This window comes from Neomonachus schauinslandi, chromosome 9 (assembly GCF_002201575.2).
Source record: "Neomonachus schauinslandi chromosome 9, ASM220157v2, whole genome shotgun sequence".
Taxonomy (NCBI): Eukaryota; Metazoa; Chordata; class Mammalia; order Carnivora; family Phocidae; genus Neomonachus; species Neomonachus schauinslandi.
The window spans coordinates 79,707,089-79,815,360 of record NC_058411.1 but is presented as its reverse complement, the minus strand read 5'-3'; the positions used below and the strand labels follow the sequence as shown (position 1 = coordinate 79,815,360).

The 108,272-nt window shown below is 43.9% G+C and overlaps 1 protein-coding gene across 3 annotated transcripts; it reads left to right on the top strand.

Moving 5' to 3' along the window:
• Positions 1 to 27,276: 27,276 nt before the first annotated feature.
• RASGRP1 (RAS guanyl releasing protein 1) lies at positions 27,277 to 104,214 on the top strand. 3 transcript variants are annotated; one of them, XM_044917808.1, is made up of 17 exons: positions 27,277 to 27,311; positions 31,689 to 31,873; positions 71,953 to 72,058; positions 77,764 to 77,826; positions 78,625 to 78,756; positions 80,724 to 80,877; positions 84,042 to 84,215; positions 85,340 to 85,456; positions 87,686 to 87,961; positions 89,300 to 89,380; positions 90,684 to 90,788; positions 91,599 to 91,708; positions 92,363 to 92,507; positions 93,256 to 93,292; positions 94,061 to 94,213; positions 95,500 to 95,885; positions 103,898 to 104,214. In XM_044917808.1, the coding sequence occupies exons 1-17, from the start codon at positions 27,277 to 27,279 to the stop codon at positions 104,030 to 104,032; spliced, it is 2,394 nt and encodes a 797-aa protein (XP_044773743.1). In that variant the 3' UTR covers positions 104,033 to 104,214. The 3 variants fall into 3 exon arrangements, with proteins under 3 accessions (XP_044773743.1, XP_044773744.1, XP_044773745.1); XM_044917809.1 differs by lacking the exon at positions 90,684 to 90,788; XM_044917810.1 differs by lacking the exons at positions 90,684 to 90,788; positions 95,500 to 95,885.
• The last annotated feature ends 4,058 nt before the right edge of the window (positions 104,215 to 108,272 follow it).

The window sequence follows — 108,272 nt, the reverse complement described above, 5'->3', positions numbered from 1 at the left end:
CTTAGTCGTTAAGTGTCTGCCTTCGGCTCAGGTCATGATCCCGGGGTCCTGGGATCGAGCCCCACATCGAGCTCCCTGCTCTGCGGGAAGCCTGCTTCTCCCTCTCCCGCTCCCCTGCTTGTGTTCCCTCTCTCGCTGTGTCTCTCTCTCTGTCAAATAAATAAATAAAATCTTTAAAAAAAAAAAAAAAGAACAACACCTTTAAATAATAAAGTTATTTAAATAATAAAATCAAACACGTGTGAAATGCACACAGGTGCTTTATAAATGTTAATGTTTACATTGTATAAATATAATCCATGTTAATATACTCACAGAACAATGCTATGAGATAGTTACTATTATACCCATTTTACAGATTGGAAAACCGAGGAAGAGAAAGGTAAATCCCCTGTACAGCCAGTACAGTGAATGGGAGAGCTAGTGTTACTTTTTCCCTCCCAGACTCTGTCCTGGTGTCCTCACTGCAAGGTGTTACTCCCTCTGGGAAAGGTTCTCTCTCTCTCTCTCTCCTTCTCTTTCTCTCTCTCTCTCTCTCACACACACACACTGTTAAAGAAAAAGTAATTCTGGCTTATTCCAGCCTATTGCAATAGGAATATTGCGGTGGCGGGACCGGCGGGGCAGGGTTGGCAGGGCTCAACTCCAGATACAACAAGGACATACAACAAGGAGCGGAGTGAGGGGTCAGTGGATGGAACATTACTAAGAGGAGACATCAAGGCTAGGGGGATTCTTGCTAAACTGGCTGACAGGCCCAAGACAGGCTGAGGGCCGAGGGGGAGGCCTAGTTGAGAAGAACCTGACTAAAGTTTTGGTCAAGGAGACAGTCTTGTCAACACATGCACACACACACACACACGCACACACACACCAGGTTTGCCCTCTGGCAGTCCCACTAGTGTTATTCTTCTTCTAAAACTTGGGGGCAAGTTAGTAATCAGAAAACTTGAGTTCTAAACATTGTCTCCCTTTGCTTTCTTTCTGTTCCTTGAACCCTCAGGATAAGTAAGGATACATCGAGCAAGCATTCTCCTCTTCACATGACTCCTGGAGAACGCACTTACTGGGTGGGGGAGAAAGGCAAGAGAGCAGTCCCGTGGGGTCCCCGCCATTGGCACGAGGTCTGGCACGAGGTCTGGCCAGACCCAGTCAGAATGCTCCAGCAGCGGCAGGGGGCAGGAAGGCGGAGCAAGCCAGTTTTGAGGAGAACCTAATGCTCATTTGAACTGGTTTCTCAGCTACATTACAATGTTCCCAGAGGGGACAGTAGTGCTGTGAAGTATTTCCTGTCATGATCTCAGACAGAGGACATCTAGCCCCCCTGCAGATTGAAGCACGCAGTCGGGTCAGGAAAAAAAAATGTGAAAAAAACTTTGAAATGGGCAAGATGATCGTGTCTCCTTTCAGTGGAATGCTACATATTGTCTGAAGGACCCTTCCAGGGTGGTCAGATTCATTAGAGGTCTGTGGCTTTCTTGGTCTTCAATGATTGTGCAACTCTACTTTTTCACTTGTGGAGACCTGAAATTTGATGCAAATGGTTTCTGTCTGTGAAAAAGCAAACGAATTTGGTCCCATGAAATTACGATTGATTTCCACCCTGTGGTACAGGTTGTCTTTGCTTCCAGGAGCAAGTGAAAATCAACATTTCTGGTTGCCCATATAAATGACCATCTTTGGCTTTGCCTTTGAAGTAGTTGTAATATCTTCCTAGTTCTCTCAGTATCAGTGAGTTAAATAACATCTTTGACATGTGTTCATTCTATGTGTGTGTGGGAGTGTCATGCTTGTACTTTTCAAACAATTACTCTCTAACAGGAGTCCACAATTTGATAGCTAACAATAAAATCCTTTCTCACTCCTCTGTTCTCAGCCGTGACCCTAAAATTAGACTAGATGCCAGATCACGCTGCTTCTCCAAAGGACTCAGCTTTAAAAGTAAGTAAATGAAGATTTAAACGGTTCCTTGCAAGGGGGACTAGGACCTCACCAGCCACGTTTAATTCCTGGGTAAAGACTGCCTGGCTCGCTGGGGTTGCACCAGGGCTGGCAGGAAAATACCAACCCGCAGCATCTGGCCGAAGAAAGGATGGGAGGGGTGTGTCGGCGAGAACACCTCATGTATGTTAGCCCGACACGAGGAGAGCTTGGACAAAATCTTCTTAAAGAGAGGGGTGGACAAAGCAGAAGTGCAGAGAGCAGGAGAGAGGTCTAACTTACATCATTTAAGTGATTTGAGAATTGGGGATTCTTTAGCTGATGGAGTCTCACTTGTCTATTTTTGCTTTTGTGGCTTGTGCTTTTGGTATCATATCCAAGAAATCAGTGCCATAAGCAGCGGGATATTATTCAGCCTTAGAAGGAAATCCGGCCATATGTGACAATTCTGATGAACCTGGAGGACTCTATGCAAAGCAAAGTAAGCCAATATTTGGAAGGACAAATACTTCATGATTCCACTTAAAAGAAGTCTTTAAAATAGTCAAACTCATAGAAACTGAGAGTAAAATGCTGGTTGCCAGGGGCTGGGGGGAGGGAAAATAGGGGGTTGCCATTCAATAGGTATAAAGTTTCAGTTACACAAAATGAGTAAGTTCTGGAGATGGGCTGTACAGCATTGTCTATAAATAACAATATCATACTGTAGATTTTAAAAATTTTGTTTTGTTAAGAGGGTAGATCTTGTTGGGGAGCAAGAATGTCCTGTCCCCTTCAAGGTCCTTCTAGCTGGAGTAAGAATTAAATTAACATGAGACAGATTCACAAGAGAAAATCAAATTTAATAGTGTATGTGTGGGGAATCCACAAAGACATGGAAATTCCAAAGACAGTGAGGCCAAATAAGGCATATATGTCATCCTGAACTGAGGAGAAGCGGGGAGGGGTCTGGGGCATCAGCAGAGGGGACTGCAGTTCACAGGGCAATGAGAAGAGCAGATGTTTGGTAATTAGGTGTTGTCTGGCCATACAGATGGGTCACTCAGATAAAATTGATCTGTGGTAATAATCATGATTCTGGGAAAGACATCCAATTTAGATGTTTTTATGCTGTTAAGGGAGGGCCAAAATTTCTCTTGAGCTGCAGGGTCTTGATTGCCTTCAGCTCAGAATAATCTACATGCCACAGTGACCATTTTGGGATGGCCTGCCCTTGGCCCTTACAATGTCATGTTACCACAATAAAGAAGGAAGGAAGGAAGGAAGGAAGGGAGGGAGGGAGGGGAGAGGGAGGGAGAGAGAGAGGAAGGAAGAAAACAGATAAGAAACCTAAAGAAGAATAGAATTGGGGTCTCTTTAAAATTCCAACTTTTCTCTGCAATATTATTAATTCAAACCAGAACATGGCTATAATGATCGGGGTTAGGCACTGACATTAGCTGGGCAGCTACTCCATTCCTTGCCCCCGAGTTTTGAGCTCTTTAATTCTACTTTTACCTGAGAAAAAAGGGTCAGAAGCAGTGAGCTGTGAGTGGTCCACCGCTGCCCAACTCCCACGCCTGATTTCCTCCCTGGCCTCTACTCCTCCCCACAGACAAAAGCAGACCAGAAACACCACCACCGCCACCACAAGGAGCCTGGTGGTGAACAGAAAGGAGCCCAAAGAATCAGCTGGATTCCAATCATGGCCCAAAGACTTAACTGCATTAGAACGACCTGGAAAGCTTGTTAGAAATGCAGATTCCCATTCTCCACTCCTAAACGTGCTGAATCCGTTGGTGATTTGTATGTACTCGAAAGTTTAGTTCAAACATCAAACATCAAAAAGAGGGGAGCGTGTTGCTTATTTTCTCTGTGGGCCTTAAAAACCAGCCAGAGCAGAATCCTAACCCACCATACAGTCTTTCCCAACCATGCCCTGCTGCCTCTCAGGCACAGTTAAGGTGGAGAAATGAAACTAGCTTGATAAAAGTGTTTTGCTGTTCACCATCTGTTTATCGTTTTCAAACCATCTGTTCCTTCCTGTGAACTATTTTGGCTATTAAGGCACTAGGGAGTGGTGATTAGAGCTGGATTCTGGACCTAGAATACCAAGATTTTTTTTTATTTATTCAAATTCAATTAGCCGACATAGAGTACATCATTAGTTTTTGGTGTAGTGTTCAATAATTCATTAGTTGCATATCACACCCAGTGTCATCACATCACATGTCCTTCTTAATGCCCGTCACCCAGTTACCCCATCCCCTCCCCCCCTCCCTTTCCACAACCCTCAGTTTGTTTCCCGGAGTCCAGATTCTCTCATGGTTTGTCTCCCTCTCTGCTTTCTTCCCATTCAGTTTTCCCTCCCTTCCCTTATGATCCTCTGTGCTATTTCTTATATTCCACATATGAGTGAAACCATATAATAACTGTCTTTCTCTGATTGACTTATTTCACTTAGCATAATACCCTCCAGTTCCATCCATGTCAATGTAATGGTAGGTTAGAATACCAAGATATAAATTTTGACTTTGCCATGGGGCACCTGGGTTGTGCAGTCGGTTAAGCATCTGACCATTGGTTTTGGCTCAGGTCCTGATCTCCTGGTTGTGAGATCAAGCCCCGCAGCAAGCTCTGCACACAGCAGGGAGTCTGCTTGAGATTCTCTCTCCCTCTCCCTGCCCCTCCCACCTGTGTGCGCACTCTCTCTCTCTAATAAATAAATGAATCTTTTAAAAAAATAAATTCTGGGGCACCTGGGTGGCTCAGTTGGTTAAGCGACTGCCTTTGGCTCAGGTCATGATCCTGGAGTCCCGGGATCGAGTCCCGCATCGGGCTCCCTGCTCGGCAGGGAGTCTGCTTCTCCCTCAGACCCTCCCCCCTCTCCTGCTCTCTCTCTCTCAAATAAATAAATAAATAAAATCTTTAAAAAAAATAAAAATAAAAAAAAATAAATTCTGACTTTGCCACTTCTGAGATTTGAAACTCTGGGGAAGTCACTTAACCTCTCTGTGCCTTAGTTTTCTCATGTATAATTACAGTATCTCTCCTACTGTTGTTGTGAGAGGTATACTAATTAATACAAGCTGTGACAGTTTAAGTAACACAGGTTGTGTGAATTCAAATAAGAATGCATGCAAAGAGCCTAAAGAAAGCCTGGTATATAATAAGTGCTCAGTGAGTAATAACTGTCCCTCTTATGATTATTGGCTCCTCTCCTACAATTATTTCTTAAGATAAGAGAAGGGTTGAACAATTAATTTGGCTATCATGGTTAATACTGAGAGGCAATGATCCCGCTACATTCTGAGCCCACTGGCTTAAACTCCTTCATTTGGCCACATGAGTCAAGGTCACTGACCTTGAAGTTCTGCCCAGGTGCAGGTTCAGTGAGGAGGACTGAGCTTGGCTGGCACAGACTGTACGAGGTAGGGACATAAAGGGGCACCCAATCATGCCCCTGTGACTCTGAGCTATGTCCTTGTTGGTGACTTTTCCCTTGGTTGGCTTTCAAGTAGGATTAAAGGTGTGCTTTCATATCCCATCCCCTGACAAAAGTCAGGCAGCATCTATTAAGACAGGGCAGGGCTCCTTGGGTAAGAGCAGTTTGAGACATTCCCCTCCCACCAGGATTGGACCTTGTTCTTACATACCTCACCCCAAGCTCTCCTTCCAGATCCCGGGGAAGAGGACTTTCTTAGGGTGGAGATGAATGTTGGAGATCAGTTCTGCGCAACTGCTGCAGAGAAGGAAACGAGCCTCTTCTTAGGCACTTACAGCATGAATCTTGTTCTTTAAAAAAAAAAAAAAAAAAAAGGATGACATCAAGAAGTGGCAACTACCAAACCAAAGTCTGTCGTTGAGATAAAGAGCAGGCATGACTTATGACAGAGCTGAGTGTGTTGCAGTACGTCCTAGAAATGAGAATCCACTTTAGATCATTGATCTTCTTGCTTTCAGGAGAACTCAGGAGACTCAGCATGCATCCTGGGTTGGAAAGTCATGAAAACTGCAGCAGGGCGGCGTGTTACCGTGCTCAGTGTCACAGAACCCCTGGACCACCCGAGGGCAACACAGATTGGTAAGCATCACGAGTCTCCCGACATGCTGCCTGCTCAGTGAACAACCAGCATTTGTTCCCGGGACGTGCCGGGCACTGGAGGCCCACAGCGCACCTAGGAGCACCGCTCTGCCTGGCCACGTGCTGTCTGCCTGACTGGGAGCAAATACTGCAAATCTCTCTGAAGTTCCATTTCCTCATCCGGGACACAGGGAGCCAAATACTTCAGTATATTGGTTAGGATGCTTTCTTTGGGCATCAGTTACCCAAGAAGCATGACCTGAGTGCTTTGATAACCAGGGGAAGGGTCAGCTCATGGAACAGCAAGCCTGCAGATATGCCAGGAGCCGGGGCCTGGCCTCCTCCCTCTCTACTGGCTTCCGGTACAGCTCTAGAAATTCCAGGCAATTCTAGAAACATCCAGACACCACAAGGTCCAGAGTAAGGAAGAGGGATGTCTCTTTCCATGTACCTCTCTTTCATCAACGAGGAAAACTTCTCCCACCTCCCACCCCGCCCAGCCAAGCTCTACTGGGGCCTCTCGGGCTTGGACAGGGTCACATGACCACCTCTGAACCAATCACTGGTGACGGATGCCAAGACTGGTTTCTTCTCCCCGGGGCTGAGGGCCGACTCACCTTCCCCAAGGACAGGGTGGTAGGAAGACAAACCTGAACAATAGCAGGACTTTGCAGGCAAGGAGGAAGCAGGAGCCGGCTGCGGTGTAGACGACAGACAGTGTTTGCTACAACACCCTATCAAATTCTTAGGATGAACTGATGAGATCGTGGATGAAAATGACCCACTCAGTGCCTGGAAAGTGGGAATAATAGAAGAGCAGCTGACATTTTTGAGGAATTACAATGTGCCAGGCACTTTACATGAATTCTCTGTCCCCTAAGGTAGGCAGCACTAGTATGCCCATTTTACAGAAGAGGAGACTGGAGCACAGATGAGTGAAGCAACTTGACCCAGGCAGAGTGTGCATCTAAACTCAGGCAGTCTGACTTCAAAGTCCTACTCTCATGCCTTCATTCTCTAAGATTTCCTGCACTGGAATGGTCTTCAGATTCATCACCCCATCTCTTCCCTAAGCTCAAGAACTGTGTAACTTTTGAGTTCAATGGGATTCACACCCATGAAAAACTTAATACAGTACAGCAGCTAATGACAATCTTGGTGATATAATAGAGGAAAGAAGTAACCAACCAATGTTCTGAGCATAGGGAAGGCAGTAGAGGGTGATGCCATCAGTGAGGAAAGCAACAGGGCCTTGGAGGAAGTGAAGAAGGGGACGCGATGGAGAGCATGCCAGACTGGGGTAGCAGCTTGTAGTTCTCAGGAATAAAAAGCTGCTCTTGGGGCGCCTGGGTGGCTCAGTCAGTTAAGCTTCTGTCTTTGGCTCAGGTCATGATCCCAGGGTCCTGGGATGGAGCCCTGTGTCGGGCCCCTGCTCAGCGGGGAGCCTGCTTCTCCCTCTGCCTCTCTCTCTCTCAAATAAATAAATAAAACCTTAAAAAAAAAAAAAGCTACTTTTATGTGACTTGGGCGAAGGGAAGTGGCTTTGGAATCCACTCAAAGGAGTGGGGAAGCAGAGTAGGACTCCAGCCGCATTTGACTTTAGGAGAAACTTTGAAGGCTGTTTTACTCATGAAACCTTGGGCTCATGAACTGCATTACAGTGGACCTCCTGAGTCATACAGCTTTTGTGCAAGGGAAACCAAATCCCATCAGTAAACTCAAGAGTTTTCCTAGTGTTCTCATAATTCATGCCTGTGAGCTCCAATCCAAAGCATTGTAAGCTTCCAAGACAAGTTTGGAATTGGTGGAGAAGGCCTGGAATGCCCCCTATCCCCACCATCCCATCATGGCAAGATCTCCTGTAGATGTGAGTTGGATGAAAACAGGTGCTCAAAGGGCACCTGGGTGGCTCAGTTGGTTAAACGTCTGCGTTTGGCTCAGGTCATGATTCCAGGGCCCTTGGATTGAGTCCCGCATTGGGCTCCTTGCTCAGTGGGGAGCCTGCTTCTCCCTCTGCCTGCTGCTCCCCCAGCTTGTGCTCTCTCTCTCTCTCTCTGACAAGTAAATAAATAAAATCTACAAAAAAAAAAAAGAAAGAAAGAAAGAAAACAGGTGCTCAAGTTCAAACTCAAGGTAATTATGTACATATCCTCATCTCCACAAGGATTATATCCCATGCCTGCCGTTTGGGGGCCCAAGTATTCTGAATGACTGGAGATTAGGACTCAAGCCTTACAGTCTTATGAAGAGTACCTTGAGTTTCCCATTCAGAGAGGGCACTACAGTGTCAAACACTAGATGGTATTTCCCAGAGGAATCTAATTTGAGGCAGAGGATTTCTCTTTATGTGTTACACCTTTCCCTCTAGCACCAACTTTCATGCCAAGAAAGCATCTCCAAGGACATGTTCTGGGCAGGGTTTCAGGTTATATTCTGTTCTCAAGTTGATGTGTTTGAATCAAATCACTATGTTTAGATCCTATTTAGAGTTTTGTCTATTATCAGGTCTTGTTTATCATCTTTTACTTTATTTGCTCTTAAAATTACTTCCCAAATTCCTCTGCAATTTGGTACTTAGGCAACCTCTCTAGGTTAGCAAAATAGATCCAAGTTGGAGAAGGATGGTCTCTGTTGTCAGAGATGGAGTTCAAATTTGCAGCATTACTGCTCACCACTGGGTGCCTCTGGGGCCAGGAGTGAAGTTGTGAAGCAAAGGCTCCCCCCCACCCCCCCTTACCCCCACCCCTGCAATATGGCATAATGCTCCCTCCTGGCAGGGTGAATAAAGTTAAGAGAGGCATCGTTCATTGTTTGGCACATAATTGGTGTTTTAAATGTTAGTTTCTTCCTCCCTTCTGTCCTTTTCCCTCTATGGGGAGGGAGGGACGTTCAAATGCAGTAAAAGCAGAACAGGACTTGGGTAGTTTGCAGGGTGCTTGATTATGCTACTGAGTTGCTGTGTGCCTTGGGACAAAACCTTTGCCTTCTCTAGTTCCGTGTCTCTCATCCATAAAAAAAGGAGGTTGGATTTGATATTCCCAAAATCACCTGTATATTTAGAATTATATTTTTATTCTGTACTGTCTACATTCTCCAAGTTCTGAGTCACAGGAATTTCCCCAATTCATCTGTCACATCCAGGCTCCCCAGTCATCTCCCTCCAGTAGATGTGGCCTGCGGGGACCCCTCCTACTTCTGGCCTGTTTTGAATTGGTTGCCATCTAAGATTAACAAGTACCCACCAACCACTTCTGGGGGTGGGGCGCGGGGAGGGGTCTGGCAGGGACCCAGCGACAGTGATCTTAGCATGGTCTAGACTGCTGGCAGTTCAATCAAAGCACCTGATAGCAGAGATGTCAGTGGAAAGGAATGTGAGGTCACCTTGCCCTGTGGTTTACAGACTATGTCTCAGAGACCTGAAGTTTCCTCCAAGCCTCTGGCTGCGGAGGGGCCAGGGAGGCAGAAACAGATGGGCCCAGCCCCACTCCACTGCATTGGGTCCACCTCTGATTCATTTACTTCCTAGTAGCTGCAAAAGTTTCTGCTGGCAGAGTCTATTGGCTGAAAAGAAAAAAAAAAAAAAAGAGCTTGAAAGCCACCAATTTCATCTCACCCTTTCCTTTTACAGATAAGGAAACTGTACTTCATACTTCAGAAGCCTCAGAATGATTCCTATACCCTTGAGATCCAGCAAATCCACTTTCAGGTAAGTTATCTTGAGGAAGTAATCGTGGATTTGTGAAAGCTTCAAGAATGTTCATCATACTATGGCTTAAAATGGAAAATTGGGAACCCCAGCAAGAGAGGAGTAGTTGAACAAGTATTGGTACATCTCCAAACATGGAATATGGAGAAGTCCCATATATCACAAAAGGAAATTACTTATATGGAAAAATTGCTCATGATTTATTGCTAACTGGAACACACGTACGCACGCACACACACGCACACACACATGTTCAGCCTCTAATATCTCCATTTGTGTCATAGGAGGACTTTGTGGGGGCCTCTAAATGGGGCATCATTGTGCCCATGATTGTCTACAGTTGACCTGCGGCATGTTCCTCCTCTCGTCTACCAGCTCTCTCTCATGCACGACCTCTACCACTGCCTTCAAAAGAATGAGTATGTCCATATCACACTGTCCTATCCAGCTGCGCCCCTCCCCCCCGCACCATGCTTCCATCCCTGGTGCATGGGAAATCTGCTGGGTTCTTGACAAAAGAGGTAACTCTGAGCCACATTTTTTTCCTGATCCTAAAGCAGGCTTGCATGTGCCCAGAGGCACGGAGTCTTTTTTAAATAGGTCTGTCCATTTCTGGCCATCACTACCTCTCCAGCCAGTCTCAAATCCAGTACCTCAGCCAGAACTAGAATAGACCTCCAGAACCTTCCATTCTCCCCTTCTGCTTTTTCTTTTCTCTCTTCCCACAAAACAAAGAAAGAAATCTCCTCACTATTCCTCATATTATAACAATAATCATTTGCATGTACATAAGTGCAGACAAACAGCACAATGTGTTTTGAGGGTGGGAAGGTGTGATAGACAGAATAGCAGACCCCCCAAAATGTCCACGACCTGATCCCTGGAAACTGTCAGTCTGCTACCTTACATGGAACAAGGGATTTTGCAGGTAGACATGAGAGATCTGGAGATGGGGAGATTATTCTGGTAGGCACAGTGTGTTCACAAGGGTCCTCATAAAACGAGGCAAGAGAGACAAAGTCAAAAAAAGGTGATGTGGCAATGGAAGTTAAGACTGGAGTTCTGAGCTGTGAAGATGGAGGAAGTGACCACAAGCCAAGGAGTGCCAGTAGCTTCTAGAAGCTGGGAAGGACTCACCCCTGAAGCCTCCAGAAGGAACATGTCAACATGTGATTTTAGTTTTAGCCCATGAGACTCAATTCAGACTTGTGACCTGCTCACTGGTGAGGTTATAAATTTGAGTCCATTTAAGTCACTAAATTTGGAGTAACTGTTATAGCAGCAATAGGAAATGAGTAGTGGACCTTCAGGAACAGGGCTGTCATGCCAGGAGGAGCCAAACCATCCTACTGTATATCGTCAGGGCAGAGTAAGAAAATTTTTTCCTGATCTATATTTCATATCTTTACTAAAATGAACACACCTAACTTTTGTAATAAAAAAATGAAAAGTTGCTGTCTTCAAAAAGAAACGTCTGATGACCCATTGCCTGACAGTCCTGGCAGGGAGTTGGCCCCAGAGTCAGGCGTCAGCTGCGGTGGGGAGGGGAAGAGTTGAGGAGAGGTCCCGCGGGGGCGCCTGGGTGGCTCAGTCGTTAAGCGTCTGCCTTCGGCTCAGGTCATGGTCCCAAGGTCCTGGGATGGAGCCCCACATCGGGCTCCCTGCGCTGCGGGAAGCCTGCTTCTTCCTCTCCCACTCCCCCTGCTTGTGTTCCCTCTCTCGCTGTGTCTCTCTGTCAAATAAATAAATAAAATCTTTAAGAAAAAAAAAAAGGAGAGATCCCGCATACAATCTGGACCGTGTGTAACACCCCTTGATCTACCCAGGGCAACAATGTCCAGGAACTCTTGAGAGATGGCTAAAACAGGACTCCAGAGTACCTGGCTTCTCCCAAAATGAACTGAGAGGATGAGTTTAGAAATGAGCAGGCACAGGACGGAAAAGGAAAAAAACTGAGAAACAAAAAATCCACTAGGGAAAAAAGAGAAAAAATATGACATGAAAGTGAATCCTTAGACACTTAACAATCTATATGAAGGAGGCAGACAGAGCAAAGGTCAATCCATTGGCTAGGCTGAGCAAAAGCAGGGCATGGAGGGATGTTTGCAGCACCTTCTCTCAGCAGATTCTTTGGGGTTCCTCCCATCAGGGCATCCATCTAGGCCCTCCCAAGAAACAGCCCTGCCTGCAGGTTTTTCCTAAAACCACCAAAATATATCGGTCACATTCTAAAGACAACTGTCAAACATTTAAGTCAATGTCATAGGGCGGAAAGGAACGAGGTATATTCTAGAATTGGCTCTGCCCAATGGAAATGCAATGCAAACCATATATGTCATTTTTAATCTACTGGTGGTCACATTTGAGAAATAAATAGATGAAACCAATTTTTATAACATATTTTATTTAACTCAGTATAGCCCAAATATTATTTCAACACATTATCAACATTAAAATCATACTAATGAGATATTTTACATTCTGTATTTTTTGCTAAGCCTTCAGAATTTAATGTATGTTTTGCACTTAAAGTACATCTCAAGGGTGCCTGGCTGGCTCAGTCAGTACAGCATGTAACTCTTGATCTCAGGGTTGTGAGTTCGGGCCCCACACTGGGTATAGAGATGACACGAAAAAATTTTTTTTTAGGTAAAATACAACTCAGTTTGGACTAGCCACATTTCAAGTGCTTACTAGCTACATCTGGCTAATAGCTACTGTACTGTAAATGCAGTTCTGGATTAAAAGAAATTAAAGAAACATAATGACCAAAGTCAGTGAGTGATTCTAGTCTGGATCCTAGTTCTAGAGAAAAGAGCTGTAAAGACATTCTTAGGGGAATTGAGAACATTTGAATAGGACTAGATAATGGGAAAAAGGGACTATAGACTTGTTATTAGATATTATTATAGAATTATTATTGGTATAAATGAAAATTATGGGTATGTAGGAGAGTGTCCTTATACTTAGGGGATTAAGGCTGATGTATTTAGGGGGAAAGTATCATGATGTCTACAAATTATTTTTTATTTTTATTTATTTATTTTTAACAATTTTATTTATTTATGTGAGAGAGAGAATGAAAGCACAATCGGAGGGGAGGGGGTACAGAAGCAGAAGGAGAAGCAGACTCCCCTCTAAGCAGGGAGCCTGATGCAGGGCTCGATCCCAGGACCCTGGGATCCTGACCTGAGCCAAAGGCAGATGCTTAACTGACTGAGCCACCCAGGCACCACTACAAATTATTTTTTAAAAGAAAGCAAGCAAATAGGACAAACTGTTAATAGTTGTAAAGACTAGGCAGAAGGTAGATGGATGTTTCATGTACTCTTCTTTCAACTTCTCTCTCTGTCTGAAATTCATAATAAAAACTTGGGGAAAACACATCTATACACATCTGCTCTAGACTGTATTCTAAATAAGGACAATTTATCTGTTGAAGGCCATTAGCCTGCTGAATTAATTGTGCTAAAATATTTTTTAGGGTAGAATATTTTATGGAGAAAGCAGCTTGGTTAGTAGTAAAAACACTAAAGGTGAAGACAAAAGACCGAGATTCCGGTTCTAGCTTTACCATTTACTATTCTCTAACTTGAGTAGCTCTTTTTTTGAAGGCTTCAGTTATACACGTAGCCGTATGTATTTGGCTTTTTTCGATAGGAATTCCAGGCCTTGGAGCCAATGAGTGAGGAAGCTACTTCTGTTTGGAGGAACCCCTGTGATACCATTTTGTTATGTGCCCACTTGACTCATTATGCTGGCATCCTGGAAAGAGAAAGGTTCTCCGAAGCCTCTGTCCCCAGCCACGTGCTCCTGAGGTATGGCACCAGGACCTCTGCCGTGCCCAGGTGACACCCCATTGCTCCACCAGCAGGTGGGAAGGGCAGGATGGCTTAACTGAGAGGTGGAAGTGGCTTTGAAACTATGAAAATGCCAAATAATATCTGGAAGTAGGAATATCCAAATAATGTGGGAAGGGGTCATCCCTGTGGACAAAGAACACTAGACAGCCACAAAAAGAATCTGTTTTGGAATAGTGCCCATTCATCCTCTGAGCACCGTAGTCAGTGTAAGATAAAGACAAAGCAGGTATGTGGTGTCCCCGTCTGTCATTTTAAATCAGCCTCAGAGGAATGAGGCAATTTGCCAGCATCAAAGAAAGAAGGAAAAATAAGAAAGATTCTACTAACTAGAACAAAAGTTCCCAGAGAAGTTTCGCATGTCCGTGTTCTCCCTAAAAACCGGTTGAATTGGATTTTTTTCCTCACTGCCAGAGTCCAGAATATAATACGGGCCTCTTATACTAAGCCACAAACCTCAAAACTCATTTATTATCCCCAAACATAAACCCTATGCAGATGTAGAAATAACTATCTATCTCAGAAATTCTTTTCTGGTGGGTTCCATTTTTTCATTCTGTCAAAGATCTTAATACTTCTGATGAAGTTACACGGGTCTCTAACTTCCCTCTCTGTTTTTTTTTTGTTTTTTTTTTTTTTATGCTGCAAAGTCTCTCTTTTACTTAACTTCAAAATTCCGAGATGAATTCTTTCCTCTTTTCTGTAGGTAACTTCAATTGCCCTTGCTCCCTTCCCTGGGTCTGCTCCCTTAAGCTCCTTTAGCACTGAACATCTATCATCATAGCACACATACCTGCATGGGTGTTCACCCTCAGATACACACACCCTCAGACACACACACCCTCAGACACACACACACACACACACACACACACACACATGAAGAGACTCATGCATTTGAAGACCACACTCAAATCCCAGAGGTTGAGATTGCCCTCAGAAATCATGGCTCAACCAGTCCCTCCAAACCTTTTAACATTATGACATCTAGTTAAACTTCTCAAGTTTGGACCTATTGATGTGAAGAAGGCCAATGTCGTATCTTCTTTTTTTTTTTTTTTAAAGATTTTATTTATTTATTTGACAGAGAGATAGCGAGAGCAAGAACACAAGCAGGGGGAGTGGGAGAGGGAGAAGCGGGCTTCCTGCAGAGCAGGGAGCCCGATGCGGGGCTCGATCCCAGCACCCTGGGATCATGACCTGAGCTGAAGGCAGACGCTTAACAACTGAGCCACCCAGGCACCCGCCAATGTCATATCTAAAAAAAAAGTCTCATCTATAGAATAGCTTTAAGAATGTGGAGTTTTGTGTTATTTTTATTTTTTAACTTCACAGGACATATTAATTGAAAACTCTTTTAGAATGTTGCTCAGTCTACTTTGTTCAACTTCTCTGTAATTAGTAGCCACAACCTTTAAAAAGTATTTGGATCTTCAAAGAGTTTTCTTCTTAGCAGTTGAGCTCTTTGCTCCTACAATCATATACTTAGGCTTAATAAACAGTTTCTTCATATGAATGTTTTCTAAAATAGTAAGCTTCATCTCCTACCTCTGGAATGACTAATCGCTGAAAGGATTGAGTCTGAATTAGTGATGTTTTATCTAACTGAAGAGCACAGAGTTCAGTCAAGATTACTACTAACTACGGCCCTGCCAGGAAGACCAAGGTTTCAGGAGCTACCTGTCTAGTGTGCAAAGCAAAGAAACAAAGAGTTGAACTAACAACCTAACACTGTTTACTTAAAAGCTGAGGAAAACTCTACAAAACTCAAAGTCTGATGGCCCCTGACCTCTTTGGAATCTAGTTTAAGGGTGTCCAGGCTGGTGTAGCACCAGAGAAGGAGAGGGAAGGGAAGTATATACCTCTGAGACCATCTAGCCCCTCCAGAAATTCATCAGATTTCTGATCAATGTTCTTAGGGATTTTTTTCTTAGCAAAACAAGTTATGAAATTCCACAGATTTTTGACATTTATGTTCATAGTATGAATGTATGCTTCCAGTTTATATATACAAGTCCCCATGAAATAACAAAAATGACATACTCAAGGTCAATACTAAAATTGCTCTTAGGCATTGAGCTGAGTACTTGGCTTTCCTAAACTATAAGAATAGGTGCAGCCCAGAGCAAGAACTACATCAGGGACAGTTTCCAGGATATAGGCAATCTTGATATGTCATTTTATTTTTTATTACATGGATTTCTGTCTTTTTACATGAAACAACTCAGCAGAGGAGGATCATCTAAAATAAAATTGTATGATGTGGATCAATTATGAAGGCTAACCAGACTTTTCAAATAATACCTGCTAGAAACCAGAAATGAGGTGAACAAAGACAAAGACCAGTGCTTTACCACCTGTGACTTGATCTTTTCAAGAAAGACAATGCTGTTTTGGTCAAGAGGCCAAGTTAAACTTTGAAGGCATGGTGCAATTCTCAATTTGTTTAATGACTCACCCTGCAGCCCAAGACAAGTCACTTATCTCTGTGCCTTGGGAAGGACTCTTGTGAGTAATAAAGACACAAAAATGGAAACTCCTCTATGAACCAGGAGGTACCACCCATCTCCTGAAATCCCAGGAAAAATTCAGGAGGGTTAGGGATTCCCCACCCCGCAGCCCTGAAAGTCTAGAACTGCTCTGTTAAGACAGTCTCCAGTCTTGAAGATTGGGTCTAGCATGTTTCCAGAGGACTCCCACAACCCTAAATCTCCCCCAACAGACCAGTGCATCTTTAAATGTCCATAGGGTCTTTGGAGGTCTCAGAGTGCTGCGCCTTCCAGCCACGCCAAGAACAGGATTCACCTCCTAAGGTCAATGTTACCATTGATAAGACACTCCTGAGTCCTCCAGATCAGCACTGGCTCAGATATGAGTTAAACCTCCTTAAGAAACAACTAGACTTCAGTAGCTTTCAAAAGGAGTTAAAGAAAAAAAAATAGGGAAGAGGGGGCCTGGTAAACCGGTAACCATTTCCATGAGTTCTATTCTCTTTTGGAATGATTCTGTTTTGTTTGAAGTGTGCCTGTAACTATAGCCATGGCCATCACGAAGCACAAGATGAGAATAAATGCAGAGAAGACAGGAAAGGGTTATCTGTTTCTTCCCCTTCCAGATGAGATTTATGCAAAGCAGTGGGCACTTCCTATCTGTAAGTGGTGGCTGGCCTGCCAATCAAAGTGTGCTTGGCTTCCAGCAAGCACAGTTCCATGAGCTTTCTCCCTACAAAATGAGCAGCCTTGGTTCAGTGAGGGATGAAACCCTGAATACCAGGGACCAAAAGATGGTTTCAGGCCATCTTTTGAAAGCCTAATTTTCTTTAGCTTTCGCCCTATTCATGTCACTCAACAAAGACTTACCGTTCAGGTAAAGCTGCATCTGCCAAACACCCTGGGCCTTGACACTGTGAGTCAGAAGTCGTCCCTGACTCTCAGAAGCCTGTGGTAGGTTTGGGATCTACGACCTTAGTAAAGTTGTGGCCTACAAAGTATGAAGACTGCTGTCACTCTCAGGCAGCTCAACCCCCTGTCTCCAAGTGACAGGGGCAGGAACATAAGTGTGAGTAGAGGAAAAACCTTTCCCCAGGGATGAAGTAGCATGGGACATAGTTATTTTTCAGGAACCTGGACCGATCATGATTCTTTGTAGCAAAAGCTAGAAAGTAGGTGAGCCATCCTACTGGCTGCATCTCCACGTCCTTCCCTACGTCTAGCCCCCATTATAGGTTCTGTGTTATAGGTATCCTGAGTAGTTGATCATCTGACTTTTCCTTCGTGTACCCCAGTGTTTGCAAGAACAGGATTTGGTGTGCACTCTTGGGGCTGGCAGAGATGCCAGACATCACATTAAGTAGAACATAAAATAAAAAGTAGTCCTCAAAGGTCCGGGAAGAGTAAAAGGAAAAGCAAGGCACTAATGGAATAATAGCAAGAAAGGGTGGTTTGTGTGTCACCTCTGAGTCTTCCAAAGAAGCTGGGGACCAGGGAGAAAAGGAGCACCACTGAGACAGGAAATTTCTAGCGTGTGATTTGCTCTGAGTTGAGAGCAAGGCAAGTGAGGGACCCTTTTTCTTCAGGACCAGGTCTGTATCAGAAGCTGTAAGCAGGCTGGGTATGGCAACAAGGTAGGAAGATACTGAGAACACTGGATTTCTGGGATATTCCAGGAAAGGATGGTCGGGGATGGGCACTTGAGGGACTGGACAAAATAATCCCAAACCCAGAAAAGTCAAAATTAGTCTTCACTCTTAATTTACCAGGCTAGAACAAATATCTATATTTATATTGGCACTTCAGAAGGATATTCACACTGGTTGAGAGTAGATTTTAATGTTGGAATGCAATTCCATTAATAGCTCAGTAGGGAGAACTTAAAAAAGAAAGTGTGATGACACCTAAAACCCTTGTCACATAAATAAACAAGTCAAACTTTTGGGGTTGTAGCAAGAAAGCCCTAAGGAATAATGCTTGAATCACTTGATCTAATAATCCCCCATTTCTTCAAGAGAAGATCAAAGACCCTTAAAAAAAAAAAAAAGGAATCATGGAGAAGAGACTGTAGTGGGAACCATGTTTTAGCCCAATCTGTTCGGGAACCATTCACATGTATAGACACACACACTCCAGAGCTATGGTACCGGTCACGTGAAAACTGATTTATAAAGGGAGCCAACATATTAGTAGCACATTCACAAGGCCTAGACTTTCCTTTTTCAAATAACTTACATTGAAACCTAGGGGTAGGGCCTGAAGAAGGCTTAAGTCAGTGGCTCTCCCTCCCCACATCAATGGCCAACTCTTTTTAGGGAGAGTTCTAGTTTGAGCTGGGTCAGGGAGCAGCTGTAACCAGACCAAAATTCTGATCCCTGTGATGTTCTGGTTTGTAACTTGTGGTTGATAAGACAGCTGAAAGGTAGCACTTCGCTGGGACGATCAACAATTTGGTTAGTGCTGGTTACCTATCTGGAATTTCATAATGGGTAATCGCCAACAAACTCAATTGTTTTGGGGTGCAAAATCCAATATATTGTGAGTGGGCAGTGTAGCAAATGGTGATAAGTTCCATAATCACATTGACTTGAAACCCAGATTCACCTTCCACTAGCAATGCATCCCTGTGTGAATTACATAACCTTTCTGAGCCTTAAAGCCTCATCTATAACGTGGGGACAACAGAGGTAAATCATAAAGGTTTTTTTGTGAGGATGAAATAAAATAATGTATATTTATTTCTTGGCATAGTGATTGACGTGTAGGAAGTACTCAATATGTTGGCTCATATAATCATCATTAGGAATTTAGGATAAACTAAAAATACAGAGAAAAAAGTAAAAAGCATTTTACGTGATCCTAGGATCTAACTCAGCATAGCTTAACATGGAAGTTGGCCCTTTTTTGTCTGCTTGTTTGTGCCCAGTGGTGGGGCCTACTTTCTGCAGTAGTTTGGGGGCTGTCAGGCCCTTTCTGGCTGGACCTCAGGTACAACAACCCCAAGTTCAAGTCTCACATGGAAGCGATAGGTACTTACTTTCTGGTGTAGAACAAGCATTGCTTAGTCCCTAAGCCAGTTGGTCAGTAGGTACTAGTTTTGGTCCTTCTAGGCTGGACCCTCTGGCCTTGAATGACCCTTCAGAGCCCCTCATTTTTCCTCTCCTCTCCAGGCAAGTCTTCACTTTCCATCCCATTTCTCACTTTACTGCTCTCCAGGTACTCTTTCCTGTGCCTCCCTACTGCGTGTCCAAAAGGGACAGGGGGAGCTCCTCCTAAATCTCGCTTTGTCCCTTATTTTACGCCAACATTTTTCAACAGCCAGAAGCCACTGACTCTCCTGGAGCCAAGAAAGAGCTCTCTGTCTTTCATGAAGACAGCCTAACTCCCAGGGCCGACGAATCCAGGAGGTGCTATGCCTAGAGCCCACAGTACTTAGGCCCATAAAAATGTTTTAATTTAATTTCTTTCAAGATTAGAAGGAAAAAAAATTGATGAGTGAATATATAATAATAAATCCAGCCTGGACTTTATTCATCTTCATGCTAATACAATCATAAAATACATTTTTTTAAAGATTTTATTTATTCATTTGAGAGAGAGAGAGACAGAGAGAGCACAAGCAGGGGGAGAGGCAGAGGGAGAAGGAGAAGCAGACTCCCCACTGAGCCGGGAGCCCGACGCAGGGCTCAATCTCAGGACCTGGAGATCATGACCTGAGCCGAAGGCAGACGCTTAAACATCTGAGCCACCCAGGCACCCCCATAAAATACATTTTTAAAATATATTTTTATGGAGGAAGGGGCCCACAAATATCAAAATATGGCCTCTAATACGGGGAAGGCCTGAGGCAAACTCACCCACTGTCTATCCCCACCTCCTCCTCAACCCATTACCTCCTTCTGGCTGGTATAGGACAAAAGTTGCAATGACTCAGATTTTTAAGAGAACTTTCTCAACAACTGCCAACATTGATTATATATAACTTGTCTCTTTCCATCATAAGTCTAACCCAGATTCTTCACCTTCCCCCACTCAAATACAAACTCATGACGTCAAAGCAGTAACACTCCAGTGGGATCACACCTGCCTGGGCCAAATTAAGGTCCAGCATGTGATAACCTTTCTCAAGGAGCAAAGCCTCACTTCTGGGACACTTGAAAAATCACACCTAAATGGGCGCTGACTGGATTTATCACAACATATGGCAGTGCTTTTCACTGATTAATTTAAAATCAATTAAGCTGAACACTGAACACCCAGTTGACTATCTTGGTTGGCAGTGAGGTCTCTATCCATACTTATGAAGCCATAATGTGGACTTCTTCAGCTGCACACTTTGTTCGAGGTATCTTCAGTTTGATGCAAAGTATAGGGGAAAAAAAAGCAATATGAAACAAAAAAGACAGTTTTCTTTTACAGTAAATTTTGGCTATCGTTTGGATGGATGCTGAGAAATTACTTTGACCAAAATGTTTAAGTTAGTTGCCAATTGGGCATGGAGGCAGATCAATCTTGATCAATACTTGCAGCAAATTAAAGCTTTGAGCTTTGTTTTTAGTCAATGCATTTCTAATTGTCATGATGCTCTCTTGGGTGTGACTCTGTTATTCATGAAACACAAAGTCTGCACTCAGGGAACACAGTTACCCACAAGGTCAAAGATATACCCTTCTTAGTGGCGCCGACAGAGCCTCACTTCCTACTTCCAAAACCAGAGGAACACAGAAGACCGAGTATTCTGTCTCAGTTTATACTTTCCTAAGGCTGCTCTCTGCCCAGATGAGTTTCACTCTTTATTCCCACGACAAAGAATCAGACTGAATAAAAAGATACTCCCCACGTGGGGTGGGGGGTGAAGACTGGGCTTTGGTACAGAGCAGTGGGATTGGGTGTTAGAACCCCACCTACTGCTTGTAAGTTGTGCATGAAATAAGTTACGTTAGTATTTCCTAAATATGAGGAAAGTATGACCCCTTTGAAAGGGAAAAAAATTTTCTTTTAGATCCTTAACTAGTGTCTGCAGATGATCCCAGTTTGGAAAACACTCACCGCTATTAATTTACAATGATTTTCTCCACAGCTCACACGCAAGTGCATCTATTAATATTCAGGAGTTTTCCTTTCAATACTAATACTTATTACAGTACTTTTTTGAGTGCATATTAAACAGTTTTTGTACCCAGAAAACCACATCCTTTGACTGGTCCAGGCCATTTGAATCTTTCTATGAACGTTTTTTTTTTTTCCAGCTTTTACCCACGCGTCTTTGTACATGTTAAATTATTAAGTGGCATTAATGTGGGTATGGTGCTGGGTGTACAATAGGAGTTTTAAAAATAGTGGTTGCATTACAAAACTAGTTTTAGCATTTAAGTTATTGCCCTTTGGTTTGCAATGCCAGCCATTTGAAAAGGAGCCCAGTGTTGGATTTTAATTAACTCGGTCCTTTTTCAACAGTTCATTTCAAGCACCCAAAGGCAGACTTGAGGAGTGGTGTTAATTGAATCACATCTAAAGTGGAGGGGATTTAAAGAGCTCATGGGGAACTCTTCAAGGTGTGAAGCCTCTCAGATTCTGCCAAGGCAATAAGATTAAATCAGATTTGAAAACCTTATTTATACATTAGCAAGGGTGGGGAGAGTCAGAGTCAGTTCCTGAGTGTTATAATTCAGCAAAGCACTTGATCTTCCTTCTCCTTACTTCCCCATCTTCCTTTTCTCTGAAAGATTCTCCCCTCCCCCTTCCTCCCCTCCCCAACCCTCATCCTCTTTCCCCTCCTCCCTCCTCTCTTCGCCTGCCTCCCCATCCTCCCCTCCCCTCATTGTTCAGCTCACTATTCATCTTACCTTTTGCATATTAACCTAGACCTCACTTCCTCTGAGAAGTTGGTTCCCCATCAATCAAGAGCCATGGTACTGTCCCTTTGGTGTGATCGCTTAGCCCTTAACTAGGTTCTCAAAGCATTCACTTTGTATGCCCACAACTTGGCACAGAGTCATTGCTCAAAACAATATGTCCTCAGTGGTTACTACATGCTAGGCGTAGACCATGCCATATCATCCTTAGCAAAGTCCCATGAAGTACGCCTTGTTTGTGTCCATATTTATAGACATGAACACTGAGGCTTAGAAAAGTTAACTTGCTCAGGGTCACATTACCAGGAAGCATGAGGGCTGACACGCAAAATCAGTTGAACTCCAAAGAGCTCCTACTTTTAACTACTGGGCCATTCCGCCTCCCAGATATTTGTGGAAAACATATTGTTCGATTTTTTTTTTCCATAAATTTGAACAAAACAGATTCACTGGTAACTCACCTTTGCTGGCCCCAGCCTCTGGTTTTTTAAAGCCATGCGGGTCAGAATCAGAAAGTAAGCTCTCTGCCAGAATGATTCAAAATAGGATTTATTTATTGAATAGGTGCTTGCACAGAATACAAACATAAAAGTTACAAAACGAGAAACAATGAAAATGAAGATGCCCGCCCCCCATTCGCAGAGCTGGCTAGTTCCCTTTTCCAGAGGTAACTATAAAGATCTATTGTTATCATGACAGGTAGGCTTAGGAGCTGTATTTCGTAAACTATGATCCCAACCCAGTACTGGATCAATTTTGTGGGTCCTGACCAGATTCATTTTTTAATGTCATTAAAAAATATATATTTGAAAAGACTGTGTTTCACACAGCTTGTGTTTCGGTTTCACGTGTAGCGTCAATATACATCTGAGTCACAGGGTGTAAAAAAATGTAATTTTACACTTCTCATCATGAAGTAATGTTCAAAGCAGTTGGAAAGCCACTGGCCTGGTCGACCTAGAAGTTGGAAATTATGAAGGTCGCGTCCACAGAGAACCTTCCATCCTTCCCTCTCATGAGTCACTTTGGAACTCAGCAACCCGAGTGACCCCATTAAAGCAGAAGTCCGATCCCATTCCTCCTCTGTTCAAAGCCCCTTTCAAAGGGAACCCATCTGAGGAGAGTAAAAGCCACGAGACAACAGGGATTTCTATTTGTTTGTTGGGTTAGCAGCCTAAAAAAATCCAAAATCAAAAATATGGGCTGTGTGATATAAATAAATCAGACTGTGGGGGAGGGGCTCTGGGAAGGGATTTCACAGAGTTGGACAGCATCCATCAAAGCAGCTGAAATTAAGAATGGATATTCGCAATTAGGGTCTGTATATGGGATGAGCTTTTTTCTTTTTTTAAAGATTTTGTTTATTTATTTGACAGAGAGAGAGAGACACAGCGAGAGAGGGAACACAAGCAGGGAGAGTGGGAGAGGGAGAAGCAGGCTTCCCGCAGAGCAGGGAGCCTGATGTGGGGCTCGATCCCAGGACCCCGGGATCATGACCTGAGCCGAAGGCAGACGAGCAACCGACTGAGGCACCCAGGCGCCCCAGGATGAGCTATCTTAAAATATAATTCTAGGACATTCATAAAATCCCCTTTGGAGAATTCTGGGGGTGCCTCAAGGAGACAGGACACTGTCCCTAACAGCTGGCCCATAGTCAGAGAGGCTCCCAGGGAGGCATGCTGCTGCATCCATGAGAGGATGCAGAGGAGAGAGAATGAGAAGGAGTCCCACCACAAGCCCTAGGCATACAGGCACGGAGCCAAATGGGGCTGCTTCTCATGTGGGCAATTCCTCTCGCCTTGGTGCGAGGTGAACGGCAGCAGGGATTTACCATGTCCGGTGTGCTATTGCAGAGGACAGCCAGCACAACAGCAAAATAATGAGGCCAGTTCTCCATGTCTCAGAAATAGGAGCAGCACTCAGCAGGAGAGTAAAGGATGGTTCTGCATTGGCTCCTTCCTTTCCCTCTCCATCTCTCCTCACTCTCCTCTGGAGCTGTGTGCCCCTAAACGTGGCAGCTGCGTCGTCACAGGTCCATGTGGAAGCCTCACTGGGGCCACTTCCTGGTGTCCCCATCAGGGTGGAGCTAACCCAACTTTGAAGTGGCAGATCCTGCAAATCAAGAGTGTAAAAATCTTGGCATCTTTGTTCATTTGTTGGCTTGATTCCTGTCTGTCTGTTAGACATGTAACACCTTGTCTGTCTTGTTCTCTACCTGAAGCTCAATGCCAAGGGCAGCATCTGACGCTAAGTAGGCAACCAGTGACTATATATCTTAAATGGATGCATAAATGTTAGGCAACAGGGTAGAAGCTGTGGCAGCCAATCGGTTCCTCAAGCACAAGCAGGCAGATCGTGAAAGGTGGGTTTGCACCCCTCCGCACCTGGGAGGTAGTCCTGTATGTGCCGTCTGCGGTGACTTGCCAGTTTGACGTGCTTTGGGTAAAACTGTGCCTTTGTGTGTTTACCAGGTGAAAAGAGATGGCAGGCGGAAGGAAGTGCACAAGCAAAAGCACAGAGGCTTGCGAGGGCACTGGGCACAGCAATTACCAAGAGTGCCGCGGTGCTATCTAAGAGGTCAGGTGCCTGGGAGGGCACAGCCAGAGGCTAGGCTGCACAGATGAGGTTCACTTGTGAAGGGGCACAACGGTAACAAGTTTGCACTTTATTGTGTAGGCAACTGGGGATTCCTTGGCAGTTTGGAAGCAGAGAAATGACATGATCAGGTAACTCTGAAAGTGATACGAAAGAAGGATCAGAGGAGAGGAGGTCCTGTAATTAGGGAAGCCAATTAGGAGTCTATTACACATGTCCAGATTCAGACATAAGGGGGGCCAAGACCACCGCGTGGCCATGGAGATGGTGAAGAAGCCCTCTGGGGCAGTTAAAGGGAGGTGACCAGTTGGAAATGTGGGTGTGGATGTTAGATATCGAGGTTGGATATTCAGATGGAGAGTCAGATGGGTCCTGTTGAAGTCATGGAAGAAAATAAAAACACCTAATTTGAGTAATGTATCATTTAGAAAATCTGACAAAAGCAGGTGTTTTTTGTTTCAGAGGCTTCACAGATACCCACCAAAAAGCCAAGTAAAAGGTCCATGGACATCAGTTATGAATACCTGATTGAAAAGAGGAAGAATGACAGAGTCCCAAGGAATGACCTCACCCAAGAAGTGGGCAGAGGAAGACAATGGTCCCCAACCCTTCTCAACTGCTACAGAGATGTTGACTACTGCCCATCAGAGAGGTAGGAGAAGCAGAAGAGAGAACAAGAGAAAAGGAGAACTTTGTTCTTGAGGTCAGAGGTGCCTCAGACAACACCAGGAAGACTAACCACATGGCAGAAAATGAAGAAAGAGATAAAGCTAACTTCTAATTTGTTTAGATGTTTGGAAAAGACAAATTGCTTAAGTAGGAATAGCTAGAAAGCCTCATCAAAGAGCTCAGGGTGGGCCCAGACACAGAGTTAGATGGACACAGAATGCAGCGCTCTCAGGAAGCCAGAAAGAAAGATGCTTTCCAGGCAGAAGTAGTCCTCTTTCTTTAGAAAAACTCAACGAAACTCGGTTACTGAATGAATAACTAATAATTTGTATACTTACATACATAATGAACTCAGATGTACAGGTGTGTGCAACTGCCTACATGTGTGTTTAGTATTGTGTGTATACACCAAATAGCCTATTATGTAGATATGAACACATATTTTCATATAATTTTGCATTTGCAGAAAGGTATGTTCATCCATTTAACATATATACATATGCATATACAGTATAGTCTAGAAGAGTGTTATAATTTAATGTCTATTAAATATCCACATGCTCCTTCCACATATATGGCTGCGACTAAAACTTGGTTCTATTACCCAATGTTCATGAGGATTCTCTGGAGAAATTTCTTAGTGGTCTTACTATTAAGAGTTGATATTCTCTTGAACAATTTATTTATTTATTTTTGGTCTTGCATGTGACAGAAATTGAATTTTATACAAAGCTCCCTTTTGAAGATGACTGCTAAAAATCTGGGAGACAAATTTTGATCCTATTTGTAGCCAAGTGCTCTACGGGGGTGCATTTAAAAAAATGACTTTCAATTCTGGCTCCATTTTATATGCCTTATTTTTCACTTTTTATTTCACACTTTTTTTTGTAAGTTGTGTACCTTTGTAAGTTACCTTTGTAAGCTTCTTTTTCTAGGAGGTGCCATATAAACATGAAGAAATATAGAAATGAAATCACAGAGGGAGACTTTAAGGTCCAGAACATTCTGGCTAGGAAGAGACCTATTACTGTGGTCAGAATTAAGGCATGTGACAATGATAATGGGTGTGTTATTAGGACAGCCCAACAGCGATAACAGGGAGTCGGACAGACCTCAGCCCAGGTCACAGTTCTCTCTGCTGTTTACTAGTCGTGTGACGGGAGTCATGTTAGTCTCTAAACCGTAATTTTCCCATCTCGAAAACAGTGACCTCTCGGGATTTGGGGGGATGGCTTAAATGAGGCAACGTACAGAAAGCACTTTAGCACAACGCACTCCATCAATCAGCTACTGCTATCGTCACTATCTTTTGGACAAGCAGAGCTAGGCCACCATTCCTGGCCCTGTCTGCCGTCAGAAAGTTCTTCCCACCCCTCCCCGCATCTCCCACACCCACAGACGCCAGGCAGCTGTCTCCCGCCAGATACGGATCACACCTCCGGCGCGCACCTCCAGAGCCGCCGCCTCCCGCAGGGTGCAGGGCGCCGATCTCCAGCCAAAGTCCTGCAAATTGCTACCAAGAAGGCACGGGAGGCGCAGGCTAAGGCAGAGCCACACCTGAGTGTTAGTTCCCTACCGCGCCCCCGGCGGCGCTGCGGTAGACACAAGGGGCCCCGCGAAGGGGCCAGGGGTCTCCGCGAGGCGGGACTGAGGCGCGGCCCCCCCCCCCCCCGCCGAGCCGCTCCGCGAAGCCCGTGCCCTCGGGCTCACACCGACTTCGCGGCGCCCCTTCGGACTTCAGCCAGGGGCCGGGAGCGGCGGGCGGCGCCGCGGGGCGCTCGCGAGTGATGGGGGCGGGTTTCGCAGAGGAGCCGGAGAGCGCCACACGTTTCCTCCACCGACAGCATCGGCGCGTGTCAGGTGGTTGGTGCGGGCGAGAGTGCGCGCGCGCGTGAGGCCGAGAGGGCGCGCTCACAGAAACTTTGTGCCTGCGGGTGCGCCTCGGGCGGGCTCGCCGGCTCGCAGCGCGGCGGGTGGGCGGCCAGGGGCGGAGGGGCCCCGCGGGCGGCGGCGACGGCGGTGGCTGCGATGCGCCGCGCCCCGCCGAGCCCGTCCCGGCGCGCTAGGTGAGGCGGCCGCGGGAGCGCCGGCCGTGGCCATGGGCACCCTGGGCAAGGCGAGAGAGGCCCCGCGGTGAGTAGGGGCCCGGGCCCTCGGCGGCGCCAGCTTCCTCTCTTGGGGCGGGCGGTCCCCTCAGCCCTCTCGGGGGTGGGAAGTGGGGCGGACGACGTCGGCGCCTCCTTCTACGGGAAGTTGCTGACCCGGGGTGCGAGCGGCGGCAGGCCGGGGGCTCGGCTCAAGTCCGGGGAGACCGGCGCGCCGGGCAAGTGGGGCAGGGAGCTGGGTTGCGCGCGCGGCGAGCTCCGGAGTTGCACCAATCCCCCGTCCTCCTCCTGCTCCTCGGCGTCCGGCACCTGGGTCTCCTACTCGCGGACTTTCCGCAAAATCCGCACCTGCTGCGGGCGCGGGGCTCGGGCAGCGCCACCTGGCGGCCTCTCCCGGCCCTGCGGATCCCGGGCAAGGCCCAGAAAGGTCGGTGGCATTTGCGAGGTTCCCGAAACATACAGCCCTCTGGGTGGAAACTGTACTCCCCCCTCTCCCCCGAACTGCGATTCTAGAGAGATGTTTTAGGAGGGTCTTGAAGATGAAGGCAGAGTGATAGTGCAAAGTCTCTTGGCAGGAGAAAGAGGCCTGGAGGGGCCAGGCAACGTGGAGCGTGTCCCCCTAGAGCAGGGAGAGCCTGGGCATAGCATACCAGCTGTGCTCTGCCCAACTCCCTCCACGTGGACCCCGGCGTGACTGCGCCGTGCCCAGCCCGCACGGACAGGCCCGGGAGGAGCAGGAAGCTTTAACCTGCTGGACTTTCTGGAGCCGAAGGTTCTCGGCCCTTTCTGCACTCCCCCGACCAGGGGGATGTTTGCCCTGAGGGTACAGCAGTGCACCTTCAGCTAGATTGGGGTGCGGAGGGGGCGTCGGTAAATTACGTTGCGTCTATACTATAGGGCTGAGGGAGAGGACAGGACTGGGAAGAATCCTCACCGGAAGCCAATTAAAGCCACCTTCCACTGCAGAGAGAGTTGGGGAAATCTGTGTTCTCTTCCTCCATTTCATCCTTTCCTCTTCTTGGCTAGATTTCATAAAAAGTTCAACCCGAAAGTGTGTGTGCCCTCCACGGAGGCACCAGTGCCTGGACAGGATTTGACCTGAACCATTTCGGAGTTTTGACAGCCTCCTGCGGCAAACCCCACGCAGCCTTGGCTGCTCATGGTCTCAGAAAACACTTTCAAGTTAACCGGTTTCTCTCGCCACCCCCCTTTTTTTTTTTAATTTACGTGAGGACATTTGGCTACAATCCTTTAAAAGTACGCCTTTAGAGATTTATTCTTTCTGTGGATTGTTTCATACCTTTAGATATGCCTATAATGAAACATTTTATACATCCTTAGGTAAAGCCATTTCACCAGAAGAGAGAGCGGTTTGCAGGTTTGCCAGGAAGCAGCCCGTCAAGACTGTCAGCAAAAAGAGCAGAGTTTCCTAGTTTATGGTGCCGATAACCCCATTTCCCCAGACCACTCAGGTTGCAGTTCAGTTTTTAGTAGCATCTCTTCTCCCTGGTGTCTCAGGCCCCCGAGCTTCTGAGCCTGTCTGGCCTCCCGACTCCCAGATGAGGTCTCTCACTTTCCCTTCCCCCCCCCAACCTGAATACTCCCTTCACGCTCCTTCTTTCTACTTGAATTTCCCCCCGTCCCTCTTATATTCTGGTAAAAGCATCTACCTCTGAGAATCACGTTGGGACACAAAGTGGTTTCCCCTCCTGCTGACATTAGGAGATGTGACTAGAATTAGAGCTGGGGGCAGTTTTCGGAGTCCTCAGTGGTCGATACCACCAACTGAGCGAGAAAATGGAATTTTCCCAGGATCCAACAGTTGAGAGACTGGAGTTAACACCTCCCAGCCCCGGGGGCAGAAGCTGTATGTGGAGACAAAGCCTCCAGTAGCAGTTGCTTCCTCTCTGGGGCCAGTTTCATCTTTCCCCGCTTTGCCTTGGGTGGAGGTCTTCATGGTGAACAGGCAGCAATGAAGGCAGAGGCTGACCGTTTCCATCGACACCCAGCGCCAGGTTTAGAGAGTTGCCAGTACTTTCAGGAAGGGAAGGGAGCCTGGCTGGGGAGCAAGAGGTAGGGCACAGGAGGCCTGGCTTCTACCAGCCTCCGCACCAGTGGCCGGTAGCATTGCCTTTCTGAGCCTGGACCTCCCCACATATATATGAAAGTGGAAATTGACCGTGAAGAGTCTGCCCAGCTCTGGGGTCTGAGGACTGTTCCAGGGGCCTGCAGGAGGAATAAGGCCTGAGATTCAGCCTTTAAGTTATTAGCTATGCTTTTGGAGGATTTTTTTTGTCTTGAATTTTCCAGCCCCTCTGTGACCGTCTACTTGCTGATTCTCATGTAGCGAAGAGCGCACGGTTCCAGGCACAGTAAATATTTATTAAATAAAGCCAGAGAGGCACCAGGTACAAATCCCAGATCTAGCACCTATGAGTTACACAACTTTGGCTGTGTCATTTAGCAGCTTTTAGATTCAGTTTCAACTTCATGAAATGGAGATAAGGTCTTTCTGGGCTATCAGCTTTAAAAACCTTTTTTTTTTTTTGCCATATCATAGGTACTCAATTGATTATGCTCATTATTTTCTCTTATTTTCAGATACTGATCTGATCCTGGGGTTATCACAGTGCCTAGATAAAAATCAGTAATGGTCAGAAACTTGATCAAGTCCTGTAACACCAACTTGATCTCTCAGAAATCACTTCCTTGGGTTAGTAGATTCTCGGAAGTCAGTCATTAAGGCAATTTCCGTGGCCTCACCCCAGGCCAAAAGCAGAGTCCAGTGGCCACTGCTAGATAGTGCCCTGGAGCTAGTTTGAAACGGAGCTCAAAGGGCATGGTCTTCCTTCCACTAGTCTGGCTGTGGACTGAGAGTGGCCCAGAGTTCAGTACACGATCTTATAGCTGGTTTCCCCAAAATCCATGAATGCCCCAGCATTTTATTTTGATCTGAGCGTTTCAGCTCCTTCTGGATGAGATGCTGTCTTCTTGGAGCTGCTTCCCCCACCACTCCGCCTGGAACTAGTTCTCTCTCCTCTAAGAACATCACACTTAGGCTTGACACCCACAGGACACTTAAGATTTAGAGAGTTGTCTTTTCATGGTCTAGGTCTGACTCTCCAATTTTTGAATTAAGGAGCTTTTCGTTCACCCTTATACAACAACAGCAACAACTAGCATAATGAGTATGTTTTTTACAGTTTACAGAGACCCCTCACCTCCGTGTCTCCACTCACTGCGGTCCCCTGCCCCTCTGGCCTATCACAGTGTCTTGCTTATAGAATAAGCACTTACTAATTGATGCCATTATGTGTTTATCAAAATACAGAGGGAGTAGCTAAAGTTATGGATCTGAGGTACATTTTTTTTTTTTTTTTTTTGGTCTCCTCTTTGGTAGTAAACTATGAAATAACCAAAGCCACAGAATTAATTATGTGTTCAAAGAAGTTACCAGCAACAACACCCATCACTATTAAACCTGAAAAGGTTATAGATATGTATCTGTGTGTGTGTGTTTAAATGGGAAGGAAAGTAAAATGCTTAGTTAACTTTCATATATCCTTTTGCAAACAACCTGACCTGTACTCATGAGGTCATGACCGAAGATAAAGCTAAGTGAGAGTGGATGAGGGTGCCCTATTGGACTCCTAAGCCATTTCCAGATCCAGACTTGTCCTTTCACATTCAGTTCTGGAATAAAGCTCCCTTTAGCTCTGCTTTTTTTTTTTTTTTTTAATCAGTAAGGACTTAATAGAATGATACTTAGTGGTGAAAAATGACTCAATGATCACCTGTATTACCAGCAATGAAAAGCAGATCCAAGATTTGTGAGAAAGGCAGGATTAGCTTAAAATCTAAATACCACCACCATAAATCCTCTCCGCTGTACACGGGTCCTTAGTCTTCGACTTCTCCCACAAAGTCCAGAGGTGTTTCTGGGGCTCCCTGGCCTTCTGCAGCATCTCTGGTATTGCTCAAGATGAGTGAATTTAGCTGAAGATGAGACCAAATTCGACGATTCTTCAGAACCAAGTCAGTGGACTCCCCGCTAAAATCAAATATTGCTAGGAGCTAAGGACTGCCAAGATGGTCTTGCCTCTGCCTCTCCCCTTCAGGAGCTGGAGCCAGCAGGCCAGAGCAATTCCAACCCCATGATGAAGAGCCCTTGTTGCAGCCGGGAAATCTCACCTCGTTATTGGCTTGGGAGATCTCTAACAGCCAACCAGTCCATTGGGTGCATTTGCCGAGTGGGAGGGGTATGTCTTCTATCAGCCCAACTCTCAGGATTAATTGTCTTACCTCTACTCCTTTCCTGTCCAATCTGCCTTCAGAGCTTGGAGCTGCCAGTTTGTCTGTCCCTGGGCTGCTCAGCTCGCACTCAGCGCCTCCTCTTTTCCCCCAGGAAACCGTGTCATGGCTGTAGAGCTGCCACTAAAGCAAGACTAGAGGCGAAGCCAGCCGGCAGCCCCGTCCCCTCCCATCCCAGCCTGGCCCAGATCACCCAGTTCCGAATGATGGTGTCTCTGGGACATTTAGCCAAAGGAGCCAGCCTGGACGATCTCATCGACAGCTGCATTCAATCTTTCGGTGAGTTGGCTAACTGCCCACATGCATAAAAATCTCTATATTACTTTGTTCTTCCCTAAAAAGTTGCTTTGTAGAATAGCAACCTAGATGGTATTTTGGCTTTAAAAATATCTTTTGAGCCTTTGAAATGCTGGAGACCGTGTGCAGTGCCTAAGGCACATGACTGTGTGGGTGTAATAGGTCGTGATGAGAGGTGTGATTTCAAGGGAGAAAAGTTACTGAGGAGAGTTTGTGTTTCCATTTTTCTTGGGACGGAGGTTTTTCTTATGAAAAATCTCATAAAATGCTACTGTGCATCTGGTGCTTGGACATCTTTCTGCCCTTGTGTTCTTAGGGCACACAAAGACTTGGTTCCCTGAGCAAACACTATTATCAAACAAGTTTGAAAGACTTTGGGTCATGGGGACAGTAAAGTTTCATAATTCCCCTTACAGTTGGAGGGTAGTTGTGATGGACTAGGGAAGGACAGGGTAAAGCCAGATGGCTGTGACTGGAAGGTACTGGTTAATAAGTATTGTGCTTGGGGCGCCTGGGTGGCTCAGTCGTTAAGCGTCTGCCTTCGGCTCAGGTCATGGTCCCAGGGTCCTGGGATCGAGCCCCGCATCAGGCTCCCTGCTCGGCAGGAAGCCTGCTTCTCCCTCTCCCACTCCCCTTGCTTGTGTTCCCTCTCTCACTGTGTCTCTCTCTGTCAAATAAATAAAATCTTAAAAAAAAAATAAGTATTGTGCTTGAAGGTCAAGGATCTGAGGAATAAGCAGACAGACACACACTGACAGTGAATTATCTAGAATGCTGCACGCTGTCATCACCATCCTCAGTGTGAAGGATGCACTACTTAGGGTAGCTCACAAGCAATTATCTGCAAAGATGCCATTTTTTTTTTTAAATTTTATAAGCACTGTCTTTTTTGGGATTGTTATTTGTGAAATAGTGATTGAACAGTAACTAAATATTGGCTCCTCTCCAAAAAAGGAATGATTAAAATTGATGGAAAATTCATAGATTTCCAGCATCACTGTCCCCCCAATCTGTGCCCCCTTTGAGTCCCTCTGTCTCCCACCCTGAAGGGTATATGTATATGCAGTTCAGCTCAGAAGTGCCTCCCCAGCCCAGGCCCTCGTAGAGCCTCCTGGGGAGTGTAGGGGAGGCTTGACCAGATTCCAGGCAGCATGACACGTAGATCGTTTAGAATTCAGAACTAGGGATTCGTTCTAGGGCTGGACATGTTCACTGCTTGGTATACTCTAGTACAACATTGAATGGTTTTGATGATTTCAACATTGGTTTAAATCACATGGAGGTGTTGGTCATTTTTTAATAGATTGCTGGGCCCTGCCCCCAAAGTTTCTGCTCTGGTGGGTCTGGGGTGGCTCAAGAATTTACATTTCTGGGGCGCCTGGGTGGCTCAGTCATTAAGCATCTGCCTTCAGCTCAGGTCATGATCTCAGGGTCCTGGGATCGAGTCCCACATGGGGCTCCCTGTTCGGCAGGAAGCGTGCTCTCCCTCTCCCACTCCCCCTGCTTGTGTTCCCTCTCTCGCTGTCTCTGTCTCTGTCAAATAAATAAATAAAATCTTAAAAAAAAAAAAAAGGAATTTACATTTCTAACACGTTCTAACAGGTGATGCTGATGCAGCTAATCCAAGGACCCACTTTGAGAATCAGTGCTTTATTGTTGTAGCCTTTTTTTTAACTTGGAAAAGAGGGAACATTTTTGTTAATACTGGGTTAGTCTCAAATTTTAATTAAATTTCTGTTTACACTCTAATCGTTCAGTTACGAATGACTTTGGGAGCAAAGTGAGTGGTTTTCTATTCTTAAATAGTTCTAGAAAACACACAGGCAAGGAGGTGAACTAGAATTCAGGAGACTGGGGGGCATATGGCCATGAGTAGCGTTGTTCATCGGGCACGTTACTTTCAACTCACTCCCCACTGGAATAAACTGCAGAGTTCCTCACAGAGTTTTGGGAGTCTTATGTACTAGTCTGTCGCAGGGCACTGTGAACTGTTTCAGGAATAAGGATTTTTATTCTTTCTCCATTTCACTGTTGAGAAAACAGGGACGGAGAAATGGTATCTATCATGCTAACTTTTTTCCTCGTGTGCCAATCCGGCAACTGCTGGCTGAGGTCAAGGCTGTTTTCATAACCTCCAATAATCATGACATCAGCCTGAGAAATCCAGGACCAATTCTGAAGTCCTTCCCCAAAAGAACCAAGCCTAATCCACCCCCCTCAACAAATCCTACAGGGCAAAAGATCCATTGTTTTCTGGAATATGTTGACCTGAAAAAAGTACGTTAACATCCAAAAGCTGTACAAATCCCATTGAGTCCAATAGTCTTTCATGCACGCTCAGGAAGCATTGATTAAGCCCTTCATTGCATCTGACACATGCTGGGCAGTGCACAAGGGGAATTATGGTGACCAGAGAGACCCCTGTTCCTTTATTAGAGCGTAGAAGACCTGAGAGATGCACCATTCAGGAAAAAATAGGATACACGAGGCAAGGCAATAATAAGCCAAGGCGTGCAGGAAGAATAAATTACACACGTAGAGTTTGAGGAAATTCACTTCAAGGGTGAGAACGGCCACTGTCCTCACAGCCCTCTGGCCATGGGATTGCAGTGGGAAAGTAAGATCTCAAGGTTTTGCATAGTACGTACTACACCGTTTTGTGCCGCAGAAATTTATATGAAAGAGGTGAAAAAGAAAAGACTCGCTGTGTCTGGAGGGAGTGGGAGACGCACAGTGATTTTGAGTCCTGGGTTGGCCCAGCCGTGGGTAGTGGGGGAGGGGAGCGGAGCTTGAACTACAGAGGTGAGCCGAGCTGGGGATCGCTAGCAGCCCTTGACAAAGAACAATCCAGGGCGAAATGCCTTCTTGTGCTTCTGCAGGTCTCCTCAGAGGTGATCCGAAAATAGTACAGAGCGAGCCTCATGTTTCTCTCGAACCTTATCTTACTGGTTATTTTCTATAGCATAAAGCAAATCTAGCTTAGCTTTTTGTTAATGAGTTTAGATGCCTTCTCATTTTAAAACCTATGAAAAGAGAGGGAAATAGTACGGAAATGTAGGGAAGTTGTTTTGTTTTTTTGGTAATCTCGCACTTCAGACTCTGGCTTCAGCCACTCTCGGACGAACTTGAGGAAAAAAAAGGAAAAAAGCCTGTTTTGAACATAAAGACTAACTAGCTAATTTACTTTGTCCTGCCTTCTCAACCTTGCCTTCACGCAGGTGCTTTGAGGAGGTTTGAATTAGCTAGAGCTGTGCTGCCCAATATAGTAGCCATTGGCCAGATGTGGCTACTTACATATACATTTCAATTAACTAAAACTAAATCACATGTAAAATATAGTTCCTCGCGACATTTCCTAGTAAGCTTCACTAGCCCTATTTCAGCTGCTCAGTAGCCACAAGTGGTAGCTGCTGCTGGACAGAGTACATGGAAACAATTTCCATCATGGCAGAAAGTCTGTTGGACAGTGCTGGACAGGGTAGATGGTTGACTTGGGAGGGGAGAAGCAACAGAGAGACCTTCTCGAACTGTGGGATTTGCGTTTTTCTAGCATCTCTAGGTAGTAGTCTGAATACTGTCTAAGGCATCATGGACATTTGGATTTAGCATCTTTACTGATGCCTCTCTGTATTATTAACCATTAATTACCACCCACACTGTTCTCAGAGGAAGGACTTATTACAATGCTTTTAAGGGTGGGTGACCAGCACATACAAACTAAGGGTCTTCTTGAAGGCCTCCGGTGAGCCTCCCATTGTCAAAGACAAGGTTACAGACCTGTGATGAGAAACTCAGAGCCTTGAGTCATAGTTCACTGCTTCAACCATGAAACAACCCACTCCCACCTTCTGTTGTAATCAGAGGTCATGCTTTACCTTTTCGGCATATTTTCGTTAATCTACTCTTGAGCTGAGCATAATGAGGCAAATCATCACAACCTGGTACATTTATGTCAAACATATGTGAATCACACCATCTGTTTCTGGGGTAGAAAAGACCTATGAGATCATCTGGTTTTAATGTTTTCACTTTTTAAGAGGGCTGCCAGCATTTGGGGCCATACGGAAGGCTTCACATGTCCAAATTCACAAAACTCTTCCCCTGTTCCATTCTGCATGCAAGACAGCTTTCAGCAGCATCAGAAAGAAAACTGCAAACATGTCCCAGAAAGGGACCCTCAGCAAGGAGCCCTCCTGCTCCCAGGTGGGATGTAGGAGGATATTCAGCATCTTTGTCGTACCTGTCAGTGTGAGGGGAAATGCAGCTTAGCTAATATCTTATATTTATGGAGTGTTGTTTATTTTTTCTTAGAGTTCCATATGTATTGATTTTCTTTTAAATGCAAAACAACTCTGAAATTGTCAGGTCAGGTGGTATTGTCTCCATTGGACGAATGAGAAGATAAATTGAGCCTCTGAGGATTGAGGCAATTTGCCTCATGCCCCCAATCTAGAGAGAAAACATGCTGCTCATGTGCTTTTTCTTCTGTCCCCAACAGCCACTTGCCACCTGAGCTGGAGTGCACTCAGACCCCTCTCCCAGGAAGGCCTCCCTTCATGCAGGGGACATAGAACAGGCCTGAACCCTGTGCCCATGTTCTGCAGGCCTGGGCTCCCCCAGATGAGAAATTAAACTCCCTTCAATATGAGAAATATTCATTGGACCCCATGTATCTATGTCTGCCTGAAATTGTATCTTGAACAAAGTGTTGATTAAAATTACCTTAGGCATTGTACTAATGCTATACGAAGACCTCCCAAACTAAGAGGTATATTTTCTGCACCATGGAACACTTAGACATTGAAAGCATTCTATAGACCTCAGCTTATTAACAGCAAAACACCCACTGTTTAAAATCGGAGCCAAAGAAGGCAATCACACATTTGTTGGGACCGCACACAGTTCCCTCTGCAACTTAGAGCCTGTGCACTGAAGTGAGGTGCCCAGAAGCAACGAGGACACATGACCAGAGAAGCCCAGGGCCATGATCTTGAAGGGCACTCAGACCCAAGAATGGGCAGCTCCAAGGAACAAAGCCAAGTGTCAAGAAGGGGCTCAAAGCCCTGTCCGTTGTGGACGATAGGTCCTTTGTGAAGAAGACCAGAGATGACCCAGTAGCCTCCTCAGGGGAACCCCCATTTGCTGGGGAGTCACATGTAAAGAATGGTCCTTGGGGCACCCATGTTGTAAGGCTTCTAGGCCACAGAGCAGCTGCCAGACATGACTGTTGTTAGCCCCCTGGAGGGAATTAGCATTCTGTGATCAAGATGCTGTTGATTCCAAGGAGTGTCTTTGCTGCGTCTTCGACAGGCTGGCAGCACCCCATGCCCTAGCCTGATGTGTCTGCCCTCTCGTGGGTGTGAGGTACAGTGATTGCCAGGCTCGAGAGGAAGAGGTGGGAGATCCCCTTCACTCTCATCTGTGCTCTCCTCTGTGGTGGTATTCACGGCAGTCCTCCCTCTGTGATAGAAAAATGTCAGTGCGTAAGGTTGACAGTGTCTCGGAAATCCTGAGCGTTTTTAGTTCACTAAGTCCATCCAGAGAGATAAGGGTTCCTGCTGAGAGACAGATAGACAGACAGTGGCTGGACACTTACTGTGGGCTGTGTAGGGTGCTGGGCCTTTACCTGAACTGGGCCCGTGAATCTTCACAACAACCCTATTTTTTCATTAATAGGGAATTGAAGCTCGGGAATGTTACAGAACCCGTGGAAAGTGGCCCACCTCATTAGTGGGAGAGCTGCTGGGATCGGAACACTGAGGCTCTTGTTCTTTCTACTCTACCATGGGTTCTCCAACTTGAACTTGAGCAGTAATCATCAGGGAGTGTGTTCATTCAGATTCTTGAAGGTCAGCTACAGAGAGTTTTCATTCAGTCCGCAGTCACTATGGTTTCGAGGGAAGTGACCCGTGAGTTGATCTTGAGAAATACTGTTCCCTAGCACACTTGCTAGCCCTTCTCGGTTGCACAGGTTCCCTTTAAAACTTCCTGCCTGTCAGTCGTTGGGCCATGGAAACAAGCAGCGTGGGCATCTGTTACAACTACACTTTGGTTCTTTGCCCTCAAAGGCAGTATTCCTCGTCTGCATTTCCGCCTGTAAGCCACTCTCAGACCAGTTTACTGGGGTGCTTTAGGGCCTTGCTCCCTGTTGTATGCTTGTTCCCCAGAGGTCAGAGGCTTGGAGGCAGTGGCTATGCCAGGAAGCAGGAGAGGTGCTTCGTCTAAGTATTTCCCAAAAGTGCCATTTTTCTGAGACGCCTGGGTGGCTCAGTTAAGCGTCTGCCTTTGGCTCAGGTCATGATCCCGGGGTCCTGGGATAAAGCCCCGGATCGGGCTCCCTGCTCTGTGGGGAGCCTGCTTCTCCCTCTGCCTGCCGCTCCCCCTGCTTGTGCTCTCTCTGTCAAATAATAAGTAAAATCTTAAAAAAAAGAAAATGCCATTTTAGATTTTTTGAGGCCGCATGTTGGCATGAAGGTTCTGAAGTCCATGGTGGAAACACAGTAGGAAATGGTGTGAAAGCAAACGCACTGTCGTCAGTGGTTGGCTGAAACAGCCGGGACTGGGCAGAGGCCACAGGAGGGCCCACCCCCAGGCCCATCTCCTGCTCTCGGGACCTACCCTCTTGTGCCTGGAGCAGTTCCGGCTGCTGGACTATGTGCCTTGTTCTGCAGGTAGTTTGGGCTGCCACCCAGTTGGGGAAAGATGGAGTGCGAGCAGGCTCAGCTTCATGGGCACCACAGTCGATTTGGTGCTGTAACAGTCCTGAAATCTTCTTAACCTGCAAAAGCAGTGTTACATTTTCAGGAGTTCCTAAGCCAGTTGTTAGACAGAACCACCATTAAAAATTAAATTATGTAAACTTACAATTATATTAAAAATGAAGGTAAGAAGTCCTCAAACATCATTTCCTAATGTACGACCACATTTTACTATTCTCTGTGCTCTTGAGGTTTTGCCTGTTGTATCCACACAGTATGGATGCCACGTGGCGGTGTGCTGGGGTATGTGCATCTCCTCCCACCTCATGTTTGGTGAAATCAGGCTGGTAGCTGGAGGTTTCCTGGGTTGGGAATATTTACACCCTGGAAATAGACAAACGCTACTCCTCAGGGCTTCCTGTTGAACTCTACCCCCCGGAGAGGCGATTGTTAACCGTTTCCCAGCACCTCCTTCCAGCTACAGAAGGTACTTACAGAGCAGAGTGTCTGTGGGAAGGAGAGCTGAAAACCAGAAATGTTATTTTGTATCACCTAATTAGGAGAAGTAATTATTTACCATTCTTTGTCTTCTTTTGTGTCAGTATTCTATAAAACAACTCCATGTGCTAGTCAAAGAAAAGGAACAATTTACCTTAGAGATAAGGAAATCAAACATTAGTGAAGTTGAAAATTTGTCTTAAAGCAACAATGGAACTTAAAAATTAAAACTCAGTCTTATTCTGGAGTTGAAGCTATCGGTTTTTGTTTTAATTTACCTCCTCTAAAAATTCTCCATCGTTAAACTATCCCTTATTTCTGACCAGCCCATCCTCGGTTTTGTGACCTCTGTTCTTCATGTATTATATGTTGTCTCTGTTTTTGATTCCATCTGTGTTATCATTTGCCTCCACTTTCTGCTACGTGGTAACAGGTACTACTGATCTATATATACATATAACCAAGCTTCTGCTGAGTATGTTTTCATAAGTTTGTTTGCTAACTTTATTTCCAGTTGTGTGTAGTGTTCATATCCTTTACCTATTTATCACTCGCTATTTAATGTTGTTATTAGAGGTTTGTGAAAGCTTTTTATATGATAAAGCTCTTAACTCTTTGAATACCATTTGCTATCGACATTTCCGGTCCCCCCCATCCCATTTCCATTTTTTATGTTTTATGTCAGCTTTGGGATTTTAATGTTTAGAAATTTTACATTGTTATGTAGTTAAGTTTGTCCTCATTTTTTAAATCTTTTCCTTTATAAACTCAAACTTGAAAAAAAAATCCCCATTACAAAGATTTAGTGAATGTTCCATTGTCATTTTAATCAAAGTTTTAAACAAAGTAAATCCATCTTATGATAATAGTTCCATATTCCACTCTTGCAGGTGATCAATGAAAGTTTGTCAGTAGGTGTTTGCCGAAGAAAAAGAAGCCTCCAGTTTAGTTTCTGAGACTGTCATTGGCTTAAAACCAGGGAGCTTTTACAGTCACTTTGTAACTCAGAGCCTCAGTTTCCCCTTACCATGATGGTATTGAAGCGATTTCTGATATTGACAGTGTCTGGGAGAAGGTGTCATGTGGTCTTGATCATGATGTTGAATGTGAATTTGCAGACAGTCCTTTATAAATGTATATATTTAAAGAAAGTAGTTTTGATCTTTTTGAAGTACCCTTAGGGTGGAGACTTAGATAACCAACCAAATCTAAATCCATTTCTCCCCCCTAAATTATTAATACAGAGTGAGTTTATTCTTACATTTTTTTTTACTGTGGTAAACAAAACTTACATAGCATGAAATTTACCACTTACATAGACTTTTAAAATATTATTTTAGTAAATAGTTAACTTTTGAGTATTTACTGTGAACAACATGGTGTTCATATTAATACATCACTTAATCTGCACCCTTTTATCAGTTCTTATATTTACAAAGATCTAACTGTAACTCAGCCCTCATGTTTCCTTTTTAAATTTTAATAACTTTAAAATTATTCATGCTCACTACAGAATATTTAAAAAACACAGTCTAGCAAAAAGAAGAAAATTGTAGTCATCCATTCCACCACCAAGAGCAAGATAAGCACTACTAACATTGTTTAGTGTATCTCCCTAGATTCTCTTCCATGCGTGTTTTACATGCACTATAATCGTGGTAACTTTTTCTTGGTAGATTCACTGTAACTAACTCTTTGTTTTCCATCATTCACATTTTAAACAGTTATGATCTTACAATCAATGTTAGTATTTGTAAAGAGGTGTGCTAGCACACAGAGTTGCTATTCAATCCTAAAATGGATTTTTAAGAAATGATTCTGGCACAGTCCCTTCAAATGTGGGACATAAAAGTGAAGGTTGTCTGGCAACTAAAGTGAGTCTAATGAGGAATTAAAGGCATTACAAGAAGAGTAGCTACTCATTTCTTTCTAATGCTAAGTGCTAATTATAATCATGGCTGACCATAGTTGTAATAAATCAAGGAAACAGACAAAAATGCTTCCATTAACTCAAAATTCTAGACGTTTGTTTTATTTTAATGCAGAGTGCTAATTATAATCGTGGCTGACCATAGTTGTAATAAATCAAGGAAACAGACAAAAATGCTTCCATTAACTCAAAATTCTAGACGTTTGTTTTATTTTAATGCATAAAGTCAGATGGCTTTTGTTGAAGAGAAGCTTTACTTTCAGAAACAATGAAAAAATCTTAGCCTTTATTAATAAACTTTCTAAGGTAATCTTAAATAGTAGCAACTGGGAAAGATACGTAGAAGAAACAGAGATGCTACAGTTTGGTACATCTCTGATTCTTCTGCAGAGTGAAAGAGGTGGTAGACAGTGGTGTGACAGAGGCCATGTTTGAATACTTCGGTTTTTTCCAGAGAATGGTCAAAGGCCTTGGGGAAATTGCAGAGGTGTTTACCAAAATCTTCAAGCTTCCAGGACGGAGCTTGGATCGAGGGACACCCGTGATTCATTGAAGTGGACAAAAGAAGTGGGAACCATGGGCACTATTCTTGGCAGGGGAGGGAGAAGCAGAGATTGCCAGTTTTACAGAGAAGGAGAGAATGGACTAACCAAAGTAGTTAGGTGCTCAGAGATGAAGTCATCTGGGAGTTTCTGGGGTGGAGGAGCAAAGGTAGCCATGTCTGGCTTCCCTTCACTGATCTCTCTGAACCACCTTCCAGGACATGTTTTTGTCATCTTGTAAACAGCCCCATTTTAAGAGGGCACCTAGGGCATTTAGGAGGCCAAGAGTCCGTTGCGTTAGAATGGAGTACAGCTTACAGAGCATCCTTAAATCTGATGAGCAGTTAATCACTTTGGTGAATTTGGCATCCAGTTACTCAATAACTGGATAATAATATAATAATTATAATATTATTAATTATAATAATTATTAATTAGTGCATAGAGGCTTTTTCATGGGCTCCAGATTTACTCCATCCAAACCTGCTTTGGTGGGTTCACCATTTACTTTTACTCCCAGGTAGTTGAGGTCACACAGTGAGTCACTCCAGCTTCTGGTGTGCCGCTTCCCAGAATGTAGTTGGAGTCCTCATGCTGCTGGCTGCCGGCTCTTCAGTTATTGCCAAGAATAAGCAGAGTGCCTGGTCTCAGCGAGCGACCCTGGGGTTCACCTGTTCAGTTCTGCTTTAAGCCCAAAGAGCTCCCCACACTTACTATGCCTGTGGTTCCTCAACCTCTCTGTCCCCCCATGGCTTTGAGTCCTCTTACTTGCTCAGCAACCACCAGTGTCTACCTGAGGTGGACTTAGCTTTAGTTACCTAAGAAAGTCTGCCCTCAAAATAGCAGGAAAGGTAGAGGAGGACCCTCTGGATTAAAGAGACTTAAGGGACACTTCAACCAGTCATAGTGTGTGAATATTTTTTCTAAAAATTGTGTGTGTATATGTATACATGGACACATATAATTATATTAAATTATTATATAATTACTTGTATTTGGAAATTAGTATGCTGACTGGGTATTCCATGATATTAAGGAATTACTATTCGTTTTGTTTTAGGCATGTTAATGCATTTTTTTTTTTCTTAACAGTCCTTATTTTTCAAAATATATACTGAAATAGTTACTGATGAAATATCATGTTTGGTATTTGTTTTAAAATAATATGAGACAGAGAAGTGAGTGGGGTACACATGGACCAAAACTGGCCATGTGCTGATCACTGTTGAAGCTGGGTAAGTCCATAGAGGTTCTCTACATTGCTTTTCCCTCTGTGGTACATGCTTATAGTTTTCCATAAGATCTTGCAGCACCTGGCTGGCTTAATCCGAAGAGCATGTGACTCTTGATCTCAGGGTGGTGAGTTTGAGTCCCATGTTTGGTGTAGAGATTACTTAAAAATAAAATCTTTTTCAAAAATAATAATTTTCCATAAGATCTTAAAAAGAAAAGTGTCCTCAAACCTAAGAAAAATAGATGATTAAGAACTACAGAAAATTCAAAGGAATGTAGTATTCTAATTTTCTTGGATGATGAAATAGAGTATCATGCTTGTATTAAAGAGGGAGACAAAGAGTAAAGAATAAGAATGGGATATTTTGGTTCCATACTGAAATAATTTATTCATGTTCTACACTTGATTTTCCCCATCACATTCAGCCCATTCCCTATTCAACACAGAGATGTTGAATGTCTGGTATCCAGAAAGACAGGAAAACAAAACAAAACTGAAGACTTCAGTCTTCAATCCCACCATCAGAGGTGGGTATTGTAGTTAAGTGAGAGAATGTAATACTCTCTTCCCCACCCCACCTCACCCCACACACACCCAGGTTTGTTCTGGAAAATGCCATGGTTGTGGCATAGTCTGATTTCAGCAGGGCAGTAAGCAGATTACAGAGGGGGCAATGGGAGACCACACAGCATTCATGGTCTTTGGAATCTACTCCTGACTCTACCATTTACCAAATGTTGACCTTTGGCAAGTTATTTTACTATGGTTTTTCATCTACAAAGTGGATGATAATGGTGAAAAATTGTAAAGGTTTTAGTTTGGTTGGAAACTAAATATGGTTGCCTTAGTAGAAAACATTTACATAAAATATCAAAATGCCGTTACATAGTAGATACTCAAAAATAGTAGCAATCATTATTACTATAGATTTGAATGTTAGAGTATTATTCCCTCAGATTAATGCAAACTGCCTAGGGATCCATAACCACATTATAGAGATGCAAGATGGAGATAACTGGCTGGAATGGCTGTGTCAAAGAAATTACCAGGATGGTGTCATAATAGACAAGCAGGTATGAGCCTAGTAGATAAGTGCTATATATATTTTAAGATTTTACATGAATTTAAGCTATATTAACATATGTTGAGTAAATATAAGACCCAAAAAAGTAATTCTCTTATTTTTCAAAATGTTAGGGCAATGACAGAAATCCAACATGAACTATCTTATGGAATTTATTAGAAGGAATATAGATATTTCATGTAACTAAGGCACAGGAAGAGTATAGGATGCCTGTGCAGGCCTTGGGAACGTCTGAGATTAGAGACTAGAACAGCATCAGGAGACACTACCATGTCTCTATCTCTCTCCCCTCACTCTTCCCCCTCTTCTCTCTCTGACTTGCTTCTCTCTGCTTGTCAGTTAATCATTCTCTTTCACTGAAGATTTGTTTTCTTCATGGACAGGGAATATGGTGTTAACAGCTTCAAATCTTGCATCTCTTATAAATAGAGATTTATTCCCCCCCCAGTTCAATGAAAAAATTGCCGGGGAAGAACTTTGGTTCAAATTGAGGCAGGTGGCCACTGCTTGAACCAATTATCTGTGGTCACAAGGGTGGAGTGATTTAAGAATGGAGCATTTCTAACTAGAATCACAGGAGTGAAGTCGGGGAAGTAATGTTTCCCAAAGGAAGGCTGATATTCTGGGCACACAAAATAATGTCTGCCTATTGCACTAAGATCTGACCGAACACTAGACTACGAAGTGTTATTAAATTCAGGCTTAGTCCCTGAGTCTTAGGATAGGAATGGAATGCTAGAGAGAGGACAGAGGAGATAAATAGCTAAGAAATGATAAATAAAGAAATAGAATCTATGAGAATATAAGATGGCAGCACCTGAAAAGAAGACAAGTAAGTGGCTTTTTCTCTTAACAGTGCTAAGCATATGTTTGTCCTGATAGTGTTAAGCATAGAAGAGGCAGAATGAGTTATTTACCTCCAAGAGGACAGATAGAAAGTAAATTGGATTTACATTTCAGCAAAGAACTGCAGCTTCCCATTTATAAAGGTATTAAACATCAAAATAAGAACTTCTAGTTTGGGCCTTAATGAAATATTGGGTACTGGAATTATTTTTCTTCTGTAAAAACTGGATAAAATACGTGAAGCAAGTACTTTCAAGTATTGGAAAACAGGACAGACTTGTGATTGTGGATAAAACCAAAAGATATGAGGTAAACTCAAAATTCATCTTGGCGCTCTGCCTGGGGGCACTTTACAAATTGTGGTACAGGGAACCAGGGCCCAGAGAGGAGCATTTTGCCTGATTGAGGAAGCGGACTTTATGCTTCTGGGATGGCTGGCATTTGTGGAGCTGGGTCCTGGAGAGAAGGGATCTCCTTTAGTCTTTGGCTAAACACTAAACTATGCATGAATATGGTGGAAATCCATGATACCAAATAGTTACAGTTATGGAAGTCTGTGAGACAGAGGAAGGCTCATGGTTTGGGAAATACTGCAGTTCCAATCAACCAGAATGGCGAGAGAGAACACCTTGGGCATTCAGTTGAAACATAAAAAAAGATTGTTAACAGGGGCGCCTGGGTGGCTCAGTCGGTTAAGCGTCTGCCTTTGGTTCAGGTCATGATCTCAAGGGATTGAGTCCCTTGTCGGGCTCCCTGCTCAGCGGGGAGCCTGCTTCTCCCTCTACCGCTCCCCCTCCCTGCCGCTCATTCTTGTTCCCTCTCTCTCTCTCAAATAAATAAAATCTTAAAATTTTTTTTTTAAATGCAACATAGACGTTGAGGTACTGTAGCCCTAGAATAAGAGCTACTTTTGACCCATTCTAACAAAGCCTAAATCTAAGCCTTGACACGATCAATTTAAGGCTTCCATAAATTAAATGCCTCTGTAAAGAAACAGGATCCAAATTCTTAGCATTGTCTCTATCGTGCCCAGCATATAATATAAAATTACCAGACCTTTCAATAAGCAGGAAAATGTGACCCATAACCAGAAGAAAAAAGGTTAATAGAAATGAACTCAGAGTTGATGCAAATATTGCAACTAGTATATAAGGAATTACAAACAGCTATTAGAAATAGATTGAAGGATTTAAAATAATGTGAACAGATGCATAACCTTAACAGAGAAATGGAAACAATAAAAAGAACCAAATGGAAATTCTAGGAGTACAAAATATACCAAAAGGAAAAATCCACTGGATGGGCTTAATACTACATTGGACACTGAAAAAGCAAATATCTGTGAATTTGAAGGCAATTCAATATCTCAGGGAGAAAAGAGTGAAAGTTAAAAAAAAAAACAAAAATGAGAGTTTCAGGTGACACAACTAGAGCTGATATGGGGATGAAAGGACCTGGGACAGCCACAACAACCTGAAAAAGAAGAATAAAGTTAGAGATTTTACAGTGCCTGATTTCAAGATTAACTCTAAAGCTACAATAATCAAGACCGCATAAGGACAGACAAACATATCCGTGCAACAGAGAGTGAATGCAGAAATCCACATATGTGGGCAATTAATCTTCAGCAAGAGCACCAAAGCACGTCAGTGGAAAAGGCATGTCCCTTCAACAAATGGTGGTGGAGCAATTGAAATCCATGGGGGAAAAAAAAAATGAACTGATACCTATATTTGGTACCATACAGGAAAAATAATCTGACATGAACCTGGGACTTAAATATAAAGTTAAAACAATAAGGCTTCTAGAGGGAAATATATAGGAATATTTTTGTAAACTTGGAGTAGGTATTTTTAGACAGAATGCAAAGGACTTACTCTAAATGATATATTTAGTAAGCTGGACTTCATAAAAATAAAAGGCTTATGCTCATCAAAGGATACCATTAAAGAAAGAAATGGCTGAGCCACAGAATGGGAGAAAAATGCTTGGCAATACCTGTCTTGTTACAAGAACTTTTGTTCCGAATATATAAAGAACCGTTGCAACCGAATAATAGAATGTAATGGCATGGAAAAGTAGTTGAACTCCCGCTTCACAAAGGAAGACATATAAATGCAAATAAATACATAAAAATTCCTCAGCATCACTAGAAAACATGAATTATAATCCCGAGCTACCACTCTGCACCCACTGGAAAGGCTAACAACACCTAAAGACCAACAACGCCAACTGGTGAGGAGGTGGAGCATCTGGAGCTCTCAGACATTACTGATGGGGTCGTAAAATGAGAGAATCACTTTGAAAAACTGTTTAGCAGTTTTTTCTAAAGTTAAAGGTGCATCTACCCTATGGCCCACCAAGTCCACTCCCAGGTATTTATGCAAGAGGAAGGAAAACATATATCCACAATCTGACTTGTACAACAATGTCCACAGAAGCTTTAGACATAAAAATCGCACACTGGAAGCAACCCAGATTATCATTTAACATCAAAAAGAATAAGAAAAATATGTTGCTTATACAACAAATTACCTACCCATCCATAAAAAGGAATGAACCACCGATATAGTTGACATTGGTTAACCTCTAAAATATTTTGCTTCATTAGGCACAAAAAAATACATACTGTAGGATTCCAATCATATGAAGTTCTGAAACAGGCAAAACTAATCTAGGATATGAAAAAATTAGGATCGTGCCTTCATGGTGGGTGGGGTCAGAGGAACTGACTGGGAAGATTAGGGAATTTGCTGGGTGATAGAAATATGCTAGATCTTGAGAGGAGTCTGGGTTACATGGGTGTATGTATCAGAAGACATCAAACTAGACATTAAGATATGCACCTTTCACTGTACCTCCATTAAGGTAGAAAAAGTTATTGAAAAAAAAAAAAAAACAGCAACACCCAAACAGGCTATAAGAAAACTGTAGAATTTCCTTCTGTAGGAACTTTGAGGGGAGAGCTCCTTTTAACAATCCACGTGCCTGTGGTAGAGCTTGTTAGAAGGCAGACCAAGACCTTTCAAGGCAGCAGCAGATGACCAGTGAAGATGACTAACTTCTGGTTCACCTCTGGTTTAATCCTTTGGGTTCCTCTGTGGTTGTGTGTGATCTAATAGGTGAGGGCCAAGATCTGAGGGACAAAATGTCTAGTAACTCAGAAACCAGGGCTCCTTGAGGACTCACTGGGCAGGGGTGGGGAGAGGACATCTTTATTTAATCAGATTACTGGTTGCTAATGAAATACTCTTCAGAACAACCTAAGAACTAAAGAGATGTGGGGCACCTGTGTGGCTCAGTCCTTAAGCATCTGCCTTCAGCTCAGGTCTTGATCCCAGGGTCCTGGGATTGAGCCCCAAATCGGGCCCCCTGCTTGGCGGGAAGCCTGCTTCTCCCTGTCCCACTCCCCATGCTTGTGTTGTTCTGCTCTCGCTCTCTCTCTCTGTCAAATAAATAAATAAAATCTTAAAAAAAAAAAAACTAAAGAGATGAAATGCCAAATCACTTGAAGATGGATTCAGGAGACCACACCAGTCTACAGGAGGGGTTCCCTGAAATTTACCAGGAACCCCACACATTTTGTTTTAATCATTCTTTTGAGTTTATTCCAGTTGTTTTACCAGAGTTGCTGAAATACTATAAAATAATGTTCAGTCCCGCTGTGAGTCCTCTCTCAGGCAGAAGTATTGTTAGTGGTACAAGGCGCAAGAGTTGGGTGGTGAGGAAGAGAAGTATTTTAATATCCTGAATAAAATGCCCCAGTTTAAACAAAGGAGACGAGGGTCATCCCTGGGATTGAGATTTTGGTGTCCCTTCATTAATGCCTGGAAGGTGATAGACCCCAGTGAACACTTCCTAGGATACCAGGAGCAGAAGGGAAGAAGACTGCCTACACACCATCATAGACCAAGACCATTAAGGAGGAGGCCCTGTGAAGGCCATGGGAGAACTGACATCTTTGTTTTGGAGAGTATGAAGGGCCCTCCTCTCTGGCCTCAGGGATAAAATATCACCTCAGCATATGGCTGTGCAGGCCCTATCAAGAGGAAAGTTTTGCTAGTTACAGTAGGAAACTCCCTGTGGCCCAGATCAGTTACCTTTGATCGTGGGCTTCTGGCTCACCCCAGATTGATTTCTAATGTGCTGCTACTTGTGCTTTGTAAATTAGAACTAACCAAGGCCCACCAGGAACTGGTAATGTTGGTACCAAGTCATCTATGTAAGTACTTCCCTTGTGTCTAGCCCTGAAGATAACTGGAAGTGTCCTCATGGGGTCATTTAGTAGCTCGTAGACCTACCCCAGGGGCAGGGAATGAGCTAAATGGTTTCAGTCAGCCTAATCAAACTTGATTGATCATCAGATCCCAGATTTTTTTTTTTTTTTTGAGAGAGGGAGCAAGCAGGGAGGGGAGAGAGAATCCTAAGCGGGCTCCACGCTCAGCACAGAGCCCAACGCCAGGCTCGATCTTACCACCCTGAGATCATGACCTGAGCCAAAACCAAGAGTCACATGTTTAACGACTGAGCCACTCAGGCGCCCCAAAGAGATTTTTAAAATACAAATTCTGTGCCCCATCCATGGATATCTTGATGCCAACAGACCTGAGATATGAGGCCTTGGAGCCTATTTTGGGGGAGGTTATCTGGTTTACTCTTGTTTGTTTTATTTTTAAGCTACCCAGGAGGTCTTGGAAAGTCTGTCAGGTTTGATATATTCATTTGCTTCTGGATAAGCCTGAACGTCTTCATTCTATAGAGAAAACCACTGATTCCCCGCCCCCCCCCGCCCCGCACCTGAAACTCTCCATTAACGTTAAGGCCTCCTCACTAAAAAAAGAGAAAAAAAAAGATTCACCTGCCGAAGCCCAAAATTTTACTCTAAATTGCAAACTTTTTCTTTTCATTATGTTATCTCCTCTCAGAATGAGTGTTATTATGCAAATATGAGTTGAAGAATATTGAAGTCTCGGCCACTTTAACATGGGTGTGTCTTTCCTATGGTTTCCATAAGTAACTAGGTGTGCAGAGAGATGGAAGTGAAAGGGGAAAAACTCACCAAGTGGGGAAAGCATCGAAGTGCTTACCTGCTTCATGCTCGGCCCTAGACCTGTCTGGACTGGCGAAAGGGTGTCATGTTACTTAAGTCTCTAGTGTGGATTGGGCAGCTGTGCCAGGCGGTGCTTAGAAGGGACTAAAGATGAAGTGACCAAGTTTACCCCCACTGTGATAAAACTCAGCCACGCGGGTGAAGCGAAAGCCTCCTTGCTGACCTCTTATATGTTTGGCGGGCCTGAATTTGTTTGAAAGTGAGTGACCCAGCATCCCGGTGACCCATCTGGGGAGCCCTAAAATCTTTGCTCCCTAGTGATCATGGATACTTCCATTTGGTTCCTCAGCTTCTAAAGCAGGCCGGGAAGCATGTGGACAGGGAAGGAGATGGGGAGTTGCGGTGCTAATGCCAGCAACATGAGGTAGGAGAAATCATAACTGCAAATAACTGTGCTGCTCGAATAACAGAATCAGTTCAGCAAAAAACCAGTATTTCCTCCTCTGCTGCAGTGTCACTTGCTACAACAACAAGCGCACGCACAGATACACGCTCACACGCTTCCTAGCCTTCCCTGGGTGGCTGTGTCTCTTCCGGGCCTATGCGGTTAGGGGGAAACATGCAAGTGGAAAGTAAGTTCAATGTTCTTTAGAGATGATCCACTTTGAAAAGAGCCCTTAGGGCCAAGGTTGTAAGATGCAACAACCTGGCAGTTGGAACAGAATGTGGGGTGAGAGGACAGTGCTTTGCTCCTTCTGTAGACCATCTACTCTGGCAGAATTTCAAGGTAAAGGTCAGGGTAAGGGCAGCTCCCCAACTCAGTGTGTGAGGTCCCCACCTGCAAGCCTGAGGTACATTTCCACATTCTCTCCCTGCCTAACCGGTGCTTTCTGATTCAACCAGACTGGACTTCACATCTTTTCCCAGATATGCTTGGACCTCTCTCATCTCCCACAAAACCATTTCTTCCCCAACCCAGAATGTGCTCACCTCCATCTTCATCTGTCAAACTTTGAGCCCTCTCAGAGGCCAAATCTTAATGCAGATTAAGAGATTGCTTCTAGTCAAATCTGGCTTTCCCTCTCCTCCACACTGTCTTACTGTATTGTTCATACCTCTCTCCAGGCCCTTACTGTATTCTGTACCATATTATAGCTGGTCATTTCTGGACACTTACTGGGACAGGATCCTGGTTATCTCTGCAACCCTCCCCCCACCCCCCTTCCCCTGTACCTAGCACAGCACTCTTTAAACAAAAAACCCTCGATTGATGATGAGAACATCCAAATCTGAATGTTTGGTGATGGTGTTATCCATGGGCCAGTTGTCTATCCGGGAGTGATATACAAAATATCACTAGACATAATAACATACATAATACATAATACATAATAACACTCATTCTGAGAGGAGATAACCAGTATGGCCAGGCCCTCATCAGCCTGAACAAATGCCAGTTGGTCAGATTGAACATCCGCCCTCTTGTGCCATCTCATCTGTAAGATACAGTCCCTCCCCACCTTCCAAGGCAGTTGTGATGGTCAAGTGAGATTATGCACGTGAAAGTATTTTATAAAGTGAGAAGTGTTACACAAATGTAAGTCAGGGTTGTTTAGTGGGATTTCTGGCCCGTGTGTGTGCGGTTGGTTTCCTGCCCTTAGCATTTCCTTCTGCTTAGCTCAGAGCAGGATCTCAGGAGCTGACTAGGGAGTTGTTGGTCAGTTGAATAGGACACAAAAATTAGAGGAATCCTGGAATCAACCTGTTGGATCCCACAGAAACTCAGGATGTCAACTCGTTCAAGCATCTCCCCTTACCTTTCAGTTCTGAAAATGTAAATTTTTCAGTAAATAAGTTTTGGAAGACCTAATCAAAATCAAAAGGTTAGAAAATGCTTTTTGAACATTAGTCTAAAGCTATTCTCACTGAAGGTTTCTAATTATTTTTTATTGGAGTGTAGTTGACGTACAATATTACATTAGTTTTAGGTGTACTACATAATGATTTGACATTGATATACATTGCAAAATGATCACAAGTCCAGTTACCATCTGTCATCATAAAAGTGATTACAGTATTATCAACTATATTCTCTATGCTGTACTTTACATCCCTGTAATTTATTTATTTTATAACTGGAAGGTTGTTAACTCTTAACCCCCCTTACCTATTTCACCCATCCCCCTAACCCCCCCTCATCTGGCAACCCCGAGTTTGTTCTCTGTATTTATGATTCTATTTATGTTTTCTTTTGTTTGTTCCTTTGTTTTAAGGGTTTTTGTTTTCTGTTTTAGATTCCACATATAAGTGAAATCATAGGGTATTTGTTTTTCTCTGGCTGGCTTATTTCACTTAGTGTAATACCATCTAGGTCTGTCCATGTTGTTGCAAATGGCAAGATTTCTTTTTATATGGCTGAGAAATATTCCATTGTGTATATGCACCACATCTTCTTTATCCATTCATCTATCAATGGACAAGTAGATTGCTTCTATACATTGGCTACTGTAAATAATGCTGCAATGAACATAGGGTTGAATATATCTTTTTGAATTACTGTTTTTATTTTCTTCAGATAAATACCCAGAAGTAGAATTGCTAGATCATATGGTATATCTATTTTTAATTTTTTGAGGAACCTCCTTACTGTTTTCTACAGTGGCTGCACCAGTTTGCATTCCCACCAACAGTACATGAATATTCCCTTTTCTCTACAGAATCTGCAGAGTTGGACGCTCAAGCAACTAAGCTACCCAGGCGCCCCTTCTTATCTTTCTGATAATGTCCATTCTGACAGGGATGAGGTGATAGCTCATCATGATTTTGATTAACATTTCCCTGATGATGAGTGATGTTGAGCATCTTCTCATGTGTCTGTAGACCATCTGTATGTCTTTGGAAAAATGTCTATTCATGCCCTCTGCCCCTTTTTTAATCATATTTTTTGGGAGGTGTTAAGTTTTATGAGTATTTTAAATGTTTTAGATATTGACACCTTGTCGGGTATATCATTTGCAAATATTTTCTCCCATTCATTAGGTTGCCTTTTTGTTTTGTTGATGGTTTCCTTTGCTGTGCAGAAGTTTTTTGGTCTGATCTAGTTCCAATTGTTTATTTTTGCTTTTGTTGCCCTTGCCCTTTTTGGATTGTTGCCCAGTCCAAAAAAAATATTGCTAAAACTGATGTCCAAGAGTTTACTGCCTCTGTTTTCTTTTAGGAGTTGTATGGTTTTGGATCTTACATTTAGGTCTTTAATCCATTTTGAGGGTTTTGGATCTTACAATTAGGTCTTTAATCCATTTTGAGTTTATTTTTTGTATAGTGTCAGAAAGTGGTCCAGTTTCATTCTCATGCATGTAGCTGTCCAGTTTTCCCAGCACCATTTATTGAAGATACTGTCTTCCCCATTGTATATTCTTGCCTCCTTCGTCATAAATTAATTTACCGTATAAGCATGGGTTTATTTCTAGGTTCTCTATTCTGTTCCATGCAGGTGTCTGTTTCTGCACCACTCTCATACTATTTTGGTTATGATAGCTTTGTAGTAGATCTTGAAATCTGGGATTGTGATACCTCCAACTTTGTTCTTCTTTCTCAAGATTCCTTGGCTATTTGGGATCTTTTGTGGTTCCATACAAAGTTTAGAATGATTTGTTCTAGTTCTGTGAAAAATGTCATTGGTGTTCTGATAAGGATTGCACTGAATCTTTTGATTCCTTTGGATAGTATGGACATTTAAATAATATTAGTTCTTCCAATCCATGAGCATGGTGTATCTTTCCATTTATTTGTGTCATCTTCAGTTTCTTTCATCATTGTCTTACAGTTTTCAGAATACAGGTTTTCATCTCCTTTGTTAAATTTATTCCTGGTATTTCTTTTTTGATGCAATTGTAAATGAGATTGTTTTCTTAATTTCTGATAGTTTGTTATTAGTGTATAGAAACATAACAGATTTCTGGATATTAATTTTGTATCCTTAAACTTTACTGAATGTATGTATTAATTGTAATAGTTTTTTTTGTAGAGTCTTCAGAGTTTTCTATATATGGTATCATGTCATCTGCATATAGTGACAATTTTATTTCTCTTTACAATTTGGATGCCTTCCTTTTTCTTGTCTGATTGCTGCAGAAAGGACTTCTAGTACTACGTTAAATAAAAGTTGTGAGGGTGAGCATCCTTCTCTTATTTCTGGTCTTAGAAAGAAACTTTCAGCTTTTCGCTGTTAGCTGTGGGTTTGTCATATATGACCTTTATTATGTTGAGGTATGTTCCCTCTATACCCATGTTGTTCAGAGTTTTTAATCACAAATAGGTGTTGAATTTTGTGAAATGTTTTTTCTGCATATATTGAGATGATAAGATTTTTATCATTTATTTTGCTAATATGATACAGCATATTGATTTGTAGATACTGAACCATCCTTGAATACTGGAAGAGATCACACTTGATTGTGGTGTAGGATCCTTTTAATGTATTGTTAAATTCAGTTAATATTTTGTTGAGTGTTTTTGCATATATCTTCATCAGAGATATTGGCCTATAATGTTCTTTCTTGTATTGTTATTTAGGTTTGGCATCAGGGTAATGCTGGCCTCATAGAATGAATTTGCAAGTACTCCTTCCTCTTCAGTTTTTTGGAATAATTTGAGAAGGATAGATATTAGCTCTTCTTTGAATGTTTTGGTAGAATCCCCTATGAAGTCATCTAGTCCTGGACTTTTGTTTTTTGGGTGTTTTTTGATACTGGTTTCATTTCATTACTGGTAATCGCTCGATTCAGATTTTTTATTTCTTCTTGATTCAGTCTTGGAAGATTATATGTTTCTGGGAATTTATACCTTTCTTCTAGGTTGTGCAGTTATCTGGCATGTAATCATTCATAGTATTGTTTTATGATCTTTTGAGTTTCTGTGGTGTCTGTTATAACTTCTCATTTTTTTTATTTGAGTCCTCCCTCCCTCCTTCCCCTGTTGCTCCTCCTTCTTCTCTCTCTTTCTCTCTCTTTCAATCTGGCTAAAGGATTATCAGTTTTGTTTACCTTTTTGAAGAACCAGCTCTTAGCTTCATTAATCTCTTATATTGTTTGTTTTTTTTTTTTCATTCTCTATTTCATTATTTCTCCTCTAATCTTTTGTTATTTTCTTTTCTACTAACTCTGGTCCTTGTTCTTCTTTTTCTCTTGCCTTTAAGTGTAAGGTTAGATTGTTTATTTGAGACTTTTCTTATTTCTTGAGGTAGGCTTTTTGTTTTAAACTTCCTTCTTAGAACCACTTTGGTTCTGTGTCATGGATTTTGGAACATTGTGTTTCCATTTTTATTTGTCTCAAAGTGTTTTTTGTTTGTTTGTTTTTTTAATTCTTTGACCCCTTGGTTGTTTCATAGCATGTTGTTTAGTCTCTATGAGTTTGTTTTTTCCAGTTTTCTTCATTTTTTCTTGATTTCTAGTTTCATGCTGTTGTGGTTGGAAAAGATGCATGGTATGATTTCAGTCTTCTTGTATTTATTGAGACTTGTTTTGTGGCCTAACATGATCTTCCTGGAGAATGTTCTATGTACATGTGAAAAAGAATGTTTATTCTGTTGTTTCTGGATGAGATGTTCTGTGTATATCTCTTAAGTCCCTATGGTCAGATGTGTCATCTAAGGCCTCTATTTCCTTATTGATTTTTCTCTCTGGATGATCTATCCATTGATGTAAATGGGGTGTTAAACTCCCCTACTATTACTGTGTTACTGTCAGTTTCTCCCTTTACATCTGTTAACATATGCATTTTATATTTAGGTGCTCCTATGTTGGGTGCATAGATACTTACAGTTGTTATATCCTGTTGTTGGATTGATCCCTTTATCTTTATATAATGCCCTTTTTTGTCTCTTGCTATAGCCTTTGCTTTAAAGTCTCTTTTGTCTTATCTAAGCATTGCTATTCCAGCTTTCTTTTTGTTCCCATATTTGTGGAATATCTTTTTCCATCCCTTCACTTTCAGTTTCTATGTGTCTTTAGATCTGCAGTGAGTCTCTTGTAGGCAACAAGTAGTGAGTCTTGGTTTTTTTTAATCCATTTAGTCACCCTACATCTTTTGGTTGGAGCATTTGGACCATGTGCATTTAAAGTAATTATTGATGTATATGTACTTGCTGTTATTTTGTTAATTATTTTTCTGGTTGTTTTTGTAATTCATCTCTGTTCCTTTCTTCTCTGTCTCTTCCCTTACAGTTTGATGACTGTCTTTAGTGTTATTTTTGGATTCCTTTTTTTTTTTTTTTTTAATTTTTGTTATATCTGTTTTGGTTTGTGGTTACTCTGAGGTTCATATATAACACCCTATGTGCATAGCACATAGTTCAAACACATTCTAAAAGCACTACATTTTTATCTCCCCTTCCCCAAATGTCATGTATTTGACATCATATTTTACATTTTTATTTTATGTATCACATAACCAATTGTAGATATTGTTTTTACCACTCTTATCTTTTAACCTTCATATTAGCTTTATAAGTGGTTGATCCACTACTTTTAGTATATGTTTGCTTTTACCAGTGATATTTTTTCTTTCATAATTTTCTTCTTTTTATGGCCTTACTTTTCTTCTTAAAGAGCTCTTTTTGATATTACTTGTAAGGCCAGTTTAGTGGTGATGAACTCCTTTAGCTTTTGTTTGTCTGGGAAACTAGGTCTCCTTCAATTCTTAATAGATAGCCTGGCTGGATAGAGTATTCTTGGTTGTAGATTTTTTCCCTAGCACTTTGAATATATTATGAGACTCCCTTCTGCACTGCAAAGTTTTCTGCTAAAAAAAAATCAGCTGGTAGTCTTATGGGTGTTCTTCCCCTGTATGTAACTAATTGCCCTTCTTTTGCTGCTTTTAAGATTCTCTCTTATCTATAACTTTGGACATTTCAATTATTATGTGTGTTGGTGTGGACCTCCTTGGGTTCATCTTGTTTGGGGTTTTCTGCAGTTCCTGGACCTGTACCTCTATTGCCTTCTCCAGGTTAAAGAGGTTTTCAGCTATTATTTTTTTCAAATAAGTTTCCTGCCTCTTTCTCTCTCTCTTCTCTTTCTGGGACCCCTATAGTGCAAATGTTAGTACACTTGATGTTGTCCCAAAGGCCTCATAACCTATCCTCATTTTTAAAATTCTTTTTTCTTTCAGTTTGGGTGATTTCCACTGCTCTGTCCTCCAGATCACTGATCCGTTCTTCTGCATCCTCTAATCTGCTGTTGATTTCCTCTAGTATATTATTGGTTCCATCTTATATTTTCTCTTTTTTGAAGTTCTTACCATATCCATCCATTCTTCTCAGGAGTTCAGTAAGCATCTGTATGACCATTACTTTGAACACTTGATCAGAGGTATTGCTTTTCTCCATTCTATTAGTTCTTTTTCTGAGGTTTTGCCTTGTTCTTTCATTTGGAACATATCTGTCTCCTCATTTTGTTTAATTTTCTTTGTTTGTGTCTATGTATTAGGTAGATTAGCTCCGTCTCATGGTCTTGAAGGACTGGCCTTATGTAGAAGGTGCCAGTCCTGGCTAAGGCCATTTGCTGGGTGTGATGTGACAGGAGCCATTTTGAGGGGGCACTGTCTCAGCCAAGGCTGCCTGCCAGGTGTGGTAGGGCAAGAGCCCCTTTGGAGGGGTGCCTGCCAACACAGGCGAGCTGGGTGGGGCAGGTCTGCAGGGGAACACTGGAGTTAGGTGAGTAGTGCTACCAAGGTAGATAGTGTCTGAACCAGCACCCACCACTTTTGGGCCAGTTAGGCAGAAGCAGGGGGGAAAAAGTTGTGTCTGCAAGTACTTCATTCCCAGAGAAACTTCCTGTAGATCCCTGCCCCTCCAGCACATGCCTGAAAACCAGTAAATCTCCTTTACATATGGCCCAGACACTTTTTCATCTACCATCTTTGTGCTGGGTCTTGGAGCGAGTAAGATTGTGTGTGGGCCTTTTAAGAGTGGAGTCTTGATTTCCTATAGCTCTCAAGTTTTTTCAGTGTTTAGCCCTGCTGATTTTCAAAGCCAGACTATAAAGTTACTGGGTTAGTCTTCCCAGTGCTGGTCCCCAGGGTGGGGTGTGCCCAATGCGGCTTGAGCCCCCCACTCCTCAGGGAGGACCTCGGTGCCTGTGATATCCCTCTCACCATGCACTGCCACGCTGGGGGTGTAGGTCCTACCCAGACTGCATCTCTGCCCCACTGACCCTTCTTGATATCTTGAGCTATAAAAGAGCTGTTCTGCTCCAGGTCATTTGCAGAGAGAGTTGCTCTACATGTAATTGTAGCCTTAGTGTATCTGTGGGGGGGAGGTGAGCTCAGGATCCTCCTATTCTGCCATCTTGATTGGGTTTCTCACTTGAGGACATATTGTTCTATTGCACAATGGCCTTAAAATTAAGGATTCTTACAGCTGTCTGGGAAGCTCTTACTGTACTGTGTCAAGGGGCTGCTCTGTCTAGATCTGCAAATGGAATTCAACACCAGTGACATTAACACAGATTGAAAGAACAGTCTAAATCTTAGTTCCTGCTTTGTCCTCATAGTTTCTTGACTCTCTTTACCCTTTCTTTTTTAAAACTGTGTTAATTTCCTCACCATCACCTCCCTGCATCCTCTCATATCTCCAAGTCCTGGGACTAGAAATCCCTAGCTATTTCTTCCTTCTAAAGGCATTTAACTCTTTCCTCATAGTCAGTGTGCAGTACTGTTTTGTGTTATCAGTGGTTGCTAGTCATTGGCTATTCTTCTATACTGCGATTTAGGTGGAGGAAATGGCCCCAGGGTAACGGGTACAGCAGGGGACTAGAGACTGTAGGAAACTGATAGGAAGTGAACACATCCTTTTCCTTATCCTTGGAGGATTCCCATTTAAATAGTAATGCGGGCCCATCATAGACTGAAAACCCTGGAGTCATAAGGATAACCAGAGCAGTAGTCCCCCTCCACCCACCTCCTCGCTTTGGGACCCCGACAGAGTTATTTTACCTCTCCTGACTGTTTCTGCATGCGTGACACAGAGACGCATCTAGAATGCAGAGCTGTGGTGATAGAATAGATGTCACATGGCATCGCCTGCATCTGGCACACGGGATGCTCAGTCCGTGGTGGTGGTGGTTGTTGATGTCAGTGTTCTCGTTTACCCTGGAAGCTGGCTCCAGAAACCCTCAGGTGCCAAGGGGAAGTGATCTTCCCAGCTCTCAGAATGAGCAGCCATGGCTACGGTGGAGAGGGCAGGGCTTGAGTCAAAAGACCAGAACTCAAGCCCCAACACTGGCACTTATCAGCTGTGTGACTTCAGGTCGATCACATCGCCTTACTCTCCATTTCCACACCTATAAAAAAAAATAAAACTCATACCCGTCCCACAGATTTGTTGTGAGGCTCAAATGAGCTAGCATGCAGGGAGACTGTAGTCGGCAAGAAGGCACCAATAAATAATAATAATACTTCAGCAATAGAGTGAGGGTTTCATGTGCCTACGTGACAACTGTCAGGCAGCCTAGATACTCAGGACCCACAAGTCAACCAGATGTCACATGGTTTGGACTCAGTTCAGGACCTGCTCTCCCCAAAAGATATCAAAGCTCTTTCCTTATCTCAACCGATCTCTCTGCTGGGTGGCCCGGGGGCAAGACACTGCCAAGCTCTCTTTATGCAAATGAGCAAGTTGAGGCTCAGGAATGATCAGAGCTATCTCAGGTCTAGGCAGCCTGGGTTCAAACCCCAGGTCTGCCACTTCCTAGCTGGACTCGGGGACGTTAGGCCCTTTCTGCCTCACTGTCTCCATCTGTGAGATGACAATAATACCACCTATTGCATAGAGTTAATACACGTAAGACCTCTCTCGTACACAGGAAACATTTCGTGTATATTAACAAAAGGATACAGAGAAGGAGATGGAGTCAGGCTAACTTTTGAATATAGTTCATTTCTTCTAGTCATTTACTCCAGCAATACCAAAGATTCCGCCTGGCTCATCCAGCTGCCAGTTGGTATCAACATGGTGAGTTTCAGTGTTGCATTTGGGCTATTTCTGTAAGATGGTGACAGCACCAGTTCGTGAGTTGGGTTGTTTTGGAACATTCTTATTTGGCTCTTGGCTCCTGAGTAGAGGGAAGCTGCTTCTCTCCTTCAGACTGTAAGAGATTCCTTACCCTCCATGCAGTTCTGTCTGGATAGCAAGGTTATCTAGGTGCGTAGGTCTATTAGAATCAGAATTGTTGGGGCGCCTGGGTGGCTCAGTTGGTTAAGCGACTGCCTTCGGCTCAGGTCATGATCCTGGAGTCCCGGGATCGAGTCCCGCGTCGGGCTCCCTGCTCGGCGGGGGGTCTGCTTCTCCCTCTGACCCTCTTCCCTCTCGTGCTCTCTGCCTCTCAGTCTCTCTCTCAAATAAGTAAATAAAATCTTTAAAAAAAAAAAAAAGGATCAAAATTGTTTCCCAGGTTCTCATGCAGATTTCTCTCTAGCATCTCACCAAACTCTAAGCTGTCCTCCTGTCCTAAGGGTCTGAGGGGCAGGTGTACTTCAAAGCTAGGATTATGAAGAAGCTTGGAAAGCCCCCCAACTAACTGTGCCATGGAGTTGGACCATGCTTGAGAGGAAGCCAAGTCCAGTGTCATTGGCCTGGACAGCGTGACATACCACAGTGGACAGCCTCTCTGAGTTGTGGTTTCAGTGTTCCATGAAAAATCATAGTTCCATCTGGAGTAGCTGAAGACTAACAGAAGCAAAAAGAAAACGAAATGGTGCTCCAGATCCAGCCAGAGAAATAAGAACACCAACTGTTGTAGCGCTTCATGGGTCACTAAGCCCTTTCTCGTACTTAATCTAACGTAATCTAATCCTAACTACAACCAAGGAAGGCAACGGGAGACTTTCAGAATAACTTCTATCAGATTACAAAAGACTGTAATCTGGGTTAATTTTGCCATACATGGTGAGATTATGACGGTTTTGTACAGGACTCTTCATCACAGAGAATTATAAGCCGAGAACAGCATCTTTGGTGAAAGACTACGCTCAGTGTATTGCTATTTGATGTCAACATATACCAATTGCTTCAGCCCCATCATGCACTGGAACGAGGTGATTGAGGCATGTAGTAGGTCTGTTAGGATCAAGTCACACATTGAGAAAAAGAAGGTTGAGTGTGAGGCTACCCAATCCATCTCATTGAGGTCTTGTATTAGTTCACTGGGTGGTGTTTGGGAAAGTTCCCCAAACTTAGTACTTGCTTCTTAGTACCTCTTCAGCCTGTCAACAAACATGCAAAAAAGGCCCAAAATCTAACAGACAAGAATGAAGCGAGAGGAACGTGCTCCAGTGAGCAAAGAAAGAGTGCTGCCCCAGATTTTCCTCCCTATTGTGTTTGCCCTTGTCTCTTTTCCTTTGGGTCCACTCCCCCCTTGCTGGCCTCTCTCCCGGCCACCTGCTGGTAGCTGTATGTGTCCTCTGGGGAGCTGGGACAGGCCTCTGCCAGGCATATTCCTGTGGCGCTGAGCTGGGGAATGATCACTGTGTGAGCCAAGTAGGTTCTGCTGACGGCAGCTCACCGAAGAATCAAATGGCAGCCTAACTACCCAGGCAGATAATCTGATTGTTCCCAGGGAGTTGGGCCCCAGAGAAGTGGCTGCACACTGCGTTCAGTTGGTGCTACCTTCTGACCACGGCTTGGAGAGTTTGAGGTCATGGTGTTGTCACTGGGCCTGCCCCGAAGCTGTCACACCTTTCCCTCCCCTGGCCTTTTAGTTCCAGCCCGGCTCCCCAACTCCCGCCTCAAGAACTGTGTCTCATCTGCAGAACCGGAGAGGACAGCTGCCCTCACGACTTGTCAGCCCCCTGATTCTTCAGACGTGACAGGTCCAGATTGAGGCAGCAGTCCCCAAGGAAGGCCGGCTGTCTTGTTCAGCAGAGACGACACAGCTAAAAGCTCTTTTTCCCGTCAGGCAATTCATGCACTTGGTTAGACATTTATAGATTGCAGTCACTCATCCAAAAAATCTGGGTCATCTTTTACATAGAGCTTCATGCTTTGGAAGAAAAACCGTGCCCAGGGAGGAATGTTCCTGCTGATGGCTTGGCCAAGGGAGCAGAGAGAGCACCTGCTGCACCAGAGGGGGGAGGTGGGCCAACACAGGAGGGCTGGGAGCTCCCGGGGGCCTTGGCGTTTCCACCCACACAGCCACTGGCTTGCCAGGCAGTCTGGGTTCTAGTTGTCCTAGCTAAATGGTGCCAGTAATAGCTGCCTTGTGTTGATGTCATGAAAAGTGGTAGGTTTAAGTGTTAGGATCTCCAGGGTGATTTTCAGAGAATGTACCATAATTGCAGGGAGAGGGTTGGTCCATATGGGTGCAGGGCTTCTTGGGGAGACAAAGAGAAGGGGGTTAGCCTTGTACCATGGATGGCTGAAAGGTAGAGCTCTTCCCGGTATAACCAGTCTTCTCCCCATTCACCTAATCCCTGAAGAGTGACTCGTGCCAAGGAAAGAGCCCTGGGCTGGGGGTCAGAAGGCCATTCCTGTCCAGGAGCCTCCACTCACCAGCCCTGTGACCATGGCCAAGGCATGACACCTTGTTTCTTCATCTTTAAAATTGAGCCCATGGTCCCTGCCACAGCACAGAGTTGTGAAACTCTCACGTTCAACACAGGTGATCCTGTTTGTGGAACCTAACTGCAGTAAAAACAAAGCATGGCTATCAGGTGTTGTCATCTAGGGAGGCTAGCGTGGTTCTCCATCTGCTGGCTTCAGGAACAGTTTGCTCATGTGCACTCTGTGTGTGTATACACACGCACGCGGTATCTAGGTGCTGTGCCACTTGAAATGCCTGCCCGCTCCCACCCACTACCCTGACCCAATAGGATGGAGAGTCAGTAGGATGAAGGGAGGAGGCACAGGTGCTTTTCCTCACTGAGTGTCTCCCTGGTCGGCCTCCCTGGGACAGGAGTTGAGGGAGGCCTGATGGCACCAAATCCCCTTTATGGTAGAGGTTGATTAGCCAGGTTTTCCCCTTGTCTGGGTCCCTGGCCTTAGCTGTCATCACCCCCCAGGGGTTGGGTGGGAGCAGAGAGAAGAAGTGAGCCTGGCCAGCCCCTTCCCCACTGGGGGAAGACTCTGCTTCTAAAGACCTGTTGCTGAAGTTCACAGTTGCAGGTCATGGTTAAATTGAGGCTTCTGTATTGTCCATGTCGTGGTGTTCCCCGGCCATTGCAAATAAATAATTAAAAGGCAGTTGTAACCAAGATACTCAGAGCTCCTGGACGCTCTGTTGGGCCACGGATTAGGAAATACTCTAGCTAGACTGACATCTCCATGCTCACATGGTAGGCCCCACGCCTTAGCCTGGCTGTGATGTGCCAGGTTATCCCAGAGGGAATAAGATCAAGGCTGGATTTATGAGAAACTGGGAGCTTCCCTCTTCCCAAATTCTCACCTTACATTAAAATGTTTGTCCCTGGGTTAGAGCACCAACCACTTCAAGAAAATTGCTGTTGGAGATATCTGAGCGGCTTCACCCTTCACGTCCTTCTCCACCAGAGGAGCTTCTTGGTCCGGATTAACTGTCCCATCAGTCACTAGGCAAGGTCCAGAGGGCGTGAGATGTGGAGTGGGGGGAGCAGTAACCTGGGTTCAGGAGCACCTGGTAAGAAGGAATACCGCAGGCTGCTGGGCAAGACCAACCTTTTTGACCTTGGGTGGGCTGCCGAGCCCTGCCCACTGCCCCCCCCCTCCCCCCCCCCCGCCCCCCACAGGCAGCTCTCCCCAGCTCCAAGCTCGGTGACTGCGTGCCGGCAGCTTTGAAAAGGCCATAACAGGAATATTTAGACCACGGAAATCTGCCAACACTACAAATCAGGGTCCCCCTCGCTGTCCCCCAGGAGAGCTGTGCTCTCAATGCCTAGCGGCCCACCACCGGCAGCCTCGCGGATCCTTCTCTCGCTCCCGATTGTTCTCCTGCTCCCAGACTTGAGGGGCCGAGGAGCAAAAGCAAGACCAAGGTAGTACCCGGCACATGTTCTCAGCTGCGCAGGTGGTTGGGAGTTGTGAGAGTTCAGAGTATGAAGCACCCCATTCTTTCTTCACATGGACTTCCTGCCCTGGCAGCAACTGTTAGCACTGAAAAGCTTGACAAGGAACAGCAACAAACTATTAATTTATTTTTCAGCTTGCTGATTTTTGTACCCTCTCCAAACGGGATTTACTGAATGTAACAGTGTTGCTGTCAAGTAGATTTTATTTCTTTAGAACATTTATCTGGTGTTACACATTCATGACTCTCTGTGTGTCTGTCAACTTCTCCCCGGATCCTGTCTTCTCCTTTCTGGAGACACTGACCATTCACGGCTTCTGCTCTGCTCTAGGCTCCAGATCCGCCTCTGCCCCCGTGGTTTTCTGACCCTAGCGTTCCCATTACCATTTTTTCTGGCCCCTGGTTCTGACATACCTGCTATTTGGTGCTATGCCCCCAATGCTGGCAGCTTGCCTAGCCGCGATAGGCCAATTTCTGACCTCCTGCCTTCGGTACACTCAAAATCCTGCACATATCAAGAGATGTCCATGGAAACCAAAACGAAGAGGAAACAAAGACTGTTCTGGAGTTTCTGTGGTGTTGGTCATATTTTATGTCCATTCTGCTGCAAGTCGTTCGTGCCTCATCCCCAGACAAACATTCGCTGTAGGAAAGTCATCCCCGCCTCTTATCAGCAAGAAGCAGTACCTGGAATGCAGCTGATTGCAAGTTTATTCTCATGGGATTCTAATCATTAGGGAGTAGTTCATTGCTGTCAGAGGCAAATAACTTATTTAAGAAAGGAAGAAGAGTGTGCAGACCAATTGAGGGGCAAAGAGCTGAACCAGATGACCTCTTGAATCTCCAAGTGCTGGGTCACTTCTCCACAGATGCCAAGATGCTTCCTAAACCTTCATGACTAGATAGGGCCTCTCCCTCCTCTGAACTTTGCCATCCTTCTGTGTGCTCACTCTTAACATTTACTGCCTAATAGTATTATGTGTCTTGGGTGTGTGTCTTATTCCCTAAGTAAATTGTGGGCTCCTTAATGACAAGGGGTTTCCTTAGAGCTCCTCAGCTCTCCTTTGGGACCTAAGACAGTGCCTTGCACAGAGTAGATTAATGACCAGTATAGGTTAATTGCATCAAAAAATGTTTTTAGTTGAAGTGGAATGAAAAGTCACTACATAGAATAGTTAGGGAGCCATATCCTTTCCCTGGAAAGGTACAAGTCGATGCTAGATAGTCACCTACTGTGTGCTTTCATGAGCTAGAAGGTTGAGATAGAAAATGCCAAAAGTCTTTTCATCCCAAGATTTTGTGATTTCATAAAGTGTAGCTATTGCTGCCACTGAGCCTAATGTTGGAAAATGGTGGGTTTTTGTTTTTTGTTTTGTTTTGTTTTGTTTTTGGTTCAGGGACAAATGACTATCTAGAAGCCACGTGGCTTTTCTTTTTGCTTTGTGGACCAAATGGTCCACAGGTTGGATGGGTCCTTAGCTAATATACTTCCCTAGCAGCATACATTACTCCCCAGGTCTAGTGATAGAGTATAGAAGATTGACATTTTGTACCCCGCTGCTGAGGTTTCAACCCTTTAAAGAAGTCTCCCCTAAAGTGTGAGAAGCAGATGTACTGAGAAAATGTGCACATTTTATTATGCATTGCACATTTTACTTATTAGAATTTTTAGTATGACACCCTGCATTTTGAAAAGCCTAAAGAGGCAAACAAAATGAAATTATTCATTGAAATATTTAAATCAGCTTACAGCAATTATATCAAAATATCAAAATTAAATCCTGCAGTCTGGAAGGTAAATTCCCCTTGACCACCCACTTAGAAACCTGACTTTCAAAGGGAGGCTCTTCCTCTCAAAAAAGAAGTGCTTGTTCTGTGAGATGAAGTCAGGAAGGGAAGGCACCCTTGATGAGGTCCCATGGAGGCTGACCATCGCCCAGGGGACAGATGGTGGCAGGAACGAGGGCAAGTGAACAATGCAGACTTCCTCCTGGTGGAAAAGGAGAGTCAAGAAGGGAGTTCTGGGTGTGGGTGCCTCACCCCATTCCTGCCTCCCTTTGCTGAGTGAGTCACCCCCCTCCCCGGCCTTACCATTTGCCAGCCCTCACTCCCACAGAGAGCTTGTGAGGATTACCACGCCACGGTGGGGGAACATCATAGAGCTCTGGAAGAGGGGGTACACGGTAAAAGCGGAGAGCAAATGTGGTTCTGCATCTTAGGCACAACACCCTTCTTATCCTAAGGGCAACTTTAATGATCAGTATCAATGAGCCAAGGCATACACGAGTTTTTCAGAAACCATCAAGAGTACAAAAGCTCTTCTCCAAAATGTGCATTGCTTCCAACCCAGTAGCCCAGCAGCATCTCTTAGACTCAGCCCTGAGCACTGGAAGAGATCTTAAAGCTGATCTTCTTCAGCCCCCATTTAACACTTGAATTCCCTATCCTGGCCCATGGCCATGTGGCAGGTGGCTGAGTATAGTGGAGAGAGCTGGAGTTCTGGCATCAGGCAGACCTGGAGCCAGATCCAGATCCTAGCTCTTTGTCTCTTTGACCTAGAACAAATTACCTCATCTTTCTATGCTTTGATTTCCTCAGCTATAAGTTTTGAGCAACACCAACATTGCTGAATTATTTTAAGAATGAAAAGTAACATCATTAAGGTTCTTAGCGCAGCCCCAGGGATTAGTAGGGCTTCAGTGAATAACAGCAGCTCTGCCCCTCACGGGTGGAAACTAAGTATCGCTCGGCAGCCTCCTCGTGAGTATCTCTGTGATGGGAGTCCTTCCATTGTTGGGCAGTCTTAGTGGTTAGAAGTTTCTGCCCCGTGTGGTGCGCAGTCCTCTTTCCTTCTCAGCGTCCCTGGTTCTGACTTTTGTGGCCCCACAGAACAAATCTTCTCCCACAGATAGTACTCCAGGTATGTGAAGACAGTTCTAATAGCTCTCCTTAGTTTACTCTGTGGTAAACCTATTTAGTTCCTCAGATCCTTCCATATGTCACTCCGTTTTGATCTCATCCAGGACACTTCTAAGCCCCTTTCCCTAATATATGAGCATCATCCATGGAAAGATGCTAGGCAGCCACAAAGAACAGTGGAGATAGCAAGGCTGCCCATCCTAAAGAAGCCTGTCAACTGTGTCCATAGCTCCTGTGAATATGCACCTGGGTGGCTCAGTCGGTTAAGTGTCTGCCTTTGGCTCAGGTCATGATCCCGGAGTCCCCAGATTGAGCCCCACATCAGGGTCCTTGCTCAGCAGGGAGTCTGCTTTTCCCTCTGCCCCCTTATCCCTTCACCCCCTCCCTCCACTCTCCTCGTACTCTCTGTCTCTCTCAAATAAATAAATAAAATATTTAAGAAAAAATGAAGTTAGCCCCCTCATAATTGTGGTAGATTTGATTACGTTGTTACACACACACACACACCCCACATGTTTCACCTGCTGTGTGTCAGTGATATTCTTCATGTAACTTTAAAGTTCCCACTCTTTCGCTGGAGATTCAGCAGCGTGACTTGCTTTGGCCAGCAGAACGAGGCGGAAGTGACAGCTTGTCACTTCCAAGTCTAGGCTTAAGAGGCCTTCAGTATTTCCAGTAGTCCTTTGGCACCCTGTGGTCACCATGAAAGAACATACCTCACTAGCCAGCTGGTCCAGGGCGGCCGGGGGGGCCTGTGGAACAGTGGCCCCCAGCAAAGCCCAGCCTTTCCGAGCTCACCCGCCAGCCAGTTCACAGACACTTGAGAAGAAATAATTGAGTGCTGTTTTAAGTCGCTGAGTCTTGGGGTGGTTTGTTATGTGGAATTTTCGTGGCAAGAGATCACTATTACAGAGATCGGGCCAGAAAACAGAGCACAACACTAACCAGTTCCAGGCAGTCGGCACCAACACCTGCGCAGTGAGCATTTTCCCCACAAGTTAGATGCATAACGAATCAGGTGAAAAAACAGTTTGGCCATAAAAGATAAAAATCACAAAAAAAGAGGGATATTCATTTAAAAGGACATGAGAAAACATGAAAACTGAATCACGAAATTAAAAAGACTTTATTGCAAAATAGAAAATATTTGAGTACCTTTAAAATGTGCAGTGGCAGTCCTGTGCAAATAACTGGCCTTTGTGTGTGGGAGCTCAACACAGTCTTCAAAGTCTTTCGTACTATTACACTTTTTTTTTTTTTTTTTTTTTTTTTTTTTTTTTTTTTGCTTATGGATTTGTCTCCTTGCTAAAATTTCCTCCTTCATGAAGAGAGGTATCCGTTTCCAAGTACTAAGATGCGTATTTGTACATGAGCTCTGTATCGCATTGTGAAGCCCTTCTCCACGGCTGTTTGTTCATGGTATATTGTCCCGCGTCCACTGACGGACATTCCAAGTTCTGTGGGAAACTTGGGTTCAAAAGTCGGTGCCACCGTATAGACCATTGTGAGGGCTGAGCTTCATCTCCTATAAAAATGAGAGTACGGCATCATGGGAACATGAAGCCAAACTGTCAACCAGGTACTTTTTATCTTCTACAGCAAAATTGCCTTACAGCCTGTTAGTTATGTGGTGAAAAAGCTTGTGGCAAAGATGCTTATGGTGAAAATACCCAACATGATACTGACCCTGCCTCAATAAGTTGAGAAGAATTCATGAAAGATTAACAAAACTGGGGTGCCTGGGTGGCTTAGTTAAGCATCTGCCTTTGGCTCAGGTCACGATCTCAAGGTCCTGAGTCTGGCATCGGGCTCCCTGCTCAGTGGGGAGTCTGCTTCTCCCTCTCCCTCTGCCCCTCCTCCACAGCTCATTCTGTCTCTCTCTCTCTCTCTCTCTCTCTCTCAAATAAATAAATTTTTAAAAATCTTGAAAAAAAAAGATTAACAAAACTATAATGAGCCTAACTGAATACTTCATAAAAATGATTTGTCAAGTTGTAACCTTAAGTTTTTTTGGTAAACTTTGGCCAAGAAGAAAACAAGTATTTCATCAGTGAAATATGTAATGACAAAAGGAAGCTCAATATCCAAAGACATAAGGAAAGTTAAGGGGTGTCCTATTTGATAGAGTTCACTCACTTACTAAACAAATGTTTAAGGAATACCTTATCCTCACTGTATCCTCACTGTTCTAGGCCCTGGAAATAAGGTTGTGGGAGAAACAGACAGGGCTGAGGTCTCACAAAGCTTATATTCTAGGGGAGGCTCAGAAAATAAAAATTAAAACGATAATTCTAATCATGGTAAGTGCTACAGAGAATCTCAGGCAGGGTAATGGCTACCTCAGGTAGTTTAAGGAAGAACTCTCTGAGGATGTGACATTGAAACTGAGACCGAATGACATGACTAGGCCAAGGGAAGAAAGGCCACATTGCAGGAAATATCAAATGCAAAGTCTATGAGTTAGGAATAAACTTGGAGGGTCTGAGGTATAAATAGAAGTATGGACAGGAGTGATATGGTATGAAATGAAGTGGGAGATATTAGAAGGGGCCAGATGGAGCTCCCCTGGCCACAGCAAGGATTTTGTGTTTTATTACAAGTGGAGTGGAATCCATTAAAGGGTACGAAGCACATGACCTGATTTATGGGCACCCTCCTGGCTTCTGTATGGAGAATGGACAAGAGAGGAAGCAGGGGGTCATTTGGGTTTGTGCATCATGGTACTAGTTACAAGTGGTCTCTGTAATGGCTAGGATGGAGAGAAATGAACTGGTTTGAGGTACATTTTGAAAGTAGAATCAAGACCCGCTGATGGATTGGATGTGAGGGAAAGTGAGAAATTAAGGATGACTCCTAGGTTTTCTGTTTGGGTAACTGAGGATGGTTGGTGGTACCATTTCCTGAGATGAGGAAGAATGGAGGAGGACTGGACTAGGGGGGAGAGAGAGAGGTCAGGAGTTTGGGTGGGATGAGTTAAGTTTGAAATTAGACCCCTGTGTTGCTTTGCCAAGGAGGATGTTGGACATGTTAATTTGGTACTCAGGCTAAAGATATCAGTTGGACGGTCATCAGCAAATAGATGGTGTTTTCGCCAAAGGACTAGATGAGTTCACCCCAGGAAAAAAGTTAAAATTTTTAATTTAAAATTTAAGAAGTTTCAAATTTTTAAAATTGTTTTTAAAAAGAAGTGGGAGGACTAAGCCACAGAGCATGGTGACATTTAAATGCTCAGCAGAGGAAGAGGAGACAGAAGAAGAGTGTGAGAGAGAAGCTGAGATAGTGTGATGTTGTGGAAGCCAAGAGAAGAAAGTGTTCCAGGAAAGAGTGTTGTCAACTTGGGTTGGGTTGGGTTGAGTGCAACCTGAATCACGAAGTCAGACGAAGCCAGCGAAACAAACTATTGGATTTGGCAATGTGGAGTTGGTTGGTGACCTTGAAAATAAACTATTCAGTGGGATAGCAGAGATAGAAGTCAAAATGGAATGGTTGAAAATGGAATGGGAGGTGGGAAATTGATGAGAGTGAGGATCTGCTAAAAACGGGAACAGAGAAATGGAGAAGTCCTAGAGCTGCTGAGAGCCCAAGGCTTTGTTACATTGTATTTAAGTGCCATGGGTAAGGAAAGCAGGAGAGAGAGAGAGGGAGGGAAGTGGGTGATGCAGGAGAGAATGTGGACAGAGGCAGGATCGGCATCCTTGGGAAAGGAGGAGACTGTGCGCCCAGTGGAAGCCATGGCCTCTTCAGAAAGGCCTCCCAGGGAAACAGGGAAGGGCAGGCAGGGGGAGGAACAGCACGCGCAGAAATCTGTGGATTTGGTGAGGGAAAGGTGAGTGATCCGGGCCATTGAAGTGCAGTTTCTCAATGAACTGTGACTTTAGGTCATCGTCTGAGGGTGATCCAAAACTTCCAAATCTGGAACCCAAATGCACGGTGCCCTTCATTTACCGTTTGGTGCACTTGGAAAGAGTGAAAATGACAACCTCGCTTGCACAATGTGTTTTAAAGAGCTTCGAAGTGCTGCAGCAAGTCATGTCCCTTCTTTCCTTTGATACTTTGCCCTGAATCATCCAAGTTCCCATCAGAGAACAGAATTCACATGGCTTGTTTAAATGAGAGCACTGCAGCGAAGGTAGTACTTACAGAGATGAGGGTGGAGTTAAGAGATGCTGCACCCAGACGGTCAACAACCAGAAGTCATTGCCCTTCCCCCAACCCAGGGGCCAGGGGTCAATGGAGATCAGTAGTGTTAGATCTCAGTAAGAGCTGGAGTCAGGAAGGACAGACCAGCCAGTGTGATCGTTCACTGAAGAGACCTAGAGCTGCTATCAGGAAGTGGCACCAAAGCCTCCCTGATGCTTCCCCATAGCTGAACCCACCTGGAAGCTGGCTGGCAAGGGTTAATCCACGGTGAAGGACGGGGAATAGATCTGGCCCCAAATAACCAACATAGCCCCTAACACTGCATGCCATAAGTGTTGAAAAGATTTTGGAAACCACTCCAGAGGGAATATTTATACCCACTGCCCGTGTATAGAATGCATCTGTTTGGTACCTGCTGGGTTTGGAAAACCTCGTTAACCGTGATCTTTGAAATGAACCATCAGGGATACTTCGTGGATACCACCATCTCCAAATGCCATGTTTGCCTATAGTCTTCCTCCTTTATTTTCATCCAGAGGCATTTTGCCCATAAACCTAGGCAAACTTCTATTTCAGGGCCCCTCGCTGGCAGGAATCCCTTCCAAGGCCATGAGAGAGCCCTAGAAATGTATTCCTATGATCACATGTTCTTGTAAATTTTTCAAAAGTAGGATATTTAACTGTAATCTCTTAAGACTATATATTTTTCACTCTGACCCTAGAAAGGACCCCACCCCCCCCCATTATATGCACTTTGGGCCCCATAAAACTTGGATCTGTTTCTGCTTTCAACAGAAACTTGAGTGTATGATGCAAGTTTCATTCCTTTCCCAAGATTCTACTATCTTTCAGGTGAGGTGGTTAATGAACATCAAAATGGACATTTTGGGAAGGGGAGAATGCAGCAGGAGGGTAAGAAGCAAAGAAGGGAGGGGGGTGTGGTGCTCAAGGCAGGGGGAGAAAAGCACTGTGTGAAGCCACTCTGGCCGTCCACCACCTTCGGGTAATGGAGGGTTGTCAGGTGTCCCAGCAGGGGACTCCTTTCTCTCAGGGGGCCTTGCTCAGATGCTGCTTTTTGTGTTTTCAGATGCAGATGGAAACCTGTGTCGAAGTAACCAACTGTTGCAAGTCATGCTGACCATGCACCGAATTATCATTTCCTCTGCTGAGCTGCTCCAAAAAGTTATCACCCTATATCCTTGAGCACAGTGACTGCCCATCCCCCAATGGGATTCATTCAGAAGTATCTTGAAATTTGAAATTTGCTTTCATTGCGATTGGTTTGGAATAACTCTGAGTGGTAAATGGGTTCAAAAATGTCCTTTCGGGGGTGTGGGGGTGGTGCGTGGTGTCAGTGTGTGTGTCTGTGAGCACATGGGCACACGTATGTGTCACCGTGGTTGGGCAGGGCAATGTTTTCTAAGCTGATTGCTCAGGCAAATCGTCAAAGAAATCATGGGTCTTCAGTATGTCTGGCGAGTAAAAATCCCTTTCCTGTAGGTTAGTCAAAATTCGTTTTCGTCCTGTGCAGATGGACAAGGGTGCAGTCACAACTCCAATGACAAACTGGCTCTCCTGTCCCATTCTCACCCTTTCCCCAGGCTCTGAAGAAAGCTTCGTGACACCACAGTATCTGCAGAGTCTGCTTTCGTGCTTCAGGCAGAGGCGCTGGCTATGGGCCAAGCAAACCCTGCTGGATTTTAACCTTCTTATGGGGTGTGAATTGAGTAGGGTGGAGAAGGAGCCTGCCCTCTGCCTCTCGCTGGGGACACTGGAAGCCGTGGCCCCATGAGAAAGGACTGTAGGTGCACCTTTCTCATGGGAAAGGCACGGAGGAGCCCGTGGAGCACCTGCAGCCGGGGTCCTTGGCAGTGAGTCATGACTGGTGGCTCTTCTCATCCTATACCCCCTCCCCTGGCTCCTTCTTTTTCACCTTACGGCATACAAAAAAAATAAAAGCCACCAGAAGAGACTGAATCTCTTCTCTAAACCTACTTAGAAATCTTTACTTCTCATATCAAAGGATTCCAAGGGCGGAGCGTTGGCAGAGGTCTATATAATAAGAGCTGCAGGTAATAAGTGGGTGTCTGGTCTGCAGAGAATTTTTAAATCATTGTAAAGCTGATTCAGAGTCGGTCGACTTTTTACCTAACTCCATGTACCAGCAGTTCTAAGCAGTGTCAGTAGTTAAAACCTTCTCAGTGAGAAACGTGTTGCTCTAAGGACTAAATGGTGCCCCCTGGCTGCCCCCACGTACACAGCCCACTCTTCCTGCTCACTCCCCCCACCCACAGGCTGACCCCTCACATGTCCCCTCTCCTCCACTTTCACCTCTGCCCCTTCAGTGACACCTGCCCTTCAGCCTAAAACACATTCAAGTCTCCTCAACCTAAAAATTAACTCTCCACCCTGCCTTCCCTCCACTGTTAGTTAGAAATTTGGTGCACAAACCTCCTAAAATAGTCTGCACTCACTATCTCCCATCTCTTGACTCCCACTCACTCCTTCACTCAGCTGGGGCCCCCACCCCGGCCCTCAGACTTTCTTCTCGTGTCACCACTGGCCTTCGGGTGGCTCAGCCCCTTGGCTCTTTTCTATCCCTGCTTACTCTGAGCTTTGTGGACACCCCCTGCCTCTCCAGACCCTCTCCCTCCTGATACTCCATCTGGCTTCTCATCTAGCCCCTTCTCCGAGCACCTCTCAAACAGGGGGACAGCGTCCTGGTGTCCTTCTCACTCTGCCTCCTTCCCTGGGTGATTTCCCTCCAGGATTTCCACCTCTATCCCTCTGTGCTGTGGACTTTCAAGTTCGTATTTCTTTTCTTTTTTTTTTTAATTCAATTAGCCAACATACAGTACATCATTAGTTTTTGGTGTCGTGTTCAGCGATTCATTAGTTGTGTGTAACAGCCAGTGCTCATCACAACACGTGCCCACCTTAATGCCCATCGCCCGGTTACCCCACCCCCCACCCTCTCCCTTCTGCAACCCTCAGTTTGTTCCAAGTCTGTATTTCTTTTACCCAGACCCTTTTGTAAAAAATATTTGGACTAGTTTGTGCTGCAGACACTTCCATCTTAATATGCTCAAAACTTAATTCATTTTCTCACCACCTTCATCCCCAGTTACTACCCATTAATTCTGCTGTGACACCTGCATTTTCATTTTCACTTTCAGTTTGTGGTGTCCTTGCCCATCCACTTAGCCAAACCAGAAACCTCAGAGGTGCCCTTGACTCCTCCCTGCTTTTCACCTCCTACGGAGTCCATTACTCAATCCCAGGGCTTCTACTTCAGAAATGACTCTTAGCTGCTTTCTTCTCTCCATCCCCCTGCCACGGCCTTGGTGTGGGCTTCCATCTTCTCTCCTGGGCCCCTCTCTGTCCCGGACTGCTGTCCTCACTGGGTGCTGCTAGATCCCCCACCCCCCAATCATTAGCCGCCTCTGAAGTTACTTTCCAGAGAAGCAGATCGCAAAGGCCATTGCTTCAGAGCCTCGGCAGACTGCAGGGTAATGCCCAACTCCTCGGCTGCCAGGCCACGGCGTCCACGGTCTGACCCCCCAGTGTCCCTTCTCCTCCCCCCTGCAGCTCTCCCAGAAGCCCTGTCTCCCCCACACCCAACTTCCCCATGCACCAGCTGGACCAGGTCCTCTTACAATTCCTGTGCCTGGATGGCCTCTTCCTCCCTCAGTGCCTAGCAGCTCCTTCAAGACCCCTCTGTGAAGTCTTTCCTGTCGTTTTCAGCCTTCCACACACCCCTCCCTTTTAAAAACGCATCTAGCGTGCTTAGACAGTGCTTTGAAAATCTAATTCCTGTGACTTTAGTTTTGTATTGCTTAAGTGTCTCTCACGTCTCTGGTCTGGATGTAATCTGCTTTGAAAAGCTTTTCATCTACGATTGCAGAAAGTGCCAAGTATTTTTACTCTGTTAGCTAAATAAATTGATCTACCCAGACTTCAGTCTGTAAGTTTTGCAGTGTGCTACATACGTGCTCTGGTCTCTATAGATGACTATTTCAAGTACACTGCAGAAACTTTGTGTCTAGCTGCGTAGTTTGATTTGTGTTAGTAACATAGAAAGTTAAAAGGTACTAAAAATTAATTGTAAGTTACCTCAAGAAAAAAATCTATATTTTTAACCTAGATTTAAAAATGTATATGCTGTAACTTACCCGTGTATGTGTCTCCCCCACTAGTCTGTGTGTCCGTCAGCATCAGGAACCAAGGCTTATTTATCTTTGTTTCTCTAGAACTTACCTCAGGGGCCATCTCATGATAGTACATGACAAATGTTGCCTGACTATGGGTGCAAAACACTGGACACTTTTAGGTGAGAAATTCAGGCTTTGGTCTGGGGCAGGGGACGAGATTCTAAGAAGGGAACATGAAGTAAGACTGCCTGTCACTGAAGCCCAGGTTAAACACTGACAGCAGAACGATTTTTTCTTCACGTTTAGTGTCTCTTTTGTTTTCTGACTTGGAAGTAATAAAATTATTAGCTATGTAAGCTCACGGTTTCCTTGATGCTTCCTGGTTTTTTATCGTTAAAAAAGATTTGAAAACACGCTTTGAATGGCTCAAGTGCCTGAAAAGTACAGTCAGAATACCGGCTGTGAAGACAAGGAAGATGTGTGGAGCCTGAAGCTTCCACCAAACAGTGACCTGAACCCCTTCGAGGCAGATGCTGGAGCCTCTGATACTGCACATGCTGGGCACTTTCTTCGGCGCTCCACGTGAAAAAGCAGGTGCCCTGCCTCACTTCAGGGCTGCCTCTGCTGTGGCTTAGGGGCTCTGATGAGGGGGAGGCTGTGTCCTCCTGCCCGGCGTCCTGCCTGGCCCTGTGCACGGAGAGCTGGCGTGCACACCGACCAATTCGCTCAGGTCCTGCCCACACGCTGGGCCACTGGCCGCCGCGCACCACAGGGATGGACATTGGAAGGGACAAGGGATGGGCAGGGAGCGACCAGATGAAAGCTCCGCAGTAAAAGGCACCGTGTTGATTTACAGATCTACTTAGCTGGTTTTGAAAGAGAAGTACGTTTTCCGTCCCTCATTAAAAAGGAAGAATAAAAATTTCAGCAAGTGCATCAAATAATAAAAATACAGAATCTGGGCCATATTTATCTAGAATGTGCCTTGTGCTTAAAGCTCTTTGCATTGAAGGCAGGCATTTCCTCAGCGATACGGCCTAAAGACGCGTAAAGTCCTTGTTTTCACTCTTACCTTTTATGCCCAAAGAAAGGCAGGCGTCAGACAGAGCCTTTTAGTTCATCAGGTTTGCCAGTTGCCTGGACTTATTTTTATTTTCTGTGTTGCTGTTAATGTGTGTTTTTGTGTTTTGTTTTTGTTTTGGTGCTTTTGAGGACAGATATTATAGGCAGTAAGTCTATCAAAATTTACTTTTTTAAGTGATTTTATTAAAAGTACCAATTTTACAGCCATAGCTCTTCTTTAGGGCTTCAAGTTTAGTTTGCAAATATGATTCTTTCTGTAAGTCTAGCATGTTTCACCAAGCATTTTTAAGGGGCCTTGAAAAATGTTTGGTTAATTTGAATAATGCTCATTAACTAAATGCTTCTGATGATTGTAAACTACAGTTATGAATTTTACATTTTGAATGATTTTTAAATACTTCAGATGCCTTCCTGAATTCTAAATAGTTTTTATAACTATTAAAGTTATAAACAGTTAACATCATTTTAGAAGTTCCAAAGCCATGATTAAACTTGATAAAATTTCAATTTAAAACCACAAGTGCTTTAGCACTTAATTATAAAGGGAAGTTTCGAGACTGTCATGCCAATATGCTCTTAAACATTACAGGGATATAAAATCCCCGAATGCTCAGATTCCTTCCTAATCAAAAGCACTGATCCTAGGATGTAGACTTTCACTTTGCTCTGTTTACCTCTACATTTTCTGGGATTTAAGATACACATGCACACTGAAGGAAGACCACTCCCACCCACTTACTTGAGCTTTCTGCCAGCTTACTCACTGGACTCCTGGCAGGGGCGCTGCAGGAAGTCACTGAACCCCATACCGAAGTTATGACAGCACAGTGTTTAGAAGGGACGGAGGGTACAGCCTGGCAGGGCCCATGGTGCACGTAACCTGATTCCTCAGTCTGGTGACCAGAGATGGTAGACCCACCCAGGGTACCAGTGGATTGGATTTTGCATTTCTTTGGCTTGTAAAATAAAAGAAATATTCTCTCCACAGATCTCTAAAGAGGTCAACGTAATGGGATCTTACTATTCTCTCATATTCTTAGGATGGCACCATTCTCATGGAATATTCCGAGTGCCATCTCTGATTGTATTTTGGATTAATCACATGGCTTTGTCTGACTTGCCATCACGACTTCCAAGGTCCATCTGCTTACCTCCTGCAGGCATATATTATCATTTTTCACATTACTGCCCTTAATTATCATGACAGTATATCTGAATATTCATTCATTCTCCCCCTCCTCATTTACTGCACAAATTGTTTATCCATTCCTCGAAACACTTTAAGAGAAGGGGCTCCTCAAAGTTGTTTCAGTGGGACTCCACATCTCTTGGGCATGGGTAGGAGGTCATGTGCCCCTTTTGCCATTCAGATAGGCTGCTTATGCCAGGACCTTCCCCCACTGTTGGCTTCCTACTTCCCCTTCTGCAAAGGAGATGTTGGGACCTCCTTCCATAAGGAGGTGTGGGCTCCACAGAAAGTCCCCATCATCACCCTTCCAGGTGCTAATACGCACACAACTGCACACATCAAGTTGGTTTTTGTCTTATGGCCAAAAAAATAAGAAAATATGGCGGGGGGGGGGGTTTTAGCAAATACTTCCAAAGATGAGAAGTTGTTTGGTTTCTATGACAGAGGCTTCTATTTCCCTTAACCACAGCCCTACCTATAAGGACGCCTTGGCAAAGAACTCACCAGGGCTTTGTCTGAAGATCTGCTATTTTGTAAGGTAACGTTTCTACGTGTAGTTGGGACTTGTGGAGTTGGGTGAAATGAAAGGCTGAAGCAAGGGATTCTAGTTCTTTCCTCATGCTCCCTACCTTTCCCGTCCTGTCTATAGAACACCTCTGGACAGCCTGGAAAGGGTATTATTAAAGTAATATAGCTCATATTAGAGCATTTTGGAAAGTACAGTAAAGAGTATAACTATAGTAATAATTACTCATATCCCACTATTTTGGAATATTTCCTTTGTCATTTTTCTAAGCAGTTCTTTTTTAACATATTTGAGGTCAAAATACATTTTTGTATCCTTTATTTCTCACTTAATTTTATATTCTAGGAATCTTCTTTCGTCATTAAAAACTTTTTTGTGGACATTATTTTTCATGGTCCTATATTTGTAAGATATGAGAAAGTGTAATTTACAGATGCACTACCCCATCTTTGCACTTTTCGTTTGTCTGTAACCGTATTCCTTGTAATTATCTCGGATACACCTGATTGTGCCTAAATCTTTTCTGTCGCTTTTTCTGTTGTGCTGTGCCTATCCTGTCAAAGCATGTGGTGTGTGGAGGGGCAGAGGACTGTCAGCAGGTGGCTTTCTTTCCATCCCCCACACCATCACCCCACCCCCTTATATTCTATATATAGAATATATATTCTGTATTCCCAGGCATGCAGAAGGACAAAGCAGCTTCTGTCTTTTTCTGATTCCTCTTCGTGGGAAGAACCCACCAAAAAGCATGAGTCCTTGGCTTCAGTTTTGGATTGTTGTTTGTTTTGTTTTTTGACTCCCACCTCGTAGGTACTGGATAACAGAATTCTGGATCATGTTTAAAATGGATGCCAGCTTGACAAACACTATGGAGGAGTTTCAGGAGCTGGTGAAGGCTAGTGGTGAGGAGTTACACTGCCACCTGATCGACACAACTCAAATGTGAGTGTCAAGGTTTTGACTAATCTTTCCAAACCACCTCCCTCCTGGGCTGCTCAGCCAGGCCTCTGACCCCCTGCTGGGAGGGCTGGATTCCCCACTCCCGGAAGCCCCTCAGGCAGGCTCAAATTGTAGCCCCAGAGTGAAAAGACTGACGTTTAGCAGAAAAGCAGAGAAGCCCCACTGGTGATAAAGCTGTGAGTGACTAATGTCAAAGAGCAAGGGGAAAAAAAAAAGTCCCAGTGAAGAAGAAACCAGGTAGCGAGATAGTGACTACAATGAATCCAGATGATGAGAAAATGGAAGTACGGCCACTAGATGCTTCCTCAGCAGCCACAGTCTCGGGGAAGGGACTGCTGAGAAATGGATTGAGCGGAGGGTTTCTAACTTATATGGATGTTTACAAGAGACGCCTAGACTTGCAGAGATGGGAAGGCTCTCAGGAATAGTTGAGATTACTCCATATGAGAAAGTGTAATTTACAGATGCACTACCCCATCTTTGCACTTTTGGTTTGTCTGTAACCGTATTCCTTGTAATTATCTCTGACACACATGTCTATGACATTGTCTATGACATTGGCCCACTCTGGAAGAATGAGGGCCTTTCCTAGTTTTGGGAGAACCATGCACACACACACACACTCTCACACTGTTCGCAACATGGCCACTTTATTTTGGAATAACAGAAATCCCTAGGATATAGCGTTCTAGGACCGAAGCATATTCTAGGGATCGTTCCATGCAACATCCTGGGAACCCGAGGCTTGGCAAGGTTGGCTGGGGTCACACAATTAGTAGCAGAGGGAAGCTGAGCTCAGACCGCTCTCCGCGCACTGAGCCACAGCCCCACAGAAATGACCTCAGGATCACATTACATCGTCCTGGATATCGTTCTGCAGATGCCAGTTTGGATTCTCTGTACTTCTCTGCTTAGAATCTACAACTTGAAAGATAAGAGAAAATTTCAAAGTAACAGTGTTCTCATTTAAAAGATGTAGAACCTGGGGCACAGGGCAGTTCTCAGACCCCGATCTCCTTGTCCCAGCGTGTCCCTCGCTGACTGACCTCTCCTGAGATTTCCCACAGTACATTCTTTAGGAAGTAGCCAGTGGGATATTGCCTGAGCAGATATACTTAAGAAATAGTGAGTTAAGCTTCCCTTTGGCATCTCACTTTATAACACGTTCACTGGCCAACAGGGCTCCAGAATCTGTAGGCTTTCCCAAACTCACTTGACCGCAGAATCCTTTGTCAAGGGACAAGGTTCCCATCAATACCAGTTTGGGAAACAGATCTGCACCCTGCTGCCTCTCAAAATGGCTGCTTCCTTAGTGAAGGAAATTGAAACTAAGGATCAATTCTAGGAAAACTAATAGATCAATTCTAAGAAAATGGGGTGGAGGGCACTCTAGGGTTAGCTAGGCTTCCTTGGTCATTTCCGTGGCTGGGAATGTTTGAGGAGAATGCCCCAAGTCTGCCCCGAGTGACCACATGTTCCTGCACGATTCCCCGCAGCGTGGCTTCTCAGTTTGTGGAATGCTGCCTTACTAAAACCTTGAGGTAGCATCCCCATCACCCTCCTAAGAACGAAGGAACACGCAGAAGGCATGGAGAGAGCAGAGATGCCAGGGGCTAGACAGAGGAGCAAGGATCAAAGGCCAGGACACTGCGACCAATGCCTGAGACTTACTTTCCTTCCCACGGCCTTAAAGTAAACACGTCTTACCCAGGTCCCATGATATGTTCCGAAGGTTCACTGAAAACCAGCAAGGCTTTCCTACTTGGTGCCATGGGGCGGGGGGGAAAGTGGGGGGAAACCGTTTAATGCTTTGTTTTGGCGGAAGAAAGTTAGCTAATTCATGGTGCTTTGTATATCCTTGTGGGAAATGCGAATGGATTTACTTGAACTAAAAAGTAATTTTGGTTTACTTTTCCTCTTCTTCTCCCTTTCATGTTTACCCACAAAAGCAATGCCCGGGACTGGTCCAGGAAACTGACCCAAAGGATAAAATCAAACACCAGCAAGAAACGTAAGGTTTCCCTGCTCTTTGATCACCTGGAGCCCGAGGAGCTGTCGGAGCACCTCACCTACCTGGAGTTCAAGTCCTTCCGGAGGATATCAGTATGTACTTGACGGGCAGGAGAGAAACTTCCCTGGGTTATTTCAGAAAATAAGGCCTGTCTACCTCCTAACCCTGGAGGCCCCCTCAGAGCCAGTGGACTTTCCCGTCAGACTTCGTGTAGTCTAGAAAATGGGTACGCTAGAAATTTCTTTGTAGCTCTGCTCTGCGCCCCTTCTCCCATCCTCTGTGCCACCCCACCACTCACTCAAGTGACAGTACCGTGGGCCCCTGGGGCACCCTGCACACAGACACACACGCGTGTACACACAGCATACACACACTCACGCACACACCTCTTAGCCCTCATAACCATTAAGCTTCCAGAATTTAAAATTTTCCTTAAAAAAAAAAAGGAAAAAGAAAACGGGGATATGTCTTCTCAGAGTTTTATTCTGAGATAGGCTTTGAGTGGCTTGGGGAAATCCTAAAATAAAGTTAGGGGCTAATGGTCTAGCCCAGAATATCCCGAAGTTCTTGAAGTAGTGCTGACCAGGCCCAGCAGTCACCCAGGATTCTAGATCTAAACCAGGCTGTCCCAAACCTTGCTCCTTAAAACTCCGTATGTGATACCAAAGAACACTGGTTCTATACAAGAGAACTTGTCAACATGTCAGATGCCATCAGACCCCCCCGCCCCCCCCCCCCCCACCCCCCGCCGGCCAGTGTGCTTGCTTGCCTGAGAAGTGACACCCTTAGCCCACTCAGTCCCCACCCCTCCCAGAGGTACAGTCTTTGGCTTTGCTCTAAAAATAGAGCATACCTAGTTGCTGGATACATTTCTTGGAATGACCGGGGTTCCCCAGATGAGGGGATGGGGGCTGCTCAGAAAGTGGCCTGAACAAGGTCACTCAGCTCATCACAGTCAGAGCCGGGGCTGGAGTCACATGCCTCCTGGTCACTCAGTTCCAATTTATGGAGGCTGCTTGTGTCTGGAAGAACGACAAACCAAGTTTCAGAGTTTATTTCATCTTTTCTCCCGTGATGTTGATGTCATCCTGTTTTCACACAGCGGTTGAGCCATTCAGCCAGGCTCCCCCTCCCCCCAGCTCCCATGTGGAAACAAGCCTCCAAGCATTAATCCCCACCAGCCCCCCAGGGTCCCCACTAGCACCCCTCTCACAAAACTGCAGGCCCCAATTAGGAAGCTCCGCCTGGGGAGTTTCCATTTGGCAGTGCCTCCCCTGTCCCAGGGAAGGACACTGAAAAGAGCCGTTTAGCACGCAGGCAACGTGAGCCCTGCGGGGCCCCAGTGGGCCCCGGGCAGCTGCGGCAGCCTCCAGGAGGCGGGAGTGAGAATCCCTAGGACTTGGAGCTAGTGCTCCCCCAGCTGGAGGCCGTGCTCCATTTGCAAATGAAAACATCAGTGTGAACTTTCATTGCTTTTAGGTGGCATCCCCTCATAGAAGAGGATTTGTGTGTGTGGGGGGCATATTTTCATTTTTCCTACACAGTTCTAAGCAGTTTTCCCAAATATGTTCCTCCATTGTAGTTGGAGGGAAATTTCTCTCTGCTATGAATGGAGTGGCATTTGATATTTTCTGCTTTTTATAGTACTTACTATTATAGTACTAATTCTAAAAAATAAGTGGATCTGATGTTTTATTTACAGTGGGAGGGGTGTATAAATGCATTCACTGGAGTGAGTCACCGGGACTTTCTCTCAGAACCAGTAAGATTGCTTATGTGTCCCTCTTGAGTCGTTTTTGCTCACAGTTTTCCACCCATCAGCAATCACTGGCTCAACCATGTCACATCTGATTTCAAGGGGGAGTTCGGAAGCAGAGAGCTCGAAATAGCTGGGATACCACACCACCAAAACCTTCCCCAGGCCCGTTGGAGCAGAGTAGAGGGCTCCTCCCTCTTGGCTCTACCACTTGAACAGAGGATCGCCCGGGATAGGGACAAGGTGGCTGCATCCTTGCTTAGCCAGCGATCTGCCGAGACAGCTCCACTGTCACAGGAGCCAATCACGGTCAGCCATGGTCAGTGCCCTTGGCCAGTTGGAAAACTGTGGTCACTCCATAATAGCTAACCATGTGGCCTCTGCTCAAGCTGGTGAGTCAGAGGAGATCCAAACAGGTTTGTTGTAGCATGAGGTTAATGATTATCCTGTCAGTACCACCTCATGTGGGCAGCACTCTGAAAAGTTAAAGTGCTTTCAGACATTGTTGTGTTCGTAACAACTCTGTGACCCTAGATAGGGCAGAGCTCATGATCCCACTTTTAAGTTAAAACAGTTGGGGGTGCAGGGGGTGGGGGGGGAGAGAGAGGAGATGTTTGAGAGAGGATTGTCTGTTTTTCCCCTTAACTTCAGCGATGGAGCTAGAACTAGTACAGATTTTACTCAGCGTACGATGGGTTTATTGGGCCATAAACCCATTGTAAGTTGTAAATATCACCAGTTGAAAATGCATTTAACACCTCTAACCTACCAACATCATACATAGCTCAGCCTAGCCTACCTTCAGTGTGCTCAGAACACTTACACTAGCCTACGGTTGGGCAAAATCATCTGTTGCAAAGCCTATTTGTAATAAAAAGCTGAATATCTCCCGTAATTTACTGAATAGTGTACTGAAAGTGAAAAACAAACAAAAGTGAAAACTTTACAGGAGTACAGGATGGTTGTAAGCGTATCAGTCATTTATCCTTGTGATCATGTTTTTGCCTGGGAGCCGCAACTCACCCAGCATCACGAGTTTCGCACTGCATATGGCTAGTCTGGGAAGAGTTCCAGATTCAAAATTCAAAGTATGGTTTCTTACGAATGCATATGGCTTTTGCAACATTGTACAATTAAAAAATCCTAAGTGAAACCATTCTAGTCAGGGACTGTCTATACTGAGATTTCTCTTCTATATTGTATTCTTCAGAAGGGACAGTATCATTATCCACTCAGAATACAGTATTTGGATTAACTAGTGTGTGGACACATCCCCTTGGGCCTAATGACTTTTGATGTAGAGAAACCATGCTTTGGGTAGGATAAGAAAGATTTCCTTCCCACCATTCCCATCAGCCAAGTGGAAGACATGCAGGAGGGGGGCCAAGAGCTCCTCTGTCCCATAGCATCAACTGAACCATCAACAGAGCAGAAGTGATGTGCCTCTCAGATGTCCCAGAGGACCAGAGGGCCAGTCCTGATGGGTTTCTTTTTCCCCAGTTCTCCGATTATCAGAATTACCTCGTGAATAGCTGTGTGAAGGAGAACCCCACCATGGAGCGGTCCATCGCCCTGTGTAACGGCATCTCCCAGTGGGTACAACTAATGGTTCTCAGCCGCCCCACCCCACAGCTCCGGGCAGAAGTCTTCATCAAGTTCATCCAGGTGGCTCAGGTCAGTGACTAGCTTAAGAATTTGACCTGGGCTATGAGGTAAAGTATCCCCTCTTCCCCCCAGCCAGTCTGTCCGTTAGAGCTGCTTCCCCCTCCTGAACCACAGGAGAGTGTGTGTGACGTGAATTGTCCCAGATTTAGATATGGTGACTTTTCTGTTTCCTACATAAGGGCAATATGGTGAGGACCATACTGATTATCTCAGGGGTCAGAATACACTTTTAGATCTGTTTAGATCTTTAAAAAATTTTTTACGTATTTATTTATTGTAAAGTAATCTCTGCACCCAGTATGGGGCTCGAACTCACGACCCCAAGATCAAGAGTCACACACTCTTCTGACTGAGCCAGCCAGGCGCCCCAAGATCTGTTTAGATCTTTTAACAGATGCAGCAGATGCTTTCCAACCTACGTTGTTTCCCCAAATCTGGCCCACATGGCAAAGGAAAGGGCAGTTCCCCAGGTTTTACTCGGGCTGGACTACCTCAGCTGTCTTAGGTCTGTGAGCCCTTACTGTGTTGAACGGCTGGGTTTAATGTTTGAAGGCAGAGTTTAGGCATTTGATGGGAGGAAAGCAGGTAGCAGGAACACGTAATTGACGTTCCGCAGAGACTCTAGCCCCTCTCTCCCGGTGACAGTCCAGCACAGGCACTGGCAAAGAGAGTAAGACAAAGTCTTCGCCTTAAAAATAAAAGTGGTTATTTGAAATGAAGGATACAAAATATTATTAGTTCTAGAGGTTCAAGAGCAGCGTTTCTCAAAGTTTGGTACATGGCCCACCTGCTCTGATATTAACTGAAGGTTTATCCCTAAGCTCAGCCCCAGATCCCAGGAGTCAGAATAGCTGCGCTTGGATCCAGCAGTCTTTGCATTAAGCAAGTACTTTGGGTGGCTCTTAGAAACCGCTGATGTAGAGGATGGCCTGCCGAACTGGTGCAACAAAGAAGGGAGATAGGACACCTTGCTAGATACGGTCTGAAGTTAAGCCTACGGGGGAAAATGGTCAGAAAAGCACACCACCTGACTGCTAGGCTTTGACCGGTATTAGGAAGACTCGAGGTGCAGAGTGGGGAGGCGCGTAACTGACATGTACATGGACTACTCTCCTCTCTTTTCTATGTCACAGAAACTCCACCAGCTGCAGAACTTCAATACACTGATGGCTGTGATAGGTGGGCTCTGTCACAGCTCAATCTCCAGGCTCAAGGAGACAAGTTCGCACGTCCCACATGAAATCAATAAGGTCAGTGTCACTGCCTCCTTCCTCCAGGGCCCCTTAGCAGCATTCCCAGGACCAGCATCAACATTTACTGAGAGGCAACCCAGAGAGCATTTCCAAACCATTTCATCCTTTCTCACTTAATTAGGCAAAATACTAGCGAGGCAACCCCCCAGAAAACCCATAGGATGGGACTATCCCAGGTCTGAGAGTGCCTGGGATTCAGTCTGGCCTCGGTGTCCCCTGCACGCGTCCCTGCGGTCAGTTGCAATACCGTGCGCCTCTCTCCTGTCCTGCCAGAGTCACGGTCTGTAATACTGACTCCCTTGCTCCAGCAACTTATTCCAAAGTGTTTTCCTAAAAGAGTGGTTCAGTTGACTGTAGTTCAGTTTGTATGTCACATATGTATAGTGAGTGACACATTAGAAACCGACCTATTCAGATCTCTTGGAGAATGACATTCTGGAGAGTTGAAAATGAGCTTTTCAGGTGCCATTTTGTAATAGTGTCTTACTGAGGAATATTTTTCTTAAGTGCCCTATGCACTTTTCTACATTCTTTAGATTTTAGAGAATAGACTTTAGTTCTTCGTAACATAGGGCTATTAGGAATACAAACCACTAAGATATACTGAAGACAGAAATGCAGCTGTTTGGTATGGATTAGCTAACAACTGCTCTCTCAGCATTTCCGCCTCACGTGAGGACCAACCAGCCCTCCCTTACTAACCTCAACCCCCAGCTCCCCCCTGCTCTGTCCTCCTGAGCTGCATGGAGGCTCTTCTTAGGGAGACATGTCTGCGCCCCATTGTCCTGTTGTTCCAGCTGTCCAACCTGCTTTTGGGAAGTCTAGGATTCATCATCCCTGCTCTCACCACCCTGAGCTCTGGGGATGCTACCCCACCCCCACCTTCCGGTTCCCTACTAGTTCTGGCGAAACTCAGTGGAACCGTTGAGAAGATTGTCCATGTCTCAGAAGTGACAGAGGGAGACAGTCACGGAGATGAACGTGCTCTCGTGTTGTCTCGCTGACAAGCTCGAGCTTGCTCCTCTTCAGCTTGGAGCCCCACAGCAGTGCTTCCATGTCTGAAGCTGTTGGACCCTCAGGGCGGTCTGCACAGGTGATTAGTGAGGCCAGAAGTAAAGCAAGAACCCCTTGCTCCTCTAGTAGTTTATTTCACCTCCCAAGGGAAGCAAAACTATCTCATTTTTGCTGTTAGTCTCTCGTCTTGTGAGCCCCTTCCATACTTCACACTCACGGGCACCATCTGCTGAGAGGTGAGTGAGAAGGAGGCTCTCCTGCCCGCTCATAGTGATTGAGGGAGGCTAACTCCAAGCCTCAAGTCCTTCATTGGAGACGAATGGTACTTACTAGGCCACAGTTTTATTAAAAGAATTTCCAGCAGCATTTAAAATAGTTACTTTGTGCTGTAACATGATTGGTGGACAGTCTTTGCGTCTGAGGAAGCTGGTCGTCATGCATGGGGCCTGGGGTTCTGCGAACTGCTTGCCCACTTGAATACGCCCACTTGGCGTATTTGTAGAGAACCGCAGCTCTGGCCGCTCCCTTTCTGTGCTGGTGAGCAGCCGTGCCCCTCTCAGGGCTGGGGCAGGGCGTGGGCTCTCAGGAAGAGCTTCGTAGGCCTTCCGCCTGATCCTCCCGCATGCCCTCTGCTGGGAATCGGTCTCTGGTGCAGGTTTTCAGTCTGTGAATGCAGTATCACATGCTTCAGCATCACTGAGATAAGGCCCACAGAGCACAACATAGAGTATGAACATGCTAGAGACCGCTGAAGTCCCACAGCTTCTCCCCGTGTTGGCAGTAGTCAGCGCTTCAACAGCACACTTCACGTGTGTCTCTGGCAGTGCTCAGATAATACCAGGGAGGGCAGCTGCATGGCTGGGGGACAGAGGTCAGAGGGACACTTACTGTGTACTCTATATTCTTGTACCTTTTTAATTTTTATCTCAGGTTTTTACTTTTAAAAAATTAGTATAAAAATGATAAGACCGCACTTGAAATTTTTCAGTTATGTAGTATAATCAAGTAAAGCATACCTTGTGTTTGTAGATACACACTGACATTTGAAATAAAGTGGAGTTTTTTAATTTGGGAGTCACAGTATGCAAATTGTAGATGAATCCCCTCCTGCCCAATTCGGGATGGGGTGAAATCATGGGAGGGACTGACAGTATTGCAGATAATACACGCTGCCTGGTGGGTACCTGTAACTGGGTCTCCTCTATTTTGTAGGTTCTGGGTGAGATGACCGAGCTGCTGTCCTCCTGTAGAAACTATGACAACTACCGGCGGGCCTATGGGGAGTGCACCCAATTCAAGATCCCCATTCTGGGGGTGCACCTCAAGGACCTCATCTCCCTGTACGAAGCCATGCCCGACTATCTGGAAGATGGGAAGGTCAATGTCCACAAGCTGCTGGCCCTTTACAATCATATCAATGAACTGGTCCAGCTGCAAGAGGTGGCCCCGCCCTTGGAGGCCAACAAGGACTTGGTGCACCTGCTGACGGTGAGGCTCCCACAGGAGACAGTTACTGAGGACGAGCTGGTGCCACCCACCACTCCCTGCAGCCTAGCAGATACTAGCTCAGTGAATCCTCATAAAAACTCTCGGAAGTAGATACTATGATGATCACCGTTTTATGGATGGGGTACTGAGGCACAAAGGTATAATTGGTCAGGGTACCACACATGATTAAGCAGTAGAACCTGGATTCAGATCCAGGTGGTGGGACTCCAGAGGCTGTGCTTTTAAACAGTATGCCCTTAGGACTTCTAGAACTCCTTCCTACCCCTCTACAAAAGCAATTCTAAACTCTCCGGGAGGAGCTGATAGCAAATCAGGATCTAAAGCTTCCTAAGAGAAGGAGACAGTGTATTCTCATTTAAAAAAGGGTAAGGCAATGAGTTAAAAACAAAACCCAACAACAAAGTGGAGGCATTCAAGTCAAGAATAGGTGAACACTTGTGGTACAGGAGACCAGGATTTGCACTTTGGGTCCAGAGTGAGATCAGATGAACTCCCTTCCATACCCACAATTCTGTAGTTCACCAGCTGTGTGACTGTGGGCATGTAACTCTATATCTGTTTTCTTCTCTGTAAATCAGAGATGAGTCTCTGGGATAACTTGCAACTTCTTGCAGTTCTAAAATGAAACAGTTCTTAATCTGCTCTTTTACAGAATGGCATAATTATTACAGCCTCTTCTTCCCTCACATGATTCTGATAGGGCCCCATGGTTCACATCCCAGCCCCTTCGGCAGTTGGCCAGGTGACCAAAGCAGGTCTCGGCCGTAGACATCATCTGTGAAAAGACGTACTGATCTTAACTTTTTTGAATCACAAATCATGTGATGAAAACTGTGAAAAATATAAAAAATATATAGGAGTTCTGGACCTCTTGAAGCTATCCACAGACTCTAGGTTAAGAACAAGATTATTTAAGATCTCTCCCTTCTAGATTTTATGGTTTTAAGATATATGAAACTGATTAACTCTTAATATCATTTAATAATATCTGTTATCACTTAAACTGGGTTCTGTTGTAGAGAACAAGTGAGGCATGGACCATCTGACCAGATAGGGCCTTTTGCCTAAGCTCTAAAGGCTTAGATATTAAATCATATTTTAAAAGAGGACATCTTGACATTTCTTCACAATTTAAAAACACTTTAACAAGAAGGAACTAATGCTTGCCCTATTACAGTAGTAAGTGTTACACCCTCCAAACTTTGTGAATTGTAAAAACAAACCATTAGAATGGCCTAGGAGAGTAGAGAAACACATCAGCCCTGGGAAAGACAAACAGCATCCTAGAAAATAACCGTGTTCTGCTTTGACCTGCAGTTGTCCTTGGATCTCTACTACACTGAAGATGAAATCTACGAGCTTTCCTATGCTCGGGAACCAAGGAACCACAAAGCCCCAGTGAGTTGTTCATATTTTTATGCTAGGATTACTGCATGTAACAGGTACTTTACAGGCTGCTCATCGAGGTCATCATCTTAAGGAACAAACTTTTACTCAGTTTAATAAGTATTATGTTTCCACTATGTGCCCAACCTCATGCTAGGAACAGAGCTTCAACATATGTATCATTAGTTCCTGACCATAAAGAGCCTGTAGTCTACTTGAAGGGATGAGACGAATATAGGAACGGTAAATGACTATGTGCCCTAAGCACATCCCAGTGAGTGGTGCAGTCAGTGACTTACCAAGTAGAGAAGGGAGAGTTGTGGGCCATAGTGACATCTCCTTCCTATTTGTTATAAAGTATCCCCACATCAGTTGTTGCTCTTCTCTGACTTGTTGATAAGCACATGCATCCCAGTTAGAAAAGACTGATCATCCTATATTCATCTGGGTCAAAAGAGCAGTCTGCTGGGGTTTTGACCTCTTGTGCTGAGAAGTCCTCAAAACAGCGCGGTCCTGGCACTGCCCAATAGGACTCTCACAAGTCGTCTGGCCTGCCTCTCTCCTACAGGCAGGTGAAAATTTCAGCCTTCCTTCTGAAGGATCGGTATCTCCCCCTTGCCCCCAGTCTCCTGGGAAGCTTCCCAGCCCCCAAACACGTAGTACTCAATGGGGGGAGGTACCCGCACATAAGTAATCCAACTTCTCTGTTCAGGTGGCTGGATTTCACTGTGTCTACACAGAAGAATCAAGTTTTAGCTCCAACTGTAATGAAAGCTGTTCACTAAAAATACTGGGCAGGTTCCATTTTCAGGGTGTTAGAGGGCATTTCAATGGAAAGGGTACATTCTCCCATTTTTGGAAGAGATTTTCATTTGGGCCAAGTCTCAAATTAGGAATGGATTCCATCTCCGCTTGTCCAAGCCTCAGACTTTTTTCCTTGTGTTGTCCTGCCCATGTTCCAGCTATTTTTCTCCTCATCTACGTCTTTAGGAAGTAGAGAACAGAGAGGAAATTTAAATGAGCCACTGTGCTGATAGCTCTGACAAAAGGTTTAATAATGCAGAGGGAATGGAGAATTCTGAGTTACCTGTAGATGAAGAGAATATGTGTGAGGAGCGCTTTGTCAGCTGTGAAGCACATTTGCATTGGCCAAGATGACAACTGTAGATTTCAATTCCATGTGGGCTCTCAGCTCCTTGCCCCTGCACAGAGCTGACGGTTGTCCACAGTGTGGCCCTCAGGTAGTGGGAAAGGAAGGAGCTGTGGGTTGTACTGCATTCTAGTCATGGGGATTTCTCTGAATATTTCATTTCAGCCACTAACACCTTCAAAACCACCAGTAGTGGTGGACTGGGCCTCTGGAGTATCTCCCAAACCGGACCCAAAGACCATAAGTAAACACGTCCAAAGGATGGTAGATGTAAGTACAGCTGTATTTCAGCAGACAAAAGTAAGGCACAGCCTGGCTTAGCTTTATATGCAGGGGGTGGGGAGGGGGTGCCCACAGTGGCAGAAACACAAAGGTGGGAAACTTGAAACCTGTTCCTAGTGAGCACAGGGAACCGCTTCTCATACGGTGCCTGTTACATTGCAAACACACTTGGGCCTCACGTTGGGGGAGGTGTGCTCCCTCTTGAAGACCTAGTAGGAGAGCATATATTTAAGGGCTGGCAGTTGATTTGGGAGGCAGAGAGGCATCAGAAAAAAGTTTAAGGAAGGATAACAAGGAGAATCTAATACTGAAATTTTTGGCCCTCTTGATTCTCTTCACTGTTACTGTGGAGGAGGGATACCTACTTCTGTGTTTCTAATCCAGTGTAGTAATAGAAAAGGGAGAGCCAGCCAGTGACAGAACCATGAGCAGTGGAGGACTAAGGGGGAAGGAGCGCTTCCCGCTGGGCTGTTAGCAGAAGCACTGTAAGAGGGGCAGAGCAGAGGGAGAACAGCCCCTGTGCAAGGAGCGAGGAGCACCCAGTGGCCGGGGAGGTGGCACCATCGATGTGCTAATGGACCCGCCAGCTCCTGGCCCCCTGCAGATGCGGGCCCGGGGCAGCCCTGCCACGTGCCCTGCTGCTTTTCTGTGGCAGCTTCAGGAGCACATTTCCTCGTTCTCTCATTCAGGCTGAGGAGAGGCTTTTATCAGACGTTCCAGCCCTTCGTCATTTGGCTCAAGGGAGAAATGATTGGTTTCGCTTTGGTAATCACCAAAGAAACTCCTTTTTTTCCACAGTCCGTCTTCAAGAACTATGATCATGACCAGGATGGATACATTTCTCAGGAAGAGTTTGAAAAGATTGCTGCCAGTTTTCCCTTTTCCTTCTGTGTGATGGACAAAGACAGGTGAGCATTTGTGTACAGGCTTAGGAGGCTCTTGGTGCTCAGGGAGCAATCATCAAATCAGTGCCGGTCTGGTTTTCGTTCGGACAACAGACCATGAAAAACACATGTGTTTTAAATGCCTCAGAATTGAAGATTTCATAAATCTGCCCGTTAAGGAATAGTCAACTATAAATAAGAAAACCTTTAGTGTTCCTTCTTTGCTTGGTTCTGCAGATTGTGAGAAAAAAATTATGTAATACTTTGTCTATTTACTTCTCAGAAGGTTATATAAGGTCTCTGTTGGTTCTCTGTATGAAATCAAAGGGATGGTCGGTGGGCTCCAGTTATGTGTCATGTACTGTCTAAAGTCAGAAACCACAGCATAAGGCACTTCTCTCCCTGTACAGTTTCCATTTCTTTTTTGAGTCTTTAAATTGGCTAGGAAAACCTACTTTAGCCAAAGAACACCTCTGTAGAAATGAATAGCACCATCTCACCTACTAATGACGTGCTATCCATGCATCCCTACCTAAGAGCAGGGCTCATGGAGATAGCCCCCAGTACTACGTACTGTACCTACCACATAAGGGTAAAAACAAAGGTGAGTTTCTAAGGCTAGAAGCCACTCTTGTTACCCCAGACCCCACTCATACCTTGTCTGTCCCTTGCTGGCAGGGAAGGCCTCATCAGCAGAGATGAGATCACAGCCTACTTCATGAGGGCCAGCTCAATCTACTCCAAACTGGGCCTGGGCTTTCCTCACAACTTTCAAGAGACCACCTATCTGAAACCTACATTCTGTGACAACTGTGCTGGATTTGTAAGTTGTTCTTTGAATGCTTTAGGTTGAACTTGGGGAGGGGTATGAGACAATTTAAGTGATTAAGGCAGGCAGAGACCTCACCATCCTTATCAACCACCCCAGCTTAGAGCCTAAACAAACACCTAGAATAAGCTCGTTCTCAAATGCATGGTTTTTACTTGAACTCATCTTTACCATTTCTCCCGGATTGATTTCTTCCTCTGGTCTATGAGGCCTGGGACAAATGGTAAGAACTGTTGAACTGAGGATATATTTTTTAAGTAATTATAGTCATAGTAATTATAGTAACTATAGTAATAGTAATTATAGTTGCCGTTGTGAGAGAAAAGAATTATGAGACATCCCTGCCCTTTCCCCTTCAAAAGGAATGGCTTTTAAGAAGTCATGTGGCTCTGCCCCTCTCTGACCAACCCCCTCCCCTGACCCCAGGATTCTGTATGCTTGTTCTTTAGTTTGGAGTCCCAAGAAACTAGTTTGTTCTTTGATTCATCTACTTCAGGCCTCAGGAAGGCCTCCTAAGTCCATGCTAGTGAGCTTCTTGAACATCTGACTTTGATCAGAACAAACTCGTGTTTGCAATTTAAGGTCAGGAGAGTTAAGATGGGGAAGATAAAGGAGGTTTCCTTCCCACCTGAGGAAGAAAGCACAATGAAGGAAAATAAAGAATGGATGCCACTGTCTAGCCTCATACCGGACAGATGAATGATGGCTGGTACACTCTAACCATCTCTTGTCTGTCTCATAGCTCTGGGGAGTGATCAAACAAGGATATCGATGTAAAGGTAAGGCTCAGCTTTGTCGACTGTGTTGTTTTGCCTGGTCTCAGAGGATCTCCTAATAAAGCATTTTTTACCCAGAGGAGTTGTCTATTGAATCCGCAACTTCTCAGCATGGCTCCCAGCCTCATTCCCAAATTGGTTTCCCTAGAGCACCCACTGACAGTGACTGCCACCACAGAGAAGAGGAATGCCTGACCGACCAGTTATGAAGCTCCTCCTTGCTAGGTCCTCTCTCTGTGTGGGTTGTCCTGGAACTAGGGATGGCGGGTAGGATATGATGCTTTCATATGGTCGTGGAAAGGTGGGTCTTCAAAGAAAGGCACTTTGGGAACAGAAGTCTTCACATACAAAGGCCCTTGCCAACTTTCCTCTTACCAGTAGATTCCTCCGGACCTAACTATCCTTCCTTTTAACTGGAGAAATTCAGGCGTGAAAGAGAGGGAGACTTCTATGGCAAGGAAGAAAGAGTAAGACATAAGAGCTGCAAGCTTCCAGGGGGGGATCTCTGTAGTATATGGCAGTATATGCAGAATGACTAAGAGACCACTTCCCTCCAAGACAGTGGACGCTGCTTCTGGTTCTGATAAGGGTTGCAACAAGATTGTGAGATCCAGAGTTGACCAAATGAGACTACTAGGTTCATTAGGAATAGCAGGTGTCCAGCTCCAGACTAGGACAGGCACGTGTGACGAGAAAGCACGGCACCAATGTGGTTTTGAGACTCTGGAGAAGAAAGCGAAAGACTTCCTGACCAGGGTGTCTCGTCCACAGACTGCGGGATGAACTGCCACAAACAGTGCAAAGATCTGGTTGTGTTTGAGTGCAAGAAGCGAGCCAAGAACCCAGCAGCTCCCACAGAGAACAGCACCGCTGGAGGGCCAACATCCACCCTTTGCTCACTGGGAGCCAAAGACCTGCTCCATGGTAAGTAGGCACAGAGAACATTCCTCTTGGAAAATGAAGTGGGAAGGATAAAGATTTCAGGGAGGCAAGATTGCCTTTGTCCTTCCCCCCCTTAATAAAAACCACTGCAGACACCACTGTGGAAGATACATTTCAAGAATTACATATCAGTTCTGTCACATAAAATACAAATTTTCATGGGAGAAAGGTGGCAGAGAGCAGCATGAAAGTCTGGTTGTAAAATGCGAGATACAAAAAAATCATGCATAATACTCCAAACATAATTTAAATATTCTGATACTTCATGTCATTTTATGTTCCGCTGGGGAAAAATTAATTAGGATCCTTATAAGGTTTCAAGTATTAGAACTGTTGGTTCAAATTATAAATGCCAATTGGATAACTTTTTTTGTTGTCCAGAAGCCACTTTACAAGTCCAATGTCTTGGCTACAAGGTTTAGTAATTAAAAATATGTAACATTTTACTAGAAATGCATGTTTCTTAAAAAACACTTTATATAATCATTTCATTTCCCCCAAATCCTGGAAGGTAACTTTTTTATCCTCATTATATAATCATTTCATTTCCCCCAAATCCTGGAAGGTAACTTTTTTATCCTCATTAAATGAAAGACTCAACAGAATCTAAAATCTGTTTCTTTATAAATGATGTATTTAAACAGCCCAGAATTACTGTTGAGTCATTGCAAAACAATAGTCTTACAGCCTACCAATCATCTCAAATATATCCACTCTTTACTTTTCCAAGAAATTACTCCTAATGGTTAATATCCACACTGGGTCCTGGGCGAGCGTGTTGGTTGAGACAAAACCAGAATGTAAGGGCAACACATTTTGAGACATACTTCCCTCTCACAGTTGAGCTATGCCCACTGTACAAATAGGTCCCAAAGAAAATTCCTACCAGCTCCTGGAGGCCACCTGCAAGAGGACCAAAACTTAAAACTTGAATGCTGAGAGCTACCCCATCCCAATGTCCACAGAAAAATCTGTATGGACCATTTCTCTCTACAGGGCCTTGCTTCAACTGATCTGCAGCAACTGAAATCCTCTAGGCAACCTTTGTGCAAATAGAAAAATGTCCTTTCCTCAGGGCAGATGCAGCCTGGCACCAGTGGCTGTGGCTTCACCAGTAAAGCACCTGCACTTCAGGTCCCTTCACCCCCTGAAGAGGGTGCCTGAAAAGGAGACCACTTTGGGCCCATGGAACTCCTATAATAAGAAAGGTCTCATCAGAGTCTGCTTTTCTGAGATAGAATACTAATATGTCCTGTATCTTTCTACAGCACCTGAGGAAGGGCCTTTCACATTCCCTAATGGGGAGGCAGTGGAACACAGTGAGGAAAGTAAAGATCGGACCATCATGCTCATGGGAGTGTCCTCACAGAAGATTTCTGTTCGGCTGAAGAGGACTGTCGCCCACAAGGCCACCCAGACGGAATCACTGCCTTGGCTTGGCAGTGAGGGTCCTTCTGGGACCTTGATGCTGTCCTCCCCAAGGAAGACAGCCCAGGATACTCTGTATGTGCTTCCCAGTCCCACATCTCCATGCCCCAGCCCCGTCTTGGTCAGAAAGCGGGCTTTTGTCAAGTGGGAGAATAAAGAATCCCTCATAAAATCAAAGGAGGATCTCCGTCATCTCAGACTCCCAACTTACCAAGAGCTGGAACAGGTACCTTTTCTTTTCTTTTCTTTCAGACTCTGAGAGAAGTGGGGCTGAACCAGGGAAGAACATATAAGCTGAAGATTCTGACCAGGTTGATTACTAGCAGGATAAAGCCAAAGAAGAAAAGAAAGGATTCTGGCTTTCTTTCAAACCAGTGGAGGCTATGTCTCACATTACATGAGTAGAACAAGATATACTGGGCTCCCTATTGCCATTTCAAAGTGTTGGTGCCAGGACCCAAAGTCTGTTCACAATAGGCGCTTTGAGTAAAAAAACCAGTTTCTACTGATCAGCTTTACTGTGCTCACACCACAGCCCTGTTTCTAAATGGAACTCACATCAGAGAATGTGCTGATCTTCTATATAGATTATATTCAACTGTGCATCTGCCAGATTCTGTCTAATGTATAAACTGGTAACAACTGTACCAGGAGTTGCTTTTTCTTCAGCTTACAATGTCCTACTTATAAGGTGCCCCATAAAGGCATGATAAAGTTTACCAAGAAAGGAAGAATAGGAGTTTGGGAATATGGTTCCAAGGTTAGAGAAAAGAGCATAATGAAAGAGGGTAAGAAAGGAAAGGGGACAACAGGCAGTTGCCCTAATACTCAGTTCTGTAGGGCCAATAACTGATGTACTTCCTTTTGTTTAAAGTACAGGCCTCATGGTGAGGGCTGGTTCAGAGGGACTCCTACCAGTATTTGTTAGGTAACTTTAAGTCATTTTAGAGAGAGGGAAGCTTAGATCCTTAACGGTTTTCTTTTTTCTAAAACATCAAGGTTGGCAATGTGTTTTTGGAGGCCTAGCAGTACAAACACAAAACCAACATCCACCTAGCGAGAATTCCTTAAATAATTCAACATATTACATAGTGAAATTGCCCCAAAGGGCCTCAGAATCCCCTGCCTTCTCAGTGTTGTACCTTCCCAGTCAGACTCCTAGAAGCTGGAATACAGAAACATCTGAGGAAACAATACATGTGAAACTCTTGGCTTGGTGCCTGGAACAAAGAACATAATATTAGGAGGAACATAGGAAAAAATAACAGATTTTCTGGATGAAAGGTGTTCTCTGGCTCAGAGTGTTTTTTAAGACCTGCTTTAAGAATCAAGTCAATCAGAAGGTGACAAAATGTGGGTTACACAAAGCCCTTTCTCTTCAGGGGTAGAAACTGTCAAAAGCAATTTACGTTTGTGATTCTAATACCAGATATACTGTGCCATAAATACAAGGCAGGAATCCCTGCTCTCTATGGTTTGCTTCAGATCGTGAATAATTATTATCATGGAACACATTTACCTAGCACCTAGCAATCTAGATAAATTTCCACTGAGAAACAACTCATTGTATCCAGATTACCCAGAAACTGCCTACAGTTGCAGAGAGGGAGTAACCAATATGGTATAATGTAAGAACACTGGACTCACAGAAGATTGGAGACATCATCAAGGCAATGGGAGCTGTACCTTTCTACTCTCCCCTTTTATTTACAACAAACCGGTTATTCATAACCAAACAAAAAATTTGTACCTGCCTGTGCTCCGGAAAGTAGGTGGCTAGGCCTCAGATCCAAGGGAGGTGGCGAGCCTGCTCCACCCCATCTTGCCATGAGCAGGCAAGAGCAACACTGGAGAGTGCAAACCAGGTCAGACATGCAAGGAAGATACAGAAGTTGTGGAGGTCCCACTGGGAACGGAGCCAGACCGAGAAGAGTTTGGGGGCTGAGGAGAATCTTAGGAGTCAGCCTCCCTGCCCAGAACAACACTGCAATGCACTGGGCTTCCTCCCTCACAGAGGACAAGGAAAGCAAAAGTGGTGAGTGACTGGCCCCCTGGCTGCATAGGCTGTAGCTGGAGGGACCCATTTCTCTCCAACAGCACCCAGGTTTCTGAGGAAGGACCTCCAGCACTTGGGGGAGGGAGAGGAAAGAGGCAGATAAGAATAACAAAGGGCACTGAAGGAACACATAGCAGGTTTGCCCATGGACGTGTGGGAGTACCCCCACTCGAGGATCCCCCTATCATGCCGTGGGCAGCCCTCCACCTCTACCGCCAGTACTCTATCAACTTTTTTAATGCACACTCCCAAATGCAGCACCAGAGCCGGCTTAGGTAAAAAGAAACCCAAAACTTGAGCTATAGTATGTGGCCACCTTATGAAAAACAAAAGGACTTTAAATGCCAGTCTGTTGAACTGTAACAGTCAAAGTAAACAACTAAGAAAGGTGTGTGCTACTACTTCAAATACGATGGCAGAGGCACATTTCGTGGGACACTATGGAATCTCACAGCATCACAAAGAGAAAAGAATTCCAGCAACCAAACTCAAAGGCATGGAATATTGGGATCTAACTGATAAAGAATTCAAAATAGCTGTTATAAAGAACAAGAAAAACTCAGAAAGGTTATTCAATGAACTATGGGAAAAAATTAATGAACAGGAGTTCTTTGTCAAAAAGATTGAAATTTTTTACGGGCGCCTGGGTGGCTCAGTCGGTTGAGCGACTGCCTTCGGCTCAGGTCATGATCCTGGAGTCCCGGGATCGAGTCCTGCATCGGGCTCCCTGCTCGGCAGGGAGTCTGCTTCTCCCTCTGCCCCTCCCCCCTCTCATGTGCTCTCTCTCTCTCATTCTCTCTCTGTCAAATAATAAAATCTTTAAAAAAAAAAAAATTGAAATTTTTAAAGAACCAAATTCTGGAGCTCAAGAATTCAATGAGATGAAGAATGCACTAGAAAGCTTAGGAAATAGGGCAGATCAAGGAAAGAAAGAACTAGCAACTTAGAGGACAGGAATTTAGAAATGATTGAGAAGAGGAACTAAGATTTTTTAAAAAGTAAGAAACCCTATAAGAGCCATCAGTTATGATGGGAAAAATATAGAAGGAAAAAGCAGAAAGCATATTTAGAGAAACAATAGCTGAGAACTTCCCAAACCTAGAGAAGAAAATGGAGAATACAAGTCCAAGAAGGTAATGGACCACCCAATTATTATTTTTTTTATTTTTATTTATTTTTTTTAAGATTTTATTTATTTATTTGACAGAGAATGAGAGAGCACATGAGAGGGGGGAGGGTCAGAGGGAGAAGCAGACTCCCTGCCGAGCAGAGAGCCTGACGCAGGACTCGATCCAGGGACTCCAGGATCATGACCCAAGCTGAAGGCAGTCGCTTAACCAACTGAGCCACCCAGGCGCCCCCAATTATTATTTTTTTAAAAGATTTTATTTGAGAGAGCGAGAAACAGCATGAATGGTGGGGAGGGGCAGAGGGAGAGGGAGAAAAACACTGGGAAAAAAGAGAAACCTATGAAGGAACCCCATTAGCTATAAGCAGGTTTCTCAGCAAAAACTCTATAGGCCATGAGAAAGTGAAATGACAAAGTATTAGAACTGCTAGCAAGAACACTTCATCCAGTAGTCACCTTTCAGACATGAATGTGAAATAAAGGCTTTCTCAGACAAAAACTGAAAGCACTCAACCCCGCTAGACCAGCCTTGCAAGAAATGCTGAAAGTAGTTCTTCAAGCTGAAATGAAAGGATTTAGTGACATAAAAGCAAATGAAAGTACACCATACTCCAGCAGTGATGAGAAACAAGCAGAATCAGAAAACTAAATTAGAATGGTGTGTTCAACCTCTTAATTGTAGGAGAATGGCCTAAGGAATGGAGCATTAAAGATACCTATAGCTACTATAATTTCTCAATGAATTCACAGCATAAAAAAAATTGTAATGTCAAAAATAGGGAAGGAATAAAAGTGGATAGCACTTTATCTTTGGTCACCTATAAAGTTTCAAGCTAAAAAGGACTATTTTAATTATGAGATGTTTTACATGTAAGCCACATGGTAATCACAAAGCAAAAAGAATGAAATCTTGCCATTTGCAACAACGTGGATGGAACTAGAGGGTATCATGCTAAGCAAAGTCCGTCAGAGACAAATACCATATGATTTCACTCATGTGGAATTTAAGAAACAAAACAGGTGAACATAGGGAAGGAAAATAAAGTAAGAGGAAAACAGGGAGGCAAACCATTAGAGACTCTTAACCATAGGGAACAAACTGACAGTTGCTGGAGGGGAGGAGGGATAGGGTAAGTGAGTAATGGGCCTTAAGGAGGGCACTTGATGTAATGAGCACTGGGTGTTGTATGCAATTGATGAATCACTAAATTCTACCTCTGAAACTAATACAATATATGTTAATTAAATTGAATTTAAAATTAAGTAAATTTAAGTAAAACTTTTAAAAATTTATTTGAGAGAGGGAGAGGGAGAGGGAGAGGGAGAAGCAGGCTCCCCACAGAGCAGGGAGCCTGATGCGGGGCTCGATCCCGGGACTCCGGGACCATGACCTGAGCCGAAGGCAGACGCGTAACGACTGAGCCACCCAGGTGCCCCTAAGTAAAACATTTTTTAAAAAGGCTCAAATCACGGTGGAAAAATCACACTTTACAAGAGTAAAGAGAAATAGAGGGGGAAAAGAAAATGGAGATAGAAAACAACCAGAAGGCAAATACGATGGCAGTAGTAAGTCCTTACATAACAATAATCACTCTAAAAAATAAATGGATTGGTTTCACCAATCAAAAGGCACAGAGTGGCTGGATGGATAAAAAATAAGACCCAATTCTATGCTGCTTACAGGAAACTCATTTCAGCTCTAGAGTCACATACCAGCTCAAAGTAAAGGGATGGAAGAGGATATTCCATGCAAATAGAAGCCCAAGGAAAATGGGGCATAGCCATACTTAGGTCAAACAAAACAGACTTCAAGCCAAAAATGTTAACAAGAGACAAAAGGTCATTATATAATGGTAAAAGGCTTGATACATCAACAAGATATAACAGTTGTAATATATATGCACTCAACACTGGGCTTCACTGGTGAAACCTACCAAACATTCAAAGAAGAATTAACACCAATCCTTCTCAAACTCTTCCAAAAAATTGAGGGAATACTTCCAAACTTATTCTATAAGAAGAGCATTACCCTGATACCAGAGCCAGATTAGGACACCATAAGAAAACTATAGCCCAATACTGCTGATGAGTACAAATGCAAACATTCTCAACAAAATATTATCAAACTCAAAATAGAGGATTATACACCATGACCAAATGTGATTTATCCCTTGGATGCAAGCATAGGTCAACATATACAAATCAATAAATGTAATACATCACATTAGTAAAATGAAAGAAAAACCACATGATCATCTCAATAGAGGCAGAAAAGGCATTTGACAAAATATAACACCCTTTCAAATTAAAAAACAAAACAAAACAGCAGCAGATCAGGTATAGAAGGAACAGACCTCCACATAATAAGGGCCCCAAACGACAAACCCATAGCTAAGATACTCAGTGGAAAAAAAGTTAAAGCTTTTTCTCAAGATCAGAAACAAGACACAAGGAGGCTTACTCTCATCACTCTTATTCAACACATTACTAAAAATCTTAGCTAGAGTGATTAAGCAAGACAAAGAAATAAATAGCATCCAAATCAGGAAAGAAGTAAAACTGTCACTATTTGCAGATGACATGAGTCTGTATGTATAAAATCGCCAAAAGAACCAAAATACTGTTGGAACTAATCAAAAATTTAGGTATAGTTGCAGGCTACAAAATCAACATACAGAAATCAGCTGCGTTTCTACACACTAAGGATGAAATATCTGAAAAAGAAATAAAACTATCCTATTCATAATAGCACCAAAAGCAATGAAACACTTTGGAATATATTTAACCAAGGAAGTGGAAGATCTGTACAATTTGAAAACAAGATTAGGCTGAAAGAAATCGAAGACAGAAACAAATGGAAAGATATCCCATGTTCATGACCAGAAGAACTGTTAAAATGTCCATACTACCCAAACCCATCTACAGATTTAATGCAATCTCTATTAAAATACCAATAGCATTCTTTACAGAAATAGAAAAAAAAAAAATCCTAAAATCTGTATGGAACCACAAAAGAACAAAGCTGGAGATATCATACTTCCTGATTTCAAACTACACTCAAAGCTACAGTAATAAAACCAGTATGGTACTGGCACAAAAACTAACACATAGACCAATGGAAGAATAAAGAGAGCCCAGAATTACAACTTGCTTATGCAGTGAGCTAATATTTGATAAGGGCACCAAGAGCACCCAAGGGGGAAAGGATAGTCTCTTCAACAAATAGAGACTACATCAAACTTAAAAGCTTTTGCACAGCGAAAGAACACAATGAAAAAGCAATATACAGAATGGGAGAAAATTTCTGCAAACCATAAACTGGATAAAGGGTTGATATCCAAATTATATAAAGAATTCATACAACTCAACAAAATCTGATTTAGAAATGGGCAGAAGAACTAAAGAGACATTTTTCTAAAGAATACATACAAATGGCCAACAGGTACATAAAAAGATGCTCAATATCGCTAATCATCAAGGAAATGCAAATCAAAACACGATGAGCTATCAACTCACACCTGTTAGAATGGTTAGCATCAAGAAAACAAGATAGCAGGTGCTTGCTAGGATGTGCTGAAAAGGGAACCCTCGTGCCCTGTTGGTGAAAATGTAAATTGGTGCAGCCACTATGGGACACAGCGTGGAAGTTCCTCAAATATTAAAAGCAAAACTACCATATTATCCAGCAATTCCACTTCTGGGTATTTATCTGAAGAACACAAAAATACTAACTCAAAAAGACAGATACACCCCCATGTTCACTGCAGCATTATTTACAATAGGCAAGATATGGAAACAACCCAAGTGTCCATACCTCATCAATGAATGGACAACAACAATGTGTATATACACACACACACACACACAATGGAGTATCATTCAGCCATGAGAAGGGAATTTGCAACAACATGGATGGACCTCAAACACATTATGCTAAGTGAGACAAGACAGAGCAAGACAGGTACTGTATGATGACATCACTTATATATGGAATTTTAAAAAGCCAAACTTGCAAAAACAGATTAAAATGGTGGTTACGGGGCGCCTGGGTGGCTGAGTTGGTTAAGCGTCTGCCTTCGGCTTAAGTCATAATCCCAGGGTCCTGGGATCAAGTCCCGTATCAGGCTCCCTGCTCAGCGGGGAGGCTGCTTCTCCCTCTCTCTCTGCCTTTCCCCCCAGCTTGCGTTCTCTCTCTCTTGCTCACTCTCTCTCAAATAAATGAAAATAATAAAATAAAATGGCGGTTACCAGGCGAAGGATGGGAGGTACAGATGTTGTTTAAGGGTACCAACTTACAACAAGTGGTAAATAAGCCTGAAAGATACAATGCATGGTACAATGAACAATAAACAATACTGTACTATAATCCTCAAACCTGCTGAGTCCAGAACTTAAATTATTCCAATTACTAAAAAGGATATCATAACAATGAAAGGTGCTGATTGTCTTTACAATGGCAGTATTACAACATATCAAAATAACATGTTGTACATCTTAATTTATACAATGTCATAGGTCAAATATAATTCAATTTAAAAAAGACAGTAGCCTGGAAGTCAACTGCCGCAGAAAATTAGATAACTAAATCCCAGTTTAGGGGGTAGGAAAAAATTCCTTATCAAAGGAGTCCATTACTTTTCAGTGATTTGGGGGGAAAAAACTTAGACTAAAATGAACTATAATATTTCATATGACAGTATTCTGAGTCACTGTTTTCATACCTCAGACCTGACGAGAGACTCCATTTCTGCCAAGTTTAGGTCTCCCACTATACAGCATCCAAAGATTTTATATCCACCTCTTGTCTGGGAATGGTTTATTCTGCCTGCTAGCCATCTTGATATGGTAACAAAAACTAATTGCTGTTTGCACATGCTCACTTGACATTAAACTTGTTATTTTCTATTCAGAGCAAAATAAACGTCTTCAAAAGTTTTTAATTCTCAGCCATAGTGAATAGAAAACGCCAATCAAGTGTAGTACTCCCAATATTGTAACTGATTTGCTATTCATTGCTGCTTTATTAACATACCTCATTCTCCTTTCCCTTTAGGAAATAAATACCCTGAAAGCAGATAATGACGCTCTAAAGATCCAACTGAAATATGCACAGAAGAAAATAGAAACCCTCCAACTTGCAAGAAGCAATCATGTCTTAGCTCAAATGGAGCACGGTGACTGTTCTTAGCCCAGAAACTGAAGAAGCACAATGTGTAGAGGAGTATATCAGAGATCTCTTAACTAAAATGAGTAACACAAACACCTGGGGAACCTTAGATCGACCAGTTATTTTAAAAGGGTACTTTAAAACAGAAAAGTTTTGTTTTTTTTTTTTACTTGAAAGACTCCTCATGAGTGGAACTGTCTTCTCTTCCAGTCAGTTGAGTCAAAGGGTAGGAAGGCTGAAGAATGCAGAATTTTTGCCATTCACACCATAAACTTTTTTTCCCCCTGGAACTAATACCAACAGCTTGATAAAAATAGGACTACAGATTTCTGACAAGGTTGCTTCTCCTATGTGGCCTGTGTAGCTACTTCTTCCTCAGAACTAAAATCCCTGGAAAATTAATTTGCTTCCTTCTGTGGGTTTTCTGTGAACTGAAAGATTTATTTTGTTCCATCCAAAGCTTGCTTACCGTGGGAAGAGACTCACATTCCAAAAATAGACTCACTTCCTCTATATTCCAGAATTCTTTTCGAATCCGGTTCCCACTTCACTACCTCAGATATCTAATCAATTAGCCTTCTCCCAGTCCTTCCTCACTAGGCTCATACTCACATGACGATATCTCATTTAAGGTTAAATTTAAGGTTGTCCTTTTTCTGTAGCTTTTGTCTTTAATCCAACAGTTCTAAGAAAACTAGCAAGTAAAGAACTTTGAAGTTGTGCATGAAATTGATATAGTTCCAAAGTTCAAAACAATGAGGATATCTATCTAGAAGTAAACTTCTAGAGATGGGAGCCACAAATTTGGGGGTCGGGGAGGGGACTAAGACATTATCCAATTACAGGTCAACTCACAGTTTTAGTCTCACAGTCGTAAGTAGGCAAACTAAACACCTGGAAACATAGCTAATACCACCTAATACACGACCGGCCGGGTAGCTAAAAAAAACCTGCCAACGTGGTATTTGTCCTCATATACCTACATTGGGATAGAATTAGGAATTTATGGCCTTTTGAAAGAATCTGTTTAACTTTTCATGTGCCATCTTTATCTTTTTTTTTTTTTGAAGTAACTATTTTGAACTGATTTTGTGTTATACTGTCTTCACTATTAATATTATTTAGAAATAAGCTAACTGGATCAGAGGCTTCAATAAGACCTGAGAACGTGTATATGTGTATATATTATGTATATACAATATCAAGCATGCATGTGACTTGGAATTTTGTTTCCTCCTTCATAAAATGTGGGGGTGAATTAAACAACTTTGTCATTTACACAAATCCACAAAGTTAGTTTGTTACAAGATAAAGAAATTGTTCACAATGTAAGATGTACTGTTCAGCAAAATCACAATTGGGTCCTATGAGTTTTCTATTAATGAAGGTTAATGATAAATGGGCTCATTAAATTGGGCAACTGTTTACAAACTCCCGATCTATATGATTTCTCTAAAAAGTTCATATAATCATTTTCTTTTTGAGGGGAACTTACCTTCCATGCTTGGAAAGCTTGGTACCAAGCATACCTGAAATTCATACGCAAGTTGACCAACTGCCAAGAACATAATCTCAACAATTAAAAGTTCGAAACCTAAAACCAACACCACCAAATCTTATTCATAATACAAAGTATATACAGTGTAATTTCCTCGGAGGATTCAGATCATTTAAGAAGTTTATCTGATGAAAGACCAGTTTCCATTTGCATACCTCCTTGTACTGAGCTTTAGTGACAAAACTAGTGAGTGGCTTTCAGTTAGTGTTTTAAAGAATTACTTTATGCACAAATTTACCCTTTCCTAATTCCAAACTCAGAAATCCCCAGAGCAGGCTGCTTAGGTCCATCACCTGGTATATAAGTTAAGAAGCACTTTGTCCACATAAGTAGCAAACATGAATTTATGATAATCTTTAAAATTCATGTTCTTCACTATTATTCTTTCCCTCTGATACAGACCAAAGGTGGTACAGCTCAATTTCTTTATAAACACAGTCATGTAACACAATTTTTCATTCTCTTTACCCTCCATCCAAAATACAGACCCCAGTTAACTCCTGTGTACATATTCTGTAATCCTAAAATTCCAAAGGTCAGAGCTCCCTTAATCAAATTAATATGGCTAGAGGGTCTTAAGCATTCCAGAATTTATCACTAAAATGGGCAGGAAGCAGTAGTTTTATCACAAGTTTTTACAGTCCAGCAAGGGCCAAAGACGAATAGCATGTAAATTAATATTTGCATTGAGCTACATGGGATTAGTAGAATCTACAGAAATAATCTGGAAAAAATTTTTGGTTTGTCAAGCCTAGGATACAAACTTTTATGTCTTATACTGACTTAAAATATGTTTGAGCACATATTTATCTGTCAAAACAAGGACAAATCTTGTTTTGTCAACAGCAATGTCACTTATTTTCTTTGGTAACTGACTTGCCTTTTTACTGACCGTTTGTGAATTTCTGTCTAAGGATCTATAATGTAAAAGAACTGCAAGGAAAAAACAAGTGTACAGATTGTAAAGGGTTTTTTTTTTTTTTGATACCTAATGTAAGTTTTCTTTGTGTAATATTTATATGATAAAAGACATTAGGATCCCTACCACGTAGCTGTCTTGTGTTTCTTCTAGTTCATGAATATGTAGAAGCTTCTCTTAAAAAATCTATAATCCACAGCTGACAATACTTGCCTATTCTATTAACCAAACTGGGTATTCCTGGAAGGAAAAGCAAAGCAATTATTCAGTGTAAGTTTTTCTCAATCTTTTTATAACATGAAGTAACAGTACAGAAATATTCAACCTTTTCCTATCTTACTGCATAAGGACTTACAGCGGTCCCCAAATATTAAGTCTATAAATAACTTATGAAGGAGACAAATTTAAGGTTGTCCTTTCTCTGTAGCTTTTGTCTTTAATTCAACAGTTCTAAGAAAACTAACAAGTAAAGAACTTTGAAGTTGTGCATGAAATTGATATAGTTCAGTCCAATGTAGACCACCCAGAGCAATTCATTTGTGTTCATGACTACTCAGAGTGATTAAGAGATAGCTATGACTTCCTCTTAATCCCCAGCCAACTTCTGTTTAACCAGACCAATGAAGAGTGGGGGTAAATTCCAATCACTCAAATTCCACTATGGAATGCATTCTGGTACATTTGGATGTGGGTGTATTTATCCTTTTGGCAATTCGTAACACTTCATACAAAATAAGTCACAATGACAACCTGACCCTGAAGGAGAGATTAAACTGCCTCCTTTCTTTCATCCCCAGATTCCATCCCAAATTTATCTATCCTGTGCTTCTTATAAGGTATCATCTCATTGCTCAGAACATTTCCTGGTCACAAATCTTTTCTGGGTTATCATACCTTCTTCTGACATAAATAAAGGTAATTAAGTGTTCTTGGTTTAAAATGTTTTTTCTCTTTAGTGAAGCAACGTTTCCCTGATCTGCAGAACACAAGGCCATAGGTTCAAAGAAAACATCTCACCCTTCTGCTGAGAGCTATGTGTAAAATGGATGGGGACACACATTCTTTGTAAGGTCCAGATAAGAGATTAGTTACTTTAACCCAGAATCTCTCAGTAAAGTCATGTCTAGGGCGCCTGGGTGGCTCAGTTGGTTAAGCGACTGCCTTCGGCTCAGGTCATGATCCTGGAGTCCCGGGATCGAGTCCCACATCAGGCTCCCTGCTCAGCAGGGAGTCTGCTTCTCCCTCTGACCCTCCTCCCTCTCATGCTCTCTGTCTCTCATTGTCTCCCTCGCGCAAAAAAAAAAAAAAAAAAAAAAAAAAATCTTAAAAAAAAAAAAGTCATGTCTATAGGTGCTATTAAGATACCAAAGGCTAGACTAAGGCAGGGAGGGGGGAAAAAAAAAGTGGGGGGGGGGGAGGAAGATAAATGAGGTAATAGGGGAAAATGAAACTGAGAACCGGGCAAAAAGGAATGAAGAGGAGGCCCATAAAAAGGTTTAGATTGTAGGAAGCAGTAAAGTACCATTCATCATACTCTGCATTTGTACTGCACTCAATTTATAAAACATTTTCACATTATGGCTGTTGACATCAAAGCCCCAAATTGCCTATTGCTAGTCTAGCTATTGCTCAGCACACACGTCTACAAAACAAATTTTTACTTAAAAAAGAGTATCATGGGGGCGCCTGGGTGGCTCAGTCGGTTAAGCGGCTGCCTTCGGCTCAGGTCATGATCCCAGGGTCCTGGGATCGAGTCCCACATCGGGCTCCCTGCTCAGTGGGGA

Bases quoted from the DNA above. Each gene is read 5' to 3' on its own strand.
- RASGRP1 (XM_044917808.1), top strand. From the start codon at position 27,277: ATGGGCACCCTGGGCAAGGCGAGAGAGGCCCCGCG. The intron at 89,381-90,683 runs GTGAGTTGTTCA...ATTTCATTTCAG, and splicing joins CAAGGAACCACAAAGCCCCA to CCACTAACACCTTCAAAACC. The intron at 95,886-103,897 runs GTACCTTTTCTT...CTTTCCCTTTAG, and splicing joins CTTACCAAGAGCTGGAACAG to GAAATAAATACCCTGAAAGC.